Raw genomic sequence first — 144,179 nt, 5'->3', positions numbered from 1 at the left:
TATTGGTGTTTTATTTCAGAGTCGAGAGAGGGCCCTTGAGACAAATCGTGTAGGGCTCAAGCTCTCTTCACAACACCTTCAGATGCTTTGTGTTTTATATCTATATACTGTACTATATATTTATATCTGCGTAATATATTAATGCGTATCTTAATAGTAAAGTTTGAAAAAAATTATGGATGTTTATTGTTTATTTTTCCTCACGCAAATCAGCTGATCGGATATTGTACATATATATGAATTTTGATTAAGAGATAGATAAATAAGGTACCACATATGATATTATGCTATATACTAGGTATTATCCAATATAACAGTTCTCGTATTGTAAATGAGGAATTTAGATAAGGGAAGACTCAATCACGTCGTATAATATTGGTACCTATCATCGTTCATCGTATGAGGACATGGAATAGTGTTTGACCAGAATTAAAAAAGACGTGTGGCACTCGGGGACTGCCTCGGTAAAGCTACTGCATAGCATGCCTTCAAGCCACACCTTCGTGTCCGTCGGAGTGGGGAGCGTGAGGTTTTTTCGTTACGGAATTTCTCGATTCGGTTTCGTGCTCAAGGCCCGCGATAGAAGCTATGCAATAGCTTAAAAAATATATATTTACATTGTTATTGTTATGTAAAAGTGAACAATGGCAGCCCTGTCTTTTATTTTAAAGTTCATTTGCTAAACGATTACGAATTTACGATTATTGAATGTATGTTTCATAAGATTAGACAAAGATTATTGCTTATTGACACAAACGTTGACCAATTACTTATTTCTAAATTTTATAATAGGCCTATTAGTTATATTCCTTCGCTCCTATTGGTCTTAGCGATGATATAAAAGCCTTTCTATATAAATGGACTATCAACAGTGAAATATTTTTTCAAATCGACGATCTGTGGAGAGATTAGCGCCTTCAAAGAAGTAAACAAACGAACTGTTCAGCTTTATAATATTAACTAGCTTACCGCCCGCGGCTTCGCCCGATTTGTCTAAAATCTAATAAATATGCTTAAACCTTCCTCTTGAATCACTTTATCTATTAAAAAAAATCTCATCAAAATCCGTTGCGTAGTTTTAAAGATTTGAGCATACAAAAAGGACATAGGGACAGAGAAAGCGACTTTGTTTTATACCTACTATGTAGTGAAGTATAGTTGCATGTAGGTATTCCTTTTAAAAGGAAAACGTACATGCAACATACATAAGGAAAATACGTCCACGTGGTATCTCTGTTAAATAACATGTCTACAAATAGATACAGGGCTATATATCGGTCAGGTAAATGCTACCTTAGGGATATCGAATCCAACGTCAAATGCGTTCCATTGTATTGCTATTTATAGTTTTAATCAGATATTGTGTCATCAGTTCAAGAGGTAATTGTGTTAGAGCTGATTCTATTATTTGATGAAAGTTAATTGATTGGATATGATTGATACAAGATTGCGTATCCACTATCCATACTTATATTATAAATGCGAAAGTAACTCTGTCTGTCTGTTACTCAATCACGCCTTAACTACTGAATCAATTTGCATGAAATTTGGTAGAGAGATATTTTGATACCCGAGAAAAGACATAGGATACGTTTTATCCCGGAAACCCTACGGGAACGAGAACTATGCGGGTTTTTCTTTTACTGCGCGGGTGATGCCGCGGGTGGAAAGCTAGTAATTAATAATCAAGCTTCACGCCAATGCAACGTACATATTCATATTTATATAAAACTAATCAGACTTACGAGTTGTCTATCTTTCCACCCGCGGTTTCGCCCGCTTTGTCTTAAACTTAACAAATTATAATATGGTCAAACCCTCCTAGAGACTATCGACTAAAAAACGCATCAAAGTCTGTTCCGTAGCATAAAGCATCTAAAATACATAGGGACGGACAGATAGCGGGTAGTGACTTGGTTTTATACAAAGTCCCAGAATTACTGTATTAACATTTTTTAAGCTATTGTATAGCTTCTATCGCGGGCCTTGAGCGCGGGGACTGAATCCAGAAATTCCGTAACGAAAAAACCTCACACTCCCCACTCCGACGGGCACGGAGGTGTGGCTTGAAGGCATGCTATGCCATAGCTTTACCGCGGCAATCCCCGAGTGCCACACGTCTTTTTTTATTATATCATATCAGATACTAACTACGTATTTATGAAACTACAAATTCGCAAGAAGCAAAGGTAAATAACATTGATCTTCAATTAGAGAAAGTTATTGACAGTTTTGGGGCTACCATAATTTCTATTAGCAGTATTATTTCCATGGGCGTAGCTAGCCATGGGCTCAAGGTGGGGCAACAATAAAAAATAATATGTAACTAGCAACTGTATGTACCAAGTATGTACCCAAACTTATATCCAGGTTCTCAAATTCGCATTTGCGAAGGCATTTGCGATGGCATTCGCGAAGGCATTCGCGAAGGCATTTGCGAAGGCATTCGCGATGGCATTCGCGAAGGCATTTGCGAAAGCATTCACGAAGGCATTTGCGAAGGCATTCGCGATGGCATTCGCGAAGGCATTTGCGAAGGCATTCGCGAAGGCATTTGCGAAGGCATTGGCGATGGCATTCGCGAAGGCATTTGCGAAGGCATTCGCGAAGGCATTTGCGAAGGCATTCGCGATTGCATTCGCGAAGGCATTCGCGAAGGCATTTGCGAAGGTTCGCGAATGCATTTTTTCTAGTGTAGGCACTAGAAAAAAAAAGTGTTAAGTAAAAAGTATCAGTGAGTTGTAGAACGAGTAACACAACAAAAGTGAAATTGGATAAGTTAGTGGGGTAACTAATTGGGGTGCTATACTCATTTTTCTTACAGTTCATGTAACATAGAAGCCTCAGCTATTTTCTTTTTTCGTAATTTTTTGTAATTTTTTTAATTCGAATTATTCTTATTCACCACGAAATAGATCCAAAAATCTTCAGCCGTTTGGTCGCTGGGCGTATGACACTTGTTAGTTGTTAGTCAGTCAATTTAGAGGTAAATAATACTAATTATAAAGGTCGCATTTTCTGTGTCGCCAGTCGACTTTCGAGAATCGAGTGTGACATTTCTTACGGATATTAAGCTTAGTAGTTAGTAGGTACTTCAATTTTTAGATTTGGTTAGGTATCTACCTACCTTCCAGGTCAAAGCTAGAGTGGGGCAAGCGCCCCACCCTGCCCCACCGTGGCTACGCCCATGATTATTTCCAGTATAAGAAAGTGATGGCGCTAGAAAACCTATCTATACTAATATTATAAAGCTGAAGAGTTTGTTTGTTTGAACGCGCTAATCTCGGGAACTACTGGTCCGATTTGAAAAATTCTTTCGGTGTTAGATAGCCCATTAATCGAGGAAGGTTATAGGCTATATATCATCACGCTACGGCCAACAGGAGTGGAGCCACGGGGGTGAAATCGCGCGGAGCAGCTAGTATTACAATATAGCGCTGTCATTTTTTAGCACTGGAAACAGTACTGCTTAAAGACATGGTACGGGGGCTGATATGCGAAGTCGTTATTTCAATTACGACTTGCTATTCAGTCAACGTCAGCAAATTTTAAGCCGATTTCAATACGATTGTCGAATTTTATAACCGTTCGAGCGGAATGTGAATTCTGTAACGCTTTTGCATATTGATTATAATTTTATTCCGAATTATTTTACAAGTGCTGCCTGATAGCGATATTTAATGGTGAATATTGTGAATTTCAATAAAATTTATGGAGAATGTACGTAGTTTGGAATTGAGTCTATCCTTTTGAATGGTACTATTATATTATATAAGGTAACTAGCTGTCCCGGCAAACGTTGTTCTGCCTTACTCTTCATCTTTTAGGGGTATTCAGAACAATAAATGTTAGCCAATTTCCAGACCTACCCGATATGCACACAAAATTTCATGAGAATCGTTCCAGCCGTTTTGGAGGAGTATGGTAACTAACATTGTGACAGGGGAATTTTATTTATAAGATAAGGTACTTAATTAATTCATGAATTTTAGCTAAAGAAGTAAACGTTTGATTCTGTTGATATTTAACTTTTTATTTTAATTAACTTTAACTTTTTATTTTAATTAATTTAATTTAACTTATTATTCTTTATATCAGCTTTATTGCTGTGACGTTAAAAATACAATACCTAAGAACAGGAAAATTTGGTACATTTTTAAAATTGCCAAAGAATAGAACGTTAAACGAATAAACGTTATCCTTCCGGCGTTTTAAAATGTTTAGATATTTCGTAGAAATGCTGGAAAAAAGGAAATTGTTTTTATTTTAATTTTATTATAGATTTCATTACCTTAAACCACAGATATGCAGGGAATATTGTAATAGTGTGTCTATACCTTAAAGTTTAAACCAATATAGGTACAAATGAATAAAAATATTGAAAAAATAATCAAGCTCTTATAAGCTATTTATTCCCGACTATTCGTAATAAAATATATCAAAATTTTACACGTTGAGACTGATAATTAAACTACTACAAACTAATTAACATGTCTTTGATAAAAACTCTATATTCTGATGGATGTGAAAATTGAATTATTATGACTTTCATGTCAACCAGTAATAAACAACCCAAGAAAATAGATCCAAGACTCACACTGCAATACAGAAACTTATAACAGCATTTCTGATCCTCATCAACGCAGGTCCAACTCATGAATATTTTACCAACTTCTCTGCTCATTTGAATTACTTTGTTAAGTATTCTTTGTTTTAAATGCACACTACGAATGTATATCGTTTTAATAAATAATGTCAAATGTGGCTAAAGGTTAAGATTATGATAATTATCCAAATGGACTTCATAAAAATTCTTCATAAAAATGCGGACTTCATAAACTTCGTATTGATGCATAATTCTTTATTTGCTGGTAAACATGCTATAAAGATGTTACATTTATTTATATTTTTGAACATGCGTATTCAACGCATGTTCATATTTTTGAACATGCGTATTCAACGCACTTTATACTGTTGGGCTGTTTTGAAGTTGGGTGATTAGTAGCGAACAGTTAAAAATATGTAAATTTCTATTCGGGTTTAAGAGGTATTAACGAAATAATTGGTTACCTGTAGCTATCGCCTAAATTATTATTTATAATTTTACCATTAACAAATGTGGCATTTTGCAAATAATATATTACGAATTAAGACATTTTTCTTTCAAATATAGCGTCCTGAACAATAATTAAACACAAGCTACTATATTTCACACGATCTCTCATGAATAATGTAAGATTATTTGCCGGTGTGGAAACATAAGTCAGACTTACGACTGACATTTGATACGTTCAAAGGCTTTTCCCGTGACGTAATCATTTATTAATCATTGTGTTTATGAATTAAGGAACATTCGAGAATGACAGACGATGGAAAGGTTTGCGCGGGAAAATTAAATGTATGTATCATACGCAGAGTATGCTAAAAAATTATTTATTTAGTGCAATATAACATTTCTGTTGTTATTTAAATCTATACTTAATACTATAAAGCTGAAGAGTTTATTTGTTTGTTTGAACGCGCTTATCTCAGGAACTACTGGTCCGATTTGAAAACTCCTTTCGGTGTTAGATAGCTCAATTATCTAGGAAGGCTATATTATATTATCATCGTGCTAACATCAACAGGAGTTGAGCACTGCGGGTAAAACCGCAGGGCACAGCTAATATTTTATACACCTAAATATCTGGGATTTAAACTCGACTTTTTCATACAAGCGACTTTTCCTTGTGTTTTCCATTTCACGCGCCGTTAAAATACAAATAACATGAATATAACTACGTGTGTAATATTATGAGATGGTGAAAGGAACGCAGATTACTTGTAATATTAAATTCAATCATGTATTATTTTATTAGTTACAATAAATGTAATAAAGAAAATTTATTTATAATTAAATATATTTCTTCTATACCGATATAGACTTACAATTTAAGTTTAACAAAATAATCGGTCTACTTTGAAGTTATTCAAATTATGAAATAAATTATGTAGTAATCATTGAGATAATATTACTATGTATGGAGGAGACACCACGAACAAAATCTGTGCGCCATTTTTTTGCTCTAAGTTTTAAAAATTATTATCTAGTTATGTACTTACCGATGAAAGTTATGCCTTTGCCCTTTTCCGTATTATTTGTGCAATATCGTAACACACACGAAGGCATAAAGAGGAGGAAGTAAAACATATTCTTCGCTCGTCCAAGATTTTGAAACTAGAAAAGGGCGTAGCTAAGTCAGACGCATGCGAGCACTTCTTGTGAAAGGCGGATATCAAAACTGTTATCTTAGTTTTAGAAGCTTAATTTATTTATTTATTTCATAACAAGTAATTGACAGGTTTTACCCCAAAGCATTACATGTTTAGTTTTATACAAGATAATATTAAAAATAGAATAATATAATAAATAGTAACTCTTTCAAGCCGTTCTTTAATTTTATAAAGCCTTAAACGTATTTTCTTATTATGCTAAAAGGAATATGCTATAATTTTATCAAACATGAACCTGCTTCTGCACTCCTAAGAATATAGAGCAATTTTTTGTTAAGCTATAGAGTTTTCAGTAGCCTTTACTGTAATTTTAAATTACAATTATGTCTTTTATAAAAGATCCCTACTTCCAGATCCTTTGAAGTTCGACGAAACAAGAGCGAAGCAAAGACGGGTCGCTTAAACAGAGATTATTATTATAATTCTTAGAATTATTTCGTATAAATAGAAAATTGATGGAATATTTATTTCTACATTACGAATTTTGCTATCCTAAAATTATTTGAGGGAAAAATTTGGTCTAGATTCAGATTCATGAAATTACAATTCTGTAAACGGAATTATATTTCCGTTCGTCATTTCAAAAAATTGATACAGCTTTGATCGACATTTAATATTACTACCATTGAGATATACATATGGAGACGACACCGCCTACATCACTTATGTTCCGCTCAACATACGCCATATGGCGTAACTGCACGCTCATTTTTTATTTGTTTTAAAGTGAAACGCATCAAATATACTATTTTGTTATCACTTATCATACACTAGTCGCTCGATCCTTCTCTGTCCAGCCGCAGTCAGGATAATAAAATTAATAGTTGTTAATTGTAAATCATTCAGAACTAATTAGAACGATATTTATACGCATTTTTTAATAATAATTAAAGAATAATAGGTGGCCCGTCTTAGAAGAGGTCATAGATGGTAGCCACAGATGTCCAACAAATGATAATTACAGGCTGTTAATAAAAATGAAACATTGAAAATCCATTTAATTTTTATTAGAGAAATAAACGCAGTGACAATTTGCAGCGAGCGTTGATTTAATTGCACAGTACTTGAACATCTGTCGACGAATTTGCGAACATTGGGACGATTGTTTCAACGAGTCGTTGTGATGAATTTAACTGTAAATGCATTTTAATTTAGTGGGTATTTTATGTATAATTGTGTAATTGAATTAGTGACAAAGTAATTGATATGAACTCAATTATTTTTTACATAAAATTATTATGCTAAAAATTTAATATGAAAATGTAGTTGTTCCGGGGCGGATGCCTAACCAACTCAGCCACTCGTGACCCGCCTGAGCAATCGAATTTATTCTCTCCTTTCAGTTTTATGTGTCTTAAGGGACACACCGCGCGCCATCTATTGAGATGATTTAACAACCATCTCAACCAATATGAAGCACTTTTCAGTGAATACAATATTGTAACGATGGAACACGACCTTTTCTTGAATTTATATTTTTTGGTTTTTATGGCATTCAAATGCTTTATAAATATAAATTTATAAAGAATAGAAAAAATTCGATCACGAGGCGGGACTTGAACCCGCATCCTTCGCGCCTTTCCGGGGCGGATGCCTAACCAACTCAGCCACTCGTGACCCGCCTGAGCAATCGAATTTATTCTCTCCTTTCAGTTTTATGTGTCTTAAGGGACACACAATTCCTCTTAATAAAGGTTAAAGAAATATCATCTGGCCTTTAACCGGCTGCGCAGTAGTTAATAGGTATTTGTGTGGTAGCGTTGTAATTCTAAAATAATAATACCTACTTATCATTTTTTTTTCTAATTATTCAAGGAAGTAATTTCATACGCAAACTATTATATTTATTATTGTGCTGTATTGTGAACTACGTCAAAAAGCCAGGCTTAGTAATTAACACACAAAAATTTGAAGTCAAACGTCTTTAATTTCTGCATGTATGCTGAGTACCTTTTTACAAAATTTGATGTAGAATTAGAGGAATTTTCTCCAAGTCAAATAATAAAAGCGTCCATTATTGTACCGGGTTATACGCTATGTGACTTATGTGAATCGAAACTAAGCTCTAGAAATGCTAAAGAGAAAAAACCGTTGTTTTAATTTGGACCTAGATTTCCACTAAACATTCTCCTGTTCATTCGTATACAGGGAAATTGTAAGAGGTTCCGCATAAGGAGGTTTTCCAAAAAGCTAAATTAAATTACATTTTTTGATTATCGACTTTTGAAGTGACTAATTTTCGTCACGTATACCTGCGGATAAAAATACGTAGGCTTATTCGAAGTTATCATCTTTATAAAATATATAATATTTAATAAGGCCAAAATAATAAACAGTTTTTATTAAAAATTCTAAAAAGTAATTTTAATTTCACATACCTAAAAATATTCATCGACTTATATTTTATAAGACTGCTTGTGACCGCACGGCAAACTTGCTGTAGGTAAAATGTAAAATGCTGCTAAAAAGTATTTTTTTTTCGTGTAAAACTTATAGAAGCAGAACATACATGTTTAAAAAAAAAAAAACTTTAACGACCTCTTCCTTCTATAAAAATGTGTTGTGACTTGTGACCTAACTTTTTACAAAGTTTCGACATGAAAAGGTAAAAAAATACACAATTGGTACATTGAAGAAATTAAGACGTACCTATTTATGTACAAATAGATATATGTTTATTTCAGTAAATGTAGCAGAAAGTAAAGAAAAGGCCTCGATTTTTCTACAAAAAATGTGGCCCTCTAAATGGGGTCTTTAATTAAGATAACGATTGCGGCCACGAAATCCTACGCCTGTATTTATAGGACCTTAGAATTAATACAATGTAATATAATATATTATCATTCCTTAACGATACCTACTTAGATAATTTTTTTTATACTAATATTATAAATCTGAAGATTTTTTTTGCTTGTTTTGGATCGTTTCTAAATATCCAATCACCAAAGAACCTTATTATAATATTAGACAATAATACTGCTTATCACATGCAAAAGTAATAGTTTGTTTAAAACCATAATTCCTACTCATATTAAAAACATTGTTAAGAAAAATAATTTTTACGTGTTATACGTAAATTGTCATCGTCAAAAGCTTGCAGCCACGGCGGTTAAATTTAATATTAAGAAAAATACGTGACCGTAAAATACAGAGTAAAAATAAAGAACATAGGGTTTGCGAATGTTGCCACGTAAGGGTAGTAAATATGATACAATAGATTACAAAGACGTGTTGTTTTATAAGAGGAACAACAAAATTGTTGCCAACAATGAAAATTATAGCATTGTTTAATGTTTTTGTTAAAAAATCTTTTTACATTCTGTGTTAAGTAGTTTGTTATTTGCTGAGTCTGTACACGTTATTAAAATAAAATGGATTTGTAGAGTTTTAAAAATCACATTGATATGAGAATAATTATTTTTTAGAAAAACACGATTTTCAATACTTTCCGCCTATCATACTAATGTGACGCTTCGAACCATTTTTTACGAATAACGACGAAGATTTTCAATTCTTGACGTGTTTTTTCAAGCGAACATGATCATGATTGATTGATATATCATTTATTTGTTATGAATCTTCTTAACCTTTTACCTACCTCATGTATTTTATGTTCTTTGTTAGTTTTAACTTTTAAAAAATACTAACAACTTCCACTTAACAAAAAAAATGTGTGCGTGTACACACGTAATAAGTGAAACTTTTTTATGACCTTATTTTTAAAAAAATAATTCACTTTATGTAACTTTACAGAAATACGTCGAATCACACGTGGTAGGGATAAGAAAAAGATGGCGCGTAACGGAAAAATGTCACGCGTAACGAAAAAATGTTTCACTAAATTTTTTTCCAACCCCGATAAAGTAGTTTCACTTCAATAAAATTATAGAAATAATAACCTTTGGATTCGTAGATGATATAATAGTTTTAATTTACGATAAATTTCCAATACGATACCAATTATCGTGTTCCAATTTAAAAGTAGTTATTCAATTAAAATAAAGTTAGTAAAAAATATACTAAAAACGAGCTCATGAAGCGAAAAATGAGGACAGCGTATTGTTATTTTAGCCAATAATTCAGAGCAATAAAAATGTTACTGTTTGCATAAGCGGGTGCGTACTGCGTAGTTGACGTGGCTGGATAAAATCCACACTGCCCACGCATTATAGCGTAAGAGATGCTTAATTATATGTTTTTTAATTTTTTTTCTAACTATTCGGCATTTTAGTCGTCTTCTTTTTGCCATATTTATGGAAACTCTGCTTATCCAGAATATACTAAAAAAATTCAAAATTCAAAATTCAAATTCTCTTTATTTGCTGAATGTAGTTACATAGCTGAAGTAGTACAAATTTTATAGGTTCTTAGACATTCTGCTCGTAGTTGAGCGTGCAAATATCTTAAATTATAAATTACATTATACAATATTACGTCACACAACACTAGTACAGAGTTACATTTTTTCAGAGGCAAAAAAAGGCTTAGAAATTTATGTAGAGACATAATATTATTTAAAGTTAAATAAATTAACGCATTGAAATATTTCATTACAATAAAATAATAAAATGAGAAATAAGTCACAATTTTAGCAAGAACTGAAGAACCTTTGCAGATACATTTATTCCAGTAATTAATGTAGTTGCTGAGAGAGATTTTTAATAGCCTTGGCATAATTACCAAAGGCAGAAACTGAAGTATGCACAGATAGACTATTGTTTAACTAAGTACGGAATTAAAGTATCTATTAATTTTTGCGTTCACTATTGATTTTATTATTCATTTTACTGAGATAATTTGTGGCCTTGGCATGATTTTCAAAGCAAAATACTGAATGACTGACCTATTTTATTATGTTTTCAACATCATTTTTGTCAAACATACATAACCTCACAGAAGTTTTGTGTAAAATTTAAAAGTAACATGTGAATGCTAATGTACTTACTATGATTATGGAGTTGTTATTTGTTACCTATTTTCGTAACCCTTTTTTTAATTCTGTTGTCAATCCTTACTTTATTCTAGCTCAATAAGCATGCAACACATATGCAGAGGCTAACTCTGCCCAACAAAAAAACAATAATTAAACATGGAATAATAATAAGTATTTACATTTTCCTTTTAAGATAATTTCGTATGAGGAAATAAATAATTGTGAGAAATACTTCGGAAAAATGATTCTAGCTCTTAAGCTACATATCGTCACGCCTACACTAGGATAATAATTGTCCACGTGGCAGCGAAGAATTAACGATAAATCTCAATGTATCAACAAATCCTAAATAAAGCGGCCATTTTCACTTGTTATATTCCAAAATATTGATATTCAATTTTATATTGGTTGTTAAAAAAATATAATTGAACGGCTTTAGAAATATGATCGACGGAGTGGATTAAAAAAAGCAATTATTTAGTTAATAGTAGTTAAAAGGCTATTTATTCGTGTAATATCTACGAAGTACAAATAAAAAATATAAAATGTGGGAGTAATAATATTATAAATGCGAAAGTAACTCTTTCTGTCTGTCTGTTACTCAATCACGCCTAAACTACTGAACCAATTTGCATGAAATTTGGTATGGAGATATTTTGATACCCGAGAGAGGCATACATAGGCTACCTTTTATTGCGAAATATTTACCACGGGCGAAGCCGGGGCGGACCACTAGTATTCTATAAAACAAATGCAAGATAGACAATGAGTCGTACTATGTCAATTAATAATAATTAAATAATATTTAGGCTTCTAACAATACAGCATAATGCCTTATATCGTCCCCTTACTGGTAAAAGTGATTATCTGCACAAAACATAAACTGGAGTTATTTAAGCATTTGAAAGTATGACAACATTTTAAGATGTGTAGACATCAGTAATCTAGGTTATTAGTGGTTTGTTATGAAAGGCCCATTATTCAGGTAATGTTTTATCAGAAAATAATCTAAGAAATTGCAGAAGAATTTCAAGAAAAATGAAGAATAAGCTGAGGGGGCGCTTGCAGTTTGTTTTATCTGAAGTAATTTAAAAAGCGTGAAACTAATATAATTCAGAAATAATGTACTACAATCGGATAATTTATTTTACTTGCCTCAAAAAAGGCAAATACGCTAACTAATATTCAAGAAAAAGTAACTAAAGCTTTTTAAATTTTATTTTATGAAGTGTTTAAATCAATAATTTTGTAAAATTTAAAGAACCACAACCAACTACTGTAGGATAACTGGTTTTATATGATGAATACAAGTGTCAATAAACGAAAACGTGTTAAAACGCGAAACATTGTCTTAACAGTATACATTTTTTTAAATAATATCCTAAAGCAATTTAATCGTTTTTTATAGAAGCAATTGTGGAAAATCATGCAAGAAAGTCTGTTTTAGCCGAAGCTAACTTTGTAATTACGCACCGTAGAAGATAACGGGTTTTACCTGAAGATAGATCTTGACGAGACGAATCGATTGGTGTATATAACTTAATTTTGTAAAAATGTGCAGTTAGTCAGTTTTACCAGTAAGGGGACGATATAATAATATGAAATCATCAAAATTTCATCTTTTGAATATAATTTACAATACCTTGCGTTACCAAACAATATTTTTTCTTATACCCAAAATTTTCATTTGAACTAGTAAATATTAAAGAAATACAGTACAATTAATCAGAACTTCAATTAGAGCAAGTACGTGCACGATTACCACTAAATGGGGTTTGCGGGAACATAACTGCAAGCAACATTTATATTCATAAAGTTTGTAGTTTTACGTGGTTCTATGATAATTTTCACAAAATTAACGAACAGTTATATTGGTTTAATTGGAGTGTTATTTGTGTTTGGTTTCTATAGGAAGGATGGTTCATTTAAATTATGGCAAGGAGTAGATGTTAGTGATTGTTTGTAAAATTTACATATAAATGTATTAAAATAAATATGAAACTATCGTACTGTACATTTGTTAAAGAAGTTAGTTATCTATTTTTTTTATAAAAGTACGCCGCTGTAATCATTAATTTATATTGAACTAGCTTTCCACCCGTGGCTTCACCTGCGCAGTCAAAGAAAAACCCGCATAGTTCCCGTTACCGTGAGATTTCAGGGATAAAACCTATATTATTTCCCGGGGTAAAAAGTAGCCTATGTCCTTTCTCGGGTATCAAAATATATCTTTACCAAATTTCATGCAAATTGGTTCAGTGGTTAAGGCGTGATTGAGTAACAGACAGAGATGTCTGTCTGTCTGTTACTCAATCACGCCATCACGAGTTACTTTCGCATTTATAATATTAGTATGGATAGTATGAAAAGTCCTGTTGTCTGTAATAATATTATATGAAATATAATTAAAGTAGAGGATGTACCTAGGTACCTTAATAATATTTGCTAGAGTAACTACTAAAACATACAACTATTGAACACAAAACATGCATTGAGAGTTGTACTCCTATACATAATTATATCATACAAGATTCATGCGCAGTCTATTCCATGTTCTTTGACAAATTGTACTTGCAAATAACATTGCTGAAAGACTGTATTACATCTCTCTTGTCCACTGCAGCACCTTAGAATGAGCGAGCGGGACCTTCCAATTAAAACTTATCCACTTAACATTAATAAAACTTCTCAAGGAACTTGTATAAGTTTGTTTCTTAAATAAATGGCTGGTTTAAACACGTTTTTTGTTTATAGGCAAATGGAGCTAGTAGTAATTTGTCTCTAACTTGCTAAGTTTAATTGCCTATTCTATGAACGCAAAAAAAGGTATTTAAACCAACTTTTTATTTAAGGAACATAGTATTTTAAAGACAAATTACCATCATTATTTTATAGTCAGTTAAGGTAGTAATATATAATATGTACAATTAATATTTAAGTTATAAATTAATTACTACCATTCATATCTGGACTATGTAATAGACTTCGTATCATTAATAAAGACAAAGCTTTCAGAGTTTATAATCTTGAGGTACAAGTAATTAACGAAATAATATAAGGAATACAATACAGCGGTGGGTTTATGGTTAAGGTTTACGACTCCCGTAAATTTCAGCACAAAATTCGATAGAAGACGAACGTGCATTCATTATGTCGATTCATTTGTCTGTGTGGCTTTGGATTCGCTCTATTTTGGCTACATATTAAAATCCATGTTATAAAATGACTATGTAGGTGAAGTTAGGGTTTAGATTAAACAAATTGGAGATAGAGCAGTATCTGTCTAATTTTTTTTAGTATAAAACTTTAACAGAAGACTAATGTATTTATACAGTGACATTTCAAACAAACAAAAATATCCCTATTCATATAGTTCAGAGCGCCGAGACAAATGTCAAAACGCCAAGGAATAGAATACGCTATCGATAGAAATTGACATAAGCGTACGATGTTTTGCCTAAGGATTCGGTCACCCTACCAACGACAATGACGACCACGAACAAAATTTTCAACCAGTCGCAATTAAATAAAATTGTGCAAAACATAATTAAAATGACATTTAAGAATTTCCTGGCGTATTGGTGTTTGGAAACATTTTTTTGAGATCAATGAATAAACAAACAGGTTTTTCATAGAAACGGTGGCTCCTAGAAAAAAATGTATTTAACATTTTTTATAGATAATTAGATGATCTACAATTTTGGTTCAGGTGATTGTATGATAAACTTATCGTCTCAGCGAAAATCGCAAAAAAACCCTATTTTTTTATTAATTGACCTCGAATTTTTTTTATTTCCGAGTACTAGAATGACGAGAGATTTAAATATTGATTTTGAACAAATTTCGGCAAGATTGGAATTTTGGTCGTGGTCGTCTTCGTCGTTGGTAGTGTGACCGAACCATTACCAAAATGTCATGAGCTTATGTCAATAATTAGCGTTAGCAGTTTCTATTCCATGGCGTTACGTACGTTTGTCTAAAGGCCCAGGATACATCGCCCATTTTTGCAAGTGACTACTATCAAGCTAATTTTCCGTTTGTAGCTTTATTTTGATGAGACGCCCAATAATTTCGTGTACGAAAGTCTCGATTGTGGTAGCTAACAGAGATAACAAGGATAAAATTTTTTGATTTGATGGTTCTCAAATATTTATTACGCAATTTGTAGGACAATATGTCTGTTGAATTATATAAACATTAACTAAGTGAAAACAAAAAAATCAGCTTGTTAGTAATCATTTATGATGACCTCGTTATCGATACACTTTGGAAAGGGGGACTCTTTGAACAAACCATAGATTTTGTAGGACAAATATTTTTTCGAATAATTTAGGTAATTATCTTGAGATTGAACAAAAAAAAAATTCATTCAGTTAGTAATAAATATTTGAGAACCATCAAATCAAAATTTTTTATCCTTGTTATCTCTGTTAGCTACCACAATCGAGACTTTCGTACACGAAATTATTGGGCGTCTCATCAAAATAAAGCTACAAACGGAAAATTAGCTTCATAGTAGTCACTAGCAAAAATGGGCGATGTATCCTGAAATAATATCCTCACTTACGAACGTCCTTGGTAATATTCATTCATCTACATTCTACTATATAAAAATAAGTCGGATTTTCTTTCCTGACGCTATAACTCCAGAACGCACGAACCGATTTCCACAGATTTGCATTCGTTGGAAAGGTCTCTGGCTCCGTGAGGTTTGTAGCAAAGAAACATTTCAACAGAAAAGCGGGAAAACCGAGAAAATCATTTTTCACATACAGCGCCTTATGTAACATTTCGTTTGGTTTTTAAACTATGAAGGTGGTATTTAAAAATAAGGTGGCGAAACGGAGTTCGCCGGGTTCGATAGTTTTATATTATACATTTGTGAATTCACAATAATTGTTAGTGACAGCAACTCATTCCATACTGAAACACGTATGCTTCATTTTGGCTTCCATACCTAAACCTTCGATAGGTATATTTTTCAAGATCTTTAATATTACCACTTAACAGCTATTTGATTTATGTACCAAAACACGTAATACGGCACCTAATGTACCTTTTATCGAAATTGGCTCGATGCACAAGATTTATCGCTGGGAAAGCCGGTGTTTAAGCGCTATAAAATTTAATTTAAAACTTTCAACTTATCCCTGCAAAGAGTTTGGAAACTCTTGGATAGTTAGGGATATTAAACGTATTTCATGGCTTGGGATTTTATAGGATATAATACATAGATTCTCATCAGAAAGAACTGCGCGATGTACGAAAAAAGAGGAACTGGTAAGCGTAGTTTTATTTGGATTAAAATTTTGTGTTGTTATGACAATTCATTTATAGTTTATCCAGCTCTATCTCATATCTATGAGTAATCATCTAGATCAAAAATTATGTTTGTATAATTAAAGAATTGGTTATAGGCATATTAAATAGGAGCATTATATTATATTTGAAAGTTAAAATATCTATCTGGTATATCTTTATTTAACTCTCATTTTACCTAAATTCTAAATGTATAGAGATCCTAGATCTTTTATAGAGCGGGCAAAACATATGCAACTATGGTTTAAAGACAATTTATGTTGGAATGGTTTCTCAAATAATAGAGTACACATATTTTATACTAAAAAAGTAAGTTGTACTAAGATACATTAATTATTTGTATTATATCCTTTACCTTAGGTGGCCTGGAAGAAATTGCTTTTAAGCGATAAGATAAGGTCACCTTTTGTACTTTACCTTGCATCTATACAACTATATATACTGTACTAGCTTACCGCCCGCGGCTTCGCCCGCTTTGACTTAAACCTAATAAGTTATGTAGAGGTATATACTAAAACCTTCCTCTTGAATCACTCTATGTATTAAAAAAAGCGCATCAAAATCCGTGGAGTAGTTTGAAAGATTTAAGCATACAAAGGGACATAGGGACAGAGAAAGTGACTTTGTTTTATACTATGTAGTGATGATATTATTGTAATGTTAAATGGTATAGTTACAATAAGTGGTTAAATAAATAAATAAGATATTAAAAATAATATACCCAACTCTTAAGACTAAAATGATTGCGCATTTGTTTCACTTACTATATACCCGAGGTATACACCCCCCGTTTCACCGTAAAACAAACAATTACTAAACCAATTAGGAGCATTATTAAGCAAGAAATTTGTTGGTCTATTCATGAATTACACCTCCATTAATGGACTATTAATACGTAACATGAACAAGATATTTTCGCTGTCTGTGATCGTCAATAAAGGGTCGTTCACGTTAGTAGATGTAGGTGTAAAAGTAAACAATATATTGTTAGTTAGGATTGGATTGCTTTTTGATATTTTACTAAATAAACCTTCTTATTTGGTAGAAAAAGATGATGAATAACTGTTGTAATGTTAGTGGTATTTAACTTTATATTTTTATATTCTAGCTGTCCCGGCAAACGTTGTTTTACCTTACTCTTATCATTTAGGGATATGAAAAATAGATGTTGGCTGATTCTCAGATCTACCCGGTACATAAAATTTCATGATAATCAGTTCAGCCGTTTCGGAGGAGTATGGATACTAATATTGTGTCACGATAATTTTGTATATAATATAGAGAAGAGGAAGAAGAGAAGAAATCTAATGTTACAATTACGTAAGTTTTCTATTGCCAGACAAAAATTATAGTGGCAACTGAAATACATCCTTTGTGAAAATTTCAGCTTTCTAGCTATCACGGTTTATGAGATACAGCCTGGAGACAGACAGACAGACAGAAACGAGTCTCAGTAATAGGGTCCCGTTTTACCCTTTGGGTACGGAACCCTAAAAACAAGTAGGTACTAAAAGTTGGTAAATTCATTTATTTAGTTTCCATAGTTTACAAAACACATGTTTTCATAACTGAATTTAAGTTGTAGTATATGGCTAAGTTTCTTTGTGAATATAATTTAAATAAAGTTTGAGTGGCTATGAGCGGCAGCAGCTGTTACCTACGATGTCCTCGGCTATATTTCATTTTTATTAACCCTCTTTTCTTTAGTACAAAAGTTATCTGCCCTTTGTCCTTACATAATTCATAATGAAGAATTTGGTACTTAAAGTTTGACAAATTAAAGTAATCGAATGTTTGTAAAAGCATTTGAGTAAATGTGTACAAGATGAGTGTTTTATAAAAGCTAACAGTTATTAAAATTTGTATTTTGTTTAAATATAATAAATTAATTTAATAACTGTTAGTACTAGTTTATCTTGAAAGCCTATAGTGTTTCGTATAATAGGGAAAGGTAGTAATAAATGTCGGCTTTTTGGATTGTCCAAAAAAGCCTTTATTTATTTGGGAAATCCATCAATTATTTACACCACAACAAATACAAATAATATTTAACAAAGTCAAGTCAACATCTTCCAGTTTGTACTAAGTAGTTATTTCCTTAAATAAGTGGCATTATTCGTATATTGACCTCTGTTAATCAACGAAATTGTTTCTAACTCTGAAAAGAGAACTTTTGTCGTCAGAGGCTAGTAATCGAATTATCTAATTAACGACTGAAAAAGAATTACCTATAGTAATTCGAAAACTACAACGAATAATATCTCAGCGGTCTCACCCGCGAGGCTCCGGTCCTGTAGGTCTTAGCGAGATAATTATTATACACCGAAAGAATTTTCCAAATCGGATCTCGAGATAAGCGCGTTCAAACAAACAAAAAAACTCTTAGCTTTCTAATATTAGTGTAGATTATTATGTTTAACAATAAACTCAACTGCTTTCAAATATTACGAACTGGACAAAATATAAACAGCGTCCCCCGGAAGGCTAATAACAAGCTTTCAAATAAAAAATAAGCCCGACATAAATTCTGAGAAAGCGGGCTGAGAAAGAAGAAAGAAGAAAAAGAAGTTATGAGGTAACAAACCTAGAAAAATCCTCCTCCTTTTTTGAGGTCGGTTGGAAAAAAATCAATCAAACCGCGCAACTTTTGCTCCGTCAAACACCTGACAAATGGTTCCTTTAGTTAACAAAGCCTTATTGTGAATCCTTGATAGGTCCAAGTCAATAGACAGGGTGAGATTGAGGTCCGTTGGTTGCAATAAATCAGTGTCTCACTATGATAAAGTCGTGCCTGTTTTGGGTGTAAGCTGTTTTATATGGTAATTTATTTGCAGATTTCATGTTTGGTTGTCGCAGATGTGTTGCGAATATTTAAAGTTAAGCGTAGGACAGTATTTTCGTAAGGGATTGTTGTCATTTTTTTGTGTGTAAGAATTATTAACTTCTAAATGCTGTATTAGATTAGGACAAGTTCGTATTTGCGTAAGGGATTGTTGTTTAAATGCTTAATGCTAAATGAACATGTATTTTACAGCTTTTATTAGCTTCACTTGTATTTTTGTAATCGACACCTTGAGACTCGATGTTCATTGTTCACCCATTGAGACGAACAGATTTAATTGAATCTTTGTATACTTATCAAGGATCGCTAACAATTCGATTTCATGATTCCAGTAAACCGTGCTTTTTCGTTATCTTAAACTGTATTTATTATTATTAATAGATAAATGTTATAATTATTATATTAGAGTATGTTTTGGCCAATAGAATATTATTATCTACTATATCTACTTTTCGAATCGGTGGTAAATGATAAAAATATGTAATGACGATTCGAAAGTGCTTCTAAAGGAAGTCTAATTGAATAAATAAATGTTTGAGTTTGAATTATAAGCTGATTTTACAAATGATATGAACGCAAATAGCTTGGGTTTGCATTTTACCAACACAAACGGTATGAGTTTAAGAAAACTTCAGTTTCAGAGTTATGTCAGATTCTAGACGTATGGTTCTACCACAGATCTGTGGGTTCTACGTTTTACATATTCAACGTTCAGGAGTTGTTATTATATTGAATTTAGTGTTAAATTATTTCATGTTTAACTGTTTATCGTAATTCAATTCCGTTCACATTATTTTATACTATTTTTGATGAAATGAGTAGGAAATCTATACCTACTTTTGATATTTTTTAAATATTTCAATTAATCATGGGCAGAAAATATAATCAATAAAATAAGGTGGTGACGTTACATAGTCTATGATATAATGAATATTGAAGCAATCAATTAATTTAGTAACATCTTCCAGCTTAAGACATAAGTTTTGAGATGCAAGAATTTTCGGTTAATATGCTCAAACAAAAAATATGACGCCCCAAGCTAGCAATATTCTGACTTCTCTAACGATATTGTTCTACGTTTAAAAACTTACAACTTCTTTTTTACCTATCTCAACCAGAATGACGTCACATCAACAGAGTTACACAATTTTTACCTTTGTGCCTTTGACAATATGTCCTACAATAGCATGCACGTATCATAGTGCAATCGACAGACATTGAAGGCAAACGAATGCCAAAACGTTTGGGATTCGTTGCTGTCAGCTATCATTGGAGTGTGCTTCTTGTGACGTGCAGCTTGAATTGGAAGCTAGTTTAAGCCGTATAAAGCTTAAAAGTTTACCTATACAAAATTTTTTACGTAAACTTTATCTATAAAATATGCGATATTATAATTTATAATAATGAAGAAATAATTTTTGAGAAATGGTCGTTTTGTGGATAATGGATACCAGACTGGTAGCTAGTTTATTAAAAATTAACAATAAATCTAACATAAATACATTAGTACAGATGAATTAAAATGAGCTCAGGACTTGTACAACCTACAAGTAATGTAATCAGCATAGAAGTTGTTCGAAAAATCATAATCCCCAAATAATTTGTTTCGTATATAAAAATGATAAAAACAGTCAGAGATAAACACGTCATTTTCATTTCATGTCATTAACTATGATGGTTTGATTTTGATAATCGGTACATAGCTTAAATTTTGTTAGAGATGGAAGGATAGCCCTTGTCTCTGAAAATTACCTAATTTTACTTGAATAAAATCTATTATTCACAAAAGGGTTGATAGAATAGATTGATATAAGCGAAAATTTTAACTATTTAACCATATTGTCTGGTAACGTGATCGGAAATAAATGTCCTCTACCCAAACCCTTTTATATAAAGTAGGTGCCGTGTTCTGAATCAGTAATGGTCTAATAATAGTCTTATGACGGATGCTATGAATTCTCCGATACGAAAACCGATATAAAAGACCCTTTTCTACGTATCCAACGTACTGAAAGACGGGTCAATTGTAACTGGTCCTCTTTCGCCAATAACCACGATAAATATAATAATTTATTGATAACACGAGTGCTTACGGGTGTGTAGATTTCAATTCAATTTTATTTTGCTTTCTTCAGAAAACTAGGTTTGCAAATGGAATACGGTTCCTTATATATCGTCCATCTTTTGTATAGGTTTGATAAAGTAGGCACCTAAGTACAGATCTATTTTCAAGTACAGGATCGAGTATACATATACTCATTGTTAGATTTATGAATATTTTGTTGCTTTGTTGTGTTCAATAAATAATTCTATGTAGTATTGTTTTGTTGTTTTCCTAATCTTATTTCGTAGAACCTGCAAGACTTTTTGCGTTCCTAAAAATATAGTATTTATCGTCCGGCAACATTTAAAAACAAAAATGAATGAATGAATTATTTAATTTTTTTACTCTATTGTAGATACGTATACAGAAACAGAGCGGTTCTGGTACAGAACCTATGCCTTATTACATTTTTACCATTTTTACTATTACTATGAAGAGATTATCATGCTGGATAATTCACAATACAGAATTGCATGCAGCATTATTCACAATACAGAAGCTACCTCGCTAACAAAATTGTGTACTTCTAGTTGTTTTACCAAAAAGTAACGTTTGGTATCGTAAATCCGTGCACTACAAGCATTGTTTACAAAATTACAACCATACAACTCTGTAGGTTTTAAAATCTAGCTGTAGCTTGTTTATCTTTACAAATTGACATCATTCTGGATGTACCTTACAAGAATTTTGGGTGTCGATAGAATCATTTTATTTATTTATTTCATATGTACCTGTAAAAAAATACAAGATGTTGTTACGTCACGACAACCATTGAGCTTTATCTATCTTTTTTTATAAGCTGTATCAACCGTTGAATTGGGAACCTAATAGGTTATTTAAAGGTCTTACCACCCACTTACCCACATTTAAAGGTCTTATCAATAAAAAATTCGGGCCGTTCGCGTTAGTTGAACGGAAATAAAGAGTTTAAGCAATATAATTATGTATAGTAGACTATTATTATATAAATAGAGTAATAATATATAGTCAACTAAGATAATATATATAGAAACTAGTGGTCCGCCCCGGCTTCGCCCGTGGTACATATTTCGCACTAAAAGGTAGCCTATGTCCTTTCTCGGGTATCAAAATATCTCCATACCAAATTTCATGCAAATTGGTTCAGTAGTTTAGGCGTGATTGAGTAACAGACAGACAGACAGACAGACAGAGTTACTTTCGCATTTATAATATTAGTATGGATTAATACATTTTTTTTGTATTACGTACATAATAAATATATTCAATATCTAGTATCACACAAGCAAATAACCAAATGATAATTCTCATCAAATTATTTTCACAGCAAATCAAATTCAAATTATATTATTTGTTTGCAAGAATGAAGTTACAAATTACAAGTGTTTTGATTACAATATTAAGTAGCTAATACATACTAACCATCGATTGGGTGCAAATATTGTACAAAACAGGCAATCAAGGGACAATTTAGTAAACCGTGAACGGATTTTTATTTCCCGAATCTTGATATTTAATTTAGTCACAACCCTTTCAATTGCCAATTTATGTACGAAGCGGTAAGGAAATTTTAATTTCCTTGAAACAAAAAGAGCCGGGAAAAGCGTATTCGTTATTTTATAAGAGTGATAAAATATTGGTCGGAAAATAATATATTCGGAAGATAATAATTAATGCATGTGTATGCTTTTTTATTTAAGTTGGTGTTATTTTTGATGATTCTGGGAAAACGGGAACGTGTAACGGGAATAATTATTTGTATGACAATGTTTCAATTAAAATATAAATAATATTTTTGTATATGTAATAAAACAAAAGCATGTAACTTTGTGAAGTTGTTTAATTCTATAATATATTTCTCCTTATCCCACCAATTTTCTTTAATAATAATCTTTGGAATTTAATAAATAAGTCAATTATCATCACACTAAGACCAACAGGAGCGAAACAGTGCGGGTAAAACCGAGGGGAACAGCTAGGAAGAATATAATTTGCTAGTATCAAAAGATGAAAATAATCTCTACATTTCCAGAACATTTTACGCAAAGAAAAACATTTACATCTCTTTACAAGCAAATTCTTTACTAACAGATTAAATGAAAATGGAGGAAGACGCGTACAAAACTTATAAATAAATACAAACTCCGCCAAGTATTGGAACGAGGGTTCAAACATGCATACATATGAATGATTTCAGCTTTATTTAAATATCGAATGAATAAATAATACCGCTGGCGACGTTCTAAATTTAAATAACATCAATAATACCGAAATGCCCGGATCCCTCGGATTATAGGAATTGATAAGTTATGCAATATGGGATATCAGACCTTTGCTTTTAAAATTATTTTAGCAATGATAATTTAATAGGTTTTTTTATGGAAAAGGCGAAGGCAGTTTTAAATGTTTTTAAGTTTTAAAAGAAAGCTTTAATTAGTAAAGTTTATTTGAAACACCTCTTCACTCTAGATTTGGTCAAAGGAAATTCTCATGAAAATATAGTATTTCACCGTGGTATATAGTAAGTAGTCAATTCCTCTAGGATCCTTCTATTTCCAGACGAAAAATCATACCATAAAATAGATCTAATGTGACTTGAAACAAGGACAAACAACCAAACATACGTTGTTATTTATAGTATCTATTAGTAGTCAATGATTTTACTATAAAATATATTCTAAAGTAATTTATAAATATGGATGCCTATGTATGTGTAAATATGGATGAATTATGATTATGAACTCAAAGTCATTAATAATAATATAACAAAATTACTCCGTATACACATTTACAAAGACAACCCTCCACGAAATAGGTCACCCTAAGTCGGGCTTGTAATAGCTTCAGAGATTATCCAATATTAAAAATTAAATTAACTTATTTGCATACACGTGACGTCATAAACCGTAAATATTCTTTATTGTCTGTCACTTGTCGCAATTTGGAAGGAAAATACGGATTGTTGAATAAAACTAGAATTTTCAGGGTAAAAATATTTCTAGTCAAAATTTCATGTAACATTTCTGTGATTGTTCAGTAAATTAATTATTATTATTATCGGTGTAGGTATTGGTTGGAATTCTTCTGCAACTTGTGACAAATACCTATGGCATGTTTATGTTTAATCATATTTCTGTATAGTTTCAATAACACAATATTTGTACAATATCTAACTAGATCATTTAATAATATTCACAAATTAAAATATAATAAATATGATAATTACTACAACGTAAACCTAGAAATGTATAAAGAAACCACCGTAAAATCTTAGACTGTCATTTGACGAAGCGAGCTCAATAAATTGCATCCCGGAATAATTCTTCCTGAAAGCTCGTGAAATGAGTTTTCTTCTTGACCTTTTGTAAACCCATTTTTATTATTGTTTGTATTGTATTCTTAGTTATCTTGACTTGGGATTGTTGAAAATATCGGATTATGGATCATGTGGATTGCACTTGAAGTTTAATCAAAGAAAGAATAGGTACTCTATCAGTAATTTTTTATAGTTTACTTAAGAGATTTGGTGGTATATTTATAAAGTTTCCCATATTGTAGAGTAAACTATAATATTTATATACTATATTAAGACATTTGTCGATATATTTATAAAACTAAATGTGCCTGCAGTTTTGCTCAATTTATTTATTTATTTATTTAGCCCTCATCCCATGACATTTAGATACAAATTACAACAAAAGATACATAGTATATGAAAATATTAATAACGCAATTCGGTTAAATGTCCTGGCCCCTTTCGGGTATAGGCCTAAGGCCTATATTATATAGATATTTTGTCGTTATATTTATAAAGCACTTGTAATGTGCCTGCAGTTTTGCTCAATAGTTCTTCATAATTATAGCATGATTTTTATGAAAACTACAAGCAAATAAATGGACTAATTGTTAAAACATTTATCTTAATAACATTTATGATATTCTTCCTGTAATAATGTTTACATTAATATAAAGTAAAGACCTATTATTTTTAATAGCAGCTTTAAATTTGATCGCTTAATTCATCTCAAATTTATCCTTAATATGCCATCGCTATCATAGCTGATTAATGCAACACATGGTCAATATTTACATTACTAGTGCAGTACCAGGTAGTGTATATCTATTAGAAATACGTATTAATCCTAAATTGAGAATATAGAGATAATTTTGTGTGATATTATAATTTATAAAAAATATAGAGGTCATTTGTAACTTTTGCTCTTGAAATTAATAAAAACATATTACTTACCTGTATTATAGTATTTTGTAAGTTTTTTTTCTGTTATGAAAAAATAGAATCTATACATTTTAAATGCAGTTTAACCTGATGACTGACAGACTGATGTATAGTTTTCACTGTACAGTTTACAGGTTTTTATTATTATTCAAGCACGATAAATTAAAACAATTTTTTGACAATAAAAATTCAAAATTATTTTTTAATTCTTTGACAATATTTTTAAAACTCAGTATCCCCTAAAAAATATTTCCTTCTAACTCCCGTTAAAAAGCCGGAACAAACTAAGGCATTACACTTTATCTCAAGGCACAAGACTTATGGGAGGGAAGCGTGCTCTGTCAAACGTCGGCTGCTGAGGATTTAGATATGAAGTGACCTTTGAAGACGGACCATTGTTTTATATGAAGATTTTTATTACATAATTGTATCTAGGTAATACTAATATATAATATTATAAAGCTGAAGAGTTTGTTTGTTTGAACGCGCTAATGTCAGGAACTTCAGTTGAAAAATTCTTTCGGTGTTAGATAGCCCATTTATCGAGGAAGCCTAAGACCAACAGGAACGGAGCAATGCGGGTGAAACCGCAGAGCTCAGCTAGTATACAATGTAAAGGATCGGATAATCGGAAGGTAAATTGTTGAAATTATAATTACCAATTTATTATAATAATAAATTGGTAATTGGTCGAAAGGTTCAATTGTTGAAATGTATATTAAAATGTGTTCTTACAGTTCATTTCTGGTATTTTTCGTGGTGACTTGGTGGAAAAAGATAGAAATAAGAGCGTACAAATATTAATTAATTTACAATTTTACTGCACATACCCTCATCACTGTTGCTTCTAATTTATTTAGTTATATGCTGTTTCCAAGACTATTGTTATAACAATATTGTAAGTAACATATTGTGTGTCAAAAAAGTACCGTGCGGATTTCCTTTATCGCATCCCTGGTTAAGATGTTTATCTATCTTCACTAGAAATAAAGTGCTCGTCTCGATGATGTTCAGCTTCCGTAGATACTCGTGCGTGGATCTCAGCCAATACTGAAGATAAGGATATTTTTGAAGTGAAACTTCTGTACAGTTGAGAGTTAAATTTCAGGGTCGCATCATGGCAATACCGTCCCGCTAGGGAGTAAGGCGACGATTTTGGTATCTTTGAATCTTGCCAAAGCAGTTTCACTTATGACACGTGTGATCGACACACGTTCTTTTCTCCATATGCTTAGTTTCAGTTAAATTTGTTTTTTTTTCGTTGATGACACCATTTTTTTCAGTTATTTATTAAAGTTGAAGATAGGAAACCACGTAGAAAACCTTAATTTATTACAGTTTTGTTCCGTTATTCAGAAATAAATATTTCATCTCCTATTCTAGGTTTAATTTAAAACGCCAGATGTCCGGTTGGAATTACTTAATTAAAATTGAGGAAATTCTTAATTCTTCTGAATATTCTGAACCAGACTTTCTAGGTTTTAAATTAATGGAAAAGTTAATTGAGATTTCAATCACTTAGTAGAGCCCGTGACTTCATTCACGTGAGAAATGATAAATATTGTTTTTCGTAGATTGCAAATCTGTTGAAACTTTTCCTATTTAAAAAATATCTAGGTAGTATGTTACCCTTCATCAGAACATTCATCTTTATCCAGAGAAAATTCAATCCAAGTGACCAAGTCGTACCATAACATGCATAATATATTGGGCCAGACAAACAGAAAAATAAAGAGAACGAAACAAATAGAAATTCCATAGATTAGAATAGTTATGATAATATGTTCATGTTCATATTCGTGTTCATGTTCATGTTTGTGTTCATGTTCATTTTAATTTTAATTTTAATTTCCATTTTCACTAAAACATCACGAAAGAGTGCTAGACTACGCACGCCTAAAATAAATTTGAAACAGTGGAGCTCTAGCGTGCTCTAGCTCTATGTTCGTTTGATGTAAATGCACTGTAAGTACTTTGAATAAACCAAACTATTAATCTATTCTTTTGTTTCAACTATTGGTCTGTTTTTATACCAGTCTACCGTAACGAATATTATTTAGTTCCTAGATATATTTTAATTCGAACGAACGCATTATTAGAAACTACATAGGTGCATAGTTATATTGATTGAAGAGAGTATTTTAAGCAATAGCATGCATCTTTGATAAAGGCCTTTGTCCAGTGGACGTCCCAAGGCTAACGACGACGGCGAATGACATACAATAGAGGCCTTTGTTGGTCATGTGGAGTTTTAGACGTAACTATAAAGTCACGGTTCAATGTTTTTCATTTAAAGTTTGGTTCGTTTACCGGAGCAAAAAAGTATCTATGTACCTAAATTCAATACTATTCTATGAATCCATACTATGATATTATAAATGCGAAAATAACTCTGTCTGTCTGTTACTCAATCACGCCTTAACTACTGAACCAAATTGCATGAAAATTTGGTATAGAGATATTTTGATACCTGAGAAAGGACATAGGCTACTTTTTACCCCGGGACATAGGATAGGTTTTATCCCGGAAATCCCACGGGAACGGGAAGTATGCGGGTTTTTCTTTGACTGTGCGGACGAAGCCGCGGGCGGAAAGCTATTGTATTATAATGCATACTATATTCAATAATCGATAGATTATTAAAACAATAATTACCTATTATTATAAAAACAAACATCCGAACTGCCGATTTATGTAGCTTGTGTCTCTACCACGATTCTGATGATTGCAACGACACCTCATAAGTCAAAATCCGGTTGTTGGGAGTGCGAAAGTAATTGAAATACTTACATACATACACTCGAAAAACAGAACCTCCTATTTTGGCGCTTTTTCAACTGTGTAAAAAGAACACGAAAAAAACGACGTGTGGCATTCGGGGACTGCCGCGGGTGCATGCTATGCCTTCAAGCCACACCTCCGCCCGTCGGAGTGGGGAGCGTGAGGTTTTTTCGTTACGGAATTTCTCGATTCGGTCCCCGCGCTCAAGGCCCGCGATAGAAGCTATGCAATAGCTTAAAAATAAAATTAAACTTACGATTTACATACACATAAATTTCTAATCGATAGCAATATATGTATCGACACCAACCAACTACCTAACTAGACTTATGTATATTTGCTCTCTTATTAAAATGACGTTTTTCACTTACTGAATAACACGTAGGACGTGTCGAACAAAAGCCATCAAACATTGGATCCTTGTAAAAATTGTTCGAATGCACTGTTATCACGGCAAAGTTTATGTGAAATCCGCGTGAGTTATTCCGCAGCACGCTCGCCCTTGTTTGTGTGTCGGCTTACGACCTCCGTGTAGGTTAGATTAGCTATCTATAGTAGATTGAGTATAGCCTACAGTTTGAGTGATAGAAAGAATGGTGCTGCGATGAAAAATTGATCATAATATTGTCTATACTAATATTATAAAGCTGAAGAGTTTGTTTGTTTGAACAAGCTAATCTCAGGAAATAATGGTCCGATTTGAAAAATTCTTTCAGTGTTAGATAGCCCATTTATCGAGGAAGGCTATAGGTATACATATATCAATACGCTAAAACCAACGACAGAGCGGAGCAAGTTGCAAGTTTACATCAACGTCTGGTACATATCTATACTAATATTATAAAGCTGAAGAGTTTGTTTGTTTGTTTGATTGTTTATTTGTTTGTTTGATCGGTATTAGATAGCCCATTTATCGAGGAAGGCTATAGGCACATCATCACGCTAAGACCAATAGGAGCGGAGCAATGCGGGTGAAACTGCGGGGAACAGCTAGTAAGTTATAAAATATAATATGACGATACATTAACCATTATAAGAATTAATTTTTGTAACATTATCTTTGAGAATACAAGACAATCATATTATTTAGTAAGTATAGATATTAATTAATCTTAAACAATACCTAAGAATATTTAAGGTCATAGTTACCTAATATTTTTTTCTTGTACTAGTACTAAGTAGGATTCTAGAGTTATCTGTTAATTGTTAAGAGCTAGAATAAAAAAAACTACGAGAGAGATACTAACACTTATCCCTACTCTCTTAAACCGAAAAGATTTCCACTGACAAAACTTTAAGATCAGAAATTCTAACAGAAACTTAAAGCAAACTCGAAAATTAAATTTATACAAAGATATGCAGGATCTTCGTATATAAAACTTTAATGTATAAGAATTAAGTCCTTTTGACTAACTTTTGAGGTTAGAACAACTTAAGCTACCACGTGTAACCCACACGTGGATTTAAAAATGGATAACCCATGCACATGTAAAGTAAAGATTCAATTAGCATTCACTTTGTAACAGTTTATATAGAGTTAAAGCCTGCCCACGACTTTGCTAGCACGAACCAAAGATCGAATCAGTTTTAAATACTTACATTCAATAATTTACACTAGCCTTTTTCATCTTCTGTGTGATAAATTTCCAAATTGTCATATTTTATAACTAAACACATAGCTCACCTACTAAAAATTTAATTACATTTCCTTTTCCTATAACACTATGGGATTAGTATGCTTATTCTCTTTGTACTAGTGTTGATTGCTGCATTAATGGATTAATAATATTGTAATAATTAATCCTGCATTCCTTTAATTTTAGATTTATTTTTCTGTTTTTATTCTCTATTAAAATTTTATTGTTTTACCTGTGTTCCTGAATATATAATATGTTTGTCTTAGGGGAACTGCTATGTTTGTTATGGTTCTATGTATTTTTTTTTAACTATAATAAGATGTTTTTTTGTCGTATGACATTTGTGGCCACAACACTGGCTATGGCAGAAAAACAGCGGTGAAAGCAGTGGCCTTTTAGTCATTGTTTTCTCCATATGCTGAGTCCATACCCTTTTCGTGGTGATCTTTTATTTTTTATCTGTATTTTTATTCTTTTGTTTTGTATGTATTTCTTGTTTAACCACGAATAAATGAATTCTATTCTATTCTATAATAAAACAAGAATATCTCTGACTTAACTTTTTTATTAAATATATATCTAATAGTCATTTTAATATCCCCAACGCAGTTGACTAAATTACAAAACAATTGTTTGTTACAGCTGAAATTGCCAAGGGAGTAAAAGTCACAGTAACAAATCGTAACATTTTAGAAAGCCTTTGGACTTAGTAAAAACAAAGCCCTATATTGCAAATTTACAGCATCGTTCAAAGAAACTTTACGATTTTATTCATTTTACGAGCTATTAAGCCATGTAATGAAATTCCTTAAGCAAATCAATACCCAAAAGTTGAAGGGCAAGAATTTGCTTTCACTAAATCTAATATATAAAAATCAATGCCACTTTTCGTTGTAATTCCATAACTCGAGAACGGCTGAACCGATTTCGATAATTCTTTTTTTATTATATTCCTTGAAGTACGAGGATGGTTCTTATGTAGAGAAAATTTAAATATGTACCACGGGCGAAGCCGGGGCGGACCGCTAGTAATGTATAAATTACGGAGTTTCGATACGACTGCAATATTGAGACAGTTTTATATTAAATTTGAAAAGCTAGGCAACGTTCTTATAAATTTGCATATATTATATTCATGATGCCCTTTACCGTCTACGATAATCCGGAAAAATAGTAATTGCAATGCATGCATTTTTGCAAGTTTACCTCAAAATTTGAATGTGTTTTGTGTGATATCTAATTTATAGGTATGTGTGTAAACAATGAACAGAATCTTTAATCGATATGTGACAGTACTCAAAGACTTATAATCGATACTAACAACTATGTTTTTTTTTTCAGTTTTAGTTTAAGAAATTGAGTGGTATACAAAGTGTTTGTATTTATTTTTTTTGTTTTTAGCGTCAAAGCAATTGAGATCTTTCCTAATTCGAATCAAATCAAATAAAAACGTAGATTTGGAATTAAACTTACAACCCTTCCTAACATTTAAATTAGGCGGCAAAGTTTATACCATAAATTAGCATTTGCGATTGAGGTTTTTCAGTCTTTAGGGACGTTTCGAACCTTCAGTCATGATTTCCATGACCTGACATCCATCAAAAGTTTGAAGGTTGTCTGCTTTGGTCTCTGTAGAAATGATTATTCCAAATATTTACATATTCCGATAATTATAACACGCTTTAGATGTAATAATTAATGAGATTTATGTATTTTATTTCAAAAGGGAAAGGTTAATGTAGATTTTATCGTAATTATGATTCGTGCCCTAAGTCAAACGTATTAATTTAGTTTAATTAATCGTGGTTGTAAATCAAAACCGAGTTAAAATGTTTGTATTTATATATATTGTTTAATTGATAGCTAAATTTAAATCAATTGACTGACCGGTTGGCTTGGTTGGTAGTGGCCCTGCCTTCCAAGCCAGAGGTCGTGGGTTCGATTCCCACCCGGGGCAAATATTTGTGTGATGGAAATAGATAGATGTTTGGTCTGTGTCTGGGTGTTCATTATCTATATACGTATTTATTTAAAATTATATATATGTATGTTTATCAGCCATCTGGTTTCCATAACACAAGCGAAAGCTTAGTATGGGATCAGATCGTGCCGTGTGTGAAAATTGTCCTGAAATATTTATTAAAGTGAAACTTTTATTACATCGTCTCAAACTTTTTGGTCTGTGTAGCGCATGTCGCGTGACGATACGTACGATAATTATCGTACAAATACGATAATTTTTAGTTAAATGTCTATAGTGTGAAAAAAAGTTTCACTTTTACCGTGGTTTCATAAAACCACACAACATTTTTTTTATTTATTAGTATTTAATTATAAAAGCAAAAATATAAAAGGTCATCTCTCTCTTCGCACGAAACTTAAATAAATAATGAAAATCTTTAATTCATTACTGATTACTTTATGAATAAGAATAGTATTGGCTTTTAAAGTTGTATGTAACAGCCCACGGCGTTATCCCACGGTGAATCAAACCTAAAACTGTCAATACAATGCTCCAAATCAAAAGTGCAAGCTAATGTTCATGACGTCACTTCATCCTGGGTTAATTTCCTCCATCCCTGTCGCACCAGCTTCCGACGCTCGCACGTGTTGAATAGAATTCTAAAAGAGTGTTTGTTACAAAACGGGCCGTAGTAAAGTAGGCCGTAGTATAAACAGCTGTATGGTGTATGGCCAATTTTCTCACATGTGATCCATTGGTAAGCTTTTACCAATTCCGCCAACCAAAATAAATAGATTCTATTGGTAATAATAGAAATAAATAGAAAGAAAAGAAATCCAAAAATTTGGTTAAGGATTGTTGTTATGCTTTAATTGGACAAAAATGCACATTCATATTTTTTTAATAAAAAAAAAACGTCTAAAGTTCATGATATTTTTTTATGTACTCTATAATTTGACATTTTTCTTACATTGAGTGTATATTCTCAAAACCTATTTAATACTCAATTCTAATAAAATATAAACATTAAACCGTAATCCGATTTTAAAACGTCAGGATAAACCTACGTTACCCACATTATCAGCTCGAGATTACTCCAGGGAAATGTTGTGCCCAATTCAACGCAAATCTAGATGAAATAAATATAAAACCTAGCTTTTAATTCATTTTTAACACAATATACCTAGCTTAAATCGATACATTAATAATATATCATAACATTAATTAATCTTCTAACAGTGCATTTACATCAAACGAGCGAATGCTCATTCTAACCCCACTATTTCAAATTATTTTAGTGTAAGCAGGCGTAGAGCATTCTTTCGTTGTTCTTAGTGCTTTCGAAAAGATTCTATGTAATGTTCTAATACTGAACAACACTGAATACGAGTTTTCGTTTACTCTAAAAGATCCCGAAAGAATGCTTGTTCTCGCTCGAGCTCTATGTTCGTTTGTTGTAAATGCACCGTAATGTCTGAAACTTATGTTCATAAAGATAATTTTGGACTTTTTACGAACTGTTTGAAAATAAGCATTTTCTTTATAAGTATTCTGTTGTTTTGATGTATGATATGATACAATTAGTGAGAGCTTTATTCATTTTACATCTCAGTGCAAATATCAAACACATAATTAATTAGTAAAATTAACGATGTCCATTAATTACGGTTGATTCATTGTCAACTGCGACATTGTAACAGGTAAATGTTAAGCATTACAAGTATCAAGTAGGGTTGCTATTAAAAGGTTAAGTTTCAGTTTTTTTCAAATGGCAATATAATTGTATATTATTCCTTCTTCTATTGGCGGATATAGAATATTATGGAGAACTAGTGCACTAAATATTTTAAACTCTCAGAGATGGGATGAATGATTGACACGATAGGAGGAAAACAAGGCTTCAAAGTATGACTACAACGACGTACCTGCCTGCGCCTAATTTCATGTAAATTCAATCTATGGATTATTTATTTTTACTTATTAAAATTGCTTAAGCCAATTTCAAATGTTGGGAAAATTCTTAATAAAAATTTTCAGCATATACATATTGTAAAAAACTAATCTTTAAAAATGGATTCTTATATCGAGTGTTTAATTTAATACGAATAAAGTTCCAATAAAGAGCGATTTTTAAAGCCTTTTTAGAGCGTTGAAAACTAATTTGCTTTTAAAATTTTAGACGCTTTTATCTCGCAACTGCTCCGACCAGAGATAATAACTTAAAGCACACGTTTTATCGTAATTAATTAACCTTAGAATTTTAATTATGTTTATAACACACAGAGTATTATGTTCAACTGTGTGCGAGTATTTATTAAGTGCGAGTCCTACTCAATATTTTAAATGCGAAAGTTTGTGAGGATGGATGTATGTGCATGTTTGTTAAGTCTGTTATGCAAATACTACAGAACCGATTACAATGAAATTAAGCACACATATAGAGGGTAACTTGGATTTACATATAGGATAGGTTTATCCCGGAAATCCCACCGAAACGGCAACTATGCTGGTCTTTCTCTGAAAACGCGGGCGAAGCCGCAGGTGGAAAGCTAGTTTAAAATAAAGTAAAGTGTATGCACGTAATCCCTCTATTTTGAAATTCTTTAAAAACTTCTTTAAGCGCTTTTGCATCGTGATATTATAACAATTTACAATTAGTTACTCCCGGATAGCATTTGCAGAGAAAAATGGAAAACTATTGCGTTTGCTCTTTTAAAACGATTTAAAATTCATGAGATGTAATTTCAAGCTTTTAATATTAATAAATAACAAGATTCTACGACTTCCATCGCTATTTTTAACGAATGATATCACTTCGAATAATAAATGTAGTGCAGGTCACATATTTGGCTTTTACAAAAATTTTGCGCACATAAATTTACATCTGGCCATAACTAGGTGTACTACAACTATATTTCTATAACTGCCATTATAAAGTGCGAGTCGTATTCGCGACACTGAGTTCCTTACAAACCATTAAAAAACGTTTATAGTTTGATTAATATCCACAGAGAAACTAGAAAAATCCAGTATAAAATGGAACTTTACCAACAAATAAATTTCTCCAAGATAAAACACAAGCAGAAGCATTCATTTTCATTGCCAACAATGCAAACAATTGCTACCTGAAAAATATTTTGAATTTTGCGGCGTCAAACGTGTTTGAAAATCAGAGAAATTTCTAGAACATTAAAGTAAAAGAGATGAGCTTCTTTCAAGAATAGATTATTCTTATTTGAATACGAAAGGGAACAAATCCAGAGCTTTCGCAACTCGATCAGTTTATTTCGTTCAAATTGCTTGAGAATTTTTAAAATGTTTGCCTTGCGTTATTTGGGGACGTATAATTTTGTTCTTTTACTAAACTCGCTGAATATCTTTTTTGTAGCATGTAGGATTTTATTATAAGTGATATAATTAGGTACTTTATTCTGCTAAGTATTATAATGGTTACGATATATACAGAGGGTAATCGTTAAGTGTGCACAGGCGATTATTCCGCAACTACTAGAGATATCAAAAAAATTTAAACTGATATCGAAAGAACTTAACTTAATAAGTAAAACGATCATTAAATTGTTAAAATTAAAACGAGAAATATCTAAAAAATTATCTTTAAACCCTCCCATACATTTAGCATGAGATTTGAATATCCCATCTACATTTTCTTTCTTTTTTTGGTTTTCTACTACCTATAGTTACTTCGCTTATTTGAAGGGAAGTTCATTTAGAAACTGTAAATAGAGCTCCTCATTGTCGAAAATCTGCTATGAATACAAAATGTATGGGTAATAAATATGGGAGCGTTTAATGTAACGTTAACATTTTAGTCATTACATTAATGAGTGAAATGGCCGTAGAAATTTTTTAAAAATAAAACGAGAAATATCCAAAAATGTTACATTAAACTATTATGTACTTTTGATATCAGTTGAAAGTTTCTTGATATCTGCAATAGTTACGGATTAATCGCTTGGGAACACTTAACGATTACACCCTGTATAATTTAACATGTTTAAGGTAACATTAAGCAAAGCATATATTGTTAAATAGAGCAATGGCTTTGGTTTTTGACTAATCAGCTGGAATATGTAATTATAAGAGGTTATTAATCTCCTAGATATTGTTATTCAAATTAGTTAAGTTTGAAGTAATAATTGTTTAAAGGCTCATTGATCTACGGTTCAATGGTTTCTTTTGTTGTGGTTTCGAACTATAAGTTTATATTTGTAACTAGCTGTTTCCCGCGGTTTTACCCGCATAAATCCGCTTCTATTGGTCTTAGTTTAATCCTACTAAAATTATAAATGCGAAAGTTTGTGAGGATGTGTGTGTGTGTGTGTGTGTGTGTGTTTGTTACTCTTTCATGCAAATTCTACCGAACTGATTACAATGAAATTTAGCATACATATAGAGGGTAACTTGGATTAACACATAGGATAGGTTTTATCCCGGAAATCCCACGGGAACGGGAACTGTGCGGGTTTTCCTTTGAAAACGCGGGCGAAGCGGAAATCTAATGATATAATATAGACTATATTATAGCTTGATAAATGAACTACCTAACAGTGAAATAATTTTTGAAATCAGATCCGTGGTTTCTGAGATTAGCGCATTCAAGCAAACAAACAAACAAACTCTCCAGCTTTATAATATACAGTTTAGATGAAATGTTTTAAATGATTTGCATCTAGAAACCGCAATATAGACCGCTGTATTCATTTAGATTCGTCTAGTTTTATAAAGAGCAGAGTTCAAGTTGAAAATATGGCTGTTGTATGATGTTAATAAATGCGCGGTTTGTAGGAATGTTTTATTGTAGTCACACTATTGCAATAGCTATTGTGTCGCTGTATTATTTGCAATATTTCTGTTTTATTCATGAAAAAAACATGGTAGGTACTGAATGGACGCTTTGGTTACAAGGAGAAGATTTTTAGGTGCCTTTTTAGTTAAAAAAATTGGTTGTCTGTAAAGTCGGTTTACTGACGATAGTTGAACGTGACAACGTCCGATTATGCTTCTTTGTCGCTCGTTCCGCGCTCTCGCTTGCACTTCAAGCTTTACATGGCACGCCTCAGAGCGAGGTAACGCCGCATGAGTTATGTTTTTTCGTGCGTGCAGCCAGCTCTATCGAAACATAAGACGTTGTCACGTCAAAAAAAAAAAATTAACGGCTTTAATAATTTAAATTCTTTAAGGGGTGATTTTCCAATCCTTGGCTAAAACCTATCCGTCCAATAAAGTATTATCAGATTAAAATATCACCTGTTAAATGATAAGAGTCGGGCAATAGGTTTGTTATTCGACGAATAAGTTTTATAAACAAACATGATTGAAACTTCAATCTAAATTAAAACTCTGTACAAAATGTATGCATAATTCTTGTCAAGTTTGACACATCACATTAGCATGTTGTGACAGACGTACTGTTTTCATAATTTCATTAATTAATTTATCTGTACGTACGTTGTTTCTTAAGTCATGTCGTTGTTGAGTAAATTGTCTTAAGTTCTTGTCATTTATAATTATTATACAAATTAAACTTATACATAGTTATAGGCCGTCTGTTAAACATACAAATGGTGGAAAATATTTTTCAATTCATTATAATATTATCGTTTAGTGTTCAATTGAAAACATGTTATAATTGCAATTGTTGAATTGTTGAATCTTCGAAATGTGATAATCTAAAAGGCATGTATTTTGACATAGTTCAAGTTTTTAAATAGATATGTTTAATATGGTTTAATGTATAGTTATTATAATAAAAGCTAAACGCAGTGTCCTTAAAATATTTATGAATAAATTAAATATTACAGAATAGATTATTTTCCAATAAACTATTCAATTGATACAATTTAGGTTTACACAGTTCTGAATAAAAATGTAGAAACTCATTAATTAATACGTTGTATATTCATTGACAAATAAAAACTTTTGCTGAGTTCATAAATATATTAAATGCCACGATTTTCGATACATTTCAATGCTATCTGATTGTAAATATATTAATATTTCACAATGAAATTCTGAATAGAGTTGAATGCAGTAATGAGATCGTTTTTATTACTGATAAAAATAAAAGAGATTTTAAATAAATACCAAAATAATAGTATATTCTGATTGAAGTTTAAACTCCATAAAAGTGATACTTAAAGTTAAGTATAATGCTGTATTTATAGCTTAATAAAGTCGAATGTTTGATTATAATAAACTAGTTTATGTGCATTTTAATTATTTTTGTAGGTTTTTCGTTGTTTTTCAAGACGCTAACTTTTATATAGGTATAATGCTTTTGTACCTCATAGGCATGTGTCATTTTTAGCTTTTATACTATACCCACCCCGTCCGATTAGGGCCCTTCTGGCCTCCTCCACTCAAGCGACAGCCCAAGCCGAGGTTCGAGATCCCCGTCAAGGGGGGACGCCCTTGTGCATGTCGCTACCAGGGTGAACCTTCAGTTCACCCCCGCGTCCGCGTTAAAATGTAGAAGCCCTTCTGGCTAACATTGAGAGACACCACACAAAAAAAAAAAAAAACTATACCCACAGTTGACAGATATATTGTCGTTTTATAATTATACAGTTTTTTTAAGAACTATATAATTAAAACGTTTGTCACGTATTTAATAAAAACAACGTATTATTATATCAAGACTATATACATAAAAACATTCCCATACAAAATCTCAAAAATTTAGGCACTTTGCGAAAGCCATCATTTCCAAATAGCAGAGTTTCAGAAAACAGACTTTAATTATTACTCGGAAGGAATTTATCAAGAAGTTCAATTAAAACAAAGCCTCAAGATTAAAAGGCGTAGTATCTGATTGTAACTTGATTAAATAACTTGACCCTTCGCTTATTAAATCCACTACTTAAAGTAAACAGTTCAATTTTAATTTAAGTTTCAATTTCTTGTTAACCTCAAAGACTTAATCAATATGGTCTTGTAGAAAAATCTTTTAATAAAGGGGTTTGGGTACCTTTCTAGTTTGTATGGGCTAGTGGCGTCGTGGTGAACTTTCGCGGCCAGTGATGAAACTTGAATATTTTAAAAGAGCTTGAAGCGTGCTTTTTTTAAAGCTTTTAAATAATTGAAACACAAATAATCCTCTGTCTCTTATAAATCAGCTTTCTCCACCGATCAAATGCTTTACAAAAAGAGAGGTGCAACAGGTCGTACATAAACTAGATTTAAACAAAGCTCCAGGCTATGATCTTATAACGGCAAAAACGCTCAGAGAACTACCAGATGTCGGTATTACATTCCTAACACAAATATTCAATGCTATACTGCGTCGTGAGTTCATTCCTGAACAATGGAAAACAGCCGAAGTAATACTTATTCTCAAACCTGGAAAGGAGCCGGATAAAGTAACATCGTATCGCCCCATAAGCCTGCTGCCCATACCATCTAAAGTTTTTGAAACTCTTCTAATGAAAAGACTCCTACCTGAAATAAATAAATTACAAGTAATACCCTCACATCAGTTCGGATTTCGTGTGGCGCACGGAACAATTGAACAAGTTCACCGGCTCGTTGAAAAGATTAATACCGCATTTGAGAAGAAATTATACTGCTCGGCAGCCTTCCTCGACATCTCACAAGCATTCGACCGGGTATGGCATGAAGGTCTGATGTATAAAATACTTAAAATACTTCCATCCAGATTTTATTTATTGTTAAAATCATACCTAACTCAACGTCACTTCTACGTAAAGGTGGGAGACGAAAGATCCGATATACACGACATCAAAGCGGGTGTTCCACAGGGAAGCGTAATGGGTCCCATGTTATACCTTATATACACATATGACCTACCTGTAACTACGAATGTACTTGTGGGAACTTTCGCAGACGATACTGCACTGTTGGCTACTCACGAAAACCCTGTAATTGCGTCCAATATTCTGCAACGGAATCTAAATGAGATGTCACAGTGGCTACGAGATTGGCGCATCAAGGCTAACGAGGTCAAATCGGCTCATATGACCTTTACTCTTAGACACAACTCTTGCCCTCCTGTTAAATTAAACAATATACAAATACCCCAATGCGAAGTAGTGCGATACTTGGGTGTACACATGGATAGAAAACTTACTTGGAAAACACACATTTTTAATAAAAGGAAATCTCTTGGGCTACAACTTAGGAAGATGTACTGGCTACTGTCGCGCAAGTCCGTCCTGTCGCTGGATAACAAGCTACTCCTTTACAAATGCATACTGAAGCCTATGTGGACGTATGGAATTGAGCTATGGGGCACGGCATCAAACTCCAATTTGGAAATCCTGCAACGGTTCCAATCAAAAATGCTGCGGATGATAACAGATGCCCCGTGGTATGTCACAAATAACCAACTACATCGTGACCTGAATATACCCCTAGTGAAACAGGAGATCTCCGCAAGGCTGAAAAGCTACGCAAAACGTTTAAAAAACCATCCAAACGCACTTGCCTGTAATCTGATGGATACGGAAATCCGACATTTTAAAAGAATTAAAAGAAAGGCCCCTCAAGACCTCATAATATGAGGTCTTAGCATAATATAATGGATTGGTCATTGGACTAATACCATTCAAGTCATTTATTTTACCTTCATAACCTCTAGCTAAATGCCTATTTTCAGGCAGATTGCAAGAAAAACCAGATATTAAAAAAAAAAAAATAAAATAAAATAATCCTAATCATAAATTCCTAACCATAATAATATTATAAATGCGAAAATAACTCTGTCTGTCTGCCCGTCAGTCTGTATGTAAAATATATAGTTGTTGCCCGAATGGTAAGTACAAACTTTAATTTCCTATTTTATCTCCCTTAGGGTAGAATTTATCAAAATCCTTTCTTAGCGGATGCCTGCATTATAGTGGCTATTGCATACCTACCAAATTTAAACCTAGTACAATATTTTGGGCTGTGCGTTGATAATTCAGTCAGTAAGTCGTTTATGTTTGATAATATATATTCAGAAGTTTGAGATCGTGATATAGCAAAGTATGTTATCTAATTAATTATGTTAAGGAGACTGTATCCAGCCACCGCCTACAATTCAAGGAACCTGTAGGATGATATGTACTAACTTGACTTTGTACATAACGTTATTTAGTTCTGACTAATCAAGCTGAAATGTGATACCGATTTCCATGAAATAATCTTTGAAGTATTTTTGTAAGGTTTCGTTTTGAAAACTATCATAGTTTTGCGTTTAGTTAATATCTTACATGGTATACAAAACAGAGTGTTCGTGAGTTTTAAGTGTTAAAGGTCTTGAGACGTTATATCTGCTTTGAGATAGACGATTCCTTTTTAACGCTACAACATGGTAAATGGTAAACTATGTTATAATGATTCAAAAGCGTTTCAGAAGAAGTCAAATTGAAAAAAATATATGTTTGAGTTTGATTTTATATCTAATATATTCATTTCAGAAACACATATTTTACAGAATAAAAAGAGCGTGTGTGCCGAGCACACGTGTCAGAAGTGAAACTTGAAATTTTACTCTCAACACGCCTTGAAGTTTCACTTCAATAAAATAAAATATCAATTGTTATACACTTACATTTCTTTGTTATAAGTTGTGTGTCTTATCCACCTTTGATCATTATTAGATGGATGTGTGAAATGGGTTACTTGCAATAAGATGGAGGAAAAGAGCAAAGAGGTATTGAAGTGGCTGAGATATATCTTTGGGTTTCGACATAAATGATAAAACTGAATTTTCTTGCGTTTATTTAACGGTAAAGTTTCTGATAACGGGATAAATGACAGCTTTGGGATGTATTGCTGGGTTATAGGAAGTTCTTTATCCTTCGTATAGGTCCAGATAGTAGTGTATCAGAATTTAATTCGTTGAACTTCTTTTGAGAGCGCTTTTAAAAGCTTTTAAATATTTTATTAAAATTATGTACCATCGATTCGGTAAGGAAAAAAAAAATGTATTTTCAGGGTACAGTTCGAAGCATATAATAAAACAAAAATATAAAATATATTCGTCAGTCCAACATTGAATAACTTCGGTAGCCATTCTCACCTACAAAATGTGGAGTTTTTCCATTTAAAAACCGCAAGCCTTCAGGGAATTGAGCTTGAATACATTCCTTTAGATTCATGACCGCTGCTTGTTACGAGCACTGTTTTTCATTACTTTACTTATAGTGTAGGAAGCAAGGATAAATAAGAAGTAAACAATTTTGTGACAAGTAGTCAGTACAATAAATGGTGAGTAAAGAAAATAGTTATGAATACAAAATTTCGCTATGGATATACGATTTTGAGAAAATCAACATAAAATCCCATTTTCGATACCATAGATACACATGTAAAAAATTATAGTTCTTATTTATATTTTGTAGCAAGTATGGTACCGTCATAAATTTTGAGGTTCTCTTCTATCCTTTTTTGCTTATCATCTTGTTTATTATTCGGTAGCATTGATAGTTTTTCCGCTATCTATTTTGATGTTGTTACATGAGGGGTTGTGTGTAAGTTGTGTGTTCTCGAAGATTGAAGAAAAATATTCGAGATTTTATTTCGTTATCCTATGTGTTATTATTTTAAAAATTATATGTGTAATTTACGAATGATTGGCAATATGACAAAATGAAAATTCCGTGATAAAAAGTTAAATTATAGTATATTTTAATCGAATCATAAAATACACTGACTCTTAGTCTACACAGACTGAGGGATCAGATTTATCCAGCTGATTGCACTTCTAATATCGCAGTGGAATCTCATTTCTAATGTTTTATTTGAAACTAGTGGTCCACCCCGGCTTCGCCCGAGGTACATATTTCGCAATAAAAGGTAGCCTATGTCCTTTCTCGGGTATCAAAATATCTCCATACCAAATTTCATGCAAATTGGTTCAGTAGTTTAGGCGTGATTGAGTAACAGACAGACAGACAGAGTTACTTTCGCATTTATAATATTAGTATGGATTTCAAGACTTGTCCTCTCCGTTAATAAATTAATGTAAAGAATACTTGTTTTTATATTGGATAAAGAAATAGAACTAGAGACAAATATTTTTTGTATTGAAAAATTCCTAGCGTTTAAAAAATGCTTTTGTAATGTAGTTACGTTGATGATTTCCGTTTTGATCACAGGAATACATGTTTTAATCTTTATTTTTTTTTTATTATACAGACAACAATTTTGATAGCTTTGTGACAGTATTTTTATATCTATACTTACTTGAATATTACAAAGCTGAAGAGTTTGTTTGATTGTTTGAACGCGCTAATCTCAGGAACAACTGGCCCGATTTCAAAAATTATTTCGGTCAGATAGCATAGATACCAACAGGAGCGGAGCACTGCCGGTAAAACCGCGGGGCATAGCTAGTGAATAAATAATTTTGGCAAATAAATTGAGTAGGTCTGCGCCAAGATAGGAATCATACCTACTTACCTAAACCATGTTGGTATGTATGTATTTTTAGGTATTTTTAATCAGACTATAAGCCAAAAAGCACAAAGGGCCTTTTAGAAATGACACAGAATCCTTGAATCCGAACATTAAGCTGATCTTAAAGAAAATTTTGTCTAAATAAAAAATGAATGGCGAAATTTGGATATTTTATTCAAACCTTTCACTGGGTATCAAAAGCCTTATGAAATTCAAATGCGCTCTGGGATTTAAGATCGATCCCAGTATAATTTCACTCGAAATGTTGGCTGCTTCTACTAAACAGGGGTTTTAAAATCGCTGTCCAATTTGTCAATAACGTATTGAATTTTAAGATGACTTTTTATGTAATACTAGCTGCTCCGCGCGGTTTCTACCCCGTGGCTCCACTCCTGTAAGTCGTATAGCGTGATGATATGTAGCCTATAACGTTCCTCGATAAATGAGCTATCTAACACTAGTAGTTCCCGAGATTAGCGCGTTCAAACAAACAAATTCTTCAGCTTTATAATATTAGTATAGATTTGGTGGTGAGTCGTGTTGTATATTGTTGAGTTGAGTATATTAATTTTATAACGCAGAAGAGTTTGCTTTTTTGTTTGAACGCGCTTATCTCGGAAACTTCTGGTGCGATTTGAAAAATTCTTTCGGTGTTAGATAGCCCATTTATCGAGGAAGGCTATATGCTATATATCATTTCGCTAACACCAACGGGAGCGGAGCATTGCGTGTAAAACCGCGGAGCACGGCTAGTTATTAAAAATTATCCTTATATATTCCCAAATACTTAAAAATTTACCCTACAAATAGGTACCTATGAAATTATACACAGACACACTTGCAACTCACGTACTCTATAGTCCATTATAAAATTATCTTCTATTTGAATTTCTATGTGAACTTAACTGTCATCTACTTGATTTGTGAAGCATTTCACTTTCTGTGTGGATTTCCAAACCTGCAAACCTTCTACATGAAATATTATGTATTTTATCTGTTAAATGCAAATAATAATAATTACTATATTAAAAGCAGCAACTACCGGGTAAGCCTATTCACTATGAAATGACGTGAAAAATACAATAATAATAGCCATTGGGTTGTAATAAATTGGTGTTGTGTAAGTATGTTTTTATCATACAAATCTTCCAGAACATAAAATGCCTTAAAATTCAAATGCGCAAGGGAGTCATTCGATTTGGGCTTATTCTCGGATCGATTCGAACGTAATAGATTGTTTTGACTAGAGTGAAATTTTGTACGATGTAGCAGTTTTGATAATGGTTTTTTTGCTTTTGTTATACAGGGAATTAAATTTTTAAAAAGTAATTTAATCTTCTATTAAAAACGTTAAGATAATTGTTATAATTTCTCATTTATAACGAAACAATTTCGTAAAGTGTTCTAATATTTTCATTATGAGGAGGATAGCATTTATTCCGTTCAATTTCTTGACAAAAAGCGGATAAGTAAAATACAAAATATATATTTCTAAATGCAGATTATATCTTCAGGCATAAAATCTTAACCATCCGATATTATTTATGGTGTCGAATTAATTTTAAATAACGCTTTCCGTTTTATTAACATGATAAATGTTCGAAAAGTAAAGAGAGTTTGCAGGCAGTTACAAAGACATCACGATTCACGAAGTAGTAACCAATACATTCAAATAAGCAAATTCACTTCAATTACTGTTACCAGGACCTCTTCAATCATTAAGGTCATTAACGTGACTCAATAAAACCATAAATTTAGTAAAGAACGATTCAATTGGAGCAAGTGGCTCTGAGTGCATTTGCCTAAAAGCCTAACGTAATATTTCATCGTAACAGTGATGTTTTAGAATTTCGCTGTAATGGGAATGAAAGGGACCATTTCTTGTCGTTCTTTCGTATTTTGAGTACAAGCTCACTTTGTGAACTGGTTTCCTGATAGTTAAATATAGCCTTACGCAAGTTACACACGACTCACAGTCACAAATTGCGCAAGGAAAAAGTATATTGTTTAATTATTTTTTAACAAAACACAAATATTTGTGATGGTCCAATGGTTATTACCATGGACACATTTTAAATAGAACCAACTGAAAGGCACTAAGCTAAAATTTAAAATAAAAAAAAGAACCATAGAAGAACCATTATATTTTGATGTTGATTGAATTTTTTTTTCAATAGGCAGTTCTTATTTTTACGTAATACAGGCAAGTTTTTCTTCATAATATATAGTGTCTAATAAAAGATCGAAAGCTCCTTTATACCTAGATATTGATTTATCTTGTCGTACAAGATACGTTACCTACACTTTTCCAATATTCTTTGATATCCTCTAGAATTGCATGGAACACGCCTTCAAGTTTTAAAAATGGTATAAATGAAATTCTGGTTTTATATTGTGACTTTAATAAATAAATAAATAAATATTTCAGGACAAGTGTTATGGAAACCAGATGGCTGATAAACATACAAATATAATTTTAAATAAATACTTATATAGATAATCAACACCCAGACACAGAGCAGACATTTATGTTCATCACACAATATATTATCATAAAAAAACACAAATATTTGCCCGGGTGGGAATCGAACCCACGACCTCTGACCACTACCAAACCTAGCCAACCGGTCAGTCATTTAATACTTGAACTATTATTACTAATAATAGTCGTCTCACTGTACTATAAAATGTACAGGTGGCTCTTTCCCATATCCATTAAAATATAAGCGATTATATTGATAATCTATTTCTATTTGCGATGTAATAACTTTGGTTTGAGTTCTGTTGAAGACAAATTAAAAATGTTAGGTCAATAAACCGTTTCATGTTGGTCGTATTGATTCATTCTTATCTGCTTATTATGTTTTAGATTGAGTTTTGATATCGACTGTTGTATTGAAGCGCTTATATAAAACTTTTATAATGGTGTTCTATACTAAACTAGCTTTCCACCCGCAGCTTCGCCCGCGCAGTCAAAGAAAAACCCGCATAGTTCCCGTTCCCGTGGGATTGCCGGGATAAAACCTATCCTATTTCCCAGGGTAAAAAGTAGCCGATGTCCTTTCTCGGGTATCAAAATATCTCTATACCAAATTTCATGCAAATTGCTTCAGTAGGTAGTTAAGGCGTGATTGAGTAACAGACAGACAGACAGAGTTACTTTCGCATTTATAATATTAGTATGGATTGATTTTTAATTGATCAAGTTTTGTGATTGTAACTAGCTTTTCGCCCGCAGCTTCGCCTGCGTAGTCAAAGCCTTAGTGCCCGTTCCCGTGTATTTTACAGGATAGCAACTAACCTGTGTGTTAATCCAAGTTACTTTCTTTGTGTATGCCAAATTTAATGAAAATTGGTTCAGCAGTTTCTGCGTGAAGGAGTAACAAACAAACAAACTAACATACAAATTTTCGCATTTATAATAATATTATATACATACTATATTAGTAGAATGATAAAAAATATTAAAAACTCGTATTTTACTCGTTAATTTTCTATTCAAAGAGACTCACTACTTAAGATAATAAACGACCAACAATTTCACACATATAAATTAGCCATCAAAAGTATCACCTAACTATAATCAAGCAATTAGCCATTATCTCGTATTTACGGAAGCAATGGTTAATAACGCTGTGTACACACTGCCACGTTTGACCTGGATAATCCAATTTAGCGAAGCTTATCGAGTGTGAACTATGCACATAATATAGGCTGGCAAGCGTTCTTGCGTACTATGTCTGAAACTGATGAATGCTTGACACAAGGTTGGTTTGTCCCCGTACACTAGTGTCTTGTTTGCAACTCGGCTCATGGATATTTTGCTTGCGTTAAGGCTGTGCCACAACATTTGTTTTTATAAGGAATCAGTTGCCGTATTTGGGCTATAAGATTATCTTTTTTGTACTATAAATTATTAATATCGTTTAGTATTATCAGAATTATTGTGATTAAAGCTGCATTTTGTATACTATGCAATATTTTGTGGTAAGTATTTGCTTTTGATAATCGTCAAAAAATCTGAGTTTTAACCAAAAGTTATAAGATGGAGACCTATTTATTGTCTATTTGGGGTACACAGAAATACATTTTTCAAATCATTCTTCATACAATAAGTGTAAGTAAATACAATGAATTAACAATAATATCAGATTTGTGGAGTCCTTACATAATACAAGTATGGGTATAATTTCAATTCTGCGTATCACTATAATTAGTATACAAAATCGTAGAATCCGTACAATTAATCACCTCATTAAATTGTCACAATAATAATATAATCTTAAATACTAGCCGCTTGTCCCTGCTCTGCTCGGGCTGACCCAGGATAGTAACGAAATAAAATATAGGTTTGACCATCATAGTCACGAAATAAAATATAGCTTCCTAATAATGTAAAACTTTCTATTAATGAAAAAGCATTGAAATCGGTCCAGAACTTTTCGAGCAAAATTAAGAATCTTTCTCTTTATAATATTAACGTAGAAATATGTTGCATACCAATAGTGTAGTTAAAAATGCGCACGTGATTCGAATGACATTCATAGAAAGTGACATAGATGGATTTCCATCTGATTGGTATGGATTGGGTGTAGCGGTGCGCTTGACAGGCTCAATGGGGTGGCACTTTGTTGCATTCTGTATGTAGTTGTGGGAAACTAGTTGCTTGCTGTGGCGCCACCTGCGTAGATTTTTTTTGTATTGGAGACGTTGGACCACATCTCGCGTAGGAAGCGGTGGTGTGGTATAATTGAGTGCACGTTTTATGGGATAATATGCAGACTGACTTTTTTTCATAATATAAATGTTACGATCAAAACGTGTAGGGTCAACTCATAGTAAGAAGGCAAAAGAGGTTTAGACCGATGCCTTCAGCTAAAAACAGAATTGAACAATAATGTTCAATTACTGAAAATTAACAATACAAAAATATTAGTTCTCATATAATTCCGCTGTAATTTGACGATACACAATTTACATGACCAACACACCCGGCCCAGTTAGTTGGATGACGTTTGATGCAAAAATTTTTGATTTTACTTTTCTAATCTAACTCTAAGATGGAACAACGCTTAGACTTCTATCGTTTGTAGATCTTGTGTAATATCACTTCGAAATCTATTACCAACATTAGTATTATTAACCTACTAAAATGTAACAGCACAATATGTAAGCTAAACTGTTTGCATACTTCTAAAGCGTTCAAACACCTTAACATTCGTTTCACGGCAACATCACGGATACTTAATCTTGTTGCAAGTTGCAGTAACGCGGAACGCTTCTGGAATATATTTACCTGCTTTACAAGTATATACGGAATATAAATAGATGTTTTATAGCGCTTGTAAACTTTTATTTTGTAAATGAAATGTCTTTTAAGGCAAATGTCTTTATAGTTTTGCTAGATAGAAAGCGTTATTAGTGCGTCAGAACACTTAATTGACTTCGCTCTATGATCCCGAGATGTATTGTAGGTATTACGCGCTATTGAGTTTGTCAGATAGATAGATTTTTTCATAATAAAACATCTGCAGTAGATGCTCCTTTTTTATTAGTATATTTTTTAAACTTTTTTTTTGCAATGCATAACTTAACACGCCAAATAGAACACGTTCTTATCGCGCGTCAGAGCGTTGTAGCTCTGTTTGACGGTCTGTCGATCGATCTTAATTATATTAAAAGTCAAGGGTAAGCTTTTCAAGTCATTATATTTATAATTTAGAAGAGCAACCTTAGTTGGAAATTTCTTATTTTTTTCAGTACTTCTGAAAGGAACATTATGCTCCACAAAGAATAGTGCTAATGTCTTACAATTACGTGCATTCTTTGTACTATAATGGACCTTTATTCTTTCAGCTTATAAAGGATTTGAAAGGAGCTTAAGAGGATGTACGGAGGAAAAAGGATTCGTATTTATTATAAACTAGCTTCCGCCCACGACTTTGTACGTGCATCCCCGTTTTTCCCCGTTCCCGCAAGAATTTCGGGAAATCCTTTCTTAGCGGATGCCTACGTCCTAACATCTATCTGCATACCAAATTTCAGCCCGATACGTCCAGTGGTTTGGGCTGTGCGTTGATAGATCACTATATCAGTCACCTTTGAGTTTTATATATATAGATCAGGTAAAACAACACATTAGTGCTTCATAAATGTGTTTTGAAAAATTTTAACAAAGCAACTCAAAATACATTCTCATTGTAACGTTTTAAACAATGAATTAATTTCGTATTTGTTATCGGACAAAGGCTTCTCAGCATTTTTGTTCAATTTTAGCTCAACAAAAACCTGTTATTTGGCGACAGATTTAAATTAATTACTTTTTGACTTCATTATAATTCCTACTACTTAATGAGGTAACTGAAATTAATTTATGTAATTCTTGATTCTGGATTATATTCTCTACTAGCTTACCGTCCGTGGATTCGCCCGCTTTGACTAAAACCTAATAAATTATATACTAAAACCTTCCTGTTGAATCACTCTATCTATTAAAAAAAAACCGCATCAAAATCCGTTGCGTAGTTTTAAAGCATACAAAGGGACATAGGGACAGAGAAAGCGACTTTGTTTTATACTATGTAGTGATGAAGATAACTATTTTTAAAAAGACTTTAGAGCAATATGAGTAATTAAAAACATCAAGTAAGTACGCATTTACTTAGTTTGAAATCTTAGATGAAGATAAACATGAAAGAGAGTACAAAAGAAAATTACTGAAATATTTTTTTTCTTTATACAATTGTTGGAAAATACGAATTTTAACACAACAATGAGCGTTCCAACCATTTGAAGTATTAATTCTGTCACAATAGAAGCTAAAATATTTAAAATGTTCTTTTGGCACAGCTGTATCATATAAATCAAGAGATTTAACGGCAGATATTAAATGCGATTTATACATTCAATGTACCAATGTATGTTAGTATTTATACTGAAATGTACGGTATAGTAGCCAATTTGGGATCATAATAATATACAAGCCTATTAGGTATTTAATTGACAACAGGGAAGCGCTTGACAACAATCTTGCCTGATGCGTCGCTAAGATGTGGCCAAAGATGGTACGCGCTTTCCTAGAAGGTACCTGTTCACTACGCTTGAAGACCCACATATTGTAGTCGTCATTACTCTCACACTTCTATGGGACAGAAGAATCGACACGGCGACGCGACGACGACGATCAGGCGCAGCTTCTATAATTGTTTTCATACACAAGACAGAAAATTTGAATAGTGATTACTTCAGTTTTATGTAAAAACAGTAGGTATAACTTAGGTTGTTGCATGGGAAACTTTGGTCGGGAAGTCCCACAGGAGCAGGTAATGAAGCGATAGAAAATTTACTTCAGTTTTACTCAAACTGTAACTGGATAATAATTGTGTATGTTCTGTTGTTTAAATAAAGTGCTTAAAGTTAGTGTGAAGTTTTTTATTTAACAAACAGTTACATAAGAAAATACAAAGCCCTATGCGTAGTAAGAAAATAAAAGGTAATAAATGGCAGACTATTAGGTAAGCAAATGTGCGTATTTAATGATGTTCATTTTGTGAAACGCTTGTAAAATGTTCTATGTAACTCAGCCATAAAACAATGATATTAATCTTAGCTTGAATCTAGCTGCGATAATGTATTCATTTATTTGTAGCTTTCCAACCGCAGCTTCATCCGCAGTCAAAGAAAAACCCGCATAGTTCCCGTTCCCGTGGGATTTCCGGGATAAAACCTATCCTATTTCCCGGGGTAAAAGTAGCCTATGTCCTTTCTCGGGTATCAAAATATCTCTATACTAAACTTCATGCAAATTGGTTCAGTAGTTAAGGCGTGATTGAGTAACAGACAGACAGAGAGAGTTACTTTCGCATTAATTATGATATGTATGGATTAGTATGGATTTTTCATAAATAATTAATTAATTAGTGAAGATCACGTTACTGTTCTTTTTAAGTATAGCTTGACTTGAATTGCTACATTAAAATTATATACAAGTATACCCATGCTTATGAAAGCAACTGAATTTTCAATTGTTTTATAATAATATAAATTGATTTTACAGAGTTAATACACTTTTCTGACTGAGCCACGATCAATCACAGTTACTAAGCTTCGTTTCAGGGATTCTGCACGTGCCGTCCGCAAATATTATAATATTACAACGCCATAACGTCTTTAAGTAGCTCATCCAAAATTTCTACATCATTACAGTTTAGCCTTTTTTTTTTTTTTTTTTTTTTATAGTGGGGAAATCTTCCAAAGATACCCACGGCCCCCGGGGAAGGAGCCGTGGGTTATGTCGGATTCTTACCGACTAAAACCCCACTGTGTTCCGTCGAGCCGCTTTAATGAGGGGGCCGCGGGTATTTGTTAGAATTCTTCCGCAACCCCCTCGGCGGCAGCCCATCTCCAGGCCAGGCGCAAGCCAAGAACAGGAAAGGTGATTTGCCTGCTCTTCCCTCCCGTTGGCGGCATGAGCGGGACACGTCTCAAGTCGCCTCACCGCACCGGACGATGGATTACATTCCCCGTTCCACCGCCCGGCGCCCTTCGTCAAGGAGGCACGTTGCGACCGTGTAAAGCGGCCGCAACACGGCGACGACGCCCAATAAGACGTCTGCGCCGGATCGGGTCCGCGTGAGGATCCCTCTCGCGCACCCGCTCTGCCTCCTCTTTCTGCGAGATCACACTCTCCGAGAATGCGATCACCGCACGCCAGGATCTGTCGCCATCCACCATTGCGCGAACAACGGAGGGTAGAGAGAGATCCGGCCCGATTATCGCGACTAAGCGAGCACGGGGCTCGGCCCACGCGGGGCACACGGCAAGGGTGTGATCAGCCGTGTCCTCCGGGCAGAGACACCAGTGGCAGACCATGCTGGGTTCCCTCCTCGCGACTTTACACAGGTACCGCCCGAAGCAGCCGTGCCCGGACAGTATCTGCGTAAGGCGGAAGGTTATGGCCCCGTGCCGCCTGTCGCACCACTCTTGGAGGACTGGACGTATGGCCGCAACCGTCCTCTCACCCGCGCTGGGCTCCTCGAGCCGGCGTTCCCACTCCCGGAACCGCCGCTCGACAGCCTCGGCCCTCCACTCCTCTACTTCCTCGTAGGAAGGATTCACCCCATGTGACCTAGACGCCGAGACGCGGCGATACACGTCCGCTAGCATCTCGGCGTCCAGATCCCATGGCGGCGTTCCGGCCATTACGCAGGCAGCCTCGAAAGACACCGTGCGGTATGCCCTAACTACCCTGAGCGCCATGACCCGCTGCGGCCTCCGCAAGAGGGGTCTGGTACGGGCGCTCAGGGTGTCTGCCCAGATGGGGGCCCCGTAGAGGGCCATGGAGCGGATTACGCCAGTGTATAGCCGGCGACACCCACCCCCAGCACCTCTAAGGTTTGGCAGCAAACTTCCCAGTGCTCCGGCCGCCCCTACAAGACGGGGGGCGAGGCGACGGAAGTGCTCCGTAAACCTCCATCGGCTATCCAACACGATGCCTAGGTATCTCATGGTGGTGGTGACCCTGATCGCTACCCCATCCACCCGGATCTCTGAGCCTGCGCTATGCAGCCTCCGGCGACCGGGAAAGAAGATGGCTTCGGATTTCTCCAGCGCCACCCGTAGTCCCAACCGCCGGATGCGGCACACCACCTGCTCAACTCCCGTGGTAGCTAATAAAGCTGCCTCCTCATATGTAGCCCCACGCGCAGTCACCAGAGTATCGTCGGCGTAACAAGTTACGCCAACACCTGGGAGGTTAGTGGCGCGCAGGACCCAGTCGTACCCGATGTTCCACAGAAGAGGCCCGAGGACCGACCCCTGTGGGACACCGCACGACATTTCCCTCTCACTCCATCCATCGCGGGTTGGATAGGCAACAGTCCTATCTGATAGGTATGACCGCAGCAGTCGCACCATGTAGCCCGGCACGCGATGATAGTGGAGAGCTTGCAGGATACTGCCCCACGGTAGGGTATTAAACGCGTTGGCGATGTCCAAAGACACCGCCAGAAGGACTTCTCCACTAGCGGCCGCATCTTCTGCGGTGGCTCTCACGCGAGATATCGCGTCGAGTGTTGACCGACCACGGCGAAAGCCGAACTGGTTCCCGCTGAGGTCTGGTCCCACTCCCTCCAAATGGTTGACGAGGCGAGCTGCGAAAACGCGCTCAAAAAGCTTGCTCACCTCGTCAAGCAATACAATAGGCCTGTACGCTGAGGGCGAATCGCGCGGGCGCCCCTCCTTTCTTAACAGGACCAAATTCCCTGTCTTCCACCTACGGGGAAATTGGCCCCGCTCAAGGCAAGCCGAAAACAACCGCTCCACACGGGGCCCGAGGGCTTCCAACGCTAGCACCCACGCTCGACCAGGTAACCCGTCAGGTCCAGGAGCAGTGTTTTTCCCTTTAAGCCGCGTAACTGCCGCCTCCAACTCCTCATGGGTAACGGCAGGGATTTCTTCTGCAAGCTCCTCCTGTGACGCAGGTGTCGCCGCCATCGGCGGAGGAGAGTATCTTCCTCGGTCCGGGAACAGAGACACCACAACCTGTTCTAGCAGACGGGGCTCGAGAGACTGAGACAGGGGCGGGGCCCACGGGCGGAGCTTCTGCCTCACCCGTTTATACGGCCGACCCCACGGCACCCGGTTCAGACCCTCGAGCATCTCTTCCCATGCTCTATCCTTGGCGCTGCTGATTGCCTCTTGCAGAGAGGTAACGCACTCCCTGCAGGAGGCATACAGTTGCGCTTCCTCCACTTCATCCCGTCCACTCCGGCGCCGGTGCCTGGTGTACGCCCGCCTCGCAGCCACGCAGGATGCGCGCAGCTGGGCAATTTCGGCGGACCACCAATACATCGGTCTTCTGCGCGGATTCGAGCGAACTCTACTCATGGCCGCATCACACACCTGCGCCATGGCATCTGCCATCCACGCTGCATCGTCCTCTACTGTTGTTGCGATCCGCGGTGCAGGGATCCATGCCTGAACTATGGCAGCCTCAATTAGGAGTTCCTTATCGAGACTACGAATCGACCAACGCGGACGTCCACCATTTAAGTTTAGCCTACAGCATTACGATGACTATAAATCAGGAACGTGGATTCGTGAATGAAATATAGTCTTGCAGACTATGGTATTGACGTTTCGATCTTCAGTGACAATTTATTCTGGCCTGTCGGATTATGTTAATCGCGAAGGACGAAGGATGTTTCTTTTATTGAAATTAGCTTATTTGCTACATAAAATACGTTAGATCCCGAATTTTTGGCTCAGAACTTGAGGTGACCTAGATTGCTGGATATTATGCAAGGACGCTTCGAATATTAAGTTTGTTTCGTTAGAGTGAAGAATTTAATTAGGTTGTATTACAGCTGATTTAATTTCAGACAGTATAAAATTTCACCAGACTTCCAATTTAGAACTTAATAAAATTAGTTTCATTATTAATTTTGTTTGTTGATTTTCTAAAAGCAAATACGGCATATTTGTTTCAAGGATTATTTCTCGCAACGATTTGTTGAAATGTTGACTCTTGGTTTTAACATTAGCGCGTTCACAAATAATTCAGGGCTTGATTACATTTAGTATATGTATAATTGTATAGGTATACTTTAACCTCACGTCGTTCTCAACAGACAGACTCGTATTTACTCTACGTATAGCGTTATTTATTCATTGTATACTGTATCATACATCTGATTATAACAGGTTATACATGCAAGAATATAAACTAAGATATTGTGATTTCATTCGTATATAACGTCGACGAGTAATCCTCGGTTATCCGGCCCGGGGAGGCTTTAGTTTAATTACCTCAGTCCCTTCGAAGATTTCAATTATAAGCGAGACGCAGGTTGCAGATTCAAACATTGGGAACACTACATGAGAAAATAGAGTCAGTAATCATAATACCTTTAAACGTGTTTTTTTAAAGACGTACAGATGTAGAGTAGAGTGTACAGGAATTACAATTAGATTAGATAGAACTAGAAATAGATTTTATTAATAAACTATAAGCTTTTCGCCCGCGTCTTCGCCCGCGTTTTCAAAGGAAAACCCGCATAGATCCCGTTTCCGTGGGTTTTCCGGGTTAAAACCTGTACTATGTGTTAATCCAAGTTACCCTCTATATGTGTACTAAATTTCATTATAATTGGTTCAGTAGTTCATGCGTGAAAACCATACATACTTAGATACAAACCTTTCCTCTTTATAATATTAGTATAGAAAAAATACAATAAATGATACCAGTACCTCATGGCCTGTTGTTTGAAACTACTTACCTGTAGAGATATCTTGGTCAGCATTACATTTAAAAGGTTTTAAAATATAACTCGCTGTTTATAAATTTAATTAGATACATAAAGTACTATCGATTTATTTTTGCTTAACTAATAAGTAATTATAATCGACGTAGAGTTATATATAAACCGATATAAATAAACCGGGCTTAGTCTTAACGCATGCAGAAGACAGCAACTTCTACTATAAATAGTTATTGTAACTGCATTTTATTTATTGAGATACTGTTTTGAAAGGATAAATGTACTGAAAAGAAAATATTCCTATTTATAAATAAAATAGTGTGCAAACGTAGGAATTCCATAAATAACGAACGTAAATGTCAAATGAACACTTTCCTCTTCTTCGAACGTTAGAGCTTATGGCATTGTCTCAAATTATCTTCACAGAACTGCCATTATTAGCTCTTTGTTCCATTTCTGGTGAACAATCAATTATTAGCACTGAAAACAACAGCAAAGCCTCTTTTATTGATCAAAGATCTTTTAATAAACAGATGAGAACAGTAGGTATATTGATTACAGTCTTCTAAAAGCCGCACCTAATGAAAACTGAGTCATATTTGTGTTACAACCGTAATGAGAATTTTCTACTTGTGTTTCGAATTATTTTCTCTGAGCAGCGTTTATTCGCAGCCCTGCTAATTAACGGGGCTGTTTAAATGTCACAGCGAGCAGGTATTCGGCTACCTATTTTTGGGTACGACTCTACTGAGGGTACTATTAAATACCGCTTTCTATTCGAGACCCTTTGCAAAAATTATCAAGTCTATAACTGAAGACTTCACTGCATAAAAGAGGCCTTTTGAAATATTCAGCTGGAAATACTGATCCCCTTTTACGTTTAATAGATCGTGGAAACACATTGATGGTTTATCATCTATCATCGACTTTGCATGTCATTGGAACGTTCGCACAAATGCGATTTCTGCAATTTTATAAATGTTTTATAGACGTCATAATTACGGAAGCGAACCGCACGATCCCTAATGGCTTTGCTGTAAATGCGTCGATATTTTATATTTTACCTGCTTTCATATAAGTTTCGTATGATTTATGCGATGGGGAAAATGTCGCCTTGTAAGCAAAGCACGGAAAGGTCCCATTCGCGAAAAATGAGAGAGGTAATGGAATAGATTTTATAGGGGGAGGATGTTTCTTAAAATGTTAACTTCCACTTATGTTAGACTGAAAAAAAATGTCTATCATTTGGAATAAATTTCTTTATTTACTTATCCAAAATAAAATTATATGAATAAATGCATCTAAATTATTTCATTATACTCCTCCATAACCTTATCTTGTTTTAATGTTTAGCAGTGGATTATACTCTCTAACTGTAGTGTTTCTGAACTTTAGCATTAGTCGGCATTACCCTTCCTTATCTTTATATCTTTTGTTCCAAACAAGAACAACAATAATACTTTTAATTTTATTGTATTTTAGAGTCAATATCACAATGTGATTACAGTACCTACCATACATATAAAGTACATTTTAACTCACTGAATTTAATATTTTTGGTTTTATAACATTCAAATGATTCATAAATAAAAATTTATAAAGAACTAGGTTTCCACTTTCCACCCGCGGCATCGCCCGCGCAGTCAAAGAAAAACACGCATAGTTCCCGTTCCCGTGGGATTTCCGGGATAAAACCTATTCTATGTCCTTTCTCGGGTATCAAAATATCTTTATACCAAATTTCACGCAAATTGGTTCAGTAGTTAAGGCGTGATTGAGTAACAGACAGACAGACAGAGTTACTTTCGCATTCATAATATTAGTATGGATAAAAAAAATTGAAAATAATTTTACCTCATTCCAGTTTCGTAAAAGGTATACCAAAGCAATTCGTAAAGAGCTGATGTAGTATGATTTGTTACTTTTGTGCCAAGCAAAATATTTCAAAAAGCTATTACGAACAAAAATTTCAGCTAAAAATCCTAAGAAACATGTATTTCATTTTGCAAGCGCTGTGGGCTTGTTACGGTTTACTTTTTTCAGTTGAAGGAATGTAAAATGGTATTTTGTTATAAGAAAAACGTGTGATAAAACGAAAATGTAATATAATGTGATTGAGTTAAAAGCTGAATTAATATACAGGTATCTTTTAATAGGTAAAATATTATGATAATATATATAAATCTCGTGTCACAATGTTTGTCCTCAATGGACTCCTAAACCACTTAACCGATTATAATAAAATTCGCACAACATATGCAGTTCGATCCAACTTGAGAGATAGGATAGTTTAATCTCAAATCGTTTTACAGAAAGCGGGCGAAGCCGCGGGCGGTAAGCTAGTATGATATAAAATCGTACTCGTAGTCAATTTGAAAATGTTCTTAAACTTTCAAAATAATAAATCAATTTTTTTCCGCCCAAAGTAATTATCAATATATCAAAGGACTTCCATGTGTTATAATACTATTTGAAATAAAATTGTGTATTGTGTAAAACCACATTTAATACCGACTCTACAATATAAATTATTCGTGCATGATTTCAGTAATGGGCAATGGCGACGAACATCGACGATCAATTATTGGGCCAGCGCTGCCCAATGCCCATTGTGAAGAAAGCCCATAGAGAACAGATTTGGTTGATACAAAACAGTTGCAATAAAAGACAATACACGATTGTACATCGGTTTATTAGGACTCATGATTCCACGTTATGTTATTTACAGATGGTTTGATTATAACATCGATATTAGCAATAAATAATATATTGTTAGACGTAACTTTTGATTTAATATTTTTATGGATGAATAGTTGTCAACATAGTTGTCATTATTTCAAGTCTGAACATGCTTAGCTGTCGAATACTATAAAAAGCCGCTTTCCTTTGTCTCGTGGCGCATTCGTACGAATCGTGCCTAGGGGCTCGGACGTTGTTTATACGACGTTCGACCCAACTACCTTCACTTTGCTAATAGTCGTTGACTTGCTGCGTTTTGTTATCAACTACCTACATCAATTAGGTAGCTGTGTAGAATCGCAGTACATTCTTATTACATTCAAATTAATATTTAACCCGGCCTCTCGTGTTATTTCTTAGATCAGAAGTGGGATAGAATTCAAGCCTACACTTATTTAAATGTGTTTGAGTTTACGTAGTTTTGTAACGGCATACTGGCGTTTGTGTTTTTTCGTGCGTTGTGTGAAGTAAAAGTTTGTTGCGTGGATTATTGTAACGGGAATGTAGTTCATCGAAGGAATTGTGTGTGCTATCCGGACTGCGCCCTGCGGTTCGGGGTAGTTGAGCCTTCATTTGTGTTAAGCGAACGTCGTGCCTATGTCACAAATGAGTAGGCGTTGTTCCCATGATACGCGAACGTAGTGCCTATGTCATGTGGATGTGATACAGTTCTGTAAGGTCAGTGTGGCCGAGGCAGGATGGTTGTGTAATCCCGAGATGAACTACCGTTGTACTGTAATACGAGAAAAAGGCGTACGAGGACGTACGATTGTCAGTATGGCCGTGTTAGACGTAACTTTTGATTTAATATTTTTATGGATGAATAGTTGTCAACATAGTTGTCATTATTTCAAGTCTGAACATGCTTAGCTGTCGAATACTATAAAAAGCCGCTTTCCTTTGTCTCGTGGCGCATTCGTACGAATCGTGCCTAGGGGCTCGGACGTTGTTTATACGACGTTCGACCCAACTACCTTCACTTTGCTAATAGTCGTTGACTTGCTGCGTTTTGTTATCAACTACCTACATCAATTAGGTAGCTGTGTAGAATCGCAGTACATTCTTATTACATTCAAATTAATATTTAACCCGGCCTCTCGTGTTATTTCTTAGAATATTATCCAATTTACTTATTTACAATTCAATTATCTAATAGTTGTAGAAAATACATTTACAATTTACATTATTTTATTATAAAATACTTTAGAATACACATTTATTTGATAATGGCATACATATAGGGAACAGCGAAAAATGTAGAGAATCATGTATTTAAAATAAATCATTGAGTATTTTATATAAATATGTGAAAATATTTCATGTTTTATTTAAATTGATATTATTATAATGTATAAGTGACACTTACAGTGAAGTACTTAAGCTGGTTTTTGCACACGATGCAAATAAGGACTTTTGAAGAGTATCATTATACCATATTTTTTCCAGAATGGAGTGTCACTTGAAAAAAATATGATTTTAATTTATTTCAATATTCGTAGGCTTCAAGAACACTTTATTAAGTGTGAAACTGGTGACAAAATATTAAAATTCCTAACAATCAGCAAAATGAACAATAACCTAACAATTTGGTAGCAAAGAATTACATACCTACCTATGCTTGAACGTACATGTTTTGAATATCATAAGGCCTATGGCGCTCTACTTATAATTACTTAATATATTGTTATACAATTTTATGCTCCAAAAGGAATTGGAATTGAATTCCTCCTATCCAAAAAATATGTGATAAAAAGGTGCTGGTTATATCCATTCTTTTAAGTCAGTTAAGTATAATGAAATAAAAAGGTTTATTATAGACCATAATATGCATCGTGTGTAAACACCCTAAAAGTCAGCTACACATCTAACAGTAATAACGTTATAATTACAATATCATTACGTATTCATAATTCACCGCGACTCATTAGTTTGGATACGACTAGAATAATACAAATTGCAAATTGTTTCAACAATATTGCTATTCACTTCATTATCCCTATTTATTATGTAAATAATAATCGACTAGCTTGTATTTAGGCAATAAGTGATCATTAATTTAGTTTAACAAAAAAAAAAAACACGCTTCCCATGAAATTATTGTAATGTCACCGCTCCTTGAAAAAGACGAAAGCGTCAAAATCAACTCTAAAGGAGTTGGTTACATACAAAAATACACATATAAACGTGAAGCTAATAAAATAGTGTTAAAAAGGTGTAGATAGTTTACCAACATTCGATTTTCAACTATCTTAAACGAAAAAGATAGAGCTAAAGAAAAATGTAGCTAATTAGCTACATTTCGACGTGCCTCTCTCAGAGACAAACCTATCTACACCTTTTTACTCATAACATAGTTGTTTCTAGGCTTCAAATAAATCTAATTTACGCTAAGCTTTCCAGTCAGCAGAAGGTCATGTCTATATTGTATGTTCATATCTAGGGAACAATGAATGCTATTGTTTGTCTTATAGCCACTTCTAAATGTATACAACTCTATATTAGTTGTTACGCGATTAGGCCATACTTTAACATATAGTAATCTTTTGTTTTTCGTGCACGCACTTTTAAATAAAAAGCTGTAAAATAGTGTAACAAATAAATTAGGTATATTTTGAATTGCATATCTACTATATAATTGAGAAATATAAAAATAAATAATGCGACAGGCATTTAATCTATTTAAAAATGAAACCCGTTTTCCTTGGTCACGGCATCACGCGTGAACGGGTGGACCGGTTTCGATAATTCTTTTTTTATTATATTCCTTGAAGTACGAGGATGGTTCTTATGTAAATATGTACCACTAGCGAAGCCGGGGCGGACCGCTAGTATAATATAAAAGCCAAAAGCTTCTACGTCAGAACATAAAGGGGCTATTTCGCGATAGTACGGTTCAATTACTATAATAATAAGTTATATAAAAATACATACCTTTGATACAGAAGAATTTTGTATTGCCCTCGTTAAGTAAAATATTACTCAGACCCTATTTCTATTTATAGAATAGTATTTGACTCAAATAAGAAGTAAGTGGAAAGAAATGAAAGAAAAAGTATTCTGTTCTAAGTAAGTACTTGGTGATACTTTCAACGAAAAACTTTAGCAAACAACGATAATATGTGCTCTTGCACTTATCTAATTTGCCATCTATGAAATATGATTGATGATATCTGCTTGCGTAGTTTGATACATCACTGATCAATCACGTTCTCGTTATGGCATAGACTTAGACACGTAGAATTGAACCTTCACTATGATAAATAAACTCTATACTTTTCAAGCATATATTTATAAACTCTAGGACCAATGGAATGTGACTTTGTGCGAACATTTATTATCCACCGAGTGAATTAACTATGCTAACATTGACTAATAAATATATTAGAAGCGTATTTAAAGCTCTGTTCATACAAATTGAGATCGCATTCTAACTGAGAGCGCTCCGAGTCCCGGGTCAGAAGACGGGCGGATACGCTCCCAGGGTGCTGGCTATCTTCTCTTCTTAAAATACTGACAAAGCAGCACTTTCTTGAACGCCTGCCTAAATACTTTATTAAATATCGTGTAAAATATTGGATTAACCATAGAAGATGCGTAACCCAACCAGAGCACGCAATCGAACACCCATATTGGTATACGCTTCTCGCATTCCGGACAAACGGCTGGCACCATGTTCAAAATGAAAAACGGAGCCCACAACACGACGAACGTAAAAAACACAACCCCGAGAACTTTAGTCGCTTTTTGTTCGAGCCGCAATATTCTCCCGTGGCGAGAGGAATTACGTGATATTACGCTGGAGTTTCTCGAATGATGCGTTCTTGGAGTCTGCCTTTGTGGCGTGGCATTGTTTGAAGGACGTGAGTTGTTGGTTCTTCGAATTGTTCTGACTGGCGTCGATAGAGTTGTTCTAGCTGCACCAAAGCTAGATCCTCGCCTGAATCGTCTTGCTTCTTCCCAAGTCACCATAGAAGATGCCCCTCTACTGGGCCGCCTGAAGAAATTTGCAGAAGCTTCTTCGGGTTTTAAGTTTCCATTTCTTGGGTATCCATTACACCCATTTATATCTCCACCGGGTACAATTATCACTTCTGTAGTTCGTCTTGGTGGGGTTGATTCTGAACCGAAGTAAGGGCATGTGCAAGGAGGAGGTAATAGCAATCCGTCTTCTGAACTTCGCGATTTTGCAGTTAAAGTAACTGGAGCTAGGAGACCATCATTTCCTTCATCGTCTGAAGCGCTTCTTGCTCTATGTAATGGAGTGTTTGGATCGCAAGCTGAAGACGGCCTTCTTTTGTCTTGCAACATAGAAGATGGTGAACTTGACGATACACTCAAGGATCCTGGAGTAAGCATCCCACCCTTATCCGATATGTTTGTCCTGTAGAGAAATGAACTGTTGAAGTCAAATAAAAATAAAATAATATTGCAGTGAAAACAATCGCATTGTAGCTACCAGGAAAATAAATTACATTGATAAGGAATTGACTGCATGAAACATGGAAATGTTCATAAATTTCGGACGTGTAATCATTTCGCGATTGAAAGCTGATAAAAACAATTATTTTGTGTGCAACGTTAAACATCGATTGTGAAAAGTGCATGCTGTATTCCAGTTTTCAAAATAATTTTTGTAGTGAAACTTCTTTAGGCGCGTTGAAAGTAAAATTTCAAGGTTGCGTCATGGCAATACCGCGGCGACAATTTTAGTATTTTGAACTATGCCATAGAAGTTTCACTTCTGACACGCTCTTGTTTTAATATACCACATAATTTCGATCATACTCAAATTGAAGTAATATTCCAAATTGTGCATGATCAAAGAGCCGTACAAATAAGTGCATGTATATTATATACCCTTTGGTTGCCTTAGCTGCAGCGGAAGCTTCCAAGCCTCGAGACAGGCGCAACATCTCTGCCCCGAAATGATGCAGTGCGCTCATTGCTGATGGAGCGGGCTCACTGTGCAACACAACATTGGGACACATGTAACATTGACGTGGACAACACTAAGCAAAGTGGTAAGGGCCGGTTTCGAAGTCCCTAATGGTATGTATTTGGATACTTTTAAAAGTGAACTTTCAACATTTTTTACTTCGGATTTTAAAGGTAATTTTTTACTAATAAAATATGTGTTTCGAACGTTTTACAGCGAGCGCGATCACGGGGAGATTGGAAATGATATAGTGAATAAATCGTTTTTAAAAGCCGTTAAAAAGTGTAATTTGTCTAAATGTATAAATACTCGCTTCAAACATAATAAAATACTATACATGATTTGTCATTTAAAATGATAGATAGGCAGAATATATCAGGGAGTGAAATCGGCCCTTAGGGTGTTATAATGGTAATGTCGTCGATTAGGTACAGGTAGTTATTTTATGTAATGCTTGTGTGACTACTTATCGGAATGGTATTATTTTGAATACATTCATGGGTAGCTTAAATGGAACGATCAATAAAGTAACGTAGATAAATGGATTGGAAATCAACTTTTTTTAGTAATTTAATAAATACTGAAGCAAAATAAAATGTAATAAGGAAACATTTAAAAGGCAATTAAAAATATAACCCTTATATAAAATTTAAAAAAATCAATAATATGATTTTGAAGACGAATAAACGGTAGAAAAGGCACATAAAATATATTGTTTATCAAATGCATAATTATTCTTAGAAAAAAATTATTATTAGCTAATTCTAGTGCGGATTATTTACAATAAGTTAGCTTGGTATTTTCTTGGGAATTAAAAGGTAGGTACACAACAAGGGAAAAATTGAACAGATCTAATAAATTTGGTTTCGTGGTAAATAAATGATACAAATAAAGCTTTGTGTACAACTGCGTCCAGTTACATTTTTTGAAAGACAACACAAAGCAATAACATTATAATTAGCATGCAATGAAATCACAGCATAGATAATGCAAACATTCTGAAGCGGTCTAGACTAAAGCCAAGCTATTTGCTGCCGCTAATTGGAAGCTTAATTGTAAGGTTGGGTTCAGGTAATATTAAATTTGTGTCTACATTGATAAACAAAGTAAGAGGTTTATTGCATTATAGGCATTTTAGCGCACGGAAGCACTTAGATTTTAATAAATCTAAGTGCTTCCGTGGTTTTAATATGTTTAGTGTTTACTTTGTAATGGTAAAGATGTTATAGCTATGTGTCTTGTGACTTGTTATTTTTTTTTTGTTTTATACTAGAGTCATGTAAATGTTTTATTTTAGCAGTTTGTTTCATGTTAAAAATGTAATAATTTTTAATTAAATTACTATTTGCACTCATAATTAATTAAATTGGATCAATAACTAACTTGACACGAGATTACTTATACTAAAAAAAGAGTAGAGTTTTTTTTTTTGCAATTGTGATCTTCTATAATTCTATCAACATTCAACGGATAGATATTTCAAAGACAAAAGCAAAATAAAATAAAATCGGATACACACAGTCGTATTTTAAAATTATATCTGTAAACATTGTTTTTGCTTTGCGTTAAAGTTTTTACATGAAAACCAAACATGACGGTCACAGAATGTAGGCTGTAAATTTATATTAAAAGTATTGTGTTATAGCCTTTTAGAGACACGTACTAACTACGCAAAGGTACTCTAATATCAAGTTCTAAATAAATTCGTTTGAAAATCTATAGGTACTAATATTATAAAGCTGAAAAGTTTGTTTATTAGTTTGAACGTGCTAATCTCAGGAACTACTGGGCAGATTTGAAAAATTCTTTCGGTGTTAGATATCCCATTTATCGAGGAAGGCTATAATCTCAACAGTTTGTTTGTTTGTTTGAACGCATTAATCTCAGGATAGCCCATTTATCGAGGAAGGCTATAGGCTATTATATATCGTCACGCTGAGATCAACAGAAGTAGAGCACTGGGGGTAAAACCGTGGGGCGCAGCTAGTTGTTGATAAAATTCAGGGAACATTAATGCAACAGTAGCGTGCGAATGCCTACACACCAATTAAAACCGCATTCGAATATTCGAATATAATAATTAAAAGGGTAAATACTACAAAAACGCTTTCATGTGTTTTTATTTCTTTCTATTTGCATTTGTAAAGATTTCTGTTTTGCTATAAGCTAAACTTTGAAAACAACTTGATTGCTTTGTATTAAAGTTTTATAATTCTTATAGACTTTAGTTTTTACGAGCGTGGTTGTTATATTGTATCTAGGATCTAGATAGTGGTTGAATCATGAATGCTAAGAGAGGTTAGTTTGGATAATTTTATTTGTTAAAAAATTAATCACTTTTGTTTGCCGTAAAATGGATTTGAATTTTCATTTGAAATAGGAAATAAAAGTTTCAAAATTCAAAAGCCTGAAAAATAGGTACATAAAAAATCATGGTAATCCAATGAATGTTCGAAAACAACTGAATATCAATGTGAATTGTACAATGCTGAAACTGCACGTTTTAATCAAATTCCATTGTAAAAAAAGGATTTTTTAGTTCACGAATACTAACTGTTCTTAAGTATTAAAGTTTACTTTTTTATTTTTTATACACGTTAGACACCGATGTCATGTTTGGGCAAGAACAATCTCATATTTTTCTTATAAAATGTGAAACCATTTTGAATAAAAACAACATAATATTTCATAAGTTTTCATATTTTAGTTTGTGGGATCCGATTCTGCTTGTTAGCGTTATAAAAGCTTGCGGTGAAATAACAAAAAATGAAAATGGCGGTTTGTTAAACTTTCGTGTTTATTTAAATGTTTGTTTGGTGTAGAACGGCTTTGAGATAGGAATAGTATTTAAAATATTGCATTAACATCCCACTAATTTTATAAATGCGAAAGTTTGTGAGGATGCAAACTTTCACGCAAATAGGTACTACTAAACCGATTACAATGAAATTTAGCACACATAAAGAGGGTAACTTGAATTAACACATAGGATAGGTTTTATCCCGAAAATATCACGGGAACGGGAACTATGCGGGTTTTTCTTTGAAAACGCGAGCGAAGCCGCGGGCGGAAAGCTAGTGATTCATATTCCAGAATAAAGTAAATAAGTAAAAGTAGTATGTTATAATAATAAATATAGTTTCAAACTAACTTATTAACACGCATTAATAACATTCACGAAATTACAGTATTGTTTCCGATCCTTGATAATTAATTGTATTAAAATTAAATTGAACTTGTCAGTATAAAGCGGGGATTACATTCAAACATACAGGTGAAGCTTAAAGAGCGTGTTAATAATGAAGCCAACATTGACCATCAAATGCAAACATTTGGAAGCGTTTAAACAATTAAAATAAAACAACAAAGCACATTTAAAGTTGCATATATTACATACAAAACGATTAAGCTGTATATAATTATGACTACTATACAGTAATACAAAGACAATTAAAGCTTTATATATGAGTACTATACAGTAATACAAAGACAATTAAAGCTTTATATATGAGTACTATACAGTAATACAAAGACAATTAATGCTGTATAATATGTTTAAGTATAGTTATTAAAGCTGTATATTTTAGAATTACCTGGAATCCTGTAACCACAGATCCCTTGTGTCAATCGGAGGTAATTCGGTATCTGTGGACGCGGCGGAGTGTTGGGGAGTCCCTCCGCGCGGGCTGAGAAACCTCTTCCATGTACAACGACGCTCTAAAAGGTGTATAGAAGTGTTTTATTTTAAATAAATGTATTATAATTAATACGTATAGAAAAAGAAAAGAAGTGTCTTCGTATTATTTATGTTGTGTGTTAGGTAGTTGCTAATTAGTAAAGTTTTGTAGTTAAATGTTTTATGTAAATGTAAAAGTTTTGTAAAAGGTAGAAAACACAATTAATATACATATGTTTTAATAACGTATTTCGTTATTTTGTGTTAGTCGAACGATTGGTGAAAGAAGTTAGCAGACAATCAAAAAGACAAATTATTTATATAATATTTTTACGAACTCTTATCTGCCGATTTCACAATATTGAATACATATTTATTTCATTCATTAAAAACGTTCTTATCCAGCATTTCATTTGCTCAATAAATCTTAACATAAAATGTTTTGCACGCACAAACACAACATCAAACAATTTTTATTAAATATTTCATAAAAAGGGTTTTCATATTTCTGACAGTATGAGAAACGAATTAATGCTTCATTTATATTCTTTAATGAAAAACGGAGTAATCTCTTCGTTCAATTAATTATTATAATCTTCAAATATAATACATACATTTATTTGAAACCTTCTTTACGAGTTAAGCAAGAAGGATTCGTATTGAAATGTTTATTCGTAAATATTAAATATTATACGATTGGGATTTTAGTATTTTATTTGACAAATTGAAAATTTGTAAAACCTAATAAATTATACACTAAAACCTTCCTCTTTAATCACTCTTTAAAAAAAAAAACGGGACCAAAATCGGTTGCATAGCTTAATAGATTTAAGCATACAAAGGGATATAGGGATAGAGAAAGCGACTTTGTTTTATACTATGGAGTGATGACAAGAAACTATTTAAATTATTTACTTACAAGTTATATGTTTAGTAGAAAATGGTTTAATTAGATTAGGTATATATTATGTACCATTTGTAAAGAATGTGTATAGAATCGAACAATGGAAGTATCATTTGGTTATCTGGACTTAATTCACAAGTAAATTTTACAAACGAAAATTCTGTTTCCAATTTGGTTATTTGAAAGAATTCAATTGAATTCGACTGAAAATGAATGTCGCTGTCGATTTTGTGAATACATTATAAAAATGCTATCGATTGTAAAAATCTACTGAGAAACTGTGTCGCAATTATAATATGTGATACATTTGAAAGCAATAAATAAATAAATAAATAATAGATAACTTTATTGACATTAAAAAATAGGTACAGCTTATATATGAATCCATAGGCTCCTGAATTAGTTAAATACTGTGTCTCAGGAGCCAGTGGCTTCTCCCATTAATTTCGAAACAGTATACCTACGCGCGTTATACAAAAGAAATTTTAAAAAATAACAAAGGTAAGTGGAAAGCGCTTTAATGTTTATGTGTGTATATGTGTGTGTATGTGTGTGTGAATGTGTGTGTTTGCGTGTAAGTTGTGCTTTTAAGTTTTATGTATGGATATGTGAAAAAAAATGTGTAGAATATCTTTATTCATAATTATAATTTTTTTTTCCTTTCTTATAGCACGCTTAAATTATGTGTAGATCCCTTAGCACGGTTTCAATGTCGTCGCAATATTATATCCATACGTAACCCAATAATATTCAGATCTCATTTTCTAAAATATTGGTAAATGTTGTTGTGTGTGAGGTATATGTTTGTCAATTTCAGTATCAGTATTTGCTAAAACTACTTATTTACGAATTTTGTTTATATGAGCTAATAACATTATTCATGACTCAGGTTATCCCGTGAATTAAGATCGCTTGTTGAAATTGCAAGGCATAAATTAGTGTATTTAGCCACAATTCCCAAATCTAAGGAAATCATATTAATAACACCTTTGCCTTTGTTAAGAGATCTTAATACATGTTACTACTTATTACTAATTTCATAATGTTTCATACCACAAAAAACAACACCACAACAACTAAATACTTTCACCAATTTGTCTCTACAAGACTCTATCATTTTATCTTTTATCAATCCCCTCTAAAGTCAACATCACTTTATCTTTTACCAATTCCCCTCTACATGACACCTCCCTTATCTTTTACCAATTCCTCTCTACAATACACCTCCCTTATATTCCCTTCTAAAACAAACCATTTTCATATTTTACGAATTCCCCTGTATGAAACACCACCCTTATCTTTTACCAATTCCCCTCTACAAGACTCTCTTTTACCACTAAAAGCAACATATAAAGCATGCCATAAATACCGATGGGCATCGCACCAAGCCAACCCGCCGCCCAGCCTTGTCCCAGACCCTTCCTCTGTCGAGCCAGCAGTTGTACTGTTAGAGCATACGTCAATAACATCACACCGAGTGGTATGTAGAAGGATATAACAGAACCGATCGCTTTGTATAGTGGATCGGGAATCTGACAAGAACCACCGATTAGTACGGATTCTTCGTTCTGTAACAAGGTAAGAAAATTAGAAACGGTTACATATTCTAATATGAGGTATGAGCTATAACCTTGTATCTTGTTTTATTGGTATTTACATTACTTTTTTTGTCTTTGAATGAATTGCTGTTTGACTCGAGATGTTGTCAGTATACATATCAGCTTAAAATAATACACACGTATACAACCAGATACAGATCTAAAGGATGATAACATCAAATAAATAAACTAAAATTGCTTAACCAATGAACTCAACAACACCATAAAATAATAATTTATATAGAATATGGTAGTATGGCATAAATTAATACGCATTTCACGCGTTTGAGTTAAAATCTATACTAATATTATAAAGCTGAAGAGTTTGTTTGTTTGAGCACGCTAATCTCAAGAACTACTGATCCGATTTGAAAAATTCTTTCGGTGTTTGATAGCCTATTTATCGAGGAAGGCTATATACATATATCATCACGCTAAGACCAACAGAAGCCGAGCCACGCCGGTGAAACCGCGGAGCGCAGCTAGTCTTATATATAAATCTCGTGTCACAATGTTTGTCCTCAATGGACTCCTAAACCACTTAACCGATTATAATAAAATTCGCACACCATGTGCAGTTCGATCCAACTTGAGAGATAGGATAGGTTTTATCCCGGAAATCCCACGGGAAAGGGAACTATGCGGGGTTTTCTCTGAAAACGCGGGCGAAGCCGCGGGCGGAAAGCTAGTAATATATAAGTATCTACAAACGTAGTTATTACAAATAAAAATCAATAGATAAAGGTTGCTTATTACTATTTTGTGGGTAGTTTTTAATACTAATCGATTGAATATCCATTCTCAACAAGCATCTAGATATCATGAACGTATTATTAATTACTAATAATAGTCAGTGTTTGTTCAGACCGTTATCTAATTAGATAACTTATAGATGTGTGAATTAATCTGTAATTCGATTATATATTCCATCATATGGATCGCAATTAAACCTAAACCCTATTATCATTTATTGGATTCGCTAGTGTTAATTCAGATTAGGCTTATCACAAATTGTTATATTATGATAATTATAAACTTATGAATGTATTACTACACTTTCTAGTAGGATATACTTATAATGATCACATAGGTATTACTTCTTCGAGAAATCAATCTGAGAAAAGTTCAATTAAAATCAAAGTTCATACCTACATGTCGTATATCCCGAACTACAGGTATTTTGATTAAACTACTCAAGCTATTTTAATAAAATTGTATTGATTCCTAGAAAAAATAAATAGATGTCAATAATAAACCAAATAATAATGATCGAACATATCTACACGAATATCTAAAAATAATATTAGAGATCTAATTTATTATATTTATCGTAGTATAACATACGTAAAAGTTCTACGATCTGAATCCTACTAATATTGTTAATGCGAAAGCTTGTGAGGATGGATGATTGTTACTCTTTCACGCAAAAACTACTGAACCGATTACAATGAAATTTGGTATGTAGGTAGCTGAAGACTCAGGATAAGACTTATTCTTTTTATCCCAGAAATCCCAAAGGAACGAAAACTATGCGGGTAAATCTAGTTACATATATTATTAAAAAAAACTGTGTTGAATGAATAACTTATTTTCATTTACAAATTGTAATTGGATTGTATTTCAATATGAATAACAAGTAAGCAAATATTTTTAATAGGATTGTTTCCTACAACAATACAGTTTACAAAAAGCAATTCCGAGTTCCATTGGATAACTATGATACAATTAATCCACTTTTATTTACATTATTACTAGCTTTTACCCGCGGCATAGCCCGCGCAGTCAAAGAGAAACCCGCATAGATCCCGTTCCCGTGGGATTTCCGGGATAAAACCTATCCTATGTCCTTTCTCGGGTATCAAAATGTCTCTTTACCAAATTTCATGCAAATTGGTTCAGTAGTTAAGGCGTGATTGAGTAACAGACAGACAGACAGACAGTTACTTTCGCATTTATAATATTAGTAAGGATGTAAGGTTAACAAATTTGTTAGGAAGTTCATATTACTGAATGCATATAATTTTGTCACTACTACATTTTATAAGGTCAAAACATGATGTGCTAAAATATAGGATATTAATTATTATAGATTGTATTATAATGTAATGATTACAAATTAAATAAAATTGTATACATATTACATATTTTATAAGGTTAAATCTACCCTATTAGTTTATTATAGTTTTATAAAGCTGAAGAGTTTGTTTGTTTTTTTTTTTCTTTGAACACGCTCACCTCAGAAGCTACTGGTTGGATTTGAAATATTCTTTCGGTGTTAGAATAAGGCCTAAGATCAAAAGGAGCGGAGTAATGCGGGAAAACCGCGGGGCACAGCTATAATGCTAAAATATGCGACTTCGGCCATAGATTTATTAATCAAATTTGTTTGAAATAGACTGTTCCCCGTATTATTAAATATGAAATAAATACAACTCGTATAAATAATCACTTTGTTCTACTATTAGTTTCAATTACTTCACTGTTTAATTTTATATTTAAGAGAGGGCTTATTTATTTAACTTAGTTTCTAATGAACTTACTATTTAAAGCCAAGCCGTTTTAAGTGAATACTATTTTGAAAATTTCTTAGAATTTATTTTCTTTCATAAAAACAAGTTCTAAGAAGACGGAGCTGTGTAAAATATTTAAGATAGATTAGTCTTTAAAAGACAGACAGGTAAGAGGTGCTATTGACCCCTTGTAAAAATTAAAAATTTCAATTTATATTAAGAATCACCATTTATTATTAAAAACAACAATGGTACGTGGTACTTCTCGTATATTTTTATGAATAATAACTATTCTTTTTTTTGCAATGAGTTCAATGAAATTGTATCAAATCGACTTTTATATTATTTTATTTGGCATATGAAGATGTATATTATATTGTATTCAAATAAAACAACTTCATATTTTTGTTTAAATTATAACTCATTCATAAGGTACTAGTTTTTTGTAAAAAATATGTAAAGTAAATTTATATAGAGTAAAAATAACTTGACTACCAAAATATAAACAATCAAATACCACTAAACTTAATATGTATAATAAGCACCTGTTGGGTTAAAAATAACTCCAGGAAAATTAAAATACATCGAGGACGGAGGAAGTAACATTTTAATATAACATTAAAAATAGCTCTGAAGTTATTTGAATGAGGAAAACTTGCGGTCTTGAATAACAAACGAGGCTTCTAAGGTATGTATTGAATACAAAGACAACCCAGGTTTGACCGCATAATTAGCTTCAAAGGAGCCAAAACTCATAGAAATAACATTTTTAGATCAATATTTATGAAGAGGTTCAAAGGTCAGGAACTTCAGTATACAGTAATATCGAACGCAGGTGTGAAACCGTGAAAATTGTATTTTCTTTGACGAGTCGCGTTTTTTAGAGGCGAGTAAAATGAATAAACTTTTCTCAATTTTTTATAGGGATAGAACGACCGAATAAAATAATTGATAAATTGAATTTGAGATATTTTACATGAAAAAATTACCTTAGAATACATGAGACTTAAAGGCAAGCTCATAGCAGTTGATAGGATCCAGACAAACATGATTTTGATCGTCACTCTCTTCCTTGTTTTGTTCCTGCCAAAGCGCATTGGATAGCGTAAGGAGAGATACCTGAAAATAAATTAATTTTAAAGAAAAACTTTCTACTACTTAATACAAAGCTGAAAAAATGTTCTTTTAATGAATTGTCAATCTACAAGACATGATTTCATCATCATCTGATAAGACAATACGCTACGACTAGGCGCGGGGTATCGATCAAATGTTGAAAAAAAAAGACGTGTGGCACTCGGGCGACTTTTACACTGCCGCGGTAAAGCTATTGCATAGCATGCCTTCAAGCCACACCTCCGTGCCCGTCGGAGTAGGAAGCGTGAGGTTTTTTCGTTACGGAATTTCTCGATTCAGTCCCCGCGCTCAAGGCCCGCGATAGAAGCTGTGCAATAGCTTAATAGAAAAAAAAATAGAGCTCAAGCAGTTGTATGGGTCAGCTAGTAGGTATACTATATACGTTGACCTAAGGCAGCTTTGTTTTATAGTACAAAAGATTTTTTGTAGAAAAAATAAACAATGCTTCTTCATCTGGTAAATATAAAAGTTTGGAAGCCCTATTAAATATTTTGTCGCTGTAAGAAAAACAAGTATTTAGTTTTATTAACGCTAACGATTTTAAAATTATTTCAAACTAATGGTCCGCCCCGGCTTCGCCCGTGGTACATATTTCGCAATAAAAGGTAGCCTATGTCCTTTCTCGGGTATAAAAATATTTCCATACCAAATTTCATGCAAATTGTTTCTGTAGTTTAGGCGTGATTGAGGCGTAAGGATTTTAAGCATGTAAAAATTAATATGAAAAAAATGTTAGGTAGTAATTCAAATTCAGTAATTATGATTTTTAACTACACTTAACATAAGATTTTAATGAATACTAGATTCACAATATTGCATAAAATGTATATTTCATTATTTATAGAACATTGTCTCTAAAGTCGTTTGTGAAACTGATAAGACCCTTTTTGAAACTGTTTAAAGCAGAACGTACTTTGCCTTTATTTCATCATGTTTTTCCTTTTCATTCGGTTCTTATACCACTCTTTATTTTTTGAGTATTTTTTACGTGTTTTATATTAGACCTTTTCAACCATCTTTGCTTACTTTATATTTTGGGATGCTTTAACAATTTACATAACACATTATTAAGGCCGTGTCTACAGTTAAAAGCTATACAGAAGTTAAGATTTGTGATTTTTAAGCTATTGCATAGCTTCTATCGCGGGCCTTGAGCGCGGAGACCGAATCGAGAAATTCCGTAACGAAAAAACCTCACGCTCCTCACTCCGACGGGCACGCAGGTGTGGCTTGAAGGCATGCTATGCAATAGCTTTACCGCGGCAGTCCCCGAGTGCCACACGTCTTTTTTTTAGGACTTAGTCTCACTGTCAGGTAAGTTATTCTCAAGGGAAATTCCGCTTCCTCGAATCCATAGAAAGTTTAATCAGCGGGTCGCAGACAATATTAACTTTTACTCTAATTGGCACATAGAAGTTCTATATCAACTGGGAAATGTTTAAAATTTATGCTTTTTGTTTATAATTTGAGATACTTTAGAACTTCCAGGAACTTTTCATAAAATTGTTTGATTATTAATTATGATTAAACTAATTAATTCACAGGAACCCGTCATATGATACGGCAAATTTGTGTTGAATCTATTATTTTACCTATAAAAGTGAAGTCCCGTGTCCCCAAAGTGGGGTAAGGGGCAGATGCATTATGCATACATCTATTTCACTGATCGATTTTCTTTAGGGATAAGTAGGTGATCAGCCTTCTGTGTCCTACCAGACCGAGACATTTTTTTTCTCCGTCTCCACCAGAAATCGAACCCAGGGCCCCTCGGTTCTACGCTCACGCGACAACCACTGTACCAAATAGGCGGTCGATTTTACCTATACTAGGCTAATGATAATTTTTTTAATATTATTTTGTGATGTGCCAAATAATGTGTAATGCATAAAAAGAAGATAAAATATCAATCAGTATGTATGTATAAACGATTTTATTAATAAAACGCGTGTGTTGCCGTCTTCCTCGGCCGAGCTGCTTTTGTTCGCTCTACATACATACCTATCTATATTGTCTGTTAAACACATTAAGGGCCCTCTTCAATATGAGCAGAGTTGCCTCAACAAATGATCATCGATGTTTGACGAAAAAAACATATACAGTGACGGCCGATTTAGACACGGTTTATCTTTAAGCGCGGGTTCTCTTTGATCTGGTTTTGTCGTCTTTCACATAGACAACTAATAAAGTGACAGATACCTTTAACCGATTACCGTTTAAGGTTAGACTGTGTTTAAATTGTTTTGTGTAAGACCATTAGGGCTCTACACCATCGTGATTGCCTCTACTGTCTCTCTGCCCAATGCTGCCCATTGTGAAGAGGGCCCATTACATATAAAAAAACTACCCATAAACAGGTTTATAAGAGAACTTACCTATCAACACTTATAGTACACAGATGCATGATGGATGCCGTGCACAATAGAACATCCAGACATACCCACACCAGGCAGTACACTGCTGGAAGCGGGAAATAGCCTGAAACAAGGAATGAGATTAATTGTATGGAAATGAAGAATAACTATAGTTAATAATTATTAATTGATAGGAGATTATTGGAAGTCATGATAATATAATACTTGTACAATTTATTACACTATGCATAAGTTGTATTTGAAATATTTAATTTTGGTAAGCTCATAAGATGGTTTTATATTTGCTCTGTTGTTTTAATTGATCGTACCTATATAAAAAATGTACTTCTATGTGTTGGTATATTGTGATAAATTAAGCCTTTAACAAATAACTGACCGAACATGAATAAATGAAATAATCAACATTCGAATTGTATAAACGAACTCATACATTTTAAATGTTATTTTTGTTCATCTGCAAATCTATTAATTTATAATGAAACAAATTATCTACTACATAAATTATTAATAAACATAATATCAAAAAGCTTTTACATTGAAATCTATACTTTATTTTTTTAATATTATAAAGCTGCAGAGGTTTGTTTTTTTGTTTGTTTGAACGCGCTAATCTCAGGAACTACTGGTCCGATTTGAAACATTATTTCAAGGAAGGCTATAAGGCTCACGCTAAACCAACAGAAGCGGAGCCACGCGGGTGAAACCGCGGGGCGTAGCTAGTATCATTATAAATATATATTAACAAGTCGTTACACTAGTGAAAGATATTTAAAAAGTTATAGTTTCAATTAGTTAAGAATAACTAACGAAAGAAAAATAATACTAAGTAAAATTTCCATTAGAGTTTCCGAGAAACTTTTTATAACGAACACGATTCCTGTTAAAGTATGATGTAATTTCTAATAGTTAAATATTAGTTGATGATGTAAAGTGTAAACTATTAAATATTTAGTGACGTCATAAAATTTGAATACACCTACCTACTGGCTACAACTTATAGCTACGTCACGCGTGGTCATAATATATTATTAGGTAAATACTACGCACTATGTGTGAATACAAGCTACATATTATGCATTACAAATAATTTACTAGATTCTAGCTCTTGCAGATAGCTCTTGTAGATGCCACATTCCTTTAAGCTTTCCTTTGATGAAACGTGTGTACCTACTTATAAAATATAAAAAAAGACGTGTGGCACTCGGGGACTGCCGCGGTAGAGCATAGCATGCCTTCAAGCCACACCTCCGTGCCCGTCGGAGTGGGGAGCGTGAGGTTTTTTTCGTTACGAAATTTCTGGATTTTGTCCCCGTGCTCAAGGCCCGCGATAGAAGTTATGCAATAGCTTAAAAAATATTTAATTGTTGGATGTTGCATACTCTCCTCGTATTTCTCAAATTTCCGACTTTATTGAAGTTGTAGTCTCTACAAATGAACGATCTACTACGTTTTGTTTTTCAGTTTCAGTCAGTTTAATAATAATGAATGAAAATTTAGGTCAAAACTGTCAAAAAGACTACCTATACTACTACTACTTGAATATTAAGACAACACATGGGCAAGCAATAAAACTGGCCACAAATGTTATTGCAGAGAACTAAGTTGGAATGTATAAATGATTTTTTACGATTTAATAATGCATAACTATATAGATACACACATAAAGTATATTCTATGTAAGATATTACAGCACATTATTGGCTCATCTCATCGCAATTTCCGGGCTCAAGGATGGAATGGAGGAACAGGTTATAGAATGTCTATAAATGTTTCACTGTGGTATATGCTCGTATGAATAATCTATAAATAGTACAAAATATAATTTTATTTTTTATTTTTTTTATAGTATATTATAAAAATGTATTTATTAAATATATATTTTGTGCCGAAGATTCTGTTGATACGTAGTGACATTTTTGGTATGTTTTCAAATTTCATATTTTTCATACAAATGGTTTGATTATAACAAACAAGCATTTTACGTAGAAATATGAATTTATGAATCATTAAAATACTTACATAAATATAATATGAATAATATTTATAATTTATTAATATTAATTCTGAATACTTATTAGTTACCTACCTTATAGTTACAGAGCGCAATAATATGGAATATTTATAGCGCAGTATTTAAGTGTAAATATCTACAAAACTACCTAAAACGGTATAAAGTTTATTTACGTTACTCGTTCTAGCCGCAGTGGCTAAATACAGACCTTTATAAATTGCCATCATTACTCCAAAGTTAGATATGCAGCGCTATTCGTGTAATGCCTCCAATTACTTCACTAATATTTTAGTTGATAAAACATCGAGTTTATTACAACAAGAATCACACACGCGCTATTTCACAGAACAATATTTCCCGCCCGCTTTTTTTCACTATTTTAAAATTGGAACGACGTTCGTTCCATGCGCGTTTTTATTTTTAATTCTTTACGGCCAGCACACCATAATGTTTTGTTATGGCGCAGATAATAAATTCGGTGTTTTAATAATGCTAGCAACACTAATTGAAGGTTATTAATCTTGAAACAGCAATGTTAGATATGCTTTGTAACTGACAGTAGCGGCTTTGAAAGGGACGACGTCGGAAAGTGACGTCAGCATTTATGAGGACAAAAGCTATCGTTGCGGCTTAATTATAAACTTCGCTTAACATGGTCTTTGTACGCACCGTTACATCCACGTTACATCAAAAGTAAGGTTGCGCTTTCGGATTATCATGATTACGGACTCTTTACAATGCTACTGACATATGAAGAAGTTTTGTTGGATCAGCTCAAGGATCAGCTATATTAAATTTAAGTATATGATTACATAAGTAGTATGATAAATAGTAATATTATGTATCTAATATGAATATCATTAACCGTAATAGTTAGACATTTGATTCGTGAATTTTATTATTAAGTTGGTACTTATTTAGGTATTTATTTTAAAGACTTTATTGTGCTGGCAACATTACAGTAGATGGTACAACAAAAACTTAAACTAGGACAACTTAGGACATAATAGTAGCAAACAAAAATAGCTCACCAGCTTATTACTGATTCATATATTATACATTAATATTTGTAATTAATTAATATAACAAAGAAGTCGAACAACACAAAGATGTAATTAACTTTGTAACCGACCCCATCAAAACGTTGTTTAATTAATCTTCCACGGACTTGCTGATGTTTGGTTACGATATGCTTTTTGTTAAAAAAAATATCAATGTTTATCCTGCTATAGAAAGAGGGTTATGTTTTGTGTGTAAGTAGGTATGTTTAATTCTTTGACACGCTCTACAAGCGCTCTACAGTTCGAAATGCCGAGCGGATTTTGAGTTATAATATTAAAGAGGTGTCTTTGTAATTATCAAAATTGTGGTAGCGAAAGAGCAATAAATAATAAAAAAAAGCGTTGCTAAATTGGTCGATTTTATTAAAGACAAGATTGTATACGGGATTGCTTTTAATAATTTCTGTAAACAAGATTCTTATTGAGTAATTTAATATTTTCACACGCCTACGCGTAAACATCTCTTGAATAAATTAAAATTGTGAATTAATTATGGTATTATTTGTGTGGGATGATTTTAATTTATGACCAAGAAGTAGCTCAAAATAATATATTTGATAAAATTGTATCTATTTATAATTTTGTGTACTTAAAATAAGTGCTTTATGTACTAAAAACAGATCACACTAACTTTGCCGGCATGAATCTTTTTTGTGATGATCTGTGACACCTTTTTTGTAACTACATTCTTGCAAATAAATGTTATTTGAATTTGAATTTAATAGAAATGTTGTTTGCTAATACTCTGTTAATATAATTAAACACATAATAAAATTATATTACACTAATATTATAAAAGTGAAGTTTGTTTGCTTGAACGCGCTAATCTCAGGAACCACGGGGCCGATTTGAAAAAATAATTTCACTTTTAGATAGTCCATTTATCGAGGAAAGCTATAGCCTATGCCCTATAATTATTATTTCATCACGCTAAGACCTATTGAAGCGGAGCAATGCGGGTAAAACCAAAGGGCACAGCTAGATATTCAGACATCTTCATTCTAAAATTAACCTATTTATGCAGATGAATATTAATGAAGTATTCAAATATTATAGGTATTATACTTTTTATAACCACTTTTTTATAATGAGTGGCGGTAAGAATTAAAAAGTGATTCTTAAGCATATTTGAAGTAGGAGTCAAGTTTATTTCAATACTAATTGGCCCACGTTCTCAAGCAGATATCTTATAAAAAAGAAACTAGAAAGATTTGCAACGTAGAAGTTACATATTTCTTAGTTAATGAATTTTAACTAAAAATTGTTTTAGTTTTTTGTTGAATGAATTTTAACTAAAAGTTGTTTTTTTTAGTTATTATTGGAGAATATATGATTTGCGACTTCAATTTTGTACAAATATACAGATTAATTTTCAAAGTTATTCTACAAATTATATTCGATTATTATTTCATCCATACTAAATTTTTACGGTAATTTCAATAATGGTAGAAAGTTTTATTCTCTAGTAGGTCTGCAAGAGAATTCATAACATGTTATGATTATAATCTAAATACTAATATTATAAAGCTGAAGAGTTTGTTTGTTTGTTTGAACGCGCTAATCTCGGAAACTACTGGTCAGATTTGAAATTCTTTCGGTGTTAGATAGCTCATTTATCGAGGAAGTCTATAGGCTATAATATATCATCAAGCTACGACCAACAGGTGTGGAGATACGGGGGTTAAACCGCGCGGAGCAGCTAGTAGTATATAATAATGGCGCAATTCATATTACTTTAGGGAATACGAACGTTGTAAAGAATGAGAGTTAATATAGTAATATGGTTTTTACGGAGAAAATGCTTTTCTAATCCGTTGAAATTTCACAGTTGCCTACTTTCGGGCACGTAAAACAAACCTTTTGAGCCCTGTTAAATTGAGGCATAGCTGTATGTCTTCCCGAGAGCGATCTATACCTACTCAAACACTGAATAAAGACAGTCTAAAATAATTTGGTCTCCTGCCAAAACAATTGGTAATAAAACCCAGAATATATTCTTTCTTGCAGATAATAGCACTAAAGATACAGTTAGATCCAAGAGATTTCATCAAAGGAACGAAACCAACAAATGTGATCGTATTGTACTTGAAATGGTACATTCCTTTGAAGTGAGACTAATGAAATGTTAGTTACTTCATCGGCCTTTCTCTCTTTTTAGTGTATTCTTGTATCTAGAATTAGCTGTTGCTAAACGTACCTCATTATCAGGAATATAAGTGTCTTTTTGATGGTAAATTACTACACAATATAAAACAAAGTCGCTTTCTCTGTCCTTATCTATGTTTAAATCTTTAACGGAATCTAATCTAAACGGACTTTAAAGCGATTTCTTTTAATAGAGTGATTCAATAGGAAGATTCTAGAATATTATTAGGTTTTTTACTCCAAGCGAGTGAAGCCGTATATTAGCAATATATTTTTTCCAGTTGCAGCTTCCACCTTACAGAAACTAGATGAAATTTCCTCCTCCTATATTTCCTTTTATGTACAAAAGAATTGAGTTAACAAACTTGAAAACATTTTAGCTGTCGCAGTACAAGTACAGTCCAACTTCGAAAAGGAAGTATCGAAGAAGAATACAGTGATGGACGGACGGAAATAACAATACAGTCGACTTTTACCTTATTTTTAAATAAAATGTATAGAAATTGAATTTATTTTATAAAACTCTCCTGCATTTTAGTTATAAGATTTGATATTGATTTTTTGGAACTGTCATGTATTCTACCGCGATGAGCGTCTAGGGCCCTTCGTGATATTTTTCATCCGTTTCTGGAAAGGTTAGTTGCCAAAAAAGATTTTTAAATAATATTTTATGCGTTTTATAAGATGAAAACATGCATTGTGCAATGTATATCATGTATCACACTTTAAACTTTCTCTATAGTGTGCATGAAAATGTTATACAGGGACTTAAAGCAAACAGTAATTCTGTGGTAATTCTATTCAAACAGAACATCTCGCCAACGTATTTCAGAATCTAAAGTACCTTGACATTTGATCTTTTAACTAAATAACCTTTCGCTAGTCAAAATAGTGTTATCTAAATAATTGTTCGCGTGGAAGTGAGAGACACCAATTATTTCTTGTTTAAAATTTGACAGAAAAGAGACTCCCTTGTCTTGTCTTATGGCAATTTTGACAGTATATTAATAGGCTCTAAGAGCTAGCGCGCAAGAGCAACTTTTGTCTCCGTAAATATTTTGTCTCTCCCATCAACTCTATGGAGAGTTGCGTCGCTACGTGCGCGCACTTTCTTACTTTTAATGATTCGGAATAAAACACAAATTACTATTAAAGTACTAATGAAATTTAAAAACCATTAAAAATAGGCAAAATATTTACTAACAAAGAGTGTGCATACGTTAACACTTACAAACTCTAATCAATTAAAACCTGCAACTGCAACTGCAGTTTAAAGTAATTAAATACGGGTAAGAAGTTTTAATAAAAGAGGAAATAGGTAGCGGTGCTAGAAATGTTCAATTTAAATGTCTAGGTAAGTAATGAACTATTTAAAACTCTTTTTATTAGACACCACAAATTGTAAGTCTTTTTTTAATAAAGGTTCATTCAATGAAAACGATTTAAAAAAATCAAGATAAAATTATCTTATAAACCATTAATATGACATAACTGTAAATAAATATAAAATAATAGTAAAACTTCATAAAAAATGCGTCACCTTATATAAATTTAACGGTATGAAGCCACAATGCTAATTGATAATTGAATTTTAGTGCAATAAGTATTAAGGATCTACATAGAGAAATTATACATAGCTTGAAATAATTCTGGTTTGCTCCAGTTTGTTAATTTAAGTTGGACTCCTCAGAAACGGGGACTTTGAAACAAACTATTCGGTTATCTAGAAGATAAGGTTATATGCAAGTTGGAAATTCTTAGAATCTTAAACAATTAAACACAAAGTAAGTACTCCTAAGTTATTCTGCTATATGTCCATATAATTTAATACATCATTTTTTGTAGCCAAAAACATTTTTACATGAGTATTTAGAAATTAAAGAGTTTTAAACGTATTTGAGCTAAGAGTACGTATAAGAGGGAGTGAAGCAGGCATGTCTAATATTATACTGAGGTATAACAACAATAGAAATACATAAGGTAATCGAATTGCATTCATAAGTAACGAATTTCTGTAAAGGCGTACTCATTCCGATTGCTACATAAACTCACCTCTTACTAGCGTCAGTATGCCCACGGGCATAACCAACACGGCCACCAGGAGGTCCGTTATCGCCAACGACATCAAGAAATAGTTCGTCACATTCTGCAACCGCCTCTCCAAGTAAATCGCCAAGCACACTAACACATTCCCAGCCGCTGTACACACAACCAAAACTAACGCAATCAACGCCCACCAATTGTTCACGTCTTTATCCTTATCGTCCGTTTCCGTTCCATTGCCGGTTTTCTCTTCAATTATACTATAGTTGCTCGTTATAACACCCCAAGTTACGTTAAAGTTATCGATAGCATCGCCAGTTGGATAGATAATGAACTCCAGCTCATTCATTGTTAGGCGCTTGCGGTGTCGTTTTCAATTTCATTTTGCGGAAGCGATTCATCTTATTTCATAAATGTGGTATATTGTATTCGGCGGGTCCATTTTCTTGTTCATTCTTGGCGTAGCATCACTGTTACATTTATCATCTGTAAAAGAAAATTGATATTATTCTATTGTGTTGATAACGATCCATTATAGGTATAAGACGCTTTAGATTTTTTTTTACCAACTTTTTTATTGTATATTATTAAAGCTATTTTAAATGATTGTTTGATAGCAATCAAATCAATAGTCATTTGTAGCTGACCTAATAGCTTCAGTAAGCTATTATAATACTTATAATCGTATTAAGGCTATTTTTTAAAAAACTAATAAATGATAATATTGTAAACCATAAGCTACATACTGATATTTTTTAATATATTAATATTAAAAATATCATAATTATTTCAGTTTCTAAATTAACGATACTTATACAGTATATTGTTCAACCACATACATTGGAATGGATCGGATGCTAACTACAATGGATAGTGTGTGATCTAATCATAGGTTTCCTGGGTACAGTTCCCGGTAAAAAAGAAAAAGTTTCAGTTTGCAAACACAGAATCACCTTCTTGTAAATAAAATAATCACTCAAACAGACGTATGGGGTGCATTATACGTCTGTACAAGGGGACTTTTTTAAGCAGTTTTTGCTGAGTTCGTTAACTAGTTTCACTACTGACTGTGTAGTTCTCTACTCCATTAAAAATTTCTCATTTCTCTTTATTTCTCATGAACAGAAATGGCAGTAGTCGGAAGAAGTTAATTTCTTAATAAAGTTATTTCTCCACAATCTTATAACGCTGTTATAAGCAGTATTATTATAACTTGTTAAGTTTCAAACCGGTAATATAATTAAGTTTTCCAAGTTTTTCTCATTTCTTATGTTTTTACAAAGATTTTAATTTGTTTATGAAACTTGCTTCCTTATTACGCTGGATTAAGTTTTTAAAGAGATTTATTAGCATTGAAAGCTACCTTAAGTTAAAAAAAAAAAACAGAATCAGTTCTTCATAGATATAATATGATAATTAAACATAAATCTGTTATTTTCATCAATAAGTAATAATGAAAAAGTAATTTTTAATTTGTTTAATTATATCGCAAAACTTTATTCAGTCATGATATCGGTATTGTATTCAAATACTAACATTACAAAAAGTAATTTATATACAGATAATGTTTATGATATCTTACAAGAAGATGTTAATAAATAAATTCATAATTCATAAAAATATTTAATAAATGTAAAATAGACAGCCATAAGAATTTCCTTTAAGGCACATAATGAGAGGAATAAAGCCTTCGACGTTCCTTTTTGGCGTAATGCCGCATTTAATTGGGTATTAAGGTGATAAAATATGGTAATCTTAAATTATTTATATATTTTAGCTAGGTAATGTTAAAAAAATAATAACAGTTGCTATTTACACATCGCATTGTGTCTTTATTATAATAGATAAATCAAGTTTAAAAAACAAAAAACTAAACTAACTAAATATTAGTATTAAATAAATTATCTTACTCTACAAAGTACCTACACATATGGAAAACCTGGCAATCACAATCCGAATAATAAGAAACACAGGAAAAATTACGTAAAATACACATTAATAAAAACTTTATTAATTCTTTTACTGTTTACTAAAATTCTAACCTTAACGAACGGTCAATAATATACCAGATTCATAGCAGCATTAGGGTGCTTCTCCACCCAGGGATATGCTATGCTACGTTGCTGTGGATGCATTTGATATCCAGCAATCATATTCACATAATAGACCGTATTATATTGATGCACATCGCTTAGCACTATAGTAAAAACGAATTCAACTATGATACATTTTTAAAGTGAAACTTCTTTATGCGCGCTTAGAGTAAAATTTCAAGGTCGCGTCATGGCAATACCGTCAGATCATGGAGTAAGGCGGTGATTTCGGTATCTTTGAATCTTATCAAAGAAGTTGCACTTCTGACACGTGTGCTTGGCACACACGCTCTTTTTTACATGAAAGAATATGCTTTGGATGCGTGCTATGGATGGCCGCTAGAGGTGTAGAGCTATGAGCAGAGCCTAATACCGATACATCATAATATAGCTCGAGCCTCTCAAAGCTACTATGCGGCGGTCGCGGTGCATCGTCGTAGCACATCTAACTCGCACCGCTACAAATCTTAGCATCAGTGGATACGTTTACATAGTTTCACAGCATAGCTATTACATTGTTGCTGCGTAGCACATCTCTGATGGAAAAGCACCTTTATAGCTGAAACACGATAGTACAAGTTGAGTTAGCATATCAAAGGTTGCTATTAGCATTCTCTATTGCCACTATACAACGTGTCTATCGCAAAGAGTATAATAGTTGACGTGGCAATTAGTTTTGTTTAGGTTTAACAGACTTGTGGTTAACGTGTAATATTTATGCCGTTACTATATTCGATTGTACTTGCTTCTTATAAAATTACTAATATTGATAATCTGACACATTTCCTTTATTTATAAAACTCTATAATTGAACTACTTATACAATCAGGAAATTTTGTTACAATTCTATCCAAAATGACTGTATAATTTATTACGCCGCCTTATCACTTAGCCGTTATCTCTTCCAAGCAACTAGAGCATTCACCCAACAATTCACCTGTATGTTTGTAAGTTTGTATGAAACTGACACTTTGTACACTTATCAAGAATCGGTGACAGTACAACTCTACAATATCATTTCATGAGTAATGTATCTTATTAAAGTGTGTTTTAAAAATAGCGGTTCTCCAGTTGACTTTATCTATAGATATGTAGATAGTGCCACAGAAGGAAGAAGGATCAGGGTAATTATTTAACACGTTCGCGGACAGTGCAATCTTACAGGTTGGAGCTAATGAGACACTACTTTTTTTCATACATTGCCCAGGGGCGTAGTGTAACAACACATGGTTAAAAAACCATATGATATGACAGAACGGATATAGGCGTAAACGTCGTAAGCACTCAGCATCAGATTCTTAGTCACCCAAATGGGTCTTGACTCGATTCAGGGGTAGACGCTGCATCAAACAGGTCTTGAAGACGTTTTTGTTCTTTTTCGAACGAGTCTCGAGACGCCATCTGCAAAAATATTCGTTACAAATTTAGTTAAACAAAATCGTGTTCACAACATAAATATGTTGTTTACAAAAGCAACTAGACTTGAATTAGTATATCCAGTATGAGTAAAACAATTAAATTACGTTGGAAACAAAATACTCACTTTCTAAATAACAATTGCGCGCGAAAACATGCAGCGACACGCGGGATCACCGCAGCGGCGCAGTACTCGACTAACCGTATACAAACATGGCGCCCACGGGCGTAGTGTGCGCGGGAGAGGGGTATAAAAATATGAATGTGTGCGTGGAAGTACCTTCCTTTGACGAATTTTTGTAAATAATACAGTGACAGTACAAAAGTCGTAATTATACCTGTCAAGACAGTACAACACGCCGTTCTTTATGATAGTATGAAAAATCGCACGGCGTTTGGCGTACTGATTTTATGCAAGTAAAAACTGATACGTCGACAGACGTACTGTCGTAACACTTTTAGCTGTAGAGACGCCTGTGTTCGTTACTGTCCGCGAACGTGTTAATAAAATTTGAATATTATCTGCGAGTTATTGCCTAATTTTAGTCCTGTTTTTGACTTATAGCTGACATATTCCATCCATTTATCTTCATTGTAATGTATTTTTTATATTTTTAATTTTTAATGAAAAAATACGAAATAGACACAAACATTTCAAGCTTTAGAAAAAATTGAAGACCTAAAACTATCTAATGTGTAATGTATTTTGACCAAATACATTGTTACACGCAAAAAATTATAGTTGAAATTTATTCCCCAATTCTGCAAATTAGACTTTTAAGTAAAACGAAACGTTTTGATGGATTGATGTAATATTTCACGAATAGCGGTCAGGTAATAGCGCGTTAAAATATAGGGCTATTTCCCTTGAGAGTGCTATTTTTACCGTGAATAATTGACTTGACAGTTTTCTTGGATTTAGTAACGATAATTCATAAAACAAGCGGTACTTATAACTCAAAGGTTTCATTTTTGTTTTTAAATTAGTAAGCATTTGATCCATCGCCTTTTTTAAAGTGGGGAAATCTTCCAAAGATACTCACGGCCCCCGGGGATAGAACGGCTCCTTCCATGTCCATGTCGAATTCTTACCGACTAAAACCCCACTGTGTTCCGTCGAGCCGCTTTAATGATGGGGCCGCGGGTATTGGTTGCATTCTTCCGCGACCACCTCGGCGGCAGCCCGTCTCCAGGCCAGGCGCAAGCCAAGAACAGGAAAGGTGGTTTGCCTGCTCTTCCCTCCCGTTGGTGGCATGAGCGGAACATCGCCTGGTGGAAAGCGACCCTGGTCTAGGATGTAGAGTCCTCTGTACATATTAGACCACGGTAGGTTGAAAATGATTGTGGAACACTACTTTTACTAGACAAATGTAGGTATTCAAAAGTGATGAACTATGTTTATTTCACTAATTATTTTTGGATTTAATATTATTTAATTTAATTAGGAATAATGATTCTACATCTCATTATTTTATCTTATTAAAATTGATATTTGTATGAAAAATAGTGACGTCTCGAAAGAACCTACAGATGAGCCGTTACAAAAATACCTATAATGCCAATCATACAAACGATTGAACAAACTAAAAGACATCATAAACATGCTACAAAACAAATATCTTTAACAATAAAATTCCGCTTTGATTCCGTTCAAATTATATTTCTATCAAAATTCAGAATCGAATTTGGTACGAAATAACATGTTATACCCGATTCATATAATGGGCCACTTTTCCTGTTCAACGCTTGCCACGTCGGATTTCTTTTATCTGGAATCAAAGTTTTGTCCTACTTCCGAAATTGGTCCTTTTACGCCTTATGGATAGTGAGGTACTTTGCTTCTTATACTAGTGTGTACATAATTTGAAACGGTTACCTAATGTTAATATAATAAATCAGAATGTAAATTTATAAAGAATAGAAAAAATTCGATCACGAGGCGGGACATGAACCCGCATCCTTCGCGCCATTCCGGGGCGGATGCCTAACCAACTCAGCCACTCGTGACCCGCCCGAGCAATCGAATTTATTCTATAGATAGGGAGGCGAGGTAGCTAAATGGCGTAATTAAACGGCGCCGTCGAGACTTATCAAAATCGATAGATAAAATAATTTCGAAAAGAAAAGCTTCTATGGTAAAAACCATTTTAGCGGTGGGTTTGGCGTGTACGGATTTTCAAAAATGTAAAAAAAAATAGTTACTTGGGCATTCTCGAGCGCGTCAGATATTCATACTACGTATGCCCCAAGTGCCTCTGATAACAACGGTATACTAATCTGCCGGTTTGCGTGGTGGGGCTAGGCATATTAATTCGTCAAAAATGCACAAAAAAAAAATTTACTCGAGCGCGTCAGATTTTCGGAAGGGGTGTTAAGTAGGCCCCAAGGAAGCTCCCCTTAAAAAAACTGACGATTTCGGCGTGACGATAAGTTACGATGAATTTTTGAAAATGCAGAAAAAAAAAGTCCTTTTGAAATACTCGAGCGCGTCAGATTTTCATAGGGGAGGTTTATCTCGGTCTCCTGAAAGTATATTTTCTTAATCTGACAAAAATGTTGGTGGGTTCTCTTAATCTGACCGAAAAAGGTTTGAGAGTTTCTTTTTTTTAATCATCGTTATTTCATATCAATTTTTCTTAACACCCTCAGTTTTCGAGATATACTCAAAAAACCGGGAGTTTGAGTTTTTATGATGCTTCAAGTCAAAAATTTTTAACTTTGGACAAAAATGTAAAGGGACCTTTTTTGTGTAAAATAAAATTACCTTTTTTGTTTATTCAAACTTTTTTTTTTGTAAAATGTATCGTTCGCGACTTATATACTGCAACGCGTTTTTCGGAAGACGAAATGGCTCCTCCAGACTTCCGGTCACGCGGAAACCGGCAGATTTTGTATTTTTAGTAAGTTTTAGATTATATTCTTCAAAATAAAAATAAAAACAATCGCGCTCGAGAATGCCGGATTAACGTTTTTTTTTTACAAGTTCGCGACCCTATAACTTGGCGGCGTCAAGGACTTAACGTCAGATTAGTTAAATTTAGTCCTAAAACACTAAAATCAACCCCCAATATCTTAATCTGACGCGCTCGAGTATTTCAGACTATCGATTTTTTTTTACTAATCTGATCGTCTATCCTGGGCGCGCGTCACTACTTAAAGAGCTAAATAGTTAACAAGGTTGTTCTATTAGGTCTAAGGTATCTCTCATATCTTAAACTGCCACGCTCGAGTATTGCAGAAAATTCCCCTCTTCGCCTCCCTATCTACAGTGGTGATGTTCTCAACATGCGCAGATAAATTGAAAATTCAATTTATTTCCTACACACTCAAACTTTCCTTATGGTCTCAAAGCCCCGACTTATCTATCTGACGTCCGAGGTCCTCTCCATTGAGCCACCACTAGTCTTTTAGACTAAGTAGGTATATAAAATCGTGCAAACTGTTGGTAAACAAACCCTTACTACTCGACCCCTTTTGTATGCATTTTTTTGTGTATATTTGGTGCCTGAGAATGGGTTGAAAACAATTTTTTATACCCTTAAGTGACAAGGGTGTCCCGAACAACGTTCGCTGGGTCAGTTAATTTTGTTATATAAACCATATAAATACGTTGTTTTTATTTCTTTGCTTGCTTTGGCGATATTACATATTTGAGTATGATATAAAAATATTATATTTAACACGATTTCATATACCCTCTTGACTCTTAAAACACACCTAGTGTAAAAATTTATTTCACTATGAATTTTATGTAAACTGTAGCCTGGGCATTTTTGAGCTAATTTTTTTAAGCTATTGCATAGCTTCTATCGCGGGCCTTGAGCGCGGGGACCGAATCGAGAAATTCCGTAACGTAAAAACCTCACGCTCCCCACTCCGACGGGCGGAGGTGTGGCTTGAAGGCATAGCATGCGAGTGCCACATGTCGTTTTTTTATATTTGTCTGTCTTATTTTCTACGTAAGTGTAACATTTTATAAGTAGGTATGGTAGGTGTAAAAGAAAACCAAATAAATACCATACACATACAATAAAACACAACGCAATATCAGTCTATAATGACATGATTTTAAAAGAGCAACTACGGAGTTTCTTGCTGTTTCTTCTCCGTAGAAACAGCTTTCCGATGGTAATTGGTAAACCTATCTTATAACTATTCAAAAGTGCTTCTAGAAGTCTAGTTGAATGGATAATTAATGTTTTAGTTTGAGTTTGACTTAATCACGATTGAAAGGTTCACTAACCTCAGCAGTTAATAATCACTAGTATTATTGAGTGTGTATTAGATATAAGCTTCTTGTATTGAGTAAACATGTTACAATCAATAGAGATGAGAAATGGCTTCACTGAATGAAGGTTCAACGCCTCCTGTCAAGTTCGGCTTATAACTCCATCTTGTTTGGCCTTTGTAGCAACTGTTGTACAACTTATGTTTATGATTGGAATTAAAATTTAAAATGATATAAGAGGATTTGTTTCCTTGCAATCTCTTACTAACCTAATAATTAAATTTAATTATCTTTGCGTTATAAATGTAATTCTACACATTTAATAGACAGAGAATCACCTTATATTATGTAGCATGCATAAATTTATAATATTAGATAATAGCTGCGTGCCGCGGTTTCACTCGCGTAAAGGATTTTTTCTTTATAATCCTGTGAGAAAATCAGTATAAAAATAGCCGTTCAAAATCAGCTATTCTAGAGATGAGTTGGACCAAACAGACAGACAAGTAATGTAAAAATTACTATTTGAGTATCTGTACCTTGTATCCACGTGCATTTAGTAAAAAGCGGTTATATTGCCTACTTATTACAAACAGACACTCCAATTTTATTATTGGTATAGATGTTATTATAGGACCATGTTTGTTATGGCCCTTTAAAGCCGAATCAATATGACATAGGTCGATAGGCACCGTTATTACCTGACCTTCAGAAATTTAACCATATCCCCTAGTCTGACATTGTCGCGTAGTTATTTGTATACTTTAATAATAAATTAGGAAACTTAACGACGAAAACATATTATTAAAGAATAATAATGTGATACTAAAAGTAAAACATGTTTACGTTACGCTCTTAAAGGAGAAATAATTATGACTGTTAATAATGTATTTATTTAATGAATAGAACTAACTAAAAATAAACAATAAATAATTCTTAGCGCTTAAATATTCATTGATTATTATCATAATATTATTATATTGATATTAACTCTTAACAAAAATTTTAATCAATGAATATTCAAGTATGTTTTTTGAAGTGAAAACTTCTTTAGCGGCGTTGGGTATAAAATCTTAAACTCGCGTCAGGACACGTGGCCTGATCGAAAAAGCGTAAGACGGATTTTTTTAGCCCTTATATTCCATGCGTAAGACGGATGCCATTCCAAAATATTATCAAACATGCTGAACGTTAATAATCAAGTTTTCACTTCTGCCGGCACTCCCGGAGTGTAACCCGTCTTTTTTTCTGATCTTCTATTTGTTCTATGAATTGTATTTATGAATCAAGTTGATCTATGAATTATTTAACTATCAAACCGCAAAAAATAGGAGCTGACATTTTCTTTTCTATTTTCTTCAACACGAAAGGATTTACTTTACTTTAGTACATTAAACATACAGTTTCTGCCTAACATATCACTTTGTAAGTTATACCAAGCACTAACTCTTGGCACATTTGCAAACTTTCTCCTAGTTGAGTACATTAAAACATAATAACGTAAACCTACTAATTAGCCTTCCTAACTTTCAACTCATATTACATTAACGATGTAGACTAGACATAAATGGATTTGTTCAAATATTTGTATAAAAAAGTGAAAAAAAAAATTATTCTTTCCATTGAGATATACATATGGAGACGACACCGCCGACACCACTTATGTTCCGTTCAACATACGCCATATGGCGTAGCTGCACGCTCATTTTTTATTTGTTTTAACGTGAAACGCATCAAATATGCCTTCGTGTGTGTTAAGATATTGCACAAATAATACGGAAAAGTGCAAAGGAATAACTTTCATCGGTAAGTACCTAACTAGATAATAATTTTTAAAACTTAGACCAAAAAAATTAGCGCACAGATTTCATACGTAGTACTATTATCTTAATGATTCTTTCATATAAAATTTCACGATGGTGTTACAGTTTGAGTTTTAGAACCATTCTGTCTAAGCTATCATAAAGATTTTCATTGATATACTATTTTTAGGTTCTAACTAACCTTAAATTGTAACTGAAAAGTCTAAATGAAATAATAATGTACAAACAGTATTTCATTTCTCTCTTTGGGATCGGACAACGACATTATACTATTAAAACTGTACAAAATATGCATTCAAAGCATAATTCCATACAATATCACTAATCTTAATAAAACTAAGGTAGGTATATCCGAGATGTAAGTTTGGATGGATGGATGGAATGTAAGTTTATTTTCATATAGAAATCATGTAAGTATGACTTTTTTTGACGTTTTTATTATTATCATTGTATGTAAATGCAATCGTGTCTAGACGAGAACATTTGTATCGCATAAATTGCCAATTTTCCACTTTAACGGTGTCATATGAAATTGCTTTATAGCCCATGTTGAGACCACGACAAACTCTCCGTGAAAAGAGGTATCTTCGTGAAACAGGTATCGTATTGGAACGAATAATAGCTTATTCTTGCGTTTCATTGGCCTTTTCGATTTCTGTACAATGGGCATGATATCATTTGCTGGGTAAGATACACTGTTGTTATAAAAAGATTTTGGATAGGTTATTTTTGGTAGATGGAAGATTGAAAATTATTTTATGTAACATTTTTTTATCATTGAAATGTTTTATTGTATGGGATATTTTAGTTTCAGTGTAATATGAAATAGCTGAAAAGGGACGTAATGCAATATTAGTTTAGTTGTTTTGTTTTGTAGAATATAAATATTATTATTATGTTACTTCTGTAGTTCATACATTCTACTAAGTTAATTTGTTGTTCTCTGTGTATGTATTATCTATATTATTGTAAGTAGTTATTTATTTTCCATGGCTCAAAACACACTTTAAACACATAGTTCAAATAATAAAGACCCGTTTTAAAACCGTTATTTTCGATCGATTCAACCCACAGATTCAACCAATTGATTCGCAAGGTATGCCGACCCGTAGCGCACAATACCATGTGATTAATTCGCAATGATTCAGGAAGATTTGAACGATCGAATAGTGACGGGTCACTGCACTTGATAATTTGGCATTTTTTTCCGTTCCATACCGCTATACTGTTGTAACACAGTTTTGTTCAATAGTGCTGACTGTATATGGATTTTAGTTCGTTTAACAAAAATTGTAGTCGTGAAAATTTCATGTACTTTTTAACTCGATACGAACCTTCATTTTCTCATCCCTAGTGTGATCAATACTAGATTGAAAAACGTATTCCCTTAATTGATAAACAGAAAATATTTACCACCATATTCCACCCCACGTCCAAAACAAAGACAACAAACATCAAAGCAAAAAGCAAGCAAGAATAAAACATCAAAAAGCAACGTCAAGTGCATTGTTACAAACACGGTAAATCGGCCTTAAAATTCCGAACACTTAAAAAGGATTCCCAACGAGTTTACCTGAAGCCTTTAAACTTTAATGGGCTAAAGTGTTCCCGGGACAAAACTTGCACGCGCCAATTTTATTTTCCACTATAGACTAGTGTTCTTTTAAGGGTGCTTTTCCACCAGACATGTGGAGCTATGCTACGAAAATGTAATAGCTATTCTATGAAACTATGTGACCGTTTTCACTGACACTAAGCTTCGTAGCAGTAAGAGTAAGTTGTGCTATGAAGATGCGCCTCCGCAAGGTAGCTGTGCGAGGAAGATGCGCAGCTCGAGCTCTGCGATGTATCGATAGTAGGCGTTCTACGCATAGCACGCATCGATAGCACACACCTATGGCACGCATCCCTCCAGATAAAAAAACATTTGAAAATCTGTTATAAATCCTGGAATTTTATAATTGTTTGCCATGACAGGCCCATGATATAGATGTAATGTCATAGCATATTGTATTTTGGAATGTCATGATAAATAAATAAATATCTTAGCTAAGACCGGTTTTCACCATAGCTACGGTATGTGCATTAATGAAATGCAGTAACGTAGCTATAGCACATCACTGGTGCAAAAGCACTCTAACGCTTAGTCCAACGCCTTAACTACAAACAATGTGGAACTTTCCTACCTTGTGATTAGTGTATTCTGTTGAAAACTTCGTTCATTTTAAACGTAGAGTAGAAAATAAAAGGGACTGAGAGCTAATGAGATAACCGCTTTGTTTTACTTATGTGCTGTAATGCGCTTCTTATTATTATATGTCCGAAAGATTTTACGCAAATATGGAAAGACTGGATAATAATATGTTTTGAGAGCTTTTTATTATATTTTAACGGACAGCTCTATCTATGTTTAACATTTTGCAGATACGTTTTGGCTTTGAAAAACATAGCATAACACAGTGTGTCTGGTAGATACCATTGTTACGTTTTATTAATATTTTTTACATAAAAAAAAAATAATTTTCGGAATTTCAAAATCAATAAACCAGATTATAATAATAAATAACAATTTAAATAAATATTATAAAATAACAGATAATTCCTTTAAAAGGTAATCAAAAGCAATACGAGAAACACTCACTCGCAAATTAAATTGAGCGACGGCTAATAAAAATAACCCCTCTCGACAGAATTGACTTCCCAATAACGTTAGGAACATAAAAACCGTTGAGCAATTCGTTTCACAGGTTATAGGTGTGGTAATAAGACGAATTTGCCACGTTATACCGTTGGAAAGGTCGGCGTGAGGTAATGGCCTGAATTTAGTTTTACGGTTCTGTTTTCAGGTTTGGAGGATCATTGTCTAATTTGGGAATGGCAAATTGCATGAGATTATTTCTATAAAGCATTTGAATGCGATATTACTAAAATATCAAATTTGCGTTACATTGTTTGAGAAAATGTGGAAAAATATTCTATTGATTTAATCGATGTTTGTCTACTTAGGGAATGGATTTCCAAAACTGTCTGATAGTTGTGTTAATATTAATATAATGTTAGTTTTATTAGAGTTTGTTCAAAATCTCATTTAATCTATTTATTTATTCTAGATTTATACAAACATAGAGCAAATCTTAAAACTACTGCAAAATTGTAGTTGTAAAAAGAAAATGTACAACCTACTATTTTTTATGTAAATAACATTCACTCCACTACATTAGGTTATCCCATTTTTTCTGTCCTATCTGAGTACATATATTTCATCTAATAACCTTGTCCATGGCTCCGTATAAAAGCATTACGAATATACTAAACTAAACTAAGCTTCAGACTAAACTATTGTTATTATTCACAAGGAATACGGTAAAGATTAAAGAGGTATAAGTTGAAATAGCTTACTTGCTTTGTGTCTGTTACACGAATTTATAAAACAGTAGCATTTAATTTAATCATATTATTTTGTTAAAAAAGGTGAATCAAATAAAAAAAGAATTTTACATAAAGATAATATGGTTTGAAATCATACCATACCTCCAATATTCAGACCATTATAATTCTTTAATCCTTCAGTCACCACGTTAAGAAACAGCTAGTACATTTTCAAAATACCTAGTTAATCAAAATAATTAATCTAATTCTTCCATACAAACCAGTACATATTCCACCATAACGTTTCAACCCAAAACTTAGGCCATAATAGTAATTTGCTCGAAGATCTCACATTAGGCACTTTCCTCACACCATTGATTGTTATTGTCTCTTATCACAAGGCTGAAGATAATGCCCAGCTTATTAGGCAGGTTCACACAGAGCGAGCAATCGCGAAGCATTTTTGACACTCATTTAATTTAGCCCAATGATAATATTATAAAAAGGTGTAGATAGGTTACAAGTGCTCTGGATGTGGCTAATAAGCCACAATATGTTACTTCAGTTGTCTCTTTGTCACTTACGATAGTTGAATCATTTCATCTTTATTTGACATAAACGGGTGTGAGTTAGTGTGCCGTTTTTGAAGTTCGTAAGTTGTGTTGATAAATCATCTACCTTTTTACTTTTTACTATCATTGTGGGAAGAAAATAGCAGCACTAGCGCTCTCCTGTGTCGAACCTCGTCCACACAGATCGAGCTGCTACGCAGAGCAATTGCTTCGCGAGGCTGCTCGCTCTGTGTAGAAGAGCCTATTTACGAATATTGGTTACAATATAACCCGTTTATGAAGCGAATTCATTTCGCAATACTTGTCTTTTTATATTGGTTGCTGACTTTCCGATATTATTTTTTATATTGATGCTTATTGAATTGTATGTGGTTTCGTAAAATGAATTTTGTTTGGGGAAACAATTTGTAATATTATAAAACGTACAGTGAGGGTTACAACTGCAGTATTTTCGGCAAGATAATTTTCGTTTGTTATATGTATATATTTTTAACTATCTTTTTATATGCAAATTAAATTCTATTTCGTGCAATAGGTAGATAGTTAATCTTAATATAATATAATAGTACAGGATTATAAGGATAAATAAGGATATCATTTAAACTTACGTCTTATCTTCTACCAACAAGTATTCATAAATTTAAATAAAGTTAATAAATAAAACAAGTGATAACTGCGTTAAAAACAACCGACTTCAAACTTGCACTTGCAAAATTTACAAATACCTACAGACAAAAATGCTCATAAAATAAAAACTACTGGGCCTATCCGAATAAACTTTTTATGGGACCAATTCGACACCATCCCGCATCGAACAAAAAAAGAATCACGTAAATCGGTTCAGAAACCTCGGAGTAATCGGTGTACATACATAAAAATAAAAAAAAAATATACCGGCCGAATTGATAACCTCCTCCTTTTTTTTGAAGTCGGTTAATAAAAACCACGTATTTTAGGATATCAATAATTTATCAATCTTGTGTAATTTTCGTAAAAAAGTTTATAGATAAATTATAAACAATCCGCGTAAAACAACTTTGAATCAAACTATATTTAATATTTTAATTTAATTTAATATAAACAAATCCAAACACGAAACTCAATAAAACCGACGTATGGAAACATTATGAAAACTTTTATTTAATGTTAAAACTTGTTTAGTACAAACATATCTGCATAATGTATTTTTTCATTCATTAAAATAGAGCCACTTAAATATAAACTCAAACATCTATTTATTCAATTAGACTTCTTCTTGAAGCACTTTTGAATCGTCATGACATACATTTAACGATTCGGAGAGCAGTTTTTACGAAAAAGAACCGACAAGAAACTCCGTAGTTGCTCTTTTAAAATTATCTCAATATTATATCTCCCTCCATAATATACGAGTACCACCAGAAGGAAGATACCCGGTCCTTTGGAAGGCTTATGTGGGGACACGGATCCAGCCCTTTAGTGAAATTTAATGTGTTGTGGGACACCAGCCGCAGGCTGCCCATGACTGCACTTTAGAGATACAGCCCTGGGCAGTTCGCGGACAATGTAGGACTATTGCAAAAACAATGGAAAGGAATAAAACTGGGTTATTATATTATTATTTTACATAATATGTACATTGTGCATAATATAGATCGTAATAATTATGCCAAAGAACTGTCCTAAAAAGAAATAAGGTCGATTATAAGTATTCGGTTTCTCGAACTTACGAATTCAATAAAAGATAATAAGATTCACAATGAGACGTCTATAGAACCCATGATTACTCTCCAACATTTATTTATTTTCTTCGTCGGAAGCAATAAGCAAAAATACGGGATTATTTGTTGATAAACAAACTTGTACTTCGACTTTTTTTATAAGGCTTTGCTTTCGAGATTTGTTTTATATTTTGATTTGATTGAATATTTATTACTTGTTCTCGATATGTTTTGTGTCTTCATGTATTATGAAATGATCCGCTTATTGTGGAATAGAGATTAAAGACCCTTCAGTTTATTTTAGTCTCGGTGATTGTTTTGTTAAATCTTATTGTTTACCTGTACGGTTTTTGTTACGTTATCTCATATTAATAAACTAGCTTACCACCCGCGGCTTCGCCCACTTTATCTTAAACCTAGTAAATTATATACTAAAATCTTCCTCTTTAATCACTATATCTATTTAAAAACCCACATCAAAATCCGTTGCGTAGTTTTAAAGATTTAAGCATACAAAGGGACATAGGGACAGAGCAAGCGACTTTGTTTTATACTATGTAGTGAAGAAGCAAAGACCTTGCTTACTAAATTGACTCTTTATACGTCAAATAAGACTGTGTTTCATGTGCAAAAAGTACTAAATAATATTCAATGAGAGCTTGTGACTTTTTATTTATTTGATTTCCATTCATTTTTTTTGTAATTCTATATACGCTATATACGCTCTGCCTGAATCCATTAGGCGGGCGCAAAATGTCAAAAGTTTTAAAGCTCTTGTCAAAAATCATTTCCTGTCTTTATAATGTGTTGCTTATATTTATTTTATATTATATAATAGTTTGTCTGTTTTTTTTTTTCCGTACTGTATTTTTGTAGTGTATTTAGTAGGTTATGTACTATTATGTGTATGTATATTTATAGAATATGTAAGTATATATTATATTTATATAAATATATATTATATATGTATATTATTGTATATATATCATTTTTATTATTTATATTGTATGTAATGCTTAATTTATTTATAGAATTGGCGCCAAGTCGCGTTCTAGCATACATTCCTTACCAATCAGGGTTGCCTGGAAGAGATTGCTTTTGAGCAATAAGGCCGCCTTTTAGTAGGTACGTATTTGCCGTGTGTTTTCATTGTATTTAATTTTAGTTTAGCTTATTTATGTTGGTATATTATGTACAATAAAGAATAAATAAATAAATAAATAAAAATAGTATTTTTGTGCAAAAATACTATATAGAATTACAAAGAAGAATTACAAAAAAAAATGCATTGAAATCAAACGTGATATGAAGCATCGAATAAAGCAAAAAGGCAATTCTCGTCCGCATAAATGTATTGGAAAATCTACTTTCGAAGCTTTGGCGGCCATATTGAATTTTCGATATGAAACGGCAATTTATTATATTACAGTTTAGATTTAGTAACATATGGCGATTTACAAAATAACCTTTATGAAGTAATTATTTTTTATAATATTCCTTGAAATAAGAGGATGGTTCTAATTGAGAGAAAACGTAAAACAATGGAAAGGATTAATTGGATAAATAAATAAATGCATTAATAACAATGATAAACATGTACCACGGGCGAATCCAGGGCGGACCTTTAGTTTATCATAAAACAGTTTGTATTAACTTTCTTTCTTCTTTTCAAAATTGTTCAAAGTAATGTATAACTTTGGAGAAAGTAGAATGAATAAATTCAAATTTTATATATATTGTATTCTAAAATAATGACGGAAACTAAGTGAAACACTTAGAAATAATAAAAAAAATTCATAACGTACTTCATTCCTTTTTAACCGACTTCAAAAAAAAGGAGGAGGTTATCAATTCGGCTGGTATGTTTTTTTTATGTATGTACACCGATTACTCCGAGGTTTCTGAACCGATTTACGTGATTCTTTTTTGTTCGATGCGGAAAGGTGTCGAATTGGTCCCGTAAAAATTTTATTCGGATAGGCCCAGTAGTTTTTATTTTATGAGCATTTTTGTCTGTAGGTATTTGTAAATTTTGCAAGTGCAAGTTTGAAGTCGGTTGTTTTTAACGCAGTTATCACTTGTCCTAAATATACAGCTAATAAAACATAATATAATATAACATTATAATACATCTTCATATTATAGCCATAATTCACGCCAGTAGAGCTCAGGTGCATCTCTTAGTAATAACCTCGGACAAGCAATGTTGCCCGCTTTTCAATGAATACCTTATTATTTATACAGCAACCCTAAATATGCAAAGCTCCTATTAAAATTGAAGGCTTATTTCCGTTTGTTTACCTCGTTACTTGAAACATAAATGAAATTATTAGGTAGAAATCTGCACTTTACCAACTTTACTATAGAAATCTCATTCTCTATGTAGTTTTGTCGAGATGCCTTATGTAGCCTTTGTAAATAATAATGCTTTGTAAATTAAAAGAAAGCAGACTATATTTGCCTTATGGTGCTTTTTCAATAATTATATTGTTCACGGATTAATTGAATTGTTGTTAACCAATGCATTTATGATAATTATTGTTCAGTTGTGTAATTTTACATGATATTTTATATTAACCCCTTATACTATAATTAGCAACCTAGGTAGTAGAGTTTCGTCAAAATGGGTTCAGAAATTAGTCAGTTATATACAGTATAATACAGTATGTAACCAAAAACAGACAGACACACCTACAGTAAGTTTATTTACCTACTAAATAAAACATATTATGGTGTGCATTTCGCCTGATCAAAATAAAAGACATAAACAACATAACATTAGAAAAAGAGTATCATATTAACCCAATTTGCACATAATCTGGGAAAAATAAACGTATGTTTTCCCATTATTCCAGTCACGCATTCTCCTAATTTCCCCACATTCATACGGCCTGTTTCTTGTATTGTTATGGAAGATTTTAAGTTATGCGCATGTTTGATTATGTCTTGTATAACGGGAAGATTAATTGGTGTATTTCTTCTCTTAAATGTGTTTGCTAATATTATGAAAAGAGAATATATAATGCGAGATTGAATGATGTTTATTTGCGTTTTTTTGAGAGTCACGTATTGTAATTATTCATGATTATCGCTTCAATGTTTTTTTAAGTTTAATAGGTAATAAGATATCCAGTTCAATAACATTCAATATAATATAGAAAGTAATAGAACTGGTGGTATATATGCAATTGATAAAAAAAAACGACGTGTGGCACTCGGGGACTGCCGCGGTAAAGCTATTGCATGTTATGCCTTTGTAGCGACACCTCGCTCTGAATCGCGCAAGCGAAATTTTTTCGTTACAGAGCTATATAATATACAACTTTCCGACATCATCCATTGGGGACTTATCGGCCGGCCAGTCGAGTAGACTAGTCGTGAATTCTCTCTTTTTCGATGGAGGAATTCCACCTTCCTTCCTCCACACCTTCAAGCCACACCTCCGCCCGTCGGAGTGGGGAGCGTGAGGTTTTTCGTTACGGAATTTCTCGATTCGGTCCCCGCGCTCAAGGCCCGCGATAGAAGCTATGCAATAGCTTAAAAAGATTGTGTCATAAAGCTAAAAAAAGATTTAAATGCAGCAGACGTTGTTCTGTCCCTTTGCCCCTGTTTCGGGTTTTTACTCCATATGAACCTTCCTTGTGTCTTAACAAAAATGTTTAAAAAAATGTCCCAATTGGTTGAGCAGTTCTCGAGCTTTACGCTTAGCGACAGATTTGGCAATTCATTTTCATTATATGTACCTATAGAAGATTGTAAGAATATTAATTAAAGAAATAAATATAATCTTTAGTGTAGAGTTGATAATAAGAAAGCTTAAGTTTTCCAAAAATTACCAAATGACTCCACAGTATACTTATATGTAAATACAGAAACGATACTATAATTTACTCAAAGCATTACATCAGTATATTAAAATGCATGGCACGCAACTATCGCAAAAAGCTTACAATACCGACTATAAAATATCAGAAAATACTATCGTAAAATATTCGCAATTGGATTTGCTAGTGGCGACCGTTTGTACCGTTAAACAAATTTATTGTTTGGTAAGGCAATATATAGTTTTATTTAAAGGGAGAAAAAAGTAAAAACAGTTTACAATAAGATTAAACTATTTAAGTACAATTGACAGTCTTCTTGCTTTAGAGCTATTTCTTCCAGACAAAGTATGTTTTTTTTTAATCTATGGACATTAAATGAAACCTACGTCACCTAGTGAGAAAGAGAGCGAAGAATGTAATTACTTTTGTGACTGTATGAATTGTATCAATGTATCGGTTCATTCGTTCTTGCTCATTAGTCATTAAATATACTTGCCTCTTGTTCGCAATCAGATACACGTTGTTTTATTTTATTAATAGTATGGTACAATAGAGGAATTAATTATATAAAGTAATATTATAAAGAGGTTAGATTTGATTTTGCTTTGCGTGTATGATTCATGTCCAAGTTACACACAACACGATAGAAGTATTATGTGACAATGTTTTTTCTTATCGTTGAAATACACCATAAACGATGATATAGGTATTTACGACTTTTCTTACTTGGTTAGTAAAACAGTAGCTTATTGTTGATTTATCCAATAAAACTTTAAACGTTCGTGCATTCACACTTTCTTATTTAATTTGTTGTTTAAAATATATATAATATGAGTAGTTAAAAATGCAATAGGAAATAAACATATTCAGTATAAAAAGGAATATAATAGCTGTTTCGCTGGCTTGCGTTTCACATTTATGTGAAAGCTCTCAGAGGAATTTGAAGTGAAAACTTGTTTGAGCGATTGTGGTTGCAAAACGTTTGCAAAACTATTATGGATTAGGATACATTTGCAGAAAAATATCATCTGTTCTTAAACTTTGGTATTATTTTTTAAATTTTATCCGTGTAAAGCCGGCCAATATATTTTTTATTATGTTAACTTAAAATTTATGCTTTTATCTGTGCTATTAGACGTTGACTTCGTACCAAATTTCAAGACAGAGTGTTCACGAAAAGTATAGTCATCCGCGAATCTACCTACAATAAATATTTATTACCTATAATAAAAATTTATTACCTTGCGAATGGCAAAAAATATACAGGCTTCATAATTTTTGTCTATTTATTGTTTTTTTAAATAGATAATTTGATAAACAAACGAACATGAAAGCCGTATAATATGTTATTATGTAGAACACTTTATATTGAAAGTCACATGCACTGAATTACCACGCCAGAGAGAGTCCATTCTTGTTACCTTAAATGTTAAGAGCATAGAGTACATTTATGTAGAGACTGCATATATTTTCTTTATTCAATTTCTATATATTAGCATAACCATAGTAACGAGAATACTGAAATATAAACGGATATTTTGAAAGTCTGTCTAGATACATATATCCAATGGAATTTCATACGAGATTTCTCCTTGGACATTGATCATTTGCATACATCATTTTAAATAAAGCAAATAACATTAATAATTCGAGAGAAGAAGCAGGCCGCCTCTAAACAAAAATAATAATAAATAAATTAACTGAAAAACGAATTGTAGATACATGTACACAATAAAATGATGCTTTTATGTAAAACGTGTCTATAGCAAATAAATACGCAATATATATACTATAATAAACAAATATTACATCAATAAAAATATCACTCTAATAAATAAACCCCAGTAAAAGCTGAATTAAACGTACTATTAACCTTATCAGGAGCCTATTCTTTTATTTAAAATTCCCCAAAGAATCTACACGTAGCTACTCTGTGCTGTCCTCTGTCCTCTAGCCACAAATTCAAGCCGTTCATAAAAGCTTCCCACATCGTTAGCGCTACTTCACATTGTGACATTTTTATGTAGAAAAGGTTAATTTCACTCTTTAAATCTACTTTGGCAAACTTTTGAGGGACTTATGTTGAAAATGTTTTTCGTTTTGTTGCGCAATTTTCTAGTGTTACATTGTTTGAAATGTGCCATACTGAAATTACATCTATTCTATACTAGCGGTCCGCCCCGGCTTCGCCCGTGGTACATTTTACGTTTTCTCTCCATATGAACCATCTTCGTACTTCAGGGAATATTATTAAAAAATTTAATGTAATAGTTGATACATATTTTATTACTCGATAAATTTATTTGAAAATTTGTACAAAGTAATATTCACGTATGAGGTAATCCTTCAAAATAATATAATATCTTATATCTACAGGGTGTAATCGTTAAGTGTGCACAAGCGATTATTCCGTAACTATTGCAGATACCAAAAAACTTTAAACTGATATCGAAAGTACTTAACCTAATGAGTAAAATGGCCATAATAAATTTTTAAAAATAAAACGAGAAATATCCAAAAATGTTACATTAAACGCTCCCATACATTTTATTTCCCATACATTTTGTATTCATAGCAGATTTTCGAAGTTATGTCCTCATTGTGCAATACAATGAGGAGCTCTATTTACAGTTTCTAAATGAACTTCCCTTCAAATTTGCGAAGTAATTAAAGCAGAAAACAAAAAAAAGAAAGAAAAAGCAAAAATATTTCATATTAAATGTTCTAGGTTGATCCAAAAGTAATGATAATTGGGTATTTCCTGTGCACATAAAAATATAAAATAAATGTTTTTTGCTTGCCCATGTATTCACTAAGTAATCACAAAAAAATCATATCAACAGGCCACGTTTCCAATTATTTACATTAATTTAAATGTGAACAGTGCGTGCCAGAATGTTTCCCGACGAAAAGAAGAAACAACGATTCGACATGTAGAGGGTAAATTTCTATATTTTTAATGATATCAGGATAATTTTTTGTCACGTTTTGTGATCATGGACGTTACCCGAGTTCACCATGTTTATGGTGAAACCAAAAAACAATCAATGTCCTGGATGCGAGCTTCATTGACGATGAAGAAATTCAAAGTGAAAATCAGTAGGTTAGATTAAAGCGGTAGTTTTTTGGGACGCTGAAGGAATAATTATGGTGGAATATTTTAAAAAGGTAGCCACTTTATTGGGCTCTTACAAAACAGACCAAATTAAAAGATTGCGATAGGTTAGTAAGGAAAAGAGACATGGCAAACTGCGGACCTGAACGCTGTTTCACCAAGACAACGCACCAGATCACAAAGCGTCAATTGCGATGGCTGCCATTCAAAAATCGGCATTCCAAATGCTTGAACACCTATCCTATTTTTTAGATGTAGCTCTTATTTACTTTTATCTCTTTCCTCGGCACAAGAAACACTTTCTTAGCAATAAATTATTTTAAGACGACAGCGAAGTGATGGCCGCGTGGAGGGGTTTTTGTGGATGAAGACGTCAAAGTTTTTTTTTTTTTAAGTTAAGGAAAAAATTATTGAAGTATATTTTCTAGTTAGAAGACTATCTAGAGAACTACATAATTATTATAACTGTAATGACCTTGTTTAATATTGATTATCATTACTTTTGGATCAACCCGTGTACATGGGATATTCGTATCTCATACTAAATGTATGGGAGGGTTTCAAGTTAATTTTTTTGATATTTCTCGTTTTATTTTTAAAAATTTATTATGGCCATTTTACTCATTAGGTTAAATACTTTCGATATCAGTTTAAAGTTTTTTGATATCTGTAATAGTTACGGAATAATCGCCTGTGCACACTTAACGATTACACCCTGTATATATTCTTCAACCTGTCTAGTTTATATCGCTATACAAATATTATTTCATAACAAACAAATGTCTTAACCAACACTAATGAATGAAAATTATAAATTAGCTTAAATATTATGAAACAGTCTATATTTGCCTTAAATAAATAAACACACTATGATATCAACTTATAAAGTTGCTACGCAATTTAATCCATACTAATCCATACTTCCATACTAATATTATAATTAATGCGAAAGTAACTCTGTCTGTCTGTCTGTTACTCAATCACGCCCTATCTACTGAACCAATTTTGATGAAATTTGGTATGCAGATATTTTGATACCCGAGAAAGGACATAGGCTACTTTTTATCCCGGGAAAATGACGCAATCTCGGGAAATCCCGGAAACGGCAACTATGCGGGTTTTTCTTTGACTGCGCGGGCGCAGCCGCGGGCAGAAACCTAGATACATATAATTTATGAAAAAAATATTAAGATTACGACAGATTAAATTATTTAGATTATTTTCTAACAATTATATTATGTCATACCAAGGCACACGAATTAATAATATTTTTTTTCTCTGTATGACATTTGCTTTATGTAAACCGCAGTTTTTTTATTAGAATTTTTTATTGATGATTACATAAATAACATTGTAGCATAGTTATAGGCGCAAAGCAATAATAAAAAATGTTGAATATTACGCAAAACCACGTCTACCCCACTCCCACACGAGTCGACGCGCACAACTATTGAATAAACTTAGATTGACCCACAACCCATCAAATGTGTTTTCATAAAGTGCGCCCCAGAGCCTCAAAATTAATCACAATTGTTTACGAACCGGGCCATAAATTAATGTCTCTACGTGCCATCCCAAATATGTCGTTAATAATTTAAACAGAACACTAAAATGGGTCGAGCACCATAAGTTTGCGGTGTCCATTGTAAATGAAAATTGTCGTAAAATGGAATGGATTGATGGAGTTTTCTATTAGGATACTTGCTGCTGGATTGAACCTAAATTTATTAAGATATTGCATAGCTTCTATCGCGGGCCTTGAGCGCGGGAACCGAATCGCGAAATTCCGTAACGAAAAAACCTCACGCTCCCCACTCCGACGGACGGAGGTGTGGCTTGAAGGCATAGCATGAAATAGCTTTACCGCGGCAGTCCCCGACTGACACACGTCGTTTTTTTTTATTTATTCTTTATTGCTCCGAGATTAATGTTACAATAAAACTTCACTTAATTTTTAATTTATTTCTGTTATGGAGTACCTACTACCTAGTAGAACATCTCCATTTCTAACTTGATACTTCACGAATTGATAGTTTTATTATACAAAGCTATAAAAACCGACGTTTTATAGAGTATAATAAAGGCTATGATTTGCTAATAGAGTCACTGATAGCCGATAATTAACTGGCCATAAAATACTATAATGATTCAATAGTTATGTATTGAGTATAATCCAGACATTTTTTCAATCTACCTAAGTTTTCAGAATAAAGACTTTTACATAAAAAAAGACGCGTTGCACTCGGGGACTGCCGCGGTAAAGCTATTTGCATAGCATGCCTTCAAGCCACACCTCCGAGCCCGTCGGAGTGGGGAGCGTGAGGTTTTTTCGTTACGGAAATTCTCGATTCGATCCCCGCGATCAAGGCTTGCGATAGAAGCTATGCAATAGCTTAAAATACACGAAATATAAAATATACCTGCATGACATTGGACGACACTTATTTTCTTTATAAGCCGCAAGTATATAAAGTACCTACACTTAATAATAACATAGAAAACTCACGTTTCTCAGAAAATATAAACCTTGGCATTTGATAGCGCAAGGAACCGGCCATAATTATATGGTTTTAAAATTACATGAAAATAGCCCATTAGAAAATGTACATGTAATTTATCCTTCAATCGAAACACTTCATACTTATTTCTCACTAGCCTTCCGCCTGCGGCTTCACCCGCGTTTTCAAAGAAAAACCCGCATAGTTCCCGTTCCCGTGGGATTTCCGGGATAAAACCTATCCTATGTCCCGGGGTAAAAAGTAGCCTATGTCCTTTCTCGGGTATCAAAATACCTCTATACCAAATTTCATGCAAATTGGTTCAGTATTTATGGCGTGATTGAGTAACAGACAGACAGACAGAGTTAGTATTTCGCATTTATAATATTAGTATGTTTAAGTCTCGTCGAATTAATGGAAAACTTAACTAAATATATTAATTTGTCAATAGTACATACAATTTTAAATAATTATTGAAGACCTTTCTGCCATGGTAACTGACCCGTGTTAAATCTGAACCTGGCTTTTTTCTATATTATTATGTTTATTAGAATGTTAAATAACAAATTATTCAACACCTCTACCACATTAACTAGCTTCATTTAATCTTAAAATTGTATTTTTTTAAAACGCGTGAATTTTCTGAAAATAAACTTGTATTTTATATATTCTGAAACTACACGTTTAAAACAATCGACAATCACTCGTAAAAATGTGAATTTTTATCCGATTTTATTCTTTTCGGGTCATTGCTTTGTTTTCTTGCCCTAAATTGTGTCGCCAAGAAACTTCCGATGATTCTTCTTGAGCCAATAATACTCGTCGCATTCTTGCTTAAAGCTTTGCTATTATTTTTATAAACAGAGCAGTTTAAATGAAAAAAATATATAGTAGGTATCGAAACTTTTCTTCTATAGTTACTTTGTTTAGAAATTAAAAATTTAACGAATTTTATGGGAAGACTCAGCGCGTGACCAAGGTCGCTGCAAAGTGTGCGAAACGAAATAATATAATGATTATATGGGGTTTAAAATCCGTTAAAATCTTTTATTTAATACTCGCGTAAAATCAAACACTCGAAAATACTAGTTACTTTGTTCTTGTTACATGTATTATGTAGATAATGATATGTATGTATTATATATTATATAATACTTTGAAGATGTTAGGAAATACTTAAGTTCAATTAAAATGAATACCGCACCCTGAAACTTCTATGAACAACTAACTGCACTTAGCTGGTTCTACAAGTATTGTATAGAATTAAATGAATTTATAATTCTATCCAGAAGATTCAGTTTAAATACATTATTATAAGTAGGTTGAGATTAATATGCAAATTACTTATTAAATATACCACAGTAAATTGGATACAATAAAATTTCTTAAATATTGTGTTGAAAAAAATTAAATTAATTAGAAGAACTGTTCTTTTTTGCATTAACAGATTATTATATAGTATAGATGTAACTTTTAATAGTGGTAAGTACCTAAAGAATGACATTTAGTTGCATACATAACTAGATTTTTAAAAGCAAAAGCAATTGTAAATTAATGGTTTAAGAATCATTTGAAATCTAAAATTAGTTTAATCTCAAGTGAAATCGATTAATTTTGTAGCATATAACACGAGAACAGTAATTATAAATTACATATACAAATATTTAAAAAATACGAACTATAGAAGAATATTTAAAAAATACGAAATATAGAAGAATACAGTACAAATATTTATAATTTTGTATCATTAGTAGGTATGTTGTATATCATCACTAAATAGTATAAAACAAAGTCGCTTTCTCTGTCCCTATGTTCCTTTGTATGCTTAAATCTTTAAAAGGAGATAGATAGTTTAAATATAAAAAATAAGGATATTGATGTAGGATTTCAAAAAATGTTGGAAATTAGTAGTCAGACTAAATGTAAATTTATGTTGTGTACATTGCCGTACCTACCTGGTTTGACACAAGAACAAAATAGATTAATTCATAATATGAATTTAAAATTGTATAATGTAACAAATCATCATCGTGATGCATTTCTTTACTTTGACATTAATTTGTGTATTAAATCTTTTACTTTGACAAAGAATACAGTGTATCTGCCATCTAGATATAAGCGAGAACTTGCTATGTTAATAGCATATAATATTAACCAGTCTGGTACATGTTTGTTATCAGACCCTGGATCTACTATAATTTTATGTAGTAGTAATAATAATTATATACACCAACCTTGTGTTGACAGAAAATCTAGCCCTAAGCTAGATTTAAACTAGTATATAAGACAACAGCTAAGCAGACTTTTTCTATTGTACATCAAAACATTCAAGGCTTGGCTAGCAAATTATTAGAAATAGAATTATTTTTAAATCATAATAGAATTAAGGTTTTTTGTGTAACAGAACATTGGCTTAAACAATGTCAGTTGGTAATAAATATTGATAATTATACATTAAAAAGTATATACTTCAGGACATATGCTATTCATGGAGGTTCTCTTATTTTTGTACACAATAGTGTAAAATGTAAAGAACGAACTGACATTGTTAGTCTTTCTGTAGAACGGACCATTGAACTGTCCTGTGTTGAACTGGAGCGTTACATTATTGTTTGCGTTTATAGACCCCCTTCCAGTGACTATAATATGTTTGAGACAGTCATGGAAGAAATATTAAAGCGTTTAAGTAGGAGTAAAAAAAAAGTTATAGTATGTGGTGATTTTAATATTGATATACTTTTACAAACACAAACGGCTACACGAATTGTTAATTTGTTTCAGTCATTTAATCTGTATAAACTTTTTAATGAACCCACACGAATTACACCTACTTCTGCAACCTGTATTGATAATATATACTGCGACTGCTTCTGTTTAGAGAAAAATATTCTCAATACACTCACTTCGGATCACTGTGGCCAGAAAGTAGTTTTTGAATGGGATTGCTTACCTGAATTTAAAAGAATTAATGTTAGGCCTATAAGTAAAAAAGGCATTAATAAATTTAGAGATAATATTAATAAAAACCTGCCCGTACTGAATGATCAATCCTGTAATAATAATCCTTGTGAAATGTTTAAAAATCTTTTCAATTTAGTTCATAATGAATTTGAAAAAATATTTAAAGTTAAATCTTTAAATATTACCAAGGATTTACCATTTAGTAAATGGGCGACACCTAGCATACATAGGTGTAGGATCGTTCTTTATGAGTTATATGGTATGAAGCAATATAATAAAGACCCATCTTTTCTTAGTTATGTTAGAAATTACTCAAAAACTTTTAAAATTGTTTGTTTTACTGCGAAGCGATTGTATATCAGAGATAAAATACGCGAATCGGATAATAAAATTAAAACAGTTTGGTCTATTATTAATGGTGAAATGGGTAAAAGCAAATCAAGTAATACTATAAAACTTGTAAATAATGACAGGGTTATTGACAAAAGTGCTGATGTTGCTCTTGCTTTTGAAGAATTCTTCAGTAGTGTCCCTGTTACTATTACTAATAGTTTAAATTCGTCTTCAGCACTTGCAGAAACCTTTTTGAGGGACCATGTTGCGGGGTGCAGTACATTATTTGAATTACGACACGTAACTGCTAGTGATATTGTTACTGCCTTTAAGACGCTTAATCTAAAAAATACTTGTGATCTTTGGGGAATGTCCGTAAATTTAGTTAATAATATCATAGAAAATATTGCGAAAAATTTAGCTTTTATATTTAATAAGTGTTGTGACTATGGTACATTTCCTAATTTACTAAAGCTTAGTAAAGTTATACCTCTATTTAAGAAGGGCGATCAAGAAGACTGTAACAATTATAGACCTATCTCTATTTTACCAACATTAAGTAAGGTATTCGAGAAGTTAATATTAAACCAACTGAGTAGTCATTTTGCATCTAATGATTTACTGCACACCAAACAGTTTGGTTTCACAAAGGGGCGCTCAACCACAGATGCTGGGGTTGCACTTCTAACACATATATATAAAGCATGGGAAAACTCAAAAAATGCTCTGGGGATATTTTGTGACCTCTCCAAGGCATTTGACTGCGTTGAACATTGTACTTTGTTACGTAAACTTAATCACTATGGAATTAAAGGAAAAGCACAGAACCTCATAGCGTCATACCTGCATGATAGGATACAGACTGTAGTTGTTAATGGAGAACGTTCTAGCGGTGCGTCAATTAACATTGGTGTTCCACAGGGGTCAATTTTAGGTCCCTTCTTGTTCTTGGTATATATCAATGATCTTCCCTATTATTTGCAGGATAGGTGTGAAATAGTTCTGTTTGCAGATGATACCTCATTAATTTTTAATGTGGATAGGCATGACCCAAATGTTGACGAAGTGAACAGTGCTCTTTTACACATATCTGAATGGTTTAATGCCAATAATTTATTATTAAATGCCAAAAAAACCACTTGTGTTGAATTTCTACTTCCTAACGTAAAAAAGTTGAACAGAGATATTACCTTGAACGGGGAGGTATTGCATCCTACTGAGTCTACTGTATTTCTAGGGTTAACATTGGACGAGAAACTACAGTGGGGAGCCCATGTCAACACCGCTGCAGGTAAGCTCAGTTCAGCTGCATATGCAGTCCGAAAAATAAGGCAACTCACCGATGAAGATACGGCTAGACTGGTTTATTTCAGCTACTTTCATAGCATTATGTCCTATGGAATTCTACTGTGGGGCAGGGCTGCAGATATAGAAACTATATTTATCTTACAGAAAAGAGCCATTCGCTCTATATATAATTTACGTGCTCGGGATTCACTAAGAGATCATTTTAAGAATACTGGTATCCTTACTGTACCATCACAGTATATATTTAATAATATTTTGCATGTACACAAAAGCTCCGACTTACACACAAGAGTAGGAGATAGACACGATTATGGCACAAGGAACAGGAATAGAATTGAAATGCCATTTTTCCGATTAGCTAAAGTTAAAAATTCATTTATGGGTCAAGGTATACGCTTTTACAATAGAATTCCTCACAATATTAAAGAGTTTAGTAGTTCTAAATTTAAAACTTATATAAAAAATGTATTAGTTCAGAGAGCGTACTACAGTATTCAGGAATATATGGACGATAAAAACCCATGGAGGGTTGTCGCGTAAAAACCACAAGACAGTTCATTGGCATATTATGTAGTTAGATATAAGTTTCATATATTGTAATATTTACATGATTTTAAAAGAGCAACTATGGAGTTTCTTGCCGATTCTTCTCCATAGATCACTGCTTTCCGAATCGGTGGTAAATGTTAAAATAATTATGTAATGACGATTCGAAAGTGCTACTAAATAGTAGTCTAATTGAATAAATGAATGTTTGAGTTTGAGTTTGAGTTTGAGTTTGAAAACTACGCAACGGATTTTGATGCGGTTTTTTTAACAGATAGAGTGATTCAAGAGGAAGGTATAACCTAATATATATAATTTATTATGTTTTAGACAAAGCGGACGAAGCCGCCGGCGGTAAGCTAGTTTTACATAATCTGCATAAATTATAATATAAGGGCAATGTATTATGAAGGTTTTAAACTATTGCTCACTTCAATTTGTTTGGTATAAATACGCAAAGTTAAATAAAACTGGACAAACAGAACTGAAACAGAATTGGAACTACAAGTTTGTCTCAAATAACCCTGCGAACTAATAAACAAACTTTTCCATTTATTTTGATGATCTATCAATTAATATGATTGGATTTTCATCTTATATTTTAATGCTCCGTTTATTTCGTAATTCTTCTCTTAGATAAGTAAAGTTCTGGAACACTAAGGAGGTCTTGTATAGTAAGAGGCTGATTAAGGCTGATAATTAAGACTGACATTTTTCTTTTAGAATGGTGATAAGTTTTTCATAACTGTACCCAAACCTGTAGTTTGTTACTAACCTAGAAAATGTTTAATGCGTTCTCTAAAGTCCACCAACCTTTAACCAAAGTCTATTATTACTAATCGTTAAACTCGCAAAACATATCTTATAATACATCAGCAAAAGATCTTAATTCCCTAAAATTATTGCCACAACACGCCCCTTACCACGCAAACGTCGTATTTCATTCAGCTATTAAAATGCAATGAAGCGTCATTTGGACTTTGATTTCTGTCGTAATGATGCTGAAATTGCTATGCAACTTTGCTGCTTAATGCCTAAAGATAAAGTTTCAAATCGTTTAAGCGCATCATTATTAGGGAAAAAGTTTTTAAACATTTTTGCTATGATTATTTACAATAGAAATGGACACAATGCTATTCATCAGTTACTAACACTCAATAGTTATAAACACATAATATTAAAAATGACTAAGCGTTAACAGACGAACGGCAGAGGCTACTTCAGCCGTCGCCAAATGTCGACGGCAGTCGTCGGCACGTCGGCTGAAGTAGCTTCTGCCGTTATCTAAATTAAAAACAACTTACTCTGCACAATATTTTGCTTTTCAACTCTTGAAAAAGTGTTAAAAATAAGTGCTACCTACTGTGTTTTCGTTCTAAATTGATTGTTAAAATTCCATTGAAAATTAACATCTAAAATATTACTACAATCACGATAGAGTATAGTTTGCCATCACTCACACATAGGAAAGGTCGCTAGCAATAACTCTAACTCCATCAGAATGCTACCTTCGACCTGAACTCACGAAATAGGTCAAACAAAAGAACATAAATCTATAAGACTTATAACAAAGGAGGAGTTATTGTTCAACATTCTGAATCTCGATATCAAATTGAATAGAAAGATACAAAAGTTGAGGACGTGTCTAAGTATCTGTAAACAAATGTAATGGTGTGTAAGTTATTTAATACTCTTATGGTTTTATGGAGAAATAGTTTTAGAAGTTATATAGGTCTTCGTATATACAGGGTCTCAATACGATAAGTCCCAACCTAGTACACGGATGGTGCGACACTAACTCAACGTTACCTCTTTAAAATATTAAGTAAAGTGAAGTCCCATTCACATTCCATTATTTCCATTCCCAGTAAAGGGGTAGATGCATTATGCATACATCTGTTTCACTGATCGATTTTCTTTAGGGACAAGTAGGCGATTAGCCTTCTGTGTCCTGCCAGATCGAAACATTTTTTTTTCTTCGTCTCCACCGGGAATCGGACCCAGGATCCCTCGGTGCTACTCACGCGTCCACCACTGTACCAAGGAGGCGGTCTTTAAAAGGTTTATAAATTTGAAATAAATGAAGATCGTACTATGAAATTTCATTATTTCAATAAGTTATTATCGTGAAATAATTTACATAAAACATAAACTATACACGTTTTAACTAATATTGTTTATGGTTTTACGTTGTTTTTGTAATAAAAATGCTATTAAGTCCGCCTTTATTTAAATGAAATTTATGACTTTCTATTAAGGCAAGTTCTTAAAGATATATAACTCACTTTTATAATCTCCGAATATCCTAAAAAATATACCACATAATTTACAGAAATAAGCCAATAAAAGCCTTTTAAATTAAATAATAGTGATGTACTAGTTTCTATTATAGTACACTTTGAAAGTGGACCACTAACTATATGCATCAACATATCGCTAAGAAATATAACTTGTTTAGTCCGGTTCAAACTAGTTTATTCCGGGTTAAACCGGTTCCGTCCAGGTTAAACTAATTTGGTTCTCCTGGTTAAATATAGACGGGAAATCTGTGTTAAGTTTAAGTTTTCAATAAGTGTTTCAATTTTGTTCCGATTTTAACCTTTGTGTTTGTTGTTTTTCAGTTAACTTCCGCCTTTTAGGGTTCCGTAACAAAAAGTTTATTGGGACACTATTACTGAGCCTTCGATATCTGTCTGTCTGTCCGTCTGTCTATCATCAGGCTTTTCCTAAGAAACTGTGCTTTGAAAATTTCACAGATGATGTATTTCTGTTACCCGGTTACCCCTATAAATTAGATGGGTGAACATATTTTTTGCAGAAAGTTCGTATACAGTATGTTCTCTTGGTGACGCAAGCTCGACTCGCTCTTGACCAATTTTTAATTTTCCTTTGTTTATTCAAGAATATGTAACAATTAAGTGTATAATATTTACGTTATACCAAGTTCAGTTCTCTCGAAAGTACTGGATAAAATCACTGCTTAATATTCTCCTATTTAAACATCATAATAGAAAGATACGCTTAGTTAAATTTATAAAATACGCAAACAGTGAAAGATTTAACTAAACAATAAATATTTATTCTGTACCTTTCTTAAATAACGTGTTTAATTAGTAAGTTAGTAAACATAATATTCTCTAAACAAACTCATGTACATAATTTGTTATATTTACATGTACATTATACATAAATAAATACACTAATTTGACCCTCACCATGACCAACTAGTTTGATAGAGCGAGCTTTTTCTTATAAATATATTATATAGAAATATTTTAGGTGTCTTATTACAAGCTATGTTGAACAATAATTACTATACACACAGTACACTATTTTTTTTTACCAACAACTCAGTTTTGTTTTCTTAATAAAATCTTCAGATACTCTTCTGTCAAAAGTAGAACAATATTGGACGGTCATTTCAATTTAATATAATTGATAATATACGATAACTACCAACATATTCTTCTGCAAAAAACTTATGCATAATCTATAATATAAAAATGAATCCCAAAATGTGTTAGTAAGCGCATAACTTGAGAACGGCTTAAACGATTTCGTTAATTCTTTTTTTATAATATTCCTTGAATTTCGAGGATGGTTCTTATGTAAAGAAAACGTAAATATGTATCACGGGCGAAGCCGGGGCGGACTGCTAGTATTATATAAATATCCATCGTATTTTCAATACTATAACGGCGAACATATACTTCTTTTACAGAAAAAGAGCTTAAGTGCCGAGCACACGTGTCAAAAAAACTTCTTTGGCAAGATTCAAAGATGCCAAAATTGGTGACGTGAAGATATTGCGATGACGCAACCTTAAAATTTTATTCTCAACGCGTCTAAAGAAGTTTCTAAATCTAAAATATTATAGGTACATTATCTATTCAACACAATACGCACCTATACTGAAACATTCTGAATCACAAAGCTTCGAATATACAACTATACCCAAAACTGATTAATCCACGTCCTCCACACAAATACGCAAATAATTTATTTACTTAATTTCCTTTCCCATCGCTATCTGTCCGCGGTGTGAATGAATCGTTATGGCCTCAGAAAGCGACTTGCTATAAAGAAACCGGTGCGTTCCAATCTATTATTGGAAGTTACGTAATCTATAGGGTTCCGAATAACTTTTTAATAAAGAAGGATACGTACAAGGTCAATCTATTTCAAACTGAAGTTTCCCTGTCGATTAATATCAATTCCTATGTTTTTTCTTTTTTATTTGTATCTTTAGGTTTCTTTGGAATAGGTAATATTGAGGTGCAATACTTTATTACATAATCTGCTTTCCCGTTCCCGTTGGATTTCCGGGATGAAACCTATTCTATGTGTTTATCCAAGTTGTGTGTGCTAAATTTAATTGCAATCGGTTCTGTAGAATTTACGTGAAACAGTAAAAAACACACACACATCCTCACAAACTTTCGCATTTATAATATAAGTAGTATTATAACATAGCTATAATATATTCTTAGTAATAAAATATGATGAATAAGATGTATCAAATCAAACCTTTTCTTTTTTGAAATGAAACCTCTTGAGGCGAGTTGAGAGTAAAATTTCAAGGTCGCTTCATGGCAATACCGTCACGTCATCGAGTAAGGCGGCGATTGTGGTATATGTGTCTCTGAATCTCGCCAAAGAAGTTTCACGTCTGACACGTGTGCTCAGCTGACGCAGTTTTTTTGTCTTTTGGAGTCAATTTTTTTTTGTTTTTTTTTTTTCTTTATATTTAAATTCGTTGTAAAAGTCAAAAGCATGGAATCAGTCACTAACAAATCACAGTTACATTGTTACTATGAATATTAATTATCGGAGGGTAGTTAGGTCGGTTATCGATCAGACAATGGCCAAGACACACGCTACAAAATGTAGTTTATATAATACCGGTTTAATAGTACTTTTACAATTAATGATTTGTTTCTGTCTTTTGTTTTCTGACGAAAAAACCTGATGGAGCATCGGAAAATCGTTCTTTTATGGACTATGAAGTATGCACATTGCACAACACTACTTAAATAGTACATTATTTTAATAATAATAATAAAAAAACATAAAAAATCATCTTATCTACATTGCGCTTAAATCCATACTTACTCATAACACGAAATTTATACAAAAGAATTTATGAATTTCCAACATGTGGTATATCACTGTGGTATGTCCTTGGTATGTCACTAGACAATTTAAGATTCATGTATCAATTCCTCAATCCAGTCTTTAGGAGACGTGTGACACATATTTTGGGCTTGTTTCTGATCGATTCTACACAAGTAGGTCAACCTATACTTTCTTTGAACAATACAATTTTGACCCACTATTGCGATCCAAGGTGAGTTTTGGAATTCCAATCTCCATTACTTTCAAAACTAAAACGCATTTTATATAGATTCTATATAGGTAACATTTTTTATAAGAAAATTCTTATACCTTCATCTTGTCATATGTACACACTTCATATGCGTATATATTCGATATTTTCTTACATAATCCCAAGTATTTTCATACTTTGTAGACCTAGAAACCTATGTTGTCGAACTTGATTGATAACAGTTCAGTATTTCTTACTTGATTCTACTCGTATAACCAATTTTCCTATTGGATGCTTCCACAGGACATCTGTTTTGTATTAATTATATAAAATAATTATTTATCTTTCAACTTTAAACATACTTTTATTAAATTACTCAAAAATAGCTCAATATACATTCATCGACAATATGAAACAAAAAAAAAAGCCGAGCACACGTGTCAGAAGTGAAACTTCTTTGGCAAGATTCAAAGATACCAAAATCGCCGCCTTACTCCATGAAGTGGCGGTATTGCCATGACGTGATCTTGAAATTTTACTCTCAACGCGCCTGAAGAAGTTTTACTTCAAAAAGTTTCGATTTTATCACATGCCATTGTTATTTTCTATGAATTAAAAACTAACAGCTAAATCTATATAAAAATTATTTTTTTACAAATGTTAGAAAGTTACTACTATGTAGGTTAAAACTTAGAAAACCTTGTCAATTATACTCCGTAGTAATTACACTGTACTTAATTGTGTATTGATTCAATTTACTTTATTGATTTCTGTCACTTACATAGAAGGTATGTCATTATTTTTAATTACGAAACTTTGGTGTAGATTCAATTATTAATAAGTAATTGAAATAACTGAATATTTATTAATCCGTCAGGAAAACTCAAGGATTTCTTAAAGTAATGAAAAAGCAAATGAATGTTAAACAGAGTTAATTATCATTAATATTAATTTATTTAATTATAAATCATACCTATAGTTTAACATTATGCATCTAAAGGTTATATAGATACAAATTTCTAACACTTTAGTTTAGTTTAGTTTAAATGCCTAGTAGACTGTGGCTCCGAACATTTTGATAATACTAGCTTAAACTTGCATACTACCCTTATCGCGTATCTATGTAAATTATACATATAATATGCATTTATCAATACACCTATACGCCTATCTATCTAAAAAATTAATGTTTGTTTGCAAGTCGTTTACAGAATTTGATTTGATTATTTTGTCGTATAATGATCTGCAGAAAACTGTCTTACATGAGTACAAGAGGGTTATACGATATTGAAAGTATAGCACAAGTGAAGCCGGGGTGCACAGCCAGTATAAGATAAAAAAAGGTTCGTCTCCAAATTTTACAGTTAGTTCATAATGACTCGAAAACTACTAAATCAATATCAAAAAATTATCTCGAAGTGAAAAGCTATTATTTGCAAGTGATATTGGCTCAGTTTTTTTATCCAGGGTCATCCCGGGCAGAGCTGGAGCTAACGGATGCAATAAAATAAAGTACTTTCTAATCCGAATAACCGTTTTTCATTCAAGAGAGGATCAATTTACATGATCTTTGATATATATTGGATTTATTACCTGAATAAAACCCGTTTTAAATATTGGATAAAAGATATTACCGGGTCAAATAGTTAAATAAATATTACAACGCTACAGTCATAAAAATATGTATTGATTTTCAATCAGTTCAATTCATGGTGTCTTTTCATTTAAAAGTAATTTGACTAAGTTTTTGATTAAGACAAAATATCAGTTCTTAATATTTTCATGCGTAAATGAAACTGATTTATGAATAAATGAAATCGTTTTATTTCATGTTTGTGGCTGTATTTCTTAGAAAATATAATACCCTGAATGAAGTACCGGTTATTCGCGATTACGCTACGACGTAGCGTATTCGTAGAAGCGTAGAACGAGTGCGTAGCTTGGGGCTACGGTACGTTCTACGCGTGTGTCGTTGATTGTTACGTAAGATAAGTAGTAATTTTAGAAAGAAGTTATAATTAAATCACTTAATATTTTGTTATGTCGTGATAACTCTTTTCAATTTATGAAAAAGCTTTTCGCACTTGCAATGAATATATATTTTCCTAAAAACATTTCCAATACTGACATTTTATAAGACCAACAAATGTTAGTTCATGGTTGCAAAATTTAAAAATCTGCATCTTACTTTTTAACCGACTTCAAAAAAAAGGAGGAGGTTATCAATTCGGCCGGTATATTTTTTTTTTTTTTTTTTATGTATGTACACCGATTACTCCGTGGTTTCTGAACCGATTTACGTGATTCTTTTTTTGTTCGATGCGGGATGGTGTCGAATTGGTCCCATAAAAATTTTATTCGGATAGGCCCAGTAGTTTTTATTTTATGAGCATTTTTGTCTGTAGGTATTTGTAAATTTTGCAAGTGCAAGTTTGAAGTCGGTTGTTTTTAACGCAGTTATCACTTGTATGTAAGTAGCATCAAACCAGTAGTAAAAAAAATCAACAATTTGAAGATGTACATTCGTACAGTAAATAGAAACAAACATAACCCTTCATAAATCTAGTCATAAGGGTAACCCTTGCAAACAATCTTATTACGTATTCATATTGATTCAATATACACCAAAACAAACAGAATAATTGACGACCCGGTTGAAAGATGTAGTACATAAATAAATATTGTGTTATGAATATTTTTTTAGTATGCATTCGGTATTCAAATTTGTGTTTATCGCATATTTTACGAGGATATGGCAAGTAATTTTGCATTATTTGCCTTATATGTCGGGAAGTGACTCGATTATCATTTTTTTTTGTATAGCAGAACAGATTTACAATGTAACCAAAAAAGCTCAATAATCACTAAAAATATCTTCAACCGTAACGGCTAGCTAGCTACACTTTATTGTCTTTAACGTCCCTTGTCAGAGAAAAAAGAAATTCCAGACTTTTGCGAATACAACGTATTTTTAGCTAATTTCCCTTCGCTGATGTAATCTCACGGGCAACCCTGCGAACATCCATCTTACAATGTATCCAAGTAATACCAAAACGAATTCGAAGCCGAAAGGATTAACTCCAGGGATGTACCTTTGTAATACGGGGCCCCGTATTTTTATAAATATAAGTGTAAATAAAAGAAAAAAACAAGTGCTTTGCTAAGTAAAAAAGTCGATGAACTTCATATAAATTAATAATATATTTATTGATTAAAATAATTTAATATCTATAATATGAATCGACATGTGTAGCCAAGCGTACAACTTGAGATTAGCTTGCTCAATTCTGCTTTAACGTTTTTGTTAAGGCATAAGGAAGGTTCTTATGAAGAGAGAGAAACATGAAACAGGGGTAATAGACCGAACGACGTCTGCTGGGGCAGCTAGTTATAAATAAAATAAAAAATAGCGGGTGTGCCGAGCACACGTGTCAGGAGTGAAACTTATTTGACAACAGTCAAAGATACCAAAATCATAGCATTATATTCAATAATATCAATTTAATGGGCCCCGAAAATGTTTGATATAGGGCCTCCATAAGGTATGTTACGGCACTGATTAACAAACCGACAATCGATCATTCGCCGACATGTTTCTTTGTGTCACCAACAAAGGTTGCTTTAATGAACAGTGCTCTTGATCTAATACGCAATAAGGTCGATGTGTGACCTTTGGAATTAAATATGGATTGTTCGACTTATGAAATCGTTTTCTTATGTTTGTTTGTGTAATTGCGTTTCTGCAAACCGTACATAACGAAGAAATAAAGTAAGTAAGAATGGTATATTTTATAAAGGTATCTTTTTTATCGTTTTTATAGTTTGCTTTAAATGACTTCATTTACGGTACAATAATCAAAATGATATCCATTTTTATTACCTGAGCATGTGTGTTTTAGCGCTTTTCGTAAAAGAGTAATTCTATATTCTTACCTTTTTAATGTAATGTACTTATAGACTAAAAAACAGAATAATATAGTCGTTAATCTCGACAAAATTTCTTACCATAATAACAACAGTTCAAACTTACCATTATTTAGCAAACTTTATCAATAGTATTTAAATCCAAGTTAATAAAAATAAATAAATAAAAAGCCCATTTATTCTGAACTAAAAACTTATACACTATACTTACATATTATATTTTCTTATACACTATACAATTATAAAATTATAAAATATCTCTTAGTTCAGTGTGCCGTTTGGCATAGGCCTCCTCCAACATCTTCCACTGGATTCTGTCCCTCGCTACTCTTCTCCAGTGTGGACCCGCTGTCAGTTTTAGGTCATCCTCCCATCTTGTTTGCTGACGACCTCTGCTGCGTTTGCCGTCCCGGGGGCACCAGTTGGAAACAGTAGCGCTCCATTTATTTTGTGTGTCTCTAATCATATGGCCGGTCCATCTCCACTTTTGTTGGTCTATACGTCTAAGTATATCAGTTACTTGGGTTTTCTTTCTGATTGTGCTACTTCTCACTTTGTCCCTTAATTTTATTCCTACCATACTCCTCTCCATGGCTCTTTGACATCGCGCTAGTTTCTCTCTGTGCAGTTTAGTAAGTGACCAAGTTTCGCATCCATATATTATAACCGGGAGAATACAAGTGTCAAATACTTTTCTTTTAATTGTCATACTAAGTCCGTTAGATTTCACGATTTCTTTGAGTGACCAATATTTCTTCCAACCATTAGCTATTCTTCGATTGATTTCTTTTGAAGTTTGATCCTTGTGGCAAATAATCTGGCCTAGGTATATATATTCATCTACATAATCGAGAGTATGGTTATCTATCTTTATAGGTGTTGGTTTGGAGTTTGTGAGCAACTTGGTTTTATCTTTATTCATTAATAGGCCGACTTTAACACTTTCTTCGTTGAGTGATTTTAACATTTCTTCGAGTTTTGTGGGATCGTCTTCAAACAGAACTATATCGTCTGCGAATCTTAGATGGTTAAGTTTCACGCCGTCAATGTTCAGGCCGAAGCTGTCCCAGTTCATCTTGCGAAAGACACTCTCCAAAACAGCTGAGAATAGTTTCGGTGATAGAGGGTCTCCTTGTCTTACTCCCCTCTCTATCCCGAAACTCTTCCCAAGGAATTCGAGCTGTATCCTTGCTTTACTATGCGAATAAATGCTCTTAATGATGTCAATATATTTAGTAGGTACGCCCTGTTGTTCCAGACTCTGCCATATTGCACTGTGACTTATGCTATCAAAAGCTTTAGAATAGTCAACGAATGCCATATACAATGGTTTATTATATTCTTTATATTTTTCCATAATTTGCTTCACTGTATGTATGTGGTCTAAAGTAGAGTATTTTTGTCTAAATCCCGCTTGCTCACGTGGTTGGTTTTCATCAAGCTTTTTGCTTATCCTACCCAGTAAAATTTTAGAGAAAACTTTGTATATGTTTGACATCAGACTTATGGGTCTGTAGTTGCCTATGTCTTCTTTGTGACCCTTCTTGAATATAAGAATGATGTATGACTGCTTCCATTGTGTTGGAATTACACCCGTTTTAATTATTTCGTTAAATATTGAAGTCAGTATTGGTAATAATTCGTTAATAGTGCCTTTCAGAAGCTCGTTAGAAATTTTATCTGGCCCCGATGCTTTTTCTGTTTTCTGGCTGTAAATAGCTTTTTCTATTTCACTGGGAATTATATCAGGTTCTGGTTCGATTATTTGCTTAATGTCATTTCTATGTAAGTTTCCACTGTTTTGAATTTTGTCTCTATTTGCATATAGGTTTTCGTAGAATTTTGTGGCTATTTCGGAAATATGTTTTCGTTGAGTTGAAGGACGTTTATTTCCAGTTCTAGAATCGTCATTAAGTTTAGGTATCCATTCCTTATTTATTTCTTTTAATTCGTTGAATGCTTTCTTTACACCTCCTGTTCTCTTTATGTGGTTTTCCAAAGCTTGTTGTCGTATCGCCTTTCTATCTTTTCTTATGTTTTCTCTAATTTCCTTGCTAATTTTAGTTATTAAATGTAAATTTTCTTTTCTTGGTTTGTTAGAAAGTAGTTTTTTCCTTTCTTCTATTAGTTGTAATGTTTGATTCGTTAGGTTGTATTTATTGTTTTTAATATTCTTGGGTTTTGCTAAATTTAGTTGTTTTTCCAATATTCCATATTTTGTCAGGACATCTATATTTTGGTCTTCAATTGTCAAGTCTTTAGTTGCCTTTTTAATATGTTCGCTAATATTTTTAAGAGTTTCTTCGTTAAATTGCTCTGATTTTTGTGGTTTAATAAATTTTCTAGGTGGTTTTGTTACATTTAGTTTCATAATGCTTCTTAACATACGATGATTTGTATTAAAGTTAAATCTTGACAAAACTGAAATATTGGAGAAGGCATTTTTGCAATTTGTTGCCATGTAATCGATCTCATTTTTATATTTGCCATCGGGGGAGATCCAGGTCCATTTATTTTTCGTATTTTTCTTGTAAAAACTGTTTAAAAGCGTAAGGTTGTGCTCCAATAGCAGTTCAATTAAAAGTTCACCGTTTGGACTTCTTTTACCGTGGCCAAAGTTACCTAAGACGTGTTCTTCCAGACATTGTTTTTCACCTACTTGAGCATTGAAGTCACCCATTAGTAGTATGTTGTTAGAAGAATAATTTCTTAGTGTTTTTGCTAGCTCTTCGTAGAAATGGATGGTATCTCTTCTTGATGCTTGCTCAGTAGGAGCATATATTTGAATTACTGACCATAATTTACGGTATCCCGGTATGTTGATATTGAGGATGGCAATTCTGTCGGAAATTCCAATAAGTTCATGGATATGTTGTTTCAATGACTTCTTAATTAGGAAACCAACGCCCCTGTGACCGGCTATTTCACCTTTGTGGAATAAGATGTAGTCTTTACGTTCTTCTATTTTTTCTTCTAGTCGTCGCATCTCACTTATACCTAGGATGTCCCAGTTTATGCTTTCAAGGGCTTTTTCAAGCTCTTGGAGACTTTCTTCAGTTCTAAGGGTTCTAGTGTTTAAAGTAGCAATTTTAAGGGTTTGGGTTCTTTTTGTTGGAGGGTGGTGGTCTACGTCTCCCGCGGGGACCAGCCGTGGTGGGAGGCATTTTGTTTGTTGAGTTTGAATACTTGTTGATGTAGTTTTCGTCAGTTTTCGGTGCTTTCTGTCAGTAGTTAGTTTTTTGAAGTATTTAGCTGAGGGTCCGATCTCGCTCTTTCAACATAGTTTAGTATATTCGGTCTAACAATGTCTCTTGGTTGGGTTTTAGGAAGTAGCTGTGTTGGTGTTCGATTCTTGAACGATTCCTTTGTATAACTTTTCTTCTGTGTTTTTGGTGAATCCGAGGATTCCCTTTTTCTTTTCTCCCTGTTTTCTTTCGACTTTTTCACTATAAGTTTGTCGTATTTTATATAAGCAATGTTACCTTTCTTTTTTTCTTCTTCGACCAGGGGTTGTAGCTGTTTACGCTTCTCTAGGATTTCTTTGGGGAAATCTTCTTTGATGTTGATGCTTGGGGGAAGTTTTGGTTTGTTTATGAGTATCAGATGTTTTTTCCATAAGCTTGCGATGGTAACAACAACTGGTCGGTTTTTGTTTTTAATTTGATGTCCGATTCTGTACACGTTACATATTTCTGAAATGCAGATTTGTACTCCCATATCTTCTATGATTTTCCCAATTTCCTCTACTAATTCCGTTTCAGATTTGCCCTTTTCCTCAATACCAAAAAAGACTAAGTTGTTCTTCCTTTTATCTTTTTCTGCAAGTTTAAGCTTCTGTTCAAGTTCTGATATCTTAGTTTTGAGATTATTGTTTTCCTCGATAATAGTTTTCATTTTTTGGTCTATCATGTCCATAACGTTCTTAGTTACCGAGAGCGTTATAAGTTCCGCTTGTTTTTCCAGCTTCTCGTCTATTTTAAGTAAAAATAATTCTAATTTTTGTTCCATTATATGGGGAAATTTGAAGTTTGGTGCGGTATCCCTGTAGTAATTTTCTGTATGGTAACACTGACGCTGTTGTTGACACTTGGCAGTGATGGAATGATGACTTTAGGTTGACAAGCGACAGCTGTCACTTTTAGTCCGTTATTTATTTTGAGGTTAAAGAGAAGATTTTAGTTTTATTATTGTAGTTTAATTACTTGCAATGTGATCCTTCTTAAGAGTATTGTAGACATATATTTCCATAGAATTGCACTACACGGCACAAGAATAGAACAGTTTGGACACAATTTTTGATTTGTTTTCACGGAGCTTGTTGATGTACGTTTTGACAGTTAAGTCACCGACATGACCAAATCCAAGTTAGATGAAGGAAATAAAATAACAGAATAATTTAGTTAACAAAAAACCTACATATCTCCTTATTTCACAGTTATTATCTGATAATAACTCGTCAAAACACGTAATCTTATACTTTCAGCGTACATTGGCTTCAAATTCATTTGTTCCCTAACACGCGTCTAACAAGGTACTCTACGGTTAATATAAGATAAGCTTGGTCTACCTTAAGCTGCTGTTACATGCAGTTTTATAAGTGTGATTATTTCACAATTTTTTTTAATTAGCTGATAAAAAAATGTTCTTAATGATCTATCTATTTATCTACATTATACATGTTTACTGATTGAACAAGGAATGGCCTATCTATGCATTTAAAATAAAACGAATATCTTATAGTAATCAAAAGAAATGAACACACAAACAATATCACCATCATCATTGGATCTAATTTATCAAAATCTGACTGCACGTACCATGACTACGTCCGACTAAACATTAAGGAAGTTATAAAAACTCTCCTTCTCAACTACGAGTTTTATAACTGCATTGTATATGTATGTATACTTAAATCTTTAAAACTACACAACGGATTTTGATGCAATTTTAATAGATAGAGTGTGTCAAGATGTATAATTTGGCGAGTTTTCTAGAAAGCTAGCAAAGTCGCGAGCGGTAAGTTGAATATATATTTTGTCCCGAAAACTGACCAAACTATCCTACACTGTCCTTCTCAACTACGAGTTTCATACAGTATAAAAGTTATCGCTCGTGTACCGAATGTAAAGTCGTCTTTACTCGTTATAAGGAGGTTATACATACAACTTAGCCGGGCCTTTCACATCCGCCGACACTAATTGCACTGTATCCGCCTGGTATATTGGATTTTATACTTATGCGTGTTTCAATATCGAGTTTAGATTAAATACCTGTGGTGAAGAAGCAGAATGGTTATGTTTTTAACGAGGTTCTATACAAGTTTGTTGTTGTTGTTGAAAAGCAGTGGTGGCTCAGTGGTGAGACCTCGGACTTCGAATCGATAAGTCCGTGGTTCGAGACCAGGCGAGCGCGCAGGAAATAAATTGATTTTTCAATTTATCTGCGCATGTTGTAACATCACCACTGCTCGAACGGTGAAGGAAAACATCGTGAGGAAACCGACATGTCGAAGAATTAAAAAAAAAAAAAAAAAAAGTTCGACGACATGTGTCATCCGCCAACACGCACTTGGCCAGCGCGGTGGATTATGGCCTGTACCCTCATAGGAGGCCCGTGTCCCAGCAGTGGGAACGTATATGGGCTGATGATGATGATACAAGTTTGTTAACCGACAAGAAAATACATTGAGAGAGATAAATTGTTTGATTACTTCGGGTTGAAATATTTCTAGACTATTTTATTCTATTTGCTTTACTTTTTTGTTATAAATGATATAAATATGTTTGGAAATAATAATATTATGAATTTAAAACAACTGATACACTGTCCATGGTTGGGATAAAGTCTTTTAACTTCTTTTTTTTTTCGTCCGTGCAAATATTTATCATGTAAAGTGGTTAAACTATTATATTGTATTGTATTAATTCAGAGTCAATAATAGTTAAACTTCAATACGAATACTATAATTAACATCAATTAAAAACAAGCCGGTCAGACAAACATAGCTTTAAACTATTCTTATATAAATAAATATAGAGCGTCTAAAACGTTTTCGAGTTTTACTTACAGTATTATTACATTAATCATTTTATTTATAAAGAAACTTGTTGATCCCCGCGGTTTTACCCTTAGTACTCCGCTCCTGTTGGTATAGCCTTCCTCAATAAATGGGCTTTCTAACAACGAAATAATTTTTCAAATCAGACCAGCAGTTTCTGAGATTAGCGCGTTCAAACAAACAAACTCTTCAGCTTTATAAAATTAGTATAGATAGGGGTGGCACCGTCAAAATTAGACCTTTATCATTAATAATTCAAACAAAACTGAAGTTTGTTTGAGTTTTAGCAACATTTACGCGAATTTGAAATCGTTTGAAGTTGAGAGTTGATACGGATTGCGGGTATTTGTCTTTTTGATTACTGATCTATAATTAAATAGTTTTAAAGGCTTTCAGGGTTGCTATCGGCCGCAATCGAGCAACCGAGCTAATGTTTGTCTGTTTATTTATTGAAAGTTGTGTTGAAACTAATATTGGACTTATTATTAGTTGAGATGAATAATACGGGGTAAAGGGGTCGTATTGTATGATATTGGAACTATATATGTATAGAAAATGACTAAAATTGGAAATTCTGTACGTGACTCGAGCATGTATGATTGTCGATATTGTAATACATACAGAAAATGATATAGAAGGTTTATATTATGGAAATACGGTCAATCATTATTTACTTTTTCATTCAGCTTTTTTAGAAATAAGATAATTGTCAAAAATATAGTTATTGCTAAAAATTAATATCCTATCCTACTTATAATATTATAAATGCGTAAGTTTATGAGGATGAATGTATGTATGTTTGTATGTACGTACTCTTTCACGCAAATACTGCTGAACCGATTACAATGAAATTTAGCACTCATGAGGGTTACTTGGATTAATACATAGAATAGACTTTAACCTGGAAATCCCATGAGAACGAAAACTAAAAGTTTATTGATAATCACGTATCTTTTTAATATATATAAATCTCGTGTCACAATGTTTGTCCTCAATGGACTCCTAAACCACTTAACCGATTATAATAAAATTCGCACACCATGTGCAGTTCGATCCAACTTGAGAGATAGGATAGGTTTTATCCCGGAAATCCCTCGGAAACGGGAACTATGCGGGTTTTTCTTTGAAAACGCGGGCGAAGCCGCGGGCGGAAAAATAGTATTTATATAAAACCAAAAATATCTTGCCTTCGAAAAATAACAGCTGTAAAGGCTATAAGGAAATAGGGAATTTGTATTGACGGCGAAGATGGAAAACCATGATTTGAAATGCACATAAAATAAGATTGAATCCTGATACGAAATACAAATGTTTACGAGGTACGAAGGAAGCAAAAATTTATGTAAAACTTATTGAAATTTTGATCAAAATGTCCTCCTACATATTAGTTGTTGTTCTTTTAAATAATTTAGTCAAATAAACAATACATGCTAAACAAAAGAATGTATTAAGTAAATGAAGACAGCATAATGCAAATAGAATAACAAAGGAATTCTAAAACACACACAGAATTAATTCCCGTCTTGAATTTTTAACGAAACTTAGTACATTGACGCAAACATTGGCAATGAGAATGCACTGCATGAAGACGTATTGATTTTTTACCTTTTAATATTGGACGTTTGTTTCCAAAGCTAGTGAAAGAACTTATTGTTGTAACTAGGAAATGTAAATAATATATGAGGATTCTTTGTAAATTGAAAGATTGTATGGGAAACAGGACACATAATGTGTCCCTTATTAGAGTGGACAAGTGCTCTTTATGAAGTATTTTTTGTAGAACAAGAGAACCGTCTGTACTCACCAGGGCCGTTTCTCAATTTCGTAAAAACCTTTAAATAGCAAAGATACTCTAAAAGTAGAGCTATAGTGTGTTTGGTGAATTAGTGGTTCTTAAATGACAAAACAAAATTCATATTTTGATGGCATACTTTAAACATTTTTTTAGTTTTATAATGATACAACACATACCTTGAATTAGTATAGTCATTCGAAACAACCTATAAGAAATCTCATAAAGCAATTACATGGATAAATGATTAAATTACCAAGTAAAACAATATAGCAGTGTAGATGATATTCCCATTACCATGCAGATTGCAGGCTGCATAAACAGAGCCAAGATAGCAGTATTAAATTCATTACCTCGGGCTTACAAAGACCTTGCGGGTTTTAATATGTTATTATTATTAAAGCACACACGCTGCAAAGCGTTTGATATTCCTGCAAAGTTAAATGTTAGTGAATGTTATTGTATGTTTGTTCAGTTAACTTTGTATCTTTGGCTCTTGATGGAACTGCGTTTAGAGGTTATCTTAATTTTACTATACCTTATGATGGTGCTCTAAAACCAATTGTAATAAATTTAGTATAATATAATAAAAGTGGAGCTATTTATTTATATATTTTTAGGTGTGCAACACAAAGAAATTATAATTGAACAAAATTTTAGCAATAGAATGCCAACGAAATGTTTGTTTATTGAATAAATCTAAAACCATCTGCTCAGTCGTATATCATATCGTATTTATTGTTTTTTTTTTCAATAGATATTATTACTAAATTATTTAAATTGTAACTCCTATAAACTTCGGTGAGGAGGTTCGTGCAAGAAATAATTTCGTAAGGATAGTTTAAACACAATCATCATGATCGATAATCTTCTTGTTATTAAGTTTATAAGATCTGCAAATTAATATTAAATTGAGTACAAATGTATTTCTCATGTAAAACATTCCTAAAATATTCGTGATTATGTAATGTGTTGTAAGCAGGTACAGACAATATCTTTTAGATTCTAAATGGTAATCTAAGATAAAACTGTGAGGAATATAGCCTGCCTGAATAATATATAGTTATATTTATGTCATTAATAATGATAAAGAAGACTTGCTTTGATAGGATTTGAATAAAATAAATTATAATAGTCCATAATCATCGAAAAGATTTTAGTTTTATCTAGAAACCTAAAATAAATATTTTATTATAATTATTCTACCATAAAATTGTTATTCCTTTTCTTTTATTTACGTAACATTTATCAAATAAAACGAGGGACATTATTTTAAGTATGATAAGAGCATTCTTTCAAGAACTTTGAATGAACAAAGCAGACCTTTAGAAATTTTAAACGTCAAAAAGATTGTGATCATAAAACAAAAGAAACTATTGAGATGGATTGTTAAAGGCAGTCATTGTTCGATCATTTCAAATTTTTCACGATCAAAAAGGTTTTATATAATACTGGTTGGAATAATTCTCGTTACGAAATGTAATCCAACAATTATTATTCGTCGTTTTTTGCTTTATGGAAGTCGTTCAACGTTCTTTAATCAAATAAACGAAACATAAATAAAAATATCTATGCTACACGCATTCACTAAATATTCATGGATCACGTTAAAACGTTTATTTTACGACAGACAAAGGTATTAAAAAAAGCTTTGAACCGGCAGCATTTTGCGGTTCATCCAAATAAATTGAGCGTGAAGTTTAGAATGCCCGAATAAATAGCATTTGCTGACAGTAAAGAATGAATTGTGCTGGAATTCATTACACGGCTCCAGCGGGAATTGTGGACTGTAGACGGCTATTAATAAACTTTGCCTGGAATTGCGCGGAATGCTTGTGTGTTTTTACAGTTTACCTCTGAGGAGCACTCGATTGCCTGTCACTTTTCCCGCGCTTGTAGAATATGCTCGTGCTAACAATATAAGGGTGATTATCCACCAGAGATAGGCGAGGATGCGTAGCGAGGCATGTGTTTGTAAAGAACCAATCATATCGCTTCATTTGGCGTTTGAAGCGATACTATTGGTTCTTTACAAATAGATCGTTACGCATCCTCGCACATCTCTGGTGGGAAAGCAACCTCAGAAAACGGCAATTTTAACTAATATTAGGAAACTTATGTATTTTGAATGTATATTTGTAATGTTATCACATGAAAAGTACTGGAACGATTTAGAAAATTCTTTCACCAGCTAAAACTTCCTTTTTTTCTGAGATACATCTTACAGATTATTCTATTTCGTTTTTATTTTGTTCATCTAGGATGAGCCGGGACGAGCGGCTAGTATTTAAACATGTACGAGGAATTTATTTGAAGGCAACAATGTTAATTAGTGCCAAATTAATTCGTTTTCACAAATACTATTATGAGCAAAGATTTGATTACTTTACAATATATTTGTAAGGACATTTCAAGAAGCTTCTACAGATTATTAGTTAGGCCAACGACTTTTTAGACGACTGACAAATTCGCTTATAAATTTAATAAATATCTGATAAAGTGAATTAAGAAAATTATTCCAGATTTCTTGAGCGTTATTTATTCCTAATTTAATTTACTATTCAATACGTTTTGAATAATATGGATAGATTGAACGTATTCCTAATGGGTTTCGTATAATAGACATGTAAAATACGCCCAAGTCTTAAGTCTTGTGAGTTTTACCTCATATTACCGTTCAATTTGAGAGTATTTTGCCTTAAATTCTTATATTTAAGCCTTAAAAGTATAGTACAAACTGCCTTTTTGGTACAGTGGTTGAAGCAAGAGCGTAGCACCGAGGGGACCTGGGGTCCCGGTAGAGACGAAGACACGGGACTTCACTTTTAATATAAAAAAGTAAATAGAATGAAAAATTTAAAAACTAGCAGAAGTCTTGAAGTTGTGTTTATATGTCAGTAGATGAAAATATTGAATAAATACTATAATAAAAGAAACTACGACATAAAACTAACAAAAAACAAATTCCTACATTCCTCATTATTTAATTATACGAATACTACAAATTTCACGATACTGCGACCGTTTCGAAACTTGACTTTATTTTCATACAAAACACAGAAGGTTCATTATCGTACAAATTCGAGTGACACTTCACATTAAAATAATAACGATGAATATTATGATAAGTACATTAATGAACAGGAACATGTTTTATTCGGTACAAAACAAGCGTTCCAGAAATAATCACATTATGGATGAACGGTAAATTAATGCTGTCAATGATTAAAGTAGCCGAAAAGCTGAAAATTAAATGCTTAATGAGTTACGGGAAGAAGTTATAAATATATATTGACAAATTAACAGGAACAAAAATGGTAAGTAATGTATAATGTCTTATTAACCGGGAACAAAGATAATTGCAATTGGTTTAAAAATCAATGAAGCTATACTTGGTATTATTGTTTCTTGATGAAACTGCATTTGGGATTTTAGATAAAAAGTAATTGTATTCTATAGCTTACCACTTTTATTTACTCTTTAATTTTTAATTTCATTACAAAAACTAAGGTTTTCCTAAAGACGATGTTCCGAAACCGACAAAACTGTAACTAAATAAAGCTTTGATTTTGTAGATATACTCTACATAATATTATCAGTACCAAATTGAGTTTTTATTAATAACAACAACGTTCAACAATCTTGTTGTTATAAATAATATTATAAAGTGGAATTTGAAGCCATGTTTTTGTGTCAATAATGAGCCAGAAAACATATTAACAATAACCCATAATTATATTTTGTGACAAAGGAAAATATTGACTATCAAAAATATGATTATTATCTGTAATAAAAGACATCAATACGTAATTATTTTTCAATTCAAATAAATATGAACAAAATGACATTCCAATTCTTGTAGATAGAAATCTGTACATGGAATATTTGGAATATAGCTTGAAATATATTTTGAGTCGAGAAATTTAATAAAATATAAAATTATTAATAAGTCATGTACAATATAATATACTTTAATTACATAAATATCTACACATAAATTGACTACCTTCAGACTATGCGCGGGTCACAGGCGCGGGTCGTAGGTAGCTGCGTAACCTACCTATGTGCTTAAACATAATCTATTTCTGTCCAATTTCATATAGACCTGATAAATATGCAAATAGTAGGTACTTGTACTATACAAAGTTTAATTTAGTTCTAATTCTTTTTCTAATACTTAGGTATGTCTGTTTTTTTTTTTCAATATCCTTTAAACGTTTTAAACGAAAACTTTAAAGCAATTCTCATTCTTTGTAAGTTTGCGATTACAAATGTCAAAAGGAATGACCTTTCATTTAGAATACTCCGTCACAGGAACGATATCTTCGTAACAAATTATTCTGTTACTTCTTCTGACAGTTTTTCTACTATCTTTGAATATTTTACTTCCTTTCCGCTTAAATTTATTCAGTTTCTTTAATGTTATTGTATATTTTTTACCTAAGAGTTATATAACTAGACTTGCAAACAATATATTATAATCTATACTAATATCTATTATAAAGAGGAAAACTTTGTAATTATGTATGTATGTATGGTTTTCACGCATAAACCTCTCAACCGATTTTCATGAAATTTGGCACAGACCCTGAGAAAGAACATAGGCTACCTTTTATTGCGAAATATGTACCACGGGCGAAGCCGGGGCGGACCGCTAGTAACAAATATTTATATAGAAAATCAAGACGGTATATAGGTGGTGTAATCTAAAACCTACGTTGAATATCAAAATATATCGGTCAAGAGAACCGTATATAACTTTGATAAATGGGAGGAAGATATAAATCAAATATAATTCAGTATAGTTCAGGATACATCGCCCATTTTTGCAAGTGACTACTATCAAGCTGATTTTCCGTTTGTAGCTTTATTTTGATGAGACACCGAATAATTTCGTGTACGAAACTCTCGTTTGTGGTAGCTAACAGAGTTATCAAGGATAACATTTTTTGATTTGATGGTTCTCAAATATTTAATACGCAATTTGTAGGACAATATGTCTGTTGAATTAAATAAACATTAACTAAGTGAAAACAAAAAAATCAGCTTGTTAGTAATCATTTATGATGACCTCGTTATCGATACACTTTGGAAAGGGGGACTCTTTGAACCACCCATAGATTTTGTAGGACAAATATTTTTTCGAATAATTTAGGTAATTATCTTGAGATTGAACAAAAAAAAAATTCATTCAGTTAGTAATAAATATTTGAGAACCATCAAATCAAAAAAAATTATTCTTGTTATCTCTGTTAGCTACCACAATCGAGACTTTCGTACACGAAATTATTGGGCGTCTCATCAAAATAAAGCTACAAACGGAAAATTAGCTTGATAGTAGTCACTTGCAAAAATGGGCGATGTATCCTGAATGTATGTACTGTTCTTATCCATAGACACAGGTAACACTCAAGCAAGCTTCACAACTAAGGACATATTAGATAAAAAAAACATATTAATAGCAGTGATATCAAAAATTTCCGCTACTGATGGTCTTAGCGTGATGATATAATATAGCCTATAAGCCTTCCTTGATAAATTGGCTATCTAACACCGAAAGAATGTTTCAAATCAGACCAGTAGTTCCTGAGATTAGCGCGTTCAAACAAACAAACTCTTCAGCTTTATAATATTACATAAGGATAACACAACACGATCGCACATTTTTGTCCAGACAAGAAATCATTTTACCTTAAATCGAGTTCAAATAAAGCCTTATTAGAGTTCTTTTTCTTTGTAATCTAATTACCAACGTTTGGCGCAGATGGATTTTCCCACGAAAAATTCGGAATGTCGTCCTAATCTTATTGAAATGCATTGAATAATCTCTCCTCTTAATTCATTCGAATCGAATGTACCGTTTGTTATTTGGAGACAAAGATATCCCGGGAACATCGGAATGTTTTAGCAAAAGTTTGGAATTATTTGGAGTTCGTTAAATGTGAAATAAGATACGGTTGGTTTGAAATTTCGTACATGTCATGTTTATTTGAATTTGATCGGAGACTTTTTAATTTCCGCCTTTGAAAATGTATTTGTCTGGGAAATGTAATATTGTTGTAATTAGAAAACATATTCATTTTATATGAAAATAAATATTATAAAGCTGAAGAGTTTGTTTGTCTGTTTGTTTGTTTGAACGCGTCAATCTCAGGAACTACTGGTCTGATTTATTTCGGTGTTAGATAACCCATTTATCGAGGAAGGCTATATATCATCACGCTAAGACTAACAGCAGCGGAGCAATGCGAGTGAAACCGCGGGGAACAGCTAGTATAAAAATATAGGTGCTTTACGAACGTTATATCCTTCTTATAGGTTTAGTGTGAAAGCTTGCTTTACAAGTTCCTCGTCTTCGTTTAATTTGTTTGAATAGAATGTAGTAAAAAATCGATTTACATCTATAAGAAATCGAATCTCTTGTAAAGCACACAGCATCCAACACGCCAATCTGGTTAGGTACACATTCACTCATATTTCAAGAAATATCCATTAGTATATATCTTGAAATGTGAGTGTTACGGTATCCTAAAGTAAATCTCACTAGAAGCATTATATAAATCTTGGTATACAACAAAGTACGAAGAATATTGAACGGAGAAAGTATTAAAATATATGACACCAATATTACAAGAAATATGAATATGAATATTTCTCTTCATGTAAAATATGTAAATTTCACGAAAATAACGGAGCCTCTTATATTTGTTAGTCAAATTCTTTATCAGGGAAGCGGCACCCACGTTTCTTCAATAAGCCAACATAGGTATTTATTTTATTGAACAGGAGAAAGTATTAAGTACCTACTATGCCCGCGGTTTTACCCGCAGTGCTCCGCTCCTGTTGGTCTTAGCGTAATGAAATATAGCCTTCCTCGATAAAGGGGCTATCTAACACCGAAATAATTTTTCTAATTGGACCAGTAGTTCCCGAGATTAGCGCGTTCAAACAAACAAACAAACTCTTCAACTTTATAATATTAGATGACATCAAAATAAAAGTATGAACTTCACTAGGTACTAAGCGTAAAATAGGTAAATTTCACAAAGATAGCCCCTAATATTTGTTAGTCAAATTCTTTTATGAAACACCCACAGTTTCTCAATGGAACATTATTTTTATTTTCTGCAACACAATAGTGCGCCCCATTTAGTCCAACATTTAACGCCTTTAATGTTCAGCATACAATAAAGGAATTGGGGTATCATCCTATCCTATTGATATTATAAATGCGAAAGTTTGTGAGGATAGATAGTGTGTGTTATTTCATAAAGAACAACTAGTCTAATAGTTGTTCTTTATGAAATAACACACACGGATTTGGATTTTGATATGAAACTTAATAATTTATGTTATAGGTCTTTTCAATAATCACAGGTGGATGTTGCTAGCCTGTGGCAGCCACTTAGTCGGAGTGACCTCTATCAAAAATATATATTGTTATTCATCTAATAATTATGCCAAGTTACACTAAAGGACAAATAATATAAATTTTATATGACCCGAATAAATGTCCATTAGAGCCTTGTTCTACGTCAAGTTCACAGAAGAAGTGATAGAAGAATACTTGATTTTGTCCGCCGTTTGCAAATGAAACCGCACGGCAGAGCTAGGTTTTCTAAATTAATTTAGTTTAATGCAAACTTGATTACTCGCTATTCCAGTGCACTTCGGTTCTGGATAACAATGGCCGCTTTGGCGGGAATAGATTGAACGGCAGTAATGTATTTGATACATTATTTAAACTTTGGACTCGCCGAATGGTGAGTTTGAATAAGTTGAATATGTAATTAATGCCAAAGATAATATAACACTATACTAGTTATTTAGTTAATACTCCGTTACGTGTTTAACGATGATACAAGTAAAACATTTGGACCTAATATTGGGGTCAGATCAAGCTAATACATCGAATTAGCTATATGGGTTTTTTGAGCTAAATTTTCATCTGGAAGCACATTTGAATCATCAAAATATAGAAGGGAATCCGAATTATTTACCACCAGTTCGGAAGAGAGAATCTGGAAAAACAACGATGTATTATAAATATAGTTTTTCGAAGGATTACATATTTCAAATTTTATAAAATTTGTAATCCTGATTGATATCTTTACTTTCAGAAAATCATCCATTTATTATTTATTATTATGTTTTTGGTTGAATTTATATATTTGGTTTTATGGCATTCAAATGTTTTATAAATATAAATTTAACAAAAGGTCGTGTTCCATCGTTACAATATTGTATTCACTGAAAAGTGCTTCATATTGGTTGAAATGGTTGTTAATCATCTCAATAGATGGCGCGCGGTGTGTCCCTTCAGCACATAAAACTGAAAGAATAGAATAAATTCGATCGCTCGGGCGGGTCACGAGTGGCTGAGTTGGTGAGGCATCCGCCCCGGAATGGCGCGAAGGATGCGGGTTCGAGTCCCGCTTCGTGATCGAATTTTTTCTGTTCTTTATTAATTTATATGTTTTTGGTTGTGTAAGTGTATAAATACTAAAGTATTAGCCCTGTCCATATCTCACATTTTAAAAGTTTATAAAAAAAAGACGTGTGGCACTCGGGGACTGCCGCGGTAAAGCTATTGCATAGCATGCCTTCAAGCCACACCTCCGAGCCCGTCAGAGTAGGGAGCGTGAGGTTTTTTCGTTCCGGAATTTCTCGATTCGGTGCCCGCGCTCAAGTCCCGCGATAGAAGCTATGCAAAAGCTTAAATAAGTTATTTTTTACAATAGAAAAGTAATAAGCCAATTATTATCGATTGTTTCAATAATTACAATATATTCTTTGATATCCTATTCTATAGGTCACGGTCGTTATTATATCTACGACAATTATCCAATCATAATTAATATACAAATAATTGGTCTACACGATATTCAATTAAAAATAAATCTATAAAATGAAACGTTCTATTTATAGTTTTACCGAAAATAAAATTACAAATTCATTCTTCGAACAGAAATAATTAAAGACCAACCAGCCCTTATTTTCAAGAACAACCCCTTATAAGGAAATTTTATACGAAGCGTCTTTCCCTTTTCGATAAGAAGAAATTCACACAAGCGAAGCCAGTAAAATATCTAAGCCGTATAATATGGTGCTAAAAATAACTTCTGAAAAACAAGGAGTATATTTTATACAATATGCTTTCTGCGGCTTCACCTGCTTCGTCTAAATCCTAATAAATTATATACAAAAATCTTCCTGAATCACTCTATCTAAAAAAAATCATGTGTGCCGAGCACACTTGTCAGAAATAAAACTTCTTTAGCAAGTTTAAAGATACCAAAATCGTCGCCTTACTCCATGATGATACGGTATTGCCATGACGCGACCTTTAAATTTCACTCTACGCGCCTAAAGAAGTTTCACTTAAAAAACCGCATCTAAATTTGTTGCGTAGTTATAAAGATTTAAGCACATAATATATACTTATTATTATTAAGGGATATAGGGATAGGGAAAACGACTTTTACATACTATGTAGTGATTATTGCTGTTTTCATTACAAAAGCACTTAGATAACGAACGGTCAGGCTATATCACTTAACGAATCGAATAGAAACATGTAAACATTATAGGTATTATAAGTCTCAATCTATACATATAAAACTCAAAGGTGACTGATATAGTGATCTATCAACGCACAGCCTAAACCACTGGACGTATCGGGCTGAAATTTGGCATGCAGGTAGATGTCATAACGTAGGCGTCCCCTAAGAAAGGATTTCCCGAAATTCTTGCGGGAACGGGGAAAAACGGGGACGCACGTACAAAGTCGTGGGCGGAAGCTAGTCTAGGATAAAGCTTTAACTGGAATTGTTATTGCTTGTATATTGTTTCTGTATTTTCTTATGTGCACGTGTAGATTTTATTTTTATTGTTTAACTAGGTAGCTCCGCTCCTGTTGGTCTTAGCGTGATGATATATAGCCTATTATAGCCTTCCTCGAATAATGGGCTCTCTAACACCGAAAGATTTTTTCAAATCGAACCAGTAGTTCCTGAGATTAGCGCGTTCAAACAAACAAACTCTTCAGCTTTATTAATATTATTATAGATTAAGCACTACATTTAGGAGAGTTTTCGTTGAATTTCAATATTTAGTAATAAGAAGATGCGATGGCTCTTGGATATATTGGTGTTATATTAAACGTGTACATAATTTTTCGTTTTATTTATTTTCCAAAATCAGATAATAATCATTTATTTATTTATTTATTTATTTAATTTATGGAACACACAACAATAAATACACATTACATTATATATAAGAAGACATTATCTAATTAATTGTATCTGATGTATTTATCAATTATAGGTGTACACAACATTCGCATTAATAACACTTATACAATTAAACATAAATGAAAGAAAATGGATCTTATCTATTAATTTTTCTATGAATATCAATTCTTTGAACTATCAGTAGAGAGATATTAATTAATTATAGTAACAACTAAAATGATAGTTTGCCTGGAAGTCAAAATAATAATTTGGAATATTTATTAGATATCTATAATTGATTTTGAACTTTAAAAAATGCATTTCTATTAAAATATGTAGCAATAGGAGGTAATTTACATGTCGTGTATGATGCAGAAACCATTACTTACAAGGATGGAGGTAAAAGCTAGTGATGTAATATATCAAGGCGAGAATTTTTTAAAGTAAGGATTACACTTTAACTGGATGTAAGAAACATGCATTTATAATAAATGTGTGTAAGGTTTAAATTTATGCGTAATTTGTAAACTATCATGTTTCGAAAAACTACTTAACTTTCTTACATAAAAGTTAAAAGAAAGCAAGAATACTAGAAAAATTAAAGAATATTCTTGAGTGGAGCCGGGCTGATCAACTAGTTTTTTGTGATTAGGTATTGGCTGATCGACTAGTTAGTATATTATACAAGTTAAGTAAATGTAAATTCATTGAATTAAATTTAAAGCCACAAAACTAAAAAGTCCTATATTGTAACATCATATAGTTAAATAAGCTTTTATTATATAATTCTGTGAAACAATGTTTTCCGTATGTATTATAAAGTATAGTTTCAACATATTTCAGTAATGGTTCCGATGGTATCATTGAATGGATAGACGAACATGTCAATCAATATAAAACTGCCGGCGATCTAGGTCTGTATGGAATATGGGATTAACGTCAATCATAACTACTTTTCGGAATTAAGTGGGCTTTTTACATCGGTTTTACAGGAGTTCAGGATTTCGATCCTTGCTGATAATTAAGTGGTTGAATATGATTTTAATATTTAATTATATTGTATTAAAATGTTTTGTAAACGAGAAATATTTAAAGAATATTTATTGACAAAGAGAAGTGGGTTCGAATCCCACCCCGTGATCAAATTTCTTTAAAATTCCTCGTCGAAAATGGTGTTAAATTTGATATGAAAAATATATGTATTTAAATAATTTGCTGAAATTGATAGAGTGCAAATATTTTCCATCTACCACAAGCCATATTAATTGATAAATAATGCTTTTTTTCTTTCTAAATAACAATTTCTATCACGTCTCTACTCTCCCTTGATTACGTGCATTACCCTAATTTCGTAGCAAATTGGAATCGCAATCTACTTACTATTATTTAATAATATTAGTTCATTCTGTTCTATTATTCATAGAAATATTCTGATCATCTCAACTCAACTAATGTTGAAACTGATCTTAAATGAATTTAGGTTGATCTGAAATCTGTTATTAAAAATCTTATTAAATAATAACTAGCTTTAGTCCGTATTTTACTTCACTTAGTAATAGTAAAAAAATCCTATATTGTGTAATCGTAAAAAAACATATGTTATTTCTAACTATTTATTAATTTTATATAGATTAAACTAGGAATTAAGACATAATCCTATCCGTATAGAAATAATATTATCCGCTGTTTAAGACAAAAGATAATAAAGTTAAATGTACACGGTTTATTTAACTTAAGCAATACAATAATACCGTTTTATAGCGCTAAAGCTGTGCAGTTACAACGCAAGTGACTTTATTAAATGTACAGAAGTTAATATAAGTCTTATTTGAATATATGCATTTATTTTTAATATAATATATATGTAAATTTTAATATAGTACTGTAATAAAAATTGGGGAAAAAGAATTCAGCTGTTTTGATCGTTATTTAATGGCTGAACCTTAAATAAAATTATCAAGATGATGACTTCGGCGAAAGGGTCAAAAATTGTTTGACGAAAATATGAATAATTTTATCAGTCTTATAAACTGATACCAGAACCCTCAAAAGTGTTAATTAATTATTAAATATAAAAATTTAAAATGTGTCAAGAAAATTTTGTGCAATTTTAAAGCTCTACATCTTATTCCATTACTCATAGATATATTAACAAAAACATTAAAATAGACATCAAAAACCATTTACCTCCGCGCTATCCAATCTGTTCCAACATCCACACTCAAAGTTTATGTTCTTGCAATAAACTTAACAGCGACGTTTCGTCTTTACCACTCACACATATTCATATAACGGCGCGAATTTAATTTCCAATAAAACTTTATTATTCAGAGCTTTTTACCGCATGAGCATACGTCCGTCATCCACGGCGGTTGCCGCCGACTGATGTTCAAAACGCACCTGTTGCCTCACACACTGAAATCAGTTGAATTTCAGCAGCGACTTTAAAGCTACTGCACGAATCCATTGCTGCTTTTACACGAGAATTAACCAGGAAAGTTGAAGTTCAACGCGCAATGTATTGCAATTCTGCGTGATTATAAATGTTCATTCTCAGTATAAATTCAGGGCTGTAGTTTCGAGACGACCCTTAAAAATTAATTGAAGTTTTACCGACAGTAGTAATATATCTATTTTTATTTTTTCCCATTAACGATTTCACCGCTGTCGCCTGCCTTGCTGTTAATGGAAAATCGGGACTCGTAGCGTAATAAGCGAAGAGCACTTGTCACAAAATTATTTCGATATTTTTGTAAAGAATTCGAAATATAGCAGGATTTATTGTGAGGTTTTAAAGCAACAAAAATGGGAAATTAAATTAGTTTGAGAAATAACTTGAGATGTATTATTTATACGTATAGTTTATATTATGTGGAATTTTGAGACTTAAAGACAGCGCTAGCCGCTAGATAATAATTTGGACCTTTCATTTTCATATGATATAAACTATAAAGTATCGATCTTTATAAGATTTAACATAATTTATAAAACAGGAGTGATTTAGAAATTAGATTACATGGAAATTGTATAGGCAGTAGACATAAATATATTATAATACTAACGGTCCGCCCCGGCTTCGCCCGTGGTTCATATTTACGTTTTCTCTACATAAGAACCATCCTCGTACTTCAAGGAATATAATAAAAAAGAATTATCGAAATCGGTTCAGCCGTTCTCAAGTTATGCGCTTACCAACACATTTTGGGATTCATTTTTATATATAAGAAGATATAGAACCTACCTACTGCCGGATTAATTCTTCGTAGTTAGTTACAAAAAAATTTAGGAAGCCCAAATAAACAATCTCTACATAATAAATTTTTGTATCTGATAAATTCTTTATTTTCCCAATGCAATGTAACCAGAACATTTTCATTATAAACAATATAAGTCCCAATCCGATAGCGACTCTCTCTGGATTCCCGTATGACGAGGGTAAGGGATTTTTCCACGAACTGTCGCCTAAGCTTAGCTTATTAAATGCTGTATTGTGTCAATTGGGATTTATTGCATTTAATAATAATTAGAATACAATAGAGAAAAGAATTAAAATAATTGATATTTTCTGAGAATATTATATTATAATATCTATTACCTATAATAAATCTGTAGAAGGGTCAATTCTGTACATTGAAAATATTGAAAAAATAAATAGCAGGGGGTGTTACTGGATCGATACCAAACCCAAATATGTGATTAAAAATTTTTTTCTGTCTCTCTGTCTTTTTGTCTGTCTGTCTGTCTGTCTGTACGTGAAGGCATCACGTAAAAACTAACGGTTCGATTTCGAGGAAACTTTTTATCCTGGGCATAAAATAGGATACTTTTTATCCCGAAAAATACCTAGAAAAAAATAAATCATAATTTTTATTAATTTTCCCGCGCGGACGGAGTCGCGGGGGGAAGCTAGTTTAATAATAATTAGAATACATATTTTAAAAGAATAAAAATAAATGATGAATTTCCAAGAAAATATTTTGTATTTTCTTATATTTTATGGAGGCAGTGTTGTAACTTGGTTGTAACCATTATAAAAAATGCATTTTGCGGGTGATACATACCATAGTATAAAAATGACTACAGCATATTTGTAATTTAAAGGACAAAAATATAATATGATTCGAAAATTTGCTAGTGACTTAGGATGGAAAGTGCTAAGTTTTCGTGGCAATTCACA

The 144,179-nt window shown here is 32.9% G+C and overlaps 1 protein-coding gene across 1 annotated transcript; it reads right to left on the bottom strand.

Annotated features, from left to right (window-relative positions):
• Positions 1–61,977: 61,977 nt before the first annotated feature.
• LOC123701581 (dopamine D2-like receptor) lies at positions 61,978–142,371 on the bottom strand. The gene is made up of 8 exons (XM_045649073.1): positions 142,190–142,371; positions 82,891–83,367; positions 75,622–75,724; positions 73,102–73,231; positions 69,374–69,572; positions 67,018–67,141; positions 63,346–63,450; positions 61,978–62,869 (listed from the first exon to the last, which is right to left on the bottom strand). Exons 2-8 carry the CDS (start codon positions 83,228–83,230, stop codon positions 61,978–61,980), a joined length of 1,893 nt encoding a protein of 630 aa, XP_045505029.1. The 5' UTR covers positions 83,231–83,367; positions 142,190–142,371.
• Positions 142,372–144,179: the final 1,808 nt, after the last annotated feature.

Source organism: Colias croceus, chromosome 2, assembly GCF_905220415.1.
Source record: "Colias croceus chromosome 2, ilColCroc2.1".
NCBI classification, from domain to species: domain Eukaryota; kingdom Metazoa; phylum Arthropoda; class Insecta; order Lepidoptera; family Pieridae; genus Colias; species Colias croceus.
The sequence above is the reverse complement of the archived record's forward strand: the minus strand, read 5'-3'. Positions and strand labels throughout refer to the sequence as shown.

What these genes read in the sequence shown, in the direction of transcription:
- LOC123701581 (XM_045649073.1), bottom strand. Translation starts at nt 83,230, where the DNA reads ATGAATGAGCTGGAGTTCATTATCTATCCAACTGGCGATGCTATCGAT. An exon ending in TGTACTATAAGTGTTGATAG is followed by an intron (nt 73,232 to 75,621) that starts GTAAGTTCTCTT and finishes ATTTATTTTCAG; the next exon opens with GTATCTCTCCTTACGCTATC. An exon ending in GCAGCTAAGGCAACCAAAGG is followed by an intron (nt 62,870 to 63,345) that starts GTATATAATATA and finishes ATTTCTCTACAG; the next exon opens with GACAAACATATCGGATAAGG.